At 39.0% G+C, this 121,108-nt stretch overlaps 2 protein-coding genes across 2 annotated transcripts; both read left to right on the top strand.

Moving 5' to 3' along the window:
* Positions 1 to 11,036: 11,036 nt before the first annotated feature.
* On the top strand, positions 11,037 to 66,551 carry LOC308684617 (FYVE, RhoGEF and PH domain-containing protein 6-like; the record flags this gene model as incomplete). The annotated part of the gene is made up of 20 exons (XM_081355883.1): positions 11,037 to 11,992; positions 12,846 to 12,945; positions 13,771 to 13,835; positions 14,079 to 14,109; positions 14,576 to 14,727; positions 15,828 to 15,984; positions 17,698 to 17,785; positions 55,514 to 55,564; positions 55,700 to 55,758; positions 55,847 to 55,918; positions 56,008 to 56,076; positions 56,433 to 56,516; positions 56,672 to 56,751; positions 59,069 to 59,171; positions 59,248 to 59,394; positions 60,446 to 60,600; positions 60,683 to 60,755; positions 63,984 to 64,118; positions 66,117 to 66,259; positions 66,423 to 66,551. 20 exons carry the CDS (start codon positions 11,037 to 11,039, stop codon positions 66,457 to 66,459), a joined length of 2,757 nt encoding a protein of 918 aa, XP_081212009.1. The 3' UTR covers positions 66,460 to 66,551.
* A 445-nt stretch (positions 66,552 to 66,996) lies between these two features.
* On the top strand, positions 66,997 to 85,724 carry hic1l (hypermethylated in cancer 1 like). Its single transcript, XM_081355962.1, has 2 exons — positions 66,997 to 67,110; positions 83,932 to 85,724. Exon 2 carries the CDS (start codon positions 83,963 to 83,965, stop codon positions 85,325 to 85,327), a length of 1,365 nt encoding a protein of 454 aa, XP_081212088.1. The 5' UTR covers positions 66,997 to 67,110; positions 83,932 to 83,962; the 3' UTR covers positions 85,328 to 85,724.
* Positions 85,725 to 121,108: the final 35,384 nt, after the last annotated feature.

Raw genomic sequence — 121,108 nt, 5'->3', positions numbered from 1 at the left:
TTCATTATTACCGAGGTCACAAAATAGAGTATGCTCGGGTGTTTCGGGTCCCTGAGAAAGCTTTGATTCATTGGTCTACAAATGTGCATTTAATATGTTTATTATTCTTTGTTAACACTAGTTGGGTCAAAATCACCATAAAGTGCCTTTGAGACTTCAAAATTTCCCTAAAAAAAATCTGAGATTTTCCATTTAACTTTATATGTGTTGTATTAAGGAGACATTAGGCTGTTAGAAATGCATATTGGTCAAGCTCCAGCACTTTTTATAAATTAACTGCAAGCTGACAATATAAGAGCAAACGATAAAATATGTCCACCCTGTCATGGACAAATTCATAGTAGAATAAATACATTTTCACTGCATAGTGATTATAAAATGTAGATCTGAGGAAAGATAATGTGTCCCTTTCCCAACAAAACATTTTAGTTAATGGTAAAAGTATTTTTATAATAATGAAGTTACTGCTTAAATATGTATTGCCCAATAAAATATGCGATAGTTGCACATTCTATTCTAAATAAAATCTAACAATAAAGATATTTAGTCAAAATTTAAAACAATACTAACTGGCCCTCATTTGTTTATTAAGAAATCACACACAAGGTTTTGTTAACTTGTTAAAATAATTTGTTTATTTTCATCCTAAAAGTTGAACATGACAGGGTGGACAACAAAATGACAGGGTGGAACTTGGCATGACAGGGTGGACAAGTGAAATAGAACATGTGACAGGGTGGACATTTTTTGGCTAAAGTTAGTATTTAATGAGCACATGGTGTACAGCAGTTAGCAAAGTGATTCACTGTTGAAGCTGACTGTGCACTGTTTCAAATATATATTTAGAATTTCTGAAAAGTTTTTATATTAATTAATATTTCACAATGACAGGGTGGACATGTTAAGCTTGACAACAGGCAACTACAAACACAATATGATGAAAATTAGGAAATATAAGTGTAGATACTTATTGTGTGTGTTGCAGATGTTTTAACCTCCACTGAAGAAAGACCAAATGGGGGAGGGGATGTCACTGAGTACATCAGTTGGTTTCTTAAAGGGATACTTCACCTCTGGGAAGATGAATGTGTATTTAAAATAGGTCATTTAAGTAGAAGAAATGTGAAGAAATTTTTGAATTTGGCTTTCTAGACTGAGAAAAGCCAGAAAATTTATTTTTGGCTTATGTGGATGAAAGACAACAATTCCCAGAATGCACTTGCTTCGCTGCCTTAGGAGGCCACGCCTACCGGTAAGAGTGCGCAGTTGTAAACAACAAAGCTAGCCTACGTGATGAGTTTGCGAGGGATTTAGAGATCGTCCAAAATGTCCGGGATTCGGCTTTTGCGTTCTACAGTCGTCATTCATCATGTTTACTGTGGCGAGCAGGACGAGGCTGACGGCCGCGGGAGAACAGCGCGAGGCCGGTGGCGTCATTACTGAGACGCGCCGGGTCTCGCATCTCTCACGGAGGAGCGGGAATTTTTCTTAGCAATGGTAAAACGCACATCAACCGATCACTTGTTTAGCGTTCATGTAAACACTACATTCAAATTCACCAATCGGAATGAATTCAGTTAGATTGAAAGGTGTGCATGTAAACAATGAATGGCGACCGCAGAAAGCAAAAGCTGAATCCCGGACATTTTGAACGATCTCGCCCGCCGGACAAGTCCGGGAAAAGGAGGATGGTTACTTACTCAGCTTTCTCCTACTATTCAGCTTTCTCCACAGAACAAGAGCCTGCTAGCTTAGCTTCCAAAGAAAGACGGCTGACACTGTGTACATTCTGAGTGAGATCCCACCCTGTATGGGCGGGCTGAAAACATGCGGAACAACGCCTTCTACTGCCTGTAGTCTTTAGCCTCTGGCCAGAAAATCCTCAGATGACGCAAAATGACGATTTTTGCGTCATCGGAGGATTTTTTCCAGACAAAAAATACATAAATCTCTTGTCTCAGGGGGATATGAGGGTGGAAAGCATGGTAATTCGAAAATACTACAGGTTTTCTACTAATACAAAGCTTAATGCTAAATCCTGAAGTAACCCTTTAAATGGGCGTTTACCCCATAATGACTGGACAGCAATTTCAGGGACACATGCAAACTGCTTAATATTATTATGAAAATAAAATATAAATAATCAAAATGACTTATTTTATTAAGTAACTTGCTGAGGACAATAAGTAGCCTACATTAAAAAAGTATTTTAATTTTATGTCATTTAACCACTTTTTACACTCACTGAAGTTAGCTGAGCAGCGTGGGGGACATGCCAAAATCACATACTGTACATCCAATCAAAGAAAATGGTATAAAATCAGAAAAACACATTTCAAGAGACGTATAATTGTACTTTTATGTGTGTAAGTGTTTGGCCATTTATAATAAAACCTCAAAATTTCATTATTTTGCATTATGTTCATGATGACTGAGCGATTCTGATGAGGACACCAAAGGCACTTTATAGTGATATTGACCCAGTTAATAAAAATGCAGCTTTTCATTGTTAGTTCATGTCGGCGCATGCAGGTCCATTAAATGGCCTTTTATTAACAGTTTTTATTAACTTTTGATTTTAATAATGCATTAGTAAATGTTGAAATTAACATCAACAAAGATTAACAAATGCTTAAGAAGTATTGTTGTACTTAAAAAGTGTAAACAAATGTTTAAAAATAAATAACCTATTACGACCGATTTAAACAAATGAGACAGAGGACAACTAGCCTATGTACAAGAAATATCATTAACACTTTACAATAAGGTTTCATTAGTTAACATTAGTATACACTTTAGTTAACATGACCTAAGAATGAACAATACTTCTACAGCATTTATTAATGTTAGTTAATGTTAATTTAAACATTAATGCACTGTGAAGTAACACGAACAATGAACAAAATATTTTTATTACCTAACATTAAGAAAGATTAATAAATACTGTAACAAATGTATTGCTCACTGTTAGTTCATGTTAGGTAATACATTATCAAATGTTAACTAATGAGGCCTTATTCTGTAAAGTGTAAAAAAAAAAATCAATGTGGTGAAAAAAACCTGCATGTTGGTCTGAGCCCAGCTCTTTTACCTTTAGTTTTTCTGCCAAAGTTCTCTTCTCAAACGGACATTGGAGTATAGATTTTACAGCTAGGTTTGATGACTGCGTTCACCTTTGTCATGTAGCCTAATTAAAATTGCGCCTACAGACCAGTCCTGATTTTATCAGTGGCTCGTTATGGGCGATGGAATAAGCGCCCTTGTCTGTTTAGATTTGAGGACGCTGATTGGCTCTATTTTATGTCATATCTTTGAATACGGCTCTCTCCCAAATGGCACACTTCATATGCACTTTCGGTCTTGTGGACTTACAATGGCCGTTAAAGGAGAACTCCGGTCAATTTTAACATTGAGCTCATTTTTTTGTACATTTGGAGTGCTGTCAATACAGAGAACAACGACAAAAATCGGTGTTGCCTACACCGAGTTATTCTATTTTTAAAATTTGCACCCTGTTGACTTCAATGGGGTAAGTACTAAACCTGCTTTTAGCCTCTTAACATCCTTGATGTGTCATTACAAGTGCACAGAAAATGTGAGTGATTCCTTCTGAGTGAATCTGACTGCAGTAGATGTGAAAGATATGTATAAAAATGATGTTATTTAAGCCAGCGCAAATACCTGTGTTTACATCCTGTTTTTCGGTTGAAGTCCAAAGTAGTCGATTGCCGAGTTCACGTGCATAGGTTTAGTTACCTATGATCACGCGCGTGAACTCGGCAATCGATTACTTTGGACTTCAACCGAAAAACAGGATGTAAACACAGGTATTTGCGCTGGCTTAAATAACATAATTTTTATACATATCTTTCACATCTACTGCAGTCAGATTCACTCAGAAGGAATCACTCACATTTTCTGTGCACTTGTAATGACACATCAAGGATGTTAAGAGGCTAAAAGCAGGTTTAGTACTTGCCCCATTGAAGTCAACAGGGTGCAAATTTTAAAAATAGAATAACTCGGTGTAGGCAACACCGATTTTTGTCGTTGTTCTCTGTATTGACAGCACTCAAAATGTACAAAAAAATGAGCTCAATGTAAAAATTGACCGGAGTTCTCCTTTAAGTCCATGAGACCACAGGGTGTCCCATTTGTCATTTTAGGTTTCAGAAGGGTGCTCGCGAGCGCCCCCTTGCGGTCGATATGCGCACTTTTGCCGAGCCCGCACTGATGCGGATCAACACAGCCAGGCACGCACTCAATGGAATTGCGAATTAGGCTACTCTACTAGTTACAAAAAGGCACGTGTGTATGTTACCCGCCCTCTCTGAGCCTCTGAAGGAATTTGATCACAGCATTTCCTCATTAATCTGGACTGGAAACGTCGCCTTGAATGGTATCGTTGAGCTTCTAGAAAACTAGACAGTGGTCACGCATAGCCTATCTCATGAATAAGTGAATATTGGGGGACGATGAAGCGTACAGGTGAGAGTTTTTTTCTTCTTTTTTATATGGATAATTCATACTAAGTCACAACTACAACCATTTTAATTGTAACCAGATGTTTACTTTTAAGAGATTTTTAATAGGCCTACAAATTGTATAATTTGAAAGTCAAACTGTGCAAAACATATCTGTCACCACTGGAAAGTTTATTTTATATACTTGGTTGAACTGACTTTTTAAAGGCAAAAGCAAAGAGACACTGACTAGTTGTCACACGGATAAGATGTACACTGTAACAAATGAGTTTTCTCATTTGGTCAAGTGGTTTGTTTTTTATATGTTTTAAGAAGCGAGTTCAAGCACCTACCTTTAGAAATATTCACTGGATCAAAGATTCTGACAGCCATTTACGGTCTAGCATTTATTTTTAATGGGTCTTTTGTTTGTACATTTAATAGAATATGCTAGGCTATATAAATCTTGCTGAATTCCATTACAGCTAGGGACTTTCCATGCCCCTTCCCAAAACTAAATATAGGCTACTTAAAAAGTAAAGATCAAGTATATTTTTAAGTATACTTACTAATATCAATGTACTATAAGTATACTTGCAAGTGTGCTGTTTCACTTGGGACTAAATTGGCCCACTTTTTAGTGTATAAAAGTATACTTTTAAGTAGGCTATAAAATTTCACACGTCTAGTATAATTATTTCATTAATACAGTGTATACTGTATAGGTGGGCCATGTTGTAACATGACAGATTAAAATGTTATCTGATCTAATCAAAATATACAAGTCAACCAAAAATATTTTCTCAATAAAATACAATTATTAACTTTTTCATATAAAATAATGGCATTTTTAATATTTAAAAATAGTCATTTTTGAGTTTGACATCAAACACACCACAAAACACAGATATCCAGCATAGAATTCATAAAAGTATAGAATAGAATAGCAGTTCTAATAGGGGCTCATTGTAACACAGTATGATAACGTGCCTCACCTGCACAACTAAACCCGGCTAGTTTCTTCTTGCTGGTTAGATCAGCATTAAAGAACAATCTCAACTGTTAAATAACAGATATAAAATTAATATAATTTCAGATTTGTCTAGTTTTAAATAAATGCAAAAAAAAAAAAAAACAGTGATGAAAAATTGACTTAAGAAATGTACTTTTGCTAGGGTTAAATAAATGTTCAATGATATTTTCCATAGATTCTTTTTAAATTTTGGAGGAATTCTTTTCTCTATATAGTGTTGATACGACAACTAGTAAATACACAAAGTTTCATCATGCGTGTGGAACTAGCCCTGTGCTAGGTTGTGTCCCGCTCACCCCTACACAATTGTGTAGTTTTTCATTGTACTGTGAATACTACAAGTGAACTTATAGTTTACTATTCTAATTTACTATTCTAATACTTGTAGCACATTTTTTAGTTTATGAAAGTACACTTTGACGTATACTCTCAGTATATTACTACTTTAGTTTTATACTTCAAGTATACTTGTAAGTTTTCTTTAAATAAACATAACCATACTTAAAGTGCAAAAATAATAAATAAATAGTTGACAATAAGTATACTATGTTCTTTGGTATTAATTCATTTTTTATAGGCTACTTGAAATTTACCTTTAACTGTACTTTAACTTTCCATTTTAAAAACATTTTATTCTAGCTTCATGCATAATTTTTTTTATCAACACTTGAATGTGGGTAAGTTTCATAAGAAAAGCAACATTTTAAACCAAAAGCTGAGAAAATTGCATTTTTTTCAAAGACTATGTCTGAAGGGTATTCCAGAAAGCAGGTTATGTGACATCGGGTGTGTTTAAGGGTAAGTAAGCGGATAACCTGAACTTTCGGTTCCAAAAACAAAGGTAACTTTCAGGGTATGTAAGTAGCCATAGAACATGGCTACTCTCTGAACATGAGCTTCTCTGGAGGGTTAGTTTATTCCAGAGGTTCAGCGCATGCGTGCCGCACCTATTGATGAGGCTCCAGTGGGCGTGACTTGATTGTGCACAATATTACATACTGTATATACTTATATCGATATAAAAAGCACGATTAAAACAAGGTAATGTTAATTTTATTATCATATATATAGCTATTGCCTATAATTCTCATCTCACACATCGTTGATCTGCATTCAGATGTTTTTTTATTTTTGCAACAGGACGTATACATGCTATAATAAAAGACACATATTATATGATATGATATATTGGTAACACTTTATTTTACAGTATCGTTGTTACATATGTTACATGTACTTACCATAGTAATAACAGTAAATTATGCATAATTACATGCAATTAACCCTCAACCAAAACCTAATCCTACCCTAACCCTATAGTAAGTACATGCTGTAAATTAGTATTACTCAGTACTTAAATATATAATTACATTGGAACAATGACACCTTAAAATAAAGTGTAACCGATATATCTTACCTTTCATGCCATGTGGAAGATAAATGACTGAACAAAAAAATAAACTTATACAGCCATGTTATCTTTACAACCACAGGCTGTATTTAGTTTAATCAGTCTTTCTTTTTATTATATAATTAGCATCAAACAAACAATATAGTTCTTATTCACAGTGATTAAAGATTATTAAACGAAAAGATTTAAAAATTATTGCACAGCCACCAAATACATGGCAATATGCACTCTCAGCATTTAACAAAAGAAGAAGAAAGAAGCAGTACGGCGTGCTTTTTCTTGGTGTCCGTTTCCATGGTGACTCGTTGATTCGTCGCTCTGTTAAGAATGTCTGGTGTGTTAACCGTTAACATACTCTGAGTTGGATGAACTTACTCCAGGATGTGTTTTTGAAACCAGCATATCTCAAGTAAGCAAGGTTTGGTTTAATCAACCGAGAGTTGTTTGACGGTAAGATAATCTTGCTTTCTGGAATGCACCCCTGGATCGGATTGAAAACAATGATCAAAACACAGATGGAGAAGATCGAGTCCATCAACACCCCTAAAGCGTCACTGCCATTTCCTCTACATGGGTTCGACTTTTTATTCTGTAACATTAGGCAGCTTTGATTTATATGCTGTTTAATGTTTGATGATTGCGTTAATTTACGTTTGTGTAAGCAATCTTCTATCACTTTTTCTGCTTCTTCTTCACCTGTGTTTTGATCCGGAGATTCTGTACTAGAAGATGTGTAATAGCGCCCCCTACCGTATACTGAAAACATGGATGGTGGGGAAAGAGTAAAGTGGATTTGAAGCAAATTCCTATGTACACTACCAGTGGACTAGCCTACGCAAAAATTCACATAGCCTACTCAGAATTAGGAACATCTGTTTTCTTCATAAATGAATATTTTCAAACAATGTAGGTTTGAAAACTAAGTGAAAAAGAAAAAGTAATTAATAGGCTACTCAATCGAAAGTGTAAACACTTTTAAGGTGGTGTCATTTTCAGTTTCTACATTGATCTGTACGTTGGAGGAATGTACAGTGAATACTTAAGTATACGTTTAAGTATATCCAGATCAAAAGACTGAGTACAATTACATACCAAATATGTATACTAAAGTGCAATTTTAAGTTTGTTTCTGAGAAGGACATACAAAGTAGACAAAGTATACTTTCTTGTTTTTAGTTTAAAAGAAATGTACTAATAGCATACTTGAATAAACTTCTTTTTCGTAAGGGATAGCCTACAGTACATTCCTCCAATGTAGTGATCAATGTAGAAACTGAAAATTACACCACCTTAAAAGTTGTTAAAAAAGAGTTTTTTACCTTTCAAGTCCTTATCCTTTCTGTTTTGGGTTCTGACAGACCCTATGGATGGTTAAAAAAATACATCGACAATGATTGACACAACTTTAACTTTAAGTTGAATTTAACAACTTAAAGAATTTTTATATAATATTACTAATAAAAGTTCTAAAAATGTTACATTACGTTTCAGGCATTAGAAAAAATGGATTTTCTATTGTTGCCTGCTGTACCAGATTTGTAGTTTGTTTTTGCTGTTCTTGTCATGATTAACAAAAACAAAAATGAAGGGGAAAAGGGGTGGTAGTCAGCTTGATCTGTAATTGAAGAGCGTTGGGGATGAAGAGAGTTGGGGATGAATAGGGAAAAGATGAAGTGGAAGGGGGAAAGTGATGATAGTGAGGTTGATCTGGGTGTCTGGTGTTGGCGGCCAGGAGACTCAGAGTGGGGGCATCATCTCAGTTAAAGCAACACTAAGTAGGATTTTTTACCTTCAAATAATGTTTCCAAAATCGTTTCAGTGGTTCATCAAGTCGTGACAGGGTGAAAGGCACTATGCCACCGCTTTGCGCTCATTTATCTGGTTTATCCACGATATGTAAGATTGCCAGATCAGGTCGCATTTCTGTAGTTCTAATGAGACATAAGAAAACTACAAATTTGACTTGCTTTACAGCAAGTGTTACGCGTGCGCTTGCGACAGTAGGATGCGGTAGGCTAAATTATTTACGACAGCGGTAATGGACAATTCCGCTTCCAACCTGTAGGGCAACCGCAGAGGAATAGTTCCTTGGTGTTGCTTTAAATGTAGGCCGAGTGATTACGACCCCCGATACAACCTGGAAGGGAAGAGTAGAGGGCATGATATGGATGGTTGAATGGTTGAGAGAGGGATGGGAAGGGAGGGTTCGAGAGAACGAGACAAACAGCACTGTAAGGGGCGGCCCAATATAAAAAGGTTTTGAGAAGTCAGGTGACTGGTAGAGGCGTGGTCCCACTCCCGAACCTCAGTTAATTCAGTTAAAATGATAAGCAAAAAATCATTTCATGTCATTTTTATATCATCTTGTAAAACAAGTAATTAAAACATATACAAAATAATTTTTGAAATATTTGATATATTTTAGATTTTATGAGTTGTGACTCCCAGTTCACGTTGCCTGATTAGGGTATAAAAGAAGGACCAAGTCATTAATCTGTTAACTGTTACTGGCCCACTTGCCACTGTTTAAAACAATTATGTCCTATACTTTATCTGATCTAATCTTGACAAATTATATATCATTCGAAAGCTTACGAGCTGAAGATTCAGCCAGTGAAAACTGTTTTGAAATCGGACCGGAAATGTGTTACCATAAAAATTGTACTTTAACCCCTTAAAGGGTAACTCACCAAAATGCAACCTAGGGTATTTTTGTTAATCTACTCGAGGCAAAACTTTCGTTTAAAAGCATAATTAGAATCGAATCGACACTTTTAAGTTTGACCGTATTTTCGTTTTAGTTTTAATGCCTTGTGAATGGGAGTGAATGGGGCACTTTTATGATAGCATAAAATTGCGATTTATAAAACACTAAGAAGGTTCGACACAACATGAAACTTTGCTCAAAGTATCACCAGGGGCTCTACACATGAACTCGAGCATTGAGAACATTGTTTGTGTACAAAGAGTTTACTAAAAAGAAAGATTTTGAACAACTCATTGTGTTTCCGTCCGCCGGCATTTTGTCAGTCAAAAATAGTCGATAGCCCCAAAGAAGACAAGAAAAAACTATGTAACTCGTGGTTCATGTTGCCTGTTTTAGGGCTAGTCAACTCCATGAAAAAGTGTCTCAGGGACAAAATGTGGTTTAATGGTCAACTGTATTTCAACCAGAGTGTTCTTTCCTTGTTTTTCTGTCTCCATGTGCTTTTTTTTCTCAGTGGGTGATCAGAAACCACCGTTGGCTCCAAAACCAAAGGTTCTCCCAGCACCAGTGCAAACAGAACATCCACCTGCTTCCAAGTTGTGTGTTTACCAACATAACTCACCAGCTGTTAAAAGTAAAGTTAAGCCTGAAGTAGCACCAAAACCACGCCTTTTCAAACCTCCCTCTCCTTTCAATTCAAAACATCTCACATCCAATGAGGTCCATCAACCTATTTTACAAGAAAAGTCTGACATCACAAAGAATGTTGGCATTCTAAATTTCAGAAATGGAATGCACACTGGGAACAACAAGCCAAAGTGGGATTACATAATTCCAATCTGTGTATGCAATGACAGAAATTGTGCTGATTGCTCACCGAAGGAAAACAACCAAAATGATAATCAACATGGGAACAGTCCTGATCCGTGTAAAGCAGGAAATACAGAAAGTCCTAGAAAGAGTTCATCCAAACCTCTGCTGAGAACACCGGAGGAAGAAAAGCATTTGTTGACACCTATTCTGTCAAACTGCATCTCTGGACTCCACTCATTCAATAACAATAATCTCCATCCAATTGAAAAATCTCAGAAAACATCCCAGATCCAGAACAAGGAGCCTTTGAAGGCGAATCAGAGTGGTTCTGAGATGCAAACGACCAATAAACACCAAAAAAACATTGTCTCTAGTGTTAATTCATCTGTTGATAGTGGCCAAACACCAGAGCCTCTAAAATGTAGTGTGCATTATAGTCCGCCCCCTACTAAGCCTCTTAAGAAAGCACCACCAGTAGCCATACAGGTGAAAAATAAAATGGAACAACCCAATGTTATCCATCAGGAGTCAGCAGGCCTTACCAAATTTACTGTCTTACCTGTTGATGTAAACAATCCAGATCCATTATGGAGAGAAAGTCCTAACAAGATGAACATCAATGCTGTAAGACATTCTAGAGAGAACAAAGGTCCTCAGGCCATAAGGAGCTTTAAATGTACCCAGTGTAACAGCCAGGGCACCCCAGTACCTGTCCCACGCCAGAAAATCCCTCAGCTGCAACAAAATAAAACCCAGCAATTTGGTGTACATGGGACTGAAAATAAGGAACAAAATCTGTATGTATCTCCTGAGGTATCAAGCAATACCCATCTGAAGAAGTCATCCCAGAAACCTCAACCTGATGTCCGAAGGCACAATAACATTAGGTCTACAGAACTTTCAGTAGATAGACTTCCTAAAAAGACTCTGGCATTCAAAGGTCCACTGAGAAATGATGGTCACATTAATGCAATAAATACTGAAGGAAATCCCCCTCTTGCATTTGAAGGACAAATTGCCAATCAGAACCAAGCAAGTGATGAGCCAAAAAAGAAGACCGGCTTTACTCTCAAGCCTAAATCAAAGTCCTTATCCTCAGCAGATATACGTAAACCTGATGGCCTCAATAAGACCTCCTTTCTAAGGATCATGGACCTTGACCGTGTCAAAAAGGTTCCCAAGTTATCTGTCAAGAGTGGGGAGGCCCTTGATCTCACTCCAGTTATGAATGAGCAGTCAGTGGATACACAGGAAAGCCAATGTGAAATCTGCTCTCATACACTGGTGTCACTGCACAATGGTCACCTTGATGTGAATATACCTCAAGTTGAGCAGAGTGTAGATGAAGATCTTCCAAAACATCTCGAGAATTCTGGTGAATCTGAACATGCATATGAAGATATCCCAGAATATGAAAACCTGCCTCCTTTTAGCACTACAATGGCACAGGATGCTGATAAATACCACAATCAGTCAGCAATGAATGAGGATGATGGTATTTATGAAATTCCAGATGTGTTCCCTCAACACTGTGCAGACACCAAAAAGCAGCAGTTTCTTAAAAGGTAAAGTTTTAGCTGAAACAGATGAATAATTTATGAGAAAGTTGAATAGTTGAGATGAGGAAATTTCATTCCTGATTTTGAATTGAAATAGCAAAATGAAGTACTGAATTTGATTTTCAAAATATAGAATTGCAATTAAAATTTCTATTTATTTGCTGAAAATAACTCATATTTAACTAGGAAAGCAACATTTTTGGCGAAGGCTTTGATGTTTTAGAAAAAAGTAAAAATCCTTGACGTTTATGGGCCTTATGGAGGGACAGACATTTATACTTTGATTATACCGTCACATTTACAAATGTATAAATTTAATTAAAAATCTATAATAATAAATCCCCTAGTCTTGGTTAAAAATATACATTTGTCCTAAAAGGTATTTGGACACTTAAGCAAATCTTAAAAATGTATGGATGTAATTTCTTTATATAATTAATTTAGATTTAATCAACAATATCAAAAACAAACAGATTTCGCTGGAAATGAGCCTGGACTATTTTTACTTGCAGTCTAATATGATTTAGGGCTGTTTTCTTGATTACACTTCAATAATTAGACACTTCCTGGCTAACAGCAAAAACAAAACTTTATGTAAATACAAAGTGAAGAAGTTTAGTTTGATTCATGTGACACCTGTTTGACATGGAATTTAAAGAATGGGTGCAGCATTCTAAACAGGTGTTGCTGAATCATTTTACCTTTGACTGACACCTAGTTCATACTACAGATTATGAGACGTTACTATTGACTCTTCTGCTTCTGTATTGTAGCTATTATGGCGGGAATAACTGAAATTTTGTGTTTTTGGGATGTGACACCTCTTTAAAATCTGGGAGGCTTTTTGATTTCTTTTCAGAAATGTGTTGGAAGAAGTGCAAGAATTGGAGGATATGCATTCTGAAGAAGATGAATGCAGCTCAGAAGAGGAGGATAACACCATCAATAGAGAAAAACAGGTACTGTATTCACATTTATGGGATATTAAGAAATATTTAAGGGTGTTTTCACAATTGGTCCTTTTCAGGGTTCTGAGCACGGTTTGGGCCCATATGTGAACACTGTAAATGATCTCAGGCCCTTTTAAAGCAAACCGAACCAAGACCATCTCAGGAGGTGGCCAGAGTATGGTTCGCTCTCAGCTAATGATATTCACTAAAAACATACATAGCCTACATTGTGAAATCCATTTGTGAATTCCAATTTATTTTGGTCATCAGATACCTCTGTACATTCATCATGTCGGCTTCTGCTGGCAGATCTCTCCAAATTATTTATTCATGACATGCACTTGTCTGTGATTTTAACCGCTTCCAAACTCTGTGAGAGAGACACAACTGTGTGAACGCCTTGTTTGTATTTTTGTGTTAAGCCCGCAAGATATTTAATTATATTATTAAACCTCTGCATGGAATGCTTAACATAGTGTATGTTCAATAGTAAATAATTGCTAGTTCTCATAATGCCTGATTTCACCAGTAGATTTAAAAAAAAGCAACAGTATGAACACAGAGAGGTCCCCATTATTACTATTACTTGGATCTGACCTTTTAAAGGGGACTCAAGTGTGAAAGCACCCTAAATGTTATGAAATCATCTAACACTTTATAAGATATAACACTTCATTGTTCCTAAAAGATAAATGTTATATATTTATAGAAATATTACAGAACAGCATATGCAAAGATAGAAAAGAAGGTCAACTGCAATTTATAAATACGTTCTATACATAGTTTGCATAATTATTAAATATTCAATTTAGTAATATTTACATTTTTTTCTAGACTGAGGAGAAGAAGACCAATAAAACTAAACACATTGTAAATGAGATCTTGTCTTCTGAGAAAATGTAAGTCTGTTTTATCCAGTCAAACCTTTTGTGAAATTTCTGGTTACCACATGTGTCAAGTTTTGTGATATGTGGATGTTACTTTCTGGAAAAGAGTTTTATCAAATTCTCCTTTTGTGTTCCAGAGAATAAAGAAAGTCACAATTTGGATCTTAATGTTTGCATAAATTAGTCCTCTTTTAATAAATGTATTTTTTATGTTTCTCTTTATTATACTTTTTCTCTTATTATACTTTTTCACAGATTTGTGCAAGTACTAAAGCTCCTCCATGTAGTAAGTGTCTCCTATAACTTGTTGAGCTGATTTAGGTGCAGTCACGTTAGGTTTACATTACACATTACATAAAAGCCCTGATTTTTCACTCATTTCATGAAATGTGAGTTAATCAGTCACATGGGTTCTTTTCTAAATCTGCTTTTTTTTGCTTCATCTGCTTCTTATACTTTATTATTACTTGCAGTCAGTGTTAGGAATCTGTTACTTTTACTGCATTTATCAGTGTTTTGTTGGAATCTTTTTAATCAAATGGCAATTCAGTAGCTTCAATGTGGGGAATATGGCAGTGAAGTTCAGTGGTAGTAAATAGCCTATATCATGGTGTTTTTACTGTGTTAAGAAACAAAGACTTTGGCCATTATCAGTGCTTTTGTTGTTACCAATGGTAAAATGTCATTATAGTGACTCCTAAAATAATGATTTACTTTTCTATTGTTTAATCTCACTTCCCTAAACCTTGCAGGATTTTCGTGAAGCGGTACTGAAGGCCTCCTGTCAGGCGGGAAAAGCCGTAATCGATGAGCGAGTCGTGAACCAGATCTTGTGTTCTTTGCCTCAGCTGTACGAGCTAAATTGCAATCTGTTGAACGAGCTGGAAGAACGGGTTGCTTACTGGTAATATATCTGCACCAACATCAACAGATACCAGAAAGCAGCAATCTTGCATACCTTCTTATTTATATTTAAACAATGGGAAGTCAGCCTTACAGTAGCTGTACAGTGCATTTGTAGGTTTGCCGTGATTTCATGGAAATTGTCACTGTAGAAACCATTGAAAACCACATCATGTTTGTTACAGCTAGGCTAGTGAAAGAAATCAGATAAATGGGTCAATGGCATATAACAGTGGCATATAAAAGAAAATGTTCTTAAAAATGGGTAGGATGTCCCGTTGAGCCACCTCTCTGACCAGGGCCCTTGGAATCATCCTAACCTTCTCACGTTACAGTGCCCCTGCTCGTCATAGAAAATGTGTTTTCATGTCTTTGTATTTATGAATTGCAGTTTTAATGTAGTGACAAATATGACACATCATTTACCTATATACTCATTGGGTCTAATTCCTTAAAGCATTCCACCCACAAAAGGTCTGGAAACTATATACGACTCGTAATTTTCAGTCATTGAAAAAAATGACATTCTACATTTTTGGTAACATTTTAGTTTAGGGTCCAATTCTCACTATTAACTAGTTGCTTATTAGCATGCATATTACTAGGATATTGGCTGTTTATTAGTACTTATAAAGCACATATTAATGCCCTACTCTGCATTACCATTTACTCATATACTACATCCCTCAATCATACCTCATACCTAAACTTAACAACTACCTAACTAACTACTATTACTATTAATATACAGTAATTAGGAGTTTATTGAGGCAAAAGTCGTAGTTAGTGAGAATTAAACTAAACTAAATTGTGACCAAATTATTGATAAAAACTAAAGGGTTTATTTAAAAATGAATATTTAAAAATGAATTGGCCTGCTCTGTCCTTTTGGGTCAACATTCTTTTGAGTCTTTTGAATTAAATACGTTGATCTTGTTCACAAAACTGGTCTGAATGATTCAAAAAGGGCAATCTTCAAAATATCTTTTGAGTTCCATGGATGATCGAAAGTTACATGGGTTTAGACAACATGTGTAAACGATGCCAGATTGTATTTTTATGTGAACTAGTCTATTTATAGAAGTTTCCTTGTTCAAACAGGAACAAGCATTGTGGTGTAGCAGATATATTTGTGAAGAAAGGACCTTATCTCAAAATGTACTCCAATTATATTTGTGAGTTTGACAAGAATGTGGCACTTCTAGAAGAGCATTGCCGGAAAAACCCAGCATTTGCCAAAGTCGTCCAAGAGTTTGAGGTAATAGAACCACTCCAACCTGTTTTTGATTCATACCTAAATGCCTTTGTAGTGATGTGAATAGTCTCTTGGGTGTTTTTTTCTTTCTTTTTTTTTTTTTATTTATTTATTTTTTTTACATTCTTAAAAACTACCCTAGTGAAAAATAAATATACTAAAATGTATTTAAAAAACATTTATTTTATGCTAAGTATACATCAAATGCAGTTACATATTTATTTACTTATGTAATATAAATACCCTGCAATTGGAATACTAAATTGGTATACTTAAAGTCTGCTAAATTAGAACAACTCATTTTGTACATAATGCACTTCAATTATCCGTAAATAATGCTGAGGTCCAACAACTAAAGATATACTTAAGTATATTTGATTGTGCTAAATTGGAACTACTGCAAGTATACTAACTATACTTTAGGTACACTTTAAATATTTTGCATTTAAATTATATAGTGATCATACTATCCTTAATAATAGTGATATTAAACACATTTTAGGCTAATATTGAAGAACTCCAAATAAAGTTTAATTATAATATTTATATCAGTAAAGTCTCAAGCAATATGTCAGTAAATATATAAATGGGTTTGTAGAATACTTAGTATGAAATAAATGTAGGCCTATTTTAAATACATTTTGGCATAGGTTTTTTTCACTGGGGCAGTCTCTGACATGTTTTCTCACTGTCACGCACCTAACTCGGAAGCTCTTAAGAAAACCCAAAGTTACCAAAACTCATAATTACGAGTTGTGCTGATGTTCAATGTGCATTTTAATGCGTAAATACATTCTTTCTGACATGACTTGTAAACACCATAAATGCTGTAGACTTATCCATCTGGCATGGCCGCTCTATAACTTTAACCTAGACAAATGTTCGTTATTAGGTGCAACTAAAATGCATTTAGTGCAAAATTACTTGCTCCAATTTAACAGACTTTAAGTATACCTATTTATAGTGGGCCACAAATACATTTAGTTATTCTACAAAAGTATTCTACAAAAGTATTCTACAAACTTGCCAGCAGCCATATCACCCTGTAGCCCAAGACTGGTTGCCCACTGAAGCTAAGCAGGGCTGAGCCTGGTTAATACCTGGATGGGAGACCTCCTGAGAAAACCAGGTTGCTGCTGGAAGAGGTGTTAGTGAGGCCAGCAGGGGGTGCTCACCCTGTGGTCTGTGTGGGTCCTAATGCCCCAGTATAGTGACGGGGAAACTATACTGCCAAAAGAGCACCGTCCTTCGGATGAGACGTTAAACCGAGGTCCTGACTCTCTGTGGTCATTAAAAATCCCAGGATGTCTTTCGAAAGAGTAGGGGTGTAACCCCGGCATCCTGGCCAAATTTGCCCAGTGGCCTCTGTCCATCATGGCCTCCTAATCCTCCCCATATACTGATTGGCTTCATCACTGTCTCCTCTCCACCAGTAAGCTGGTGTGTGGTGGGCGTTCTGGCGCAATATGGCTGCCGTCGCATCATCCAGGTGGATGCTGCACATTGGTGGTGGTTGAGGAGATTCCCCCCTTCTATGTAAAGCGCTTTGAGTGTCGAGAAAAGCGCTATATAAATGTAATGAATTATTATTATTATTATTATTATTATAAAGTACATATGAATAAATTGTGCTTAAGTATACTATTTTTTCACTAGGGTACTAACAAAAATTTATCTTCTGTCTTTGTTTCTCTGTCTTACTTCTCAATGATTCAGAGCAATCCGTGCTGCGCTAACCTTGCAGTGAAACATTACATGCTTAAACCTATCCAGAGGATTCCCCAATATCAACTCCTCCTAACTGGTGAGAATTTTTACACTTTGGTTATTGTGGGTGGTTTCCAGGGTGTTGCTGTGTGGTTGCTAAGGTTTTCTGAGTAGTTTTTTCAGCACATTGTGGTGCAGTTGCCAGTGTGTTGGCTGTTACCATGCTGTCACTAAAGTGTTTTTAGTGTGTTTTTTAGCACTTTGCAATGTGTGTTTGACTGAACTGACACTTTTGGACGAGATCTGAACTGAGCTGGACGATGACATCACTGTTTTTCGCAAAGCTGCTTTATAAGTGAATTTCACAATTGATGAACTTAAATGCAGAACATGGGCCCGTCACCTGTCACGCACCCCTGCACCCAAACGCTGTTTTAACAGCGACCCACAAAAAGCACAAATCGAGCAAAATTTCTCCCTTAAATTCATGTCAGTTCGAGCCCCCGACTCTGGGCGTTCCAGATATGATAATGCCTCTGGCTCTTCGGGCTCTAGCTTGGCAGGCTATCCCCGGAGTTTCAGAATGGGTGATGAACATCATAAAGCGCGGTTACTCGCTTCAGTTCGCCTGCAGACCGCCGCGTTTTTCGCACGATTATCCAAACCTCGGTAAGGAGCACACTGAGTCATGTCCTCCGCACCGAAGTGTTGAGTCTGCTGGCCAAAGGGGCCATCGAGAAGATCCCCTCTTCTCAAAGCGAGTCAGGGTTTTACAGCCGTTACTTTCTCGTTCCGAAGAAAGACGGCGGCTTGAGACCCATTTTAGATCTCAGACGTCTGAACAAGGCTCTCATGTCACGGCCGTTCAGAATGCTCACTACCAGACATATCCTGGCGCAAATTCGCCCAGGCGACTGGTTCTTCTCAGTAGATCTAAAAGACGCTTACTTTCACATTCAAGTGAACCCCCACCACAGGCCATTCTTGAGATTCGCCTTCGAGGGGCAGACATACCAGTACACAGTTCTACCATTTGGACTGGCACTGGCACCTCGTACATTCACGAAGTGCATGGATGCAGCTCTCTCCCCCCTGAGACAGCGGGGCATGCGCATCCTGAACTACCTCGACGACTGGCTCATACTGACTCAGTCAGAGGCGGAGTCACATACTCACAAAGCCTGGCTCCTCAGCCATCTGGAATGCCTAGGGCTCAGGGTGAATTTTTCCAAGAGTATTCTGTTGCCCAGCCAACGTATCATGTTCCTGGGAACAGTTCTCGACTCCGTACTTATGAGAGCATGGCCCACATCGGCCCGTGCTCTATCGATTCAGCAGCTCGCTGCATCGTTCATAGAGGGCTCTCATGTACCCCTCAGAACGTTTCAGAGGATCCTTGGCCTGATGGCCTCTGCATCATCAGTACTCCAACTAGGCCTACTGCACATGCGTCCTCTTCAGCTGTGGCTAGCACCTCAGGTGCCACCCCACGCCTGGCACTCAGGCCGCTTGAATATCAAGGTGGACCAGCGCTGTATTCGAGCCCTGGCCCCTTGGAAAAACGCCAGCTGGTACCAGCAGGGCGTAAGCATGGGGGTGGTCTTAGAGAGTAGGGTTGTTTCGACAGATGCTTCCAACTCGGGTTGGGGAGCCCTGTACGAAGGCAGGCCTGCCTCCGGCCTCTGGTCGAGCTCGGAGAAACGCCTACACATCAACTGCCTCGAAATGAGAGCAGTTTTTCTAGCCCTGAAAGCCTTCCTCCCATACCTGGCTGGACACCACGTTTTGGTCCGGACGGACAATATGTCGGTGGTCTCTTACATAAATCGCCAGGGCGGCCTCAGGTCCCACAACCTGTTTGCCATAGCCACACAGCTTCTGTTATGGGCTCACACCAACCTGCGCTCGCTCAGGGCAGCTCACGTGCCGGGCACGTTGAACACAGGAGCAGACATGCTCTCTCGGGGCCGGGTTCCCCCAGAGGAATGGTCTCTCCACCCTCAGACGGTTCTCCTGCTTTGGGAGGTCTTCGGGAAAGCAGAAGTAGATCTTTTCGCCTCAGAAGACAACTGTCACTGCCCAATCTTCTTTTCAAAGAACAGAGATGCGTTGGCCCACGACTGGCCCAACCGTCCTCTCTATGCGTTTCCTCCAGTCTCGATGCTCCCTCAGGTCATCGAACGGATAAGGAACACAAAAACGCAGTTCTCTTAGTAGCTCCTCTCTGGGGAACCCAGATTTGGTTCCCAGAGTTGATGCAACTGTCTGTAACAGACCCGTGGCCGATTCCAGTGAGGTGCGACCTCCTGGCTCAGGCCAACAGGACCATCTGGCATCCCCATCCCGACTTGTGGGCCCTACATGTATGGCCACTCAACGGGTACCCCAGGATCTCCCAGAGGGTGTCCTGAATACTATTAAGGAGGCTAGAGCTCTGTCTACCAGACGCCTCTACCACCTTAAATGGTCAGTGTTCTCCAGCTGGTGTTTAGCTCGGAACCTCGACCCACACACTTGTGAAGTACCAAGAGTGCTTTCTTTTCTCCAGGAGATGTTGGATGCGGGTCGCTCCCCCTCCACTCTCAAGGTGTACGTGGCAGCCATTGCTGCTTATCACGTATTGGAAGCCGGAGCCTCCTTAGGTAAAAGCGACCTTATAGTTCGTTTCCTTAAGGGCGCCAGAAGGCTTAACCCGCCTCGGCCACCGTCTGTACCGGCCTTGGACCTTTCTCTGGTTCTAGGGGCTCTTAGAGGACCCCCCTTTGAACCACTTCAGTCAGCTGATCTTAAGTCCCTCTCCCTGAAAACCGCCCTGCTTCTGGCACTGGCGTCAGTGAAGAGAGTAGGGGACTTGCAGGCGCTTTCTACCAGCGCCTCCTGTCTGGAGTTTGGTCCCAATGACTCCAAGGTCATTCTTAGGCCAAGACATGGATATGTTCCTAAGGTGCTCTCAACTCCGTTCAGAGCCCAGGTTATTTCTCTGTCAGCTCTTCCCACCTCTGAAGAGGACAGTGAGGCTCTCACGCTTTGCCCCGTCAGAGCTCTGAGAGTTTATCTGGAGCGTTCGGCCTTTTTCAGACAGTCTGAACAGCTCTTTGTTTGTTTCGGGGGCCGAACCAAGGGCCTTCCGGTCACGAAGCTCACGCTGTCTAGATGGATAGTGGACGCCATTGCTCTGGCTTACACCTCACTGGGCCTCTCTTGTCCCATAGGTGTTAGAGCTCACTCCACGAGAGGTGTCGCCTCCTCGTGGGCTTGGTCGAGCGGTGTTCCTATCGAGGACATTTGTGCGGCGGCCGGCTGGTCCGTTCCGTCCACATTTGTGAGATTTTACAACTTAGATGTCCCTGCTCTGCAGGCACGAGTTCTTTCTATCTAGACCCTGGCTCTGTGGACCCAGACTAGTTTTTTGACTTAGACACATGGTTGTCACCTTGAGTTGTGGGTTTACGTAAGACTGGCCCTTGGTCCAGATCTTATTATTTGGATAATCTCTGGGCCCGATGTTCCGGTCTCGTTATCCTGGCTATTCTGTAACTTCCCGGGACTTCTGGTGAGTCAGAGCGGCCACTAGGGATGTTGCGGTGACGGATTTTTTCCACCGGTTAATCGACGTGTAAAAAAAACGGTAATCCCGGTGTCACCGGGGTTGCGTGTCGGGGATTTCGGGTGGCCGAAAATGCGGACGTGCACACGTCTCAATTTACTTTCACTTTAATTAGCGGCAATTCAGTAGCATTTGTTTGAATTAATCATGGGTTAATTTATTTTATTCTTAATAAAAATACACAAAACAATAAGACACTCGCTTGTATTACACACATCTTTATTGCAAAATGAATAATAACACACCATGTAAAAACTAAACAAAAGCACTTATGAAACACCTTTAAAGTGCATTTATTAACAAAACGAACCACTGCACACATCATGCAAGTATCAAACAAGAAATTATATAAAAAAATCACTATTCGTTAAATAAAGTGCCTGCCTTTTTCAGCAAAAAAACAAACAAAACAAAACACCGCACAAGCATCGAATATGAAACGAACGAACATCAAAAACTTTGTTAAATAAGGTAGCCTACCCGAATAATCACTGGACACTTAAGTGCAAAAAAAAAAAAACTAATATAAAAATTAAACGTTTGCATTTCTCTTTGAAACCAGATCTTCCGCCATCCTTTGCCAGTTAGCTCGCCTCACTCTCCTCAAATGATAAATGAAATCGGACACCTGCTGCTTTACTGCGGCGCTCGTTCCGCTTACGCTAAATTACGAAGGCACGTAGTCACTAACTGAATTAAGTGCTTTATTACTATAGGCTAAAACTTCAACACGATGGGGACGGTGCCGGTGGTCAAGTGCTATGACCGGTAGGTGGGTTAAACACCGTGTATCACCGGTAACACCGACTATCGCAACAAGCCTAGCGGCCACAAGATTAATAGCACGGCGTTTTTAATAGTGTTCCCACAGCGTTTGCAACGCAGTACGAGAGAACGTTCTCGTAAGGGAACGTACTTGGTTACTTACGTAACCTCGGTTCCCTTAGAGATAAGGGAACGAGTACTGCGTTGCCTTGCCGTGCTATTTCTCTTATGTCAGGTGTTTTTCGCTTCAGTCGATTAGACCTGTCAAATGGCGGATTTTCCCTGTATTTATACTCTGCTGTCACGTGCAGTTTCGCGCGCTTGACACTGACAGCGCGGCAAGCGCCCTGATTGGTTCGCGCGCCTCTGCTGATCCGCCATTGGTTCATGCAGTTGCCTCAGGACAGCCTATCAGCATGCTCGCGCGAGCCTGATGCTCTTGCCTGTGCTGCAGCAATGCGTTTTAAAATAAAGGCTTCAATATTCTCGAGAAAAGGAGTTTTCCTACAGCGTTTGCAACGCAGTACTCGTTCCCTTATCTCTAAGGGAACCGAGGTTACGTAAGTAACCAAGTACGTTTTGGTACACGTAAGAGGTTAAGAGGTAAGAGGTTTTAGCTCATTGCAGTTGCTAACACTGATTTGTATAACAACTGAATTGCTCATTGCGTTCTAAACTGCCATTAGGCGGTGAAGCCACCGGAAGTGTTCGAGCGGCCATCTTACAATTCCCTACCGACAGAGGGCATCATTGATTTACAGCCAAAACATTGATCTAAAATCACCCAATTTGCAGCGTCTCAGTCTCACAGGATTAGTTTTACTATATATGTATGTAAATTAATTGTTACTTCAGATGTCTGTAATGTTTATGGTCTTTTCGGAAAGTATAAGTCATATATTGAAATTGTTAATGTGGGTGTGTCTACTGCACACTTCCGACAAAGGTAACCGACCTAACAAAAAATATATTACTTTATATATGTAATTATGGAGGAAATATTAAACATGAACATACATATCTGTGTTTAGTTGCAGGAATTGATTAGAAAAGCCTATACAATACACATTAATACAAGCCACTGTTACTATATTGCACTATATTGTATTCATTCAAAGTTTACCATGCATCATCTTGGAAATAAAGCAGCCTGCGTTATTTGTCTGAATAAGTTATGATGATGTGTTTTTTATTTCCTGATTGAGCAACATATTTCAGACTTGTAAGGCCCGCCCAATCAGTCCAACGACAGCTTCCGATCAGCGGGTGAAAGTTTACTGCGTGTCACTGTCTTTTCAGTATGAAAAAGTTATTTAATTCCATTTAAGTCAAGTCAAGTCAAGTATGTTTGTATAGCGCTTTTCACAATACAGATTGTATCAAAGCAGCTTCACAGTATTAAATTAAAATAATACAACAAGGTTTGTTTCTAGTGGAATTTATTGATTGATAAAATAAAATAAAATATCCCCAAAATATCCCCAACTGAGCAAGCCAAAGGCAACAGTGGCAAGGAACCGAAAAACTTCATCAAGTTTAAACTTTTATCTGGGAACGTTTATTGAAGGAGTAGTTCACTTTAAAATGAAAATTGCCCCATGATTTACTCACCCTGAAGCCATATTAGGTGTATATGACTTTCTTCTTTCAGACAAATACAATAGGAGTTATATTAATAAACATCCTGATGCTTCCGAGCTTTATAATGGCAGTGGATTGCAATCCAATCAGTTTGAAGCTAAAAAATGTGAATCCATCCATCATAAAGAACTCCACACGGCTCCGGGGGGTTAATAAAAGCCTTCTAAAGCAAAGCGATGGGTTTGTGTAAGAAAAATATTCATATTTGACATGTTACAAAGTAAAATTCTAGCTTCCGGCCAAAGCTAGAACAAGTACATGTTAGTAAACATAGTACAAGTTACTAGGGTTTTCGGTGGTAGCCAGGGTGTTCCATGGGGTTTTAGTCAAGTCACGTCAAGTCACCTTTATTTATATAGTGCTTTTTACAACAAAGATTGCATCAAAGCAGCTTCACAGTGATAACATGAAAATAATACAACAAAGTTTGTTTCTAGAAGAAAATTATGTCATCGTCCACCCTAAGTAAGGCAGATCAATAATATTGTTGAATATCAAATGTCCCCAACTAAGCAAGCCAAAAGCCAAGGCAACATTGGCAAGGAACCAAAACTCCATCAGTGACAGAATGGAGAAAAAAACCTTGGGGGAAAACAGGCTTAGTCGGGGGCCAGTTCTCCTCTGGCCAACGAGCGAACAGTGGATGATTATGATCCAGGCAGCATTACAGGTCAGAAGTCAGATTGGTTGTGTCGATGAGGCCTTCACAGGGCTGATGAGGCTGGCACTTCAGGGATGCGTCATTGGATGGGTCCAGGTTCAGGTCCACCATCTGATCTGGATACAGCAGGGATCCAGCTGACTTCAGTAAACAGGGTTGACTGGTTGACACTTCAGGACTGCGTTGTCATCGTGTCCAGGCGCAGGTCCTTCATCAGATCTGGATACGGCCTGGATCCGGTGGACTGCAGATAAACAGGGAGACTAATATTAGTGTAGACGCCATCATTCTTATGATATAACAAGTACATCAAGAGTACTTTATGGGGAGTGTTCCCGGTTCCGGCTGACCTAAACTATGCAGCCTAACATTGAATTATAGAAGTCTATAATGTGTTATGTGTATGCTAGGTCAAAGAGATGTGTTTTTAGTCTAAATTTGAACTGACAGAGTGTGTCTGCTTCCCGGACAATGTTAGGAAGATTGTTTCAAAGTTTTGGTGCTAAATAGGAAAAGGATCTACCGCCTGCAGTCGATTTTGATATTCTAGGGATTATCAACTGGCCGGAATTTTGAGATTGCAATAGACGTGAAGGACTATAATGCGTTATGAGCTTGCTCAAGTACTGCGGAGCTAAACCATTTAGTGCTTTGTAAGTGATCGGCAATTTTTTAAATGTGTACGATGTTTAATAGGGAGCCAATGCAGTGTTGACAGAACTGGGCTAATATGGTCATACTTCCTGGTTCTGGTAAGAACTCTTGCTACTGCATTTTGGACCAGCTGTAGTTTGTTTATTAAGTGTTTATTAATCTAGCCTTGTTGTCATGAACGCATGGACTAATTGTTCTGCATTTGTCAATGAGAGCATATGACGTAATAAAGATATATTTTTAAGATGAAAGAATGCGGTTTTACAGATACTAGACACGTGACTTTCAAATGAAAGATTGGTATCAAAGAGCACACCCAAGTTCCTAACCGACGACGAAGACTTGACATAGCAGCCATCAAGTGTTAGACATTATTAGATTATTACGTGAGGAATTTTTTTTCCGATAATTAGAATCTCTGTTTTTTCAGAATTAAGTAGTAGGAAATTACTAGTCATCAGCTATGCATTCCGTTAATTTTGTGAATTGGTAAGTTTCGTCAGGGTCTGAAGAAATATAGAGCTGCGTATCATCAGCATAACAGTGAAAACTAATGCCATGCTTCCTAAGGGTAGCATGTACAGAGTGAACAGCAACGGTCCTAGTACTGAGCCTTGTGGTACACCATACTGAACTTGTGATCGATAAGACATCTCTTAATTTACTGCTACAAATTGATAACGGTCAGATAAGTATGATTTAAACCATGCTAATGCAATTCCACTAATGCCAACATAATTTTCAAGTCTATTTAAAAGAATGTTTTGGTCGATAGTGTCAAATGCAGAACTAAGATCGAGTAACACTAATAGAGAGATACAACCACGATCGGATGATAAGAGCAAATAATTTGTGACTCTAATGAGAGCAGTCTCAGTACTATGGTACGGTCTAAATCCTGACTGAAAATCCTTGCAGATATAATTTCTTTCTAAAATGGAACATAGTTGTGAAGATACTGCCTTTTCTAGTATCTTTGACAGAAAAGGTAGATTCGAGATCGGCCTATAATTTACTAATTCGATAGAATCAAGTTGTGTTCTTTTAACAAGCGGTTTAATCATAGACAGCTTAAAAGTTTTTGGTACGTATCCTAAAGACAAAGATGAATTAATGATATTAAGAAGAGGATCTATGACCTCTGGAATCATCTCTTTCAGTAGCTTAGTCGGTATAGGGTCTAACATACATGTTGTCGATTTAGATGATTTAACGAGTTTAGCAAATTCTTCCTCTTCTATAGCAATGAATTAATTGATTTTTTCCTTAGGGAGACTACAATGCACTCCCTGATGCAATACTGTAGTAGATGGTTGCATAGTTATAATTTTCTCCCTGATATTATCAATCTTATAAGTAAAGAAGTTCATAAAGTCATTACTGCTGTGCTGCTTGGAAACTTCTGGGCTTGAAGCTTTATTTTTCGTTAGTTTAGCCACTGTTTCAAATAAATACCTAGGGTTTTGTTTATTTTCTTCTAAAAGGGTTGAAAAATAAGCAGATCTAGCAACTTTTAAGGCCTCTCTGTATGCAGTCAAGCTCTCTTTCTGTGAAATGCAAAATACCTCTAGTTTAGTTTTCTTCCAGTTGCGCTCCATTTTTCTGGCTGCTCTCTTAAGGGCCCGAGTGTGCTCGTGGTACCATGGCGTTGGACTATTTTTTTTTAATCTTCTTTAAGCGCAACGGAGCAACTGTGTCTAAAGTGCTGGAAAAGAGAGAGCTGAAAGTTTCTGTCACAATATCGAGTTCTTCTAAGCTATCTGGGATGCTGAGATGATGAAACTGATCAGGAAGATTATTAATAAAGCAATCTTTAGTGGCAGAAGTGATAGGTCTGACATATTTATAACACGGGCTTTGCAGCCTTGGCTAAATGTTTACACAAGACTAGATAATGATCTGAGATGTCATCGCTCTGCTGCAGAATTTCAACGGCATCAACATTTATTCCGTGTGATAATATTAGATCTAGAGTATGATTACGACAATGAGTAGGTCCTGACACGTGTTGTCTAACTCCAGTAGAGTTAAGAATGTCATTAAATGCCAATCCCAATGCATCTTTTTCGTTATCTACATATATATTAAAATCACCAACAATAAGGACTTTATCTGCAGTACTTACTCTGATAGTCAGCAAATTCTTTGATAAAGTCTGTATGGTGCCCTGGTGGCCTGTATACAGTAGCCAGCACAAATCTCAAACGTGATTTATCATTTACACTTACAGGTGCTGGTCATAAAATTAGAATATCATCAAAAAGGTGATTTATTTCAAGAATTCAACTTAACAGGTGAAACTAATATATTATATAGACTCATTACATGCAAAGTGAGATATTTCAAGCCTTTATTTGTTATAATTTTGATGATTATGGCTTACAACTTATGAAACCCACGAAATCAAAATTATTACATGAAATCACACAGTAATTACACAGTAATACCATGGTCATTGAACCAGGTTTTGGTTCTTTTGGCAGTGTGGGCAGGTGCAAATCCTGCTGGAAAATGAAGTCATCATCTCCATAAAGTTTGTCTGCTGAAAGAAGCATGAAGTGCTTCCTGTAAAGTTGAATTCTTGAATTCACCTCTTAAGTTGAATAGTTGAATTCACCTGTTAAATTGAATTCTTGAAATAAATAAACTTTTTGACGATATTCTAATTTTATGACCAGCACCTGTATATTGCTACATTAAGCACCAACACTTCAAAAGAATTATATTGGAAACTAGACTTCTTAGTAATTCTGAAAATATTACTATAAATTACAGCAACACCTCCCCCTTTGCCTTTCAGATGAGATTCATGTTTATAACAGTAATCTTGGAGGGTGGACTCATTTAAAGTAATGTAATTTTTTGGTTTTATTCAGGTTTCTGTCAAACACAGCACATCTAGGTTATAGTCTGTAATCATATCATTAACAATAAGTGCTTTTGAAGTAAGGGATCGAATATTCATCAACCCAAGCTTTATCATTTGCTCATTTGTATTATCTGTTTTTTATTTGTTGAACATCAATTGAATTTTTACCCTTAGATGGGTTTGGAAATGATTTGTTTGTCCTAATTCGGGGAACAGACACAGTCTCTATATGATGATATCTAGGTGAAAGAGGCTCTATGTGATGTGATTTATCTGACTTAAGTGACATGAGACAGCTAGCAGACGGTCGGTTTAGCCAGTCTATCTGCTTCCTGACCTGAGCCCCAATTCATGTTTGAGCTCTAAGACTATTTAGCACATTGCTATGCAGTTTTTGAAGTCCTCTGAGTGTTTTTTAGCACAACGCAGTTGCCTGGATGTTGCTTATTAAAAATATACAGCATAACCAGTGTAGCGGGTAGATTCCTAAAAAACCTTTTATTAATTGATTCTTAACACATGAGGTACCAGTTTAAATGATTCTGAAACACTGTCCTGAGTAATTTACATTATTAGCGGAGAGAGAATATCTTTCATATGCAAGCAAAATGGACACTGACCAAAATGAATAAGAGTTTTATCAAATCGGATTCAAATTAAAATGTAAATCAGAATTGAACCTTTGTGAGTTGTATGGCTGGGTATCAGGGCCATGCGCAGACATTTTGAGGGACAGTGGCCCAAACCAAAAAAAGAGGGCACTATAAAGAGGTTGACTCTGAGGCAGTATCATCTTAATATAGAGAATAAATAACAAACCTTTTACAATCATATTGTAAATACAATTACGCTTTAGTGCTTAATCAATATATATGTTGTTATAATTACCAATTCAATAATGTAAAGTCTATCTTTCTTATCACACTCTAGCATATTCCTTTACTGTCAGCCAGTTTAAAGGGTTAGTTCACCCAAAAATTAAAATTCTGTCAGTAATTACTCACCCTCATGTTGTTCCAACCATGTAAGTCTTTCGTTCATCTTCGGAACACAAATTAAGATATTTTTGATGAAATCTGACAGAATTCTGACTCTTCCATAGGCTTCCAGTGTGACCGAAACTCACCGACCCAGAAAAGTTATTAAAAACATCGTTAAAATAGTCCAAGTGACTCCAGTGGCTCAATCTTAAGTATATCAAGCGACGAGAATACTTTTTGTGCGCAAAAACAAACAAAAATACCGACTTTATTCCACTATTCAATTCCTTCTCTCTGGGCCTCGTAGTGTTTTTGCGTAGCGCGTCTGTGTTGCACGTCATCACGTAGGCTCACAATTGGCCGAAGCAGGTCATGTGTGTGATGCGTGATGACGTGCAACACAGACGCGCAGCGCAAAAACACTACGAGGCCCAGAGAGAAGGAATTGATTAGTGGAATAAAGTCGGTATTTTTGTTTGTTTTTGCGCACAAAAAGTATTCTCGTCGCTTGATATACTTAATATTGAGCCACTGGAGTCACTTGGACTATTTTAACGATGTTTTTAATAACTATTCTGGGTCGGTGAGTTTCGGTCACACTGGAAGCCTATGGAAGAGTCAGAATTCTGTCAGATTTCATCAAAAATATCTTAATTTGTGTTCCGAAGATGAACGAAAGACTTACATGGTTGGAACAACATGAGGGTGAGTAATTACTGACAGAATTTTCATTTTTGGGTGAACTAACCCTTTAACAGTTTTACCTGTAACTGTCTGATTTGGCAGATGCGCAGTGGGCTCTCCCTCACTCTCTGAGCTGCCACATCTTAAATGGAAGTATTAGACATTTAATTTAATATTATACAGAATAAATCTAGATTATCTAGGGTACAACGGGTCTAAAGTCACACTGGGGTAAAAGGTGCATTTGACTTTATGCTCTTTTAAACCATTAGATGGCACAAAATTCAGTTAAGCACTTTTCTTAGCACCACTTTTGATGATGAACGTGAAAATTTGGCTGATCCTTGACTTGATCTCGGCAAATTTGATTCTGCACTAATTTGATCTAAGATTTGATGTTTTTTTTTCAACGATTTATGTAGCAAATGAGAATTTAAGTATATTTTGAGACAAAGGTCTCAAGAATATTTTCTTTTTAAAATAGTTTTGTTTCTGTATTTTTAAAATGAACATTTTGATGACAGTATATTTATTGAACAAAAATGAATTATTTAATTTATCAAAATAAACCAAAAAATAGTACAAACTTTGCTAAAGTGATTGTTTTGAACAAGTGTCAACTTAGACATTTAGGGCCCTATCTTGCACCCAGCGCAATTGACTTTGTACACCGACGCATGTATCATTCCTATTTTGCACCCGTGCAAAGCGGGCTTTTCCCTCAAAAGAAGCACGTCGCTAAACTAGGGAATGAACTTGCGCTCCCTGGGCGGTTCAGCGCAAAAAAGGAGGCGTGTTCCGGCGCAAACGTTCCTTCATGCTATTTTGCAGGTTTAGAAAACAATTGCGCAACTAACCAGGAAAAAATAGTTTAAACCTGTTAAGCTGCAACCCCACTTTTGAAAAATCCCCAGAAATGACATACCCAAACTGAAACAGATACAGTTCATGAACCCTTTGTACTAAAAGCACAAGTATGATCTCATTTGAAAGCTGACACCTGGCAGTTTATTGTAAATGTACAATTAATTATTGTCATAATGAAAAAAATTGTTATAAATAGCTTTAAAGTTTTGTAAAGTTATTAGAAATTTATTTTTATGAAACATCTTAATGAAAATAAAATTGAAGTTGACACTGTAGCAATCTAGAAATGCACTGCAGCTAAAGCCACATGTCTGACCATATTATATTTAAAATATGAAGATGATAAGTCTAAAACTCTGTATTTAGTTAAATTTTTTTCAAGATAGAAGCACCTAGAGCTAGCTAGCATGTTAGCTTAGCACAAAATCAATACATGACAATTTATGAGATTAAAACCATGTTTGTGCTCCAAACTTACTTTAAAACGCAAGTGAAGTGTTTTAAATAATCTTCTGTGATCTAATTTGACATCAGATAAAAAAATCAGACAGAAAATGTACTATTTGATCATATATTCTGCACAATGATGGTCTATATAGATTAGCATTACATTATAAATATAATCTATTATTATGAAAATACCTGGCATGGCTTGAAAAACACAGGTAACTCAAATATCATTGCAATCATGTTTATTGTCTTCAAAACATCTTTATCTGCATGTTATACAGCGCGATCTCTGTAGCTTTGTGTGTGTCAGTGACATCCTGGAATGTCACATGATTATGGCTCTTCTTCATGTTCCATATATGGGTTATTCTTGTGCATATAGCGCCCTCAGGCTATTGGTATGAATAGGCCTTTATCACAACACAATAGAACGCCGGAAGTAGCCGCGAAGCAGTGTACAGCGTCTTCCGGTTATTGCATTCACCATGGCTTCATGTTAATTATCACTGGACTACTTCACTCTCGCATCTCCCAAAAGTTTCTTTTTTTTTTTTGTTTTCTTGATTCCATTTGAATGGTTTAATTAAATTGTTATAACCATTTGTTTAAAATGTAATGATTTAAGCAAAAATTTCTTCAAAGGTTAACCAAACTTTTATTTTGACGGGTTGCCGTGTAGACCTTCTCTCTGTGTTTTATGATGATAGTTTCTCTCAAATGAAGCTAAAAAATCCTGCTGAAGTGACTCTCAGAGCGGCTGTGTTGATGAAGTGCATTAATGTTAATAAGAAAGGCTGAAAAAAATCGCGAGCGTCATGCGTGCCTCAGTGTGTGTGTGTGTGTGTGTGTGTGTGTGTGTGGTAAATGAAACGCGTCGGTGCCATTCATTCACAGAGACACGCAGAACAGAGCACGATTCCTATTTAAACAGACACTGGTCTATATCGCGATTTTATTTAAGTTTACTGACCTACTTTTCATCTTAATGTGTAACTAAGTAACCACCGGAAGTGCGAGTACACTGCTTGGCGATTTCGAACGTTCCGAAACCAGGAAATGAGATAAAGGCCTATTGAAAACACAGTAAATGAGAGTGCCAAACGCTCATAAAGATTACATCGACGCATTTGGGTATAAATTCAATAAATATTATTCCTGTCAATAGAAATCTGATGTAAACCTATGAGAATCTATCAATATTTCTCCAAATCTGCACATTTTTTTTATGAATGAAAGCGGCTGACGCGCATAATTCATATTAAAGGTATCGACTCATTTTTTCATTTCATAACTCCTGACAGAAATTAAGAAATAACTGTCGCTATAAGTTTCTCAGAATACAATAGTGGTCAAATACTGAAACTTGAGTCTTATATCTTTTTAATGATGTATAGTTTGTCAAGGTATAACATTAAATCTGATAGTAAATTTGAACTAAAAAAAAAAAACGCTTCAGTGCGCGGGCGCACTGGCAACGGTTAACAGGTTTAAAGGAGTATGTATGGCTTTTCTGACATAGTAAACTTTCAGGTTCGAAAACGCGAGGTGCACTGCACTTACCATCACACAGAACGAGCAGTGTGCTGCGTTTTTTTATGTTGCTAGGCAACCACTGAAACAGCTGTCCTGTCAGTCAAGTAAACGTCAAATCTGCCTTTTATTACTTTTATTTACTTTCTGTTAACATTGTGATAGTTACGGTTCGTGGAGTCGTTAAGCTCTTGGTAACCCGCGAGAGCACCACAAGTTTATCCTCCATCATCGCACTCTCCGGGCGTTCAATCAACTGTAGCGTTCATCACTACAACGGAAGGCCCGCCTCTCCATTCACTCGATTGGACAGTGGAAAAAAACACGATGACGTCGGGCGCTTTTTCCGCTCGGAGTTGCTTTTTTTTCAACTTCAAAAACGCGAGGCGCAGCAGGCGGTAAAACGCGAGGCGCAGAAGGCGCATAAACAGCGCGCAGAACGCTCGCTGCCATAGGAAACCAATTGAAAACAGGCGCCTCTCACTGCAAAAAACGCGTCAGGTGTGATCGGGGCCTAAAGTCAGTGGCGCGTTGCGCATGTTATTCATATGCTATTTTAAGGGCGCATGCTTGGCCATAATCAATGTAGCGTGCGTGTGCACAACGCGCATCCACTTTGATCCTCTCATCTACACAAGCAGCAGTTTTCATTTTTGCAAATCATACATTATTATGATAGATAGATAGATAGATAGATAGACAGACAGACAGACAGACAGACAGACAGACAGATAGATAGATAGATAGATAGATAGATAGATAGATAGATAGATAGACAGACAGACAGACAGACAGACAGACAGACAGATAGACAATTTATCATAAAAGCATACATCTAGCTTACACATTTACACAAATTATCATACGCCTTTTTAACCGAAGTTAATTTGGGTGGGTTTCTCCATCCCCAATGTCACTTCTCTGTGTTTTACGGCCCTGATGAGAACGTCAGTCTCCTCGGCTGTGAACCGCTCCTGGCGCGCGCCTGGCAAATCTGCCGTTATGATAGGAATCCGCTTTAGAAAAAGCGCGCCTGCTCTTAAAGGGAATGTGAGATGACGCTCTGATTGGTTTATTTCACGTTACGCCCAAACCACACCTATGAATAATGAAGCTACTTCAGACCAACCCATTTTAGATTTGCGCCTGGCGCAAGAGTCATTTATCCCGCCGGGAAAATAGCAACAGCGCCAAGACCCGCCCACAAAGTTACTTGCGCTTTGCGCTTTGACACTTGCGTTTCAGATCGTTAAAATAGGGCCCTTAGTCGGGGAGCCAAAGTCTCAAAAGCTCAATAAAATGGGTTGAACCTGACATGGTCTGCCATACTTTTTATTTGTGTTTTTTCTGTTAACTTTGGCCCTAAGAACCAATAATTGGAGGGTCTGCTCTGCCGGAAATATCGCGAAAATTTTGTTTGGCCATTTTAGTGTATGCACCCTTTATTTTTTATCAGAAAAATGTGAAAAATTATTTTTTTCCTCAAGTCCTCAGTGGGTTTGATAGGCTGTCAATAAATGCATTCCAGATACAATAACTCCTAAAACACATTTCTACATGATTTTGCATCAATTAAATGCAAAAAAAAAAAATAGCCGTTTTCTCACTTTTTTTCAATATATTCATCTTTACTTCATTGGCAATCAACTATTCCCCCAAGTTATGACATCAGTCAATATGTCATTCTTTTCACCAAACAGTATACTTATTCCACAGAAAAAATCATAAAAATCCAACCAAAATCAATGGATCTGTGATGATTTCACTAATAGTTGATCAGCAGGCTCAGAACCGCAATAGAATTGTAGGCTACTCTCAAAATTCCAAAAGACATGTAGTCCATGAGCCAGGGGGGTTGATCGGTATCATCGGGGGGAAAAATGCTATCATTGTTTTTTGGTAAGGTATACACCCCTAGTATTAGAAAAATCATGATAGCAGTGCAGGGGTGGTAGCGAAATCACTTTTTTCAGCTCATGAAGTTACTAACCCCCTAAGATAAATTCCGTTTTTGAAATCAGGGCCCGTATTCATAAAGATTCTAAGAATCCTCTCAGAAAACTCTTAATTTAGCTTAAAAACTTTTACGTAGGAGTCTTAGCTTAAGAGCAATTCGGGACTGATCTGAGAGCAACTCTGAGTAAGGAAAAGACAAAAACTTTTATCTTAGTAAAAAAGGCGGGGTTGACCCCGTTGCTATGTATGACACAATCTTTTGAAGACTGTGATTGGTTGGTTGTCCAAGAAGGGGAAAAAAGTGATTTTAAGTATAGGGTCTATTCTAAGCCTTCACTTTGAAATTACATGCGTAATTTTTCCTATTTGACCGTTCTCACACACACACATTATATATATAAATCCTTATTTTATTAACCATGCTGTTGATTTCCTATAAGGTATTTGCTTGGCTTAGAATGATAAAAATTGTTCCACTCTTTCTAATTACAATGATTGTTGGCATGTCTATTTATATGGTGGTTTGAATGTTGGTTTTAATGCATCAAACATGGAATTTTCCCAGTTGCCAAATATCGTAATGTAGTGATTACTTTCATTTCGGGCGCTATGGCATTTCTGCGCTGTGTCGGAGATATTAGCGTGTCTCTAAAAAGATCTGTCACAAACATGATCCCTGCATGATCTAATTTAAAGCGTCTTATTAACTCACTGTCATCCATTGTCTGCAACACATTTCTTCTCCTTCTTCGTCTTTCTGCCATTTTCTCCTCTGCTAAAGAAACTCTTAAGCCTCTTAAAAGTCCTCGTCCGTGCTCCTAACAATTTTGACCTTAAGACCTCTTTTAAGGGTTAAGATGCTTTCTGAATTACTTTTTTCTTTACTAGGATTTTTTCTTTAAATTTAAGAGTAAACGCCCACATTTCTAAGAATTTTCTTAGAATTTTGTCACTAGGAGCTACTCTTTGCATTAAGATTCTTTATGAATACGGGCCCTGGTGTATATCTGGTTTAGGCTCATGCTAGGGATATTGTCAATATTCTATAATATGGTGCTTGGTATCGTTGGAAAGGGGACCTTTTAGGCTTTCATTTAAGCCCAGTACTGAGTCTGTCTGACAAACACAGAGGTCACATGACTTCTTTAAACCAGAAATAACACACATTTTTTCACAATTTCCACCTAAACTGTATGATTTATTTTATCCCTGTGGCATGAAAGAACACCACGGACACAAAACTCAACAACTTCAATACTCAAGGCACTCTGATGACTCAGAAAATGTATAATATACCCATACTATTTATTTGTGAGAGCCTTAAATTAGACTTGTTCAGCCAGCACAAGTCTTCAAAATAGAGCCAATAGAATGGACACATAGAATACCCTATTAGTCCGGGGCCAAATGGCCTTTTTATTCATGTACAGTTGTAATAAAAAGTAATTGTTTCAATAGTGTTGTCAACATAACACTTGTAATAGGTTTAACAAAATGTTTCTATCATGTATTTTGATTTTCACCCACTTTCAGTTAGAATGTCAGAAAGTAGCTCATGCACAGAATGTTGATGGATTTTGACAGGTTGACAAGGTTTTGTCAGTTTTGTGAAAAGATTGTTGGTTCAGTTGACTGGTTATAACAACACTACCAACTATGCCATCTTCAATCAACTTCCATTGAGTTCCAGGGGTATTAAATGTAAGTACAAAATACTTTTTCTCTTGTGCTTGTGAATTGGTGGGGAATAGTAGCAGAAGAGTAGCAGTAGCTAATGTAAGCTTGGTGTTTTTCACACTTAGTATACTTCTTTTAAACTTAAAATAAAAAAGTATACTTTCAGTCTACATTTTATGTACTTCTCAGAAATATACTTAAAATTACACTTCAGTGTACTTGATTTATACTGACAGAAAAGTCCAGGGCCCATATTCATAAAGATTCTAAGAATCCTCTCAGAAAACTCTTAATTTAGCTTAAAAACTTTTACATAGGAGTCTTAGCTTAAGAGCGATTCGAGGCCGATCTGAGAGCAACTCTGAGCAAGGAAAAGACAAAAACTTTCATCTTAGTGAGGAGGCGGGGCTGACCCCGTTGCTATGTATGACACAATCTTTTGAAGACTGTGATTGGCTGGTTGTCCAAGAAGGAAAAAAAGAGTGATTTTAAGTATAGGGTCTATTCTAAGCCTTCACTTTGAAATTAAATGCCACTGTGTACATTACACACTGCTGCATTGTTGCATTTTCCCAGTTGCCAAATATCGTAATGTATGGTAGTGATTACTTTAATTTCTGGCGCTATGGCATTTCTGCGCTGTGTCGGAGATGTTAGCGCGTCTCTCAGATCCGTCACAAACATGATCCCTGCACTATCTAATCTATAGCGTCTTATTAACTCACTGTCATCCATTGTCTGCAACACATTTCTTCTCCTTCGTCTTTCTGCCATGTTCTCCTCTGCTAAAGAAACTCTTCAGCCTCGTCCTCGTCCGTACTCCTAACAATTTTGACCTTAAGACCTCTTTTAAGGGTTAAGATGCTTTCTGAATTACTTTTTTCTTTACTGGGATTAAGAGTAAACGCCCACATTTCTAAGAATTTTCTTAGAATTTTGTCACTATATAATTGTAGCATTAAGATTCTTTATGAATACGGGCCCAGGTATATTTGGCCTGTACTTGAACTCAATCTTTTGATCCAGATATACTTAAAAGAATAATTAAGAATTCAAAGTATACTTGTCTTGTAGTTGTGTTAACTCTTTTGATTGAGTAGTCAATTAAATATACTTTTTTTACATAGTTTTTTTCATATACAGTCTTATGAAACTTACATTGTTTGAAAATATTGATTAGAATATTGATATAAAACAGATATGTTTCTAATTCTGCATATCTGAATTTTTGTGTAGGCTAGTCCACTGGTAGTGTATAGCAATTTACTCAAATTCTACTTTTTTGTTTAAAATGTTGCCTTTCTTTATGAAACTTACTGACATTCAAGTGTTGATTAAAAAAGGATGCATGAAGCTAATCAAATGTTTTTAAAATTAAAGTACAGTTAAAGGTATTTTTCAAGTGCAAAAATAATAATGTTATATGTTAAGTGCAAAGAATAATGTTATGTTCACTTAAAGAAAACTTACAAGTATACTTGCAGTATAAACTACAAAACTAGTAGTTTACTGAGAGTACATATCAGTACTTTCATAAACTAAAAAATGTACTACTTGTATTAAAATTGTAAACTACTAGTATACTTAGAAGTTCACTTGTAGTACAGATGCATTACAAATAAGAAACCTAGTTGTGTACTCTTACAAATACTAAAAATACTAAAAGTGGGCCAATTTAGTCCCAAGCAGTATTGAAATAGTACACAATTTTACTACAAGTACACATTGATATTAGTATACTACATAAAGTATACTTAAAAAAATACTTGAAAATTACTTAAGTATACTTCATAAAATGAACATGAAGACATGCACTTTTATGACGAAGAGATGCACTTTTATGATGAAGAGATGCACTTTTATGATGGATAGATGTACTTTTATAATGGATAGATGCTCTTTTATGATGAATAGATGGACTTTTATGATGGACAGATGCACTTTTATGATGGATAGATGCATTTTTATAATGGATAGATGCACTTTTATGATGGATAGATGGATTTTTATGATGGATAGATGCACTTTTATAATGGATAGATGCACTTTTATGATGGAGAGATGAACTTTTATGATGGATAGATGGACTTTTATGATGGACAGATGCACTTTTATGATGGACAGATGGACTTTTATGATGGATAGATGCCCTTTTATAATGGATAGATGCACTTTTATAATGGATAGACAATAATAGATTTTTACAGCGATTGATTCCTGCCGGTTCCATAATGAGACTGGCACGGCCAGAGACATTTTGGGCGCTGCGGCATATTAAATATATTATAAATAGTTTTTCCGCGTGAGAAATACAATGTGTGGCGAGAGGGCGTAACAAAAGTTGAAATGAGTGACTGTCACGTGACACTTGAAAGCCCTGACTGCACTGTAGCAGTTACTGTTACACCGTTTAACCTGCAAGCTAGCTAGCCTGCTAGATAGCTAGCCTGCTAAAAACACCAAGCTTACATTAGCTACTGCTACTATTCCCCACCAATTCACAAGCACAAGAGAAAAAGTTTTTTGTACTTACATTTAATACCCCTGGAACTCAATGGAAGTTGATTGAAGATGGCATAGTTGGTAGTGTTGTTATAACCAGTCAACTGAACCAACAATCTTTTCACAAAACTGACAAAACCTTGTCAACCTGTCAAAATCCATCAACATTCTGTGCATGAGCTACTTTCTGACATTCTAACTGAAAGTGGGTGAATATCAAAATACATGATAGAAACATTTTGTTAAACCAATTACAAGTGTTATGTTGACAACACTATTGAAACAATTACTTTTTATTACAACTGTACATGAATAAATAGGCCATTTGGCCCCGGACTAATAGGGTATTATGTGTCCATTCTTATGGCCCCTATTTGAAGACTTGTGCTGGCTGAACAAGTCTAATTTAAGGCTCTCACAAATAAATAGTATGGGTATATTATACATTTTCTGAGTCATCAGAGTGCCTTGAGTATTGAAGTTGTTGAGTTTTGTGTCCGTGGTGTTCTTTCATAGCCTGGCTAACGTCAGACCAAGTCTCATTTGAGACTTGGTCTGGGAACCACGTGTTCATTTTCTCGTATTTGAGGCGTGGTTTACGAATGCCCTGAGCCGTTTATTGGGCGCTATGAATGTCTATCAAATGCGCCTGTATGTAGCTCATAGCCAATCGCTTCAATTATACCAGATGGCGTATGTAGAGTGACAGAAATTCAACGAGGAAAAAGACGATGGGTCAAAGATTTATTTGTACACGATGGCGTTTAGCGAATATTACCGTTTGTGCAAGATAAACATGAGGGTAGAAGGTAACGTCGAGTGTGATGCCATGTTGGATCCATAGATATAAACAAACTGCTTCGGTGTCGTCATCGTCTTGCTGCTCCCTCCCCGTTCTGTGATTGGTTCCCTTTTTCAGGGGAAAATTTGGTCCATGGTGTCCAGACTGCCTAGCAGCGTGAATAAAATCGCGCTGCGAGCAAGGCAGTATGGGGAAACCCAGGCTAGTTCTTTCAAGCCACAGGGATAAAATAAATCATACAGTTTAGGAGGAAATTGTGAAAAAATGTGTGTTATTTCTGGTTTAAAGAAGTCATGTGACCTCTGTGTTTGTCAGACAGACTCAGTACAGGGCTTAAATGAAAGCCTAAAAGGTCCCCTTTCCAACGATACCAAGCACCATATTATAGAATATTGACAATATCCCTAGCATGAGCCTAAACCAGATATACACCAGATTTCAAAAACGGAATTTATCTTAGGGGGTTAGTAACTTCATGAGCTGAAAAAAGTGATTTCGCTACCACCCTGCACTGCTATCGTGATTTTTCTAATACTAGGGGTGTATACCTTACCAAAAAACAATGATAGCATTTTTCCCCCGATGATACCGATCAACCCCCCTGGCTCATGGACTACATGTCTTTTGGAATTTTGAGAGTAGCCTACAATTCTATTGCAGTTCTGAGCCTGCTGATCAACTATTAGTGAAATCATCACAGATCCATTGATTTTGGTTGGATTTTTATGATTTTTTCTGTGGAATAAGTATACTGTTTGGTGAAAAGAATGACATATTGACTGATGTCATAACTTGGGGGAATAGTTGATTGCCAATGAAGTAAAGATGAATATATTGAAAAAAAGTGAGAAAACGCCTAATTTTTTTGCATTAAATTGATGCAAAATCATGTAGAAATGTGTTTTAGGAGTTATTTTTTCAGTGGATGTTGTCAGCACATGTATTCTGTGTATCTGGAATGCATTAATTGACAGCCTACCAAACCCACTGAGGATTTGAGGAAAAAAATAATTTTTCACATTTTTCTGATAAAAAATAAAGGGTGCATACACTAAAATGGCCACATTTTTTTTTCGCGATATTTCCGGCAGAGCAGACCCTCCAATTATTGGTTCTTAGGGCCAAAGTTAACAGAAAAAACACAAATAAAAAGTATGGCAGACCATGTCAGGTTCAACCCATTTTTGAGACTTTGGCTCCCTGACTAATTGTTAAAAGCATATTAATTTAGTATTTGTATTAATACTGTGTGTCTTTTGTCCCGTACTGGTTTTACCCAGTGTGTACCACCTTGCCACCTCATACATTTATTGACTTAGGGTGTGCCTTTAACCCCCTTGTACCCTACTATGCTAAGATACAACTCATTTATATCATTTATAGTATATTATCTTTTTAATTATGACCATATTATTAATATGGTCTTAATAAAATATTAGAAATATGATGTATGTTATAGATACATGTATCAACTAAGACAATCGATTATAATGGGAAGTATACTTTACAGGAGTTAAAGTGTGAAAAACTGTCTGCTAAATATTCTGTATGATGATTTACCCGCTGGCTTTCTGGAACTTTGAATCCATGTTTACAATGTAGAATGGGCTTTAGCCTCCCTTTGCTTTTTCTCACTCTGTCTTCTTTTTGTGAAGGCATTGCTTATTGTCTATAAAGTGTGTTGATAACAGAAATATTATTTATTTATTTGTGTTTTATTTATTTATTAGTGTCATTTATATTAGATCAGATCAGGTACAATAATTTTAGTAGACAAGAATTCTAATTATCTTCCAAGAACGTGGATATTTTTTTCACAAGTTGTTAGCACTATTAGAAGACCAGGGGCCGTATTCACAAAGAATTTTAAGGCTAAAAGTAGCTCCTAACTGGCGAATTTAGGAGCAACTCCTAAAAATAATGGGCGTGTCACTCCTAACTTTAGGACTCCTTATTTTTTTGACTAAGAGTAATTCACGAAGCATTTTAGCCCTAAAAGTAGCACCTAAGCCTGGGACAGCTTAAAAGAAGTCGAGAGGACTCCTAACTCACTAAGAGCTATTCACAAACCGCTTTTTGTGGCATTTCACGTTGCGATGTTTTGAAATGCGTATGCGGCGGCTACAGGAGCTTCCAATCGCGAGGGAAAAATTCTGCATTGTAGGCATAACTAGGGATGCAATAACGCCACCAACAACAACCAAAACTAGGCTACTCATTGCATGTAAACTAATTGTAACATTTCATTGTGAATCAAATTAAAATGTTCTTCTCTTTGCAAACGTAGGCAGAGGCATAGTGACAGATTAATTCAATAATGTTGCAAAGATATTGCATCAATCCATATGTTTCATTAGGCTACTAGGCTATTTGTTTTGCCTTACTCTTTATTCATTTAGGCTATTTATTCAGTTATTCATCATCTTCCGTCCTTCGCACTAGGCTACTTGTGTAGCGCACGCATTCTCAGACCTGTCACCTGTCACTCATCATCGTAGGGGAGGTGTTTGGAATCATTCCCGCGTTACAATCATCAGCCAATCAAGGTGGTCACTTCAGTCAAGCTCGTGCATGACTAATGACGTCATCCATAGCAACGAAGACTCACTCTTAGTTTAGGAGTTGTCATTTTTCTTTACTAAGAGTAGGTCTGAAAGGCGTTATGAATAACTTTTAAGAGAAAACTCCTAGCTAAAATATTTTAGTGCGATTTAGGAGTACTCCTAGTGGTAAGATAAAATGCTTTGTGAATACGGCCCCAGGACATTACCGACAGAAATACAAAAACAAAATAACAAATGACTAATTTTGTGGATCAACCGCTGTCTGTAATGTGGATTGTATAGGGCATAGGGGCAGTGGTAGGCCGGGAGCCAGGTCCACTCCTCAGGATGTTTTTTACCTTTTTTTCATTATTATTTCCTATTATCTTATACCTTGGGCCATCACAAGTTGATAATGAGCACCCCCAACTCGGCCCCGTTTGGTCTCAGGGGCCAAAAAAACACCCTTTTTGGGAAAAGCTTTTGGCGGAATGATGTAATTGTGAATATAAAGGTACTGCAGCTACATAAATGGCCATATAACCCTAAAATGTTTCATGGTGTATCCTGACACATAGGGGAAACTAGCAGAAAAAGATTCTGGGCATTGCTGCCTTTTTTCTGTCAAATATCACCCTCAACATACCCCGAAAGACTAAAAAATGGCTGTCCGCCTGACAAATTGTCATCAAAAGTGATAATTTTCAAGCATTTTATTATATATATATCACTGCCTCAAATGTACATGAAAAACTTCCCAAGTTTATAAGCTTCAATTTAAGTCCAAGATGACCTTTCTATCTAGAGGATTATAGCTGGTATAACCAAAGTTCTCCACTGTACCTAAAATCAGAGAAAACCTAACTCTCAAGCATTACCATTCCATATTGGATTAAGCATATTTTTTAAATATGAACAATGTCTTAAACAAGAGTTGAGACTTGACTTATGAGCTATACTATATGAAATGAATTGCATGAAAAGTGAGCAATGTTATGCCCCTAGGTCAGGGCTATTCAATTAGCTTCATTCGAGGGCCGGATTATTAAATCGAAATGTTGAGGAGGGCCGGTGGGTTTAGCTTATTTATTGAAACATTATTTATTACTTATTGAAACATAACAGTATCAATAAATAAGCTAAAGTAAACCTAAAAAAGTATTGTATTTACTTGGAAATGTGGTACCCAACAGTATGCAGATTTATGAGTATTTAATAAATAACTTATTTACAGCTATGTACAAAAATATGAATTATACAAGATCATAGCTATTGGTAAGAATTATTTTATTTATAATTATTATAGGCTTAAATGAAAATATTCTAACAGTGAGACTTGATAACCACAGGTAAAACCATACATGGTTACTCACTCACTACCACTGTATAACAAAATGCCTAAACACAGGTAAAAACTATACACAAAATGAATTGTATATTCCTCTACCAACCTAATTAATCTACTGCAATATATGCCTAAACGACTATAAGTTAGTATTCAGTAAAAATATTCCACATTTCTGCCCAAACCATAGTAAATTACTACAGTAAATGTAAAGGTGGTGATTAGGGGATTTAAAGTCTTCTAACTTCGTTCATGGCACAATGTTTTTGCTGTTTACCTCATCAGGTGTGTTGGGAATGTTGAGGCTGTTTCATCTGATTTAAAACTAGTTAAATCATCGAGTGATTTGTGGTTTGTAACAGAGGTGTGTCGAATTGAACCACTTCTCACTGGATGTCGCAATGCTGTTTAATAATAGTGTCCAGGGGCCTCATTTATAAAACTTTGCGTAGGATTTGCGTCAGAAGTGGCGTACGGATGAAACATAGGACGTGCGTACGCACAGAAATATTCGGATTTATAAAACCGTGCGCACGCACATCCTACGCAGTTTTCCCTTAATAAATCACAACCAATTCTAAATGTAGCGCAGCTTTTGCGGCTTCATGTCACGCCCATAGTTGCCCATAAATAGTCCGTGAAATGCCCACAAGTTAATATTCATTGTAACGGGGTATGTTGTTACGGGAAGAAGGAGGCGGGAACCGGCGAACATTTAAAGATTTTAATAAATAAATAATCAAATACAAAAATGAAAATAAAAGCCAGCAGCCCCTCACGGACGACTGCTGGCAACACAAACAGACACAAAAACATCAACTAAAACACAGGCCTGTCCTCTCTCGCTCTTCACTGTCGTCGCTCCTCCTTTATGCTTCCGCTCCTCCGTGAGAGATGCGAGACCGGTGCGTCGCGCACGTGTCGCTCATTATCAATCGCGCCACCGGCCTCGCGCCGTCCTCCCACGGCCCTCGACCTCGTCGTGCTCGCCACATACCCCCATCGCCCCTCGCAGGCCGGGGGGCACCCACGAGACTGCGCTTACTCCCCCTCCCCCCTCCCCGGGGGGACCGATCACGGCGGCTGCGGTACCTGGGCTGGAGGTATGGATAGACGAGGTGAGGGAAAAGGAGACGGAAGCACGAGGAGCGACAGAGACGAGAGAGGGGAGAGAGGAAAAAAAAAAAAAAAATTCTTGATCCGGTTCCCGGACACACTGCCGCTCGGTCCTCAACCAGCTGAGAGTCACTCGCGGTGCCATGCGATGGTACTGGACATCCGTTGGGGGACGGCTCGACGCTCCTCCGCCTCCTGGCGGACGGCGATGGCTCCTCCGGTCGAGGGCAGCCGGCAGCGAGCCTCCCGTTCCCTGCTCCGCCCCCATCATGGCCGACGGCAACAGGCTCCGGCCCACGGCGAACGGGAGCGACTCCTCCGCTCCCTCTCGGACGGCAGCCACCCCTCCTCGACCCAGGAGCACGGCAGCGAGCTCTCCGTCCCACCTGATCTTCTTTCGATCCAGCACCAACGCCTCGGGCAGCAATCGGCGGCCGACGCTCCCTCGTGCTGCCCGACCTCCTCAGCACCGCGATTCCTCCCAGCAGCGAGGGCTCTCCGACAGCGTGTCCCTCCCTCTTCCCGGGTTTCGGCACCAATGTAACGGGGTTTGTTGGTACGGGAAGAAGGAGGCGGGAACCGGCGAACATTCAACATATTTTAATAAATAAATACACAAATACAAAAATGAAAGTAAAAGCCAGCAGCCCCTCACGGACGACTGCTGGCAACACAAACCAAAAACAAAACATGAACTAAAACACAGGCCTGTCCTCTCTCGCTCTTCACTGTCGTCGCTCCTCCTTTATGCTTCCGCTCCTCCGTGAGAGATGCGAGACCGGTGCGTCGCGCACGTGTCGCTCATTATCAATCGCGCCACCGGCCTCGCGCCGTCCTCCCACGGCCCTCGACCTCGTCGTGCTCGCCACATTCATCAATTGCGAAATTATGGCAAACACAGAGGAAAACCAAGAAACGTAACTTCACTCACGCGCAAGCGTGAAGCGTATGATCAGCCATTGTGCATCATTACGCATTGTGATGGCATCATGGCATTTTATTACCATCCATTTGATTGCATCTGACAAGCTACAGATGTGTTATGAGGATGAATTGCATAACATGCTAATATTATTGCAGAACATATTTACATCTTTTTGCAAATATGTGTTAATTTGCATTTCTGTTGTAATCTTGGTTTGATTTTGTTTGTTTTACACTGCAGATCGATCAAACGTGTTTGTGTAGGCTGTTAATTGTAAAACTTGCTTTGTGAAGTCTTCATGTTATTTATGAGAGGCAGTATTACCATTTCTTTTACACAACGGTCTACAGTTTCACACACTTTCATATGTTTCTACCATCTGCCGATGGTGTCGCCATTTCTCATTTCACCCGTTTTTGTGCTTACGCCTGGGTCAGAGTTTGCGTGAAGGACCGCACATTTTCCCGCCAAGTTTGCTTTTTATAAATACCAATTATTGCGTAGAGAGCGGTGTACGCCTTCTTTTGTGCGTACGCAACGTTTATAAATGAGGCCCCAGAACCGGGAGTAAACGCAACTCCTTTAAGCTTGCGTTCCATTATCCACTGGGCGGTGCTGCGTAGTTCAAAGTAAACTAAACTGCGAGTTGAACTGAAACTAAACTGAAAACAGTGCTATTTGTTCTATATTTGTTGTTACTGACCGAGAAACAGCTTCAGATGATTCAGTGACAGAGCGGTCCGAACGAATCTGAATCGTTTCAGACCATAATGCAAGCGCATTTAGCCAATTCATGGAAAGGAAATAATTGAACCAAAGATCGAACAAAAGATTTGCACCATTCACAAATGATTGGTATCGAAGGTACCGACAGAAATACGGGACACACATAATAACTGCTGAAATATTCGGACTGAAAACGTTTCTCAGGTTAGTCGGAGCGTTAATGGTATGCACAGTGCGTATAGACGTACAGCTGCACGCGCCACTACGGCCACTCGCATATCTAACCAAATATAGCCACACCGCCAGGAAAAGAGGCGGAGGGAGGTTGGGAGTGCCTTTGGGACAGATAGAGATGATTGGTGGGCCGTATGTGGCCCACAGGCTGCCAATTGAATAGCCCTGCCCTAGGTGGACTGGGGTCAGGGTGCAACATAGGGTTCACACAAAATGAATTAGCCAAATGTGAGATTTATTAAAGTCCACAAAGTCCTCACAACACAAGGAATAAAGATGACCCTAGTGTGCTGTTTATCAAAAAGCCAACCTTCAATAGAGTAAACGTTAGTAACCTTCTGTACAGGTAAACATTGTTTACAGCCAAATGGCGAAACGTCTCAGTTACATATGGTAACCCTCATTCCCTGAGGGAGGGAACGGAGACGTACGTCGTGACCGACTGATAGGAATCTCGCTAGAGAGGCCAATCTACTTCGAGTAAAACTAAAATGAGCCAATACACATTGGCATGCAGTCATTTGCATCAACTGTTAAGCCTCGCAGCGCAGGTATATAATGAGCAGCAGGTGCGAGGTGAGCTCCTTTTTTGCTGAGGAGCCAAGCCTGGTAAGCTGGGCAGCAGCAGATGTGATGATGGGATGTACGTCTCCGTTCCCTCCCTCAGGGAACGAGGGTTACCATATGTAACCAAGACGTTCCCTTATCGGTCGGTCACTCTCAAAGTATGTCTTGACCGACTGATAGGAATCCCTACCAAAGCGCCACAGCTGCTGCACCCCATCCAGCGCCCGGTGTAAGCCTGTACCCCTTCTTGCCTGGACGGACGATAGGAAAGGGCTTACACAGAGCGTATCCACCACTGTTGTTCCATGATAACCCATACAGTGAGATTATTGGATAACACTGGGAAAGCGTGCCCATTCTATGGAAGGGGAACGCTGTGGAAGCCACTTTCTTCAAGGGAGTTATGTGGAAAAATACATATGGACTAGCCCGAAGGTTGTACTGCATATGAATATTGGGTAACTTAGCCGAAGGGAAAGACACGGGGCTTCGATTAGGAGCAGCCGTGGAAGTATACACATATGGAACCCAGCCTAACACCTGATATCTGAAGGGAGTGGTAGGAACCTTGGGCACATAGCCAGGCCGGGGTCTCAGTACAACATGGTTGTCACCTGGCCCGAACTCTAGGCACGATTCGTCGACCGAAAATGCTTGCAGGCCCCCTACCCTCTTGATAGAGGCCATTGCAATCAGCAGCAAAATCTTCAAAGAGAGAAGCTTTAAGTCTGCTGACTTCAAAGGCTCAAAGGGAGCATCCTGAAGAGCTTGAAGCACCAGGGAAAGGTCCCAAGAGGGTATGGAGGGGGGACGAGGAAGGTTTAACCTTCTCGGCCCCCTAAGGAACCTGACGACCAGTTCGTGCTTTCCATAGATGGCACATAGATGGCACCTGATTTGCCATCTATGTGGTCGTGATAAGCTGAAATAGCAGCAGCATGTACTTTGAGGGTGGATAGAGACAGCCTTCGCTCCAACCCTTGCTGCAAGAAGGAAAGCACGGACCCTATTGAACATCTTCGGGGGTCCTCTCGGCGAGAAGAAAACCACTTGACGAACAGGTTCCACTTCAAGGCACACGTCTCGTGGACGGCGCCCGTGCAGAAGTGATGGTGTTAAGTACCTCTGGGGGTAAGTCACCTAGAACCAGAGATGGAGTTTCCAGAGGTCCGGACGCGGGTGCCATAGTGTGCCCTGTCTCTTAGTCAGAAGATCCTTCCTCAGAGGAATGGGAGGGACTGTCATGAAGAGCATGATTTCTGGGAACCAGGTCCGGGTGGGCCAATAGGGGGCCACCAGAAGGACCTGCTCCTCGTCCTCCCTGACTTTGCACAGGGTCCTATCTTTGAAGGTGTTCAAGCAGTTCAGCACCGACTGAGCGCGTTTGCTCTGTGAGGCGTGCTGTCTGTGCGACCGAATCCAACTCCATACCGAGAAAAAAGATCCTCTGCATGGGGGCGAGTTTGCTCTTCTCCCAGTTGGCCGGAAGACGCAACTGGCTGAGGTGCCTGAGCACGAGGTCCCTGTGTTCGCATAACTGATCTCGAGAGTATGCTAATATGAGTCCGTCGTCGAAATAGTTCAGGATGTGCACGCCCTGTTCTCTCATGGGAACAAGGGTCCCCTCCGTGACTTTTGTGAAGACATGGGGAGACAGTGACAGCCCGAAGGGCAGGACCTTGTACAGATATGCTCGACCCTCGAACGCAAAGCGCAGAAATGGCCTGTGTCGAGGAAGAATCAAGACATGAAAGTACGCGTCCTTCAGGTCGATCGCTGCAAACCAATCTTGGGGACGGGTGCATTCGAAAATGCGTTTCTGCATGAGCATTTTGAACCCACCACATTTCTTTTTTTTTTATACTTTATTTGTATTCTTTTTCCTTTTGAAAATACATAAAACAACAACAACGAAACAAAAACAAAACAGCCATAACAACATACAATCACATCAAAACAAAACAGAACAATCGTTTGGTCACTCATACATTCTTACATAAAACAAAATAGATGAAAGTATATATGTCAGATGATACATAGGTCAATAAGCATGTCATGAAGTCGTAAACACAATCCATTTTTCCCAATACTGCAAATACTTATCCATCTGTAGGTTTAAAGCGAAAGTCATCCTCTCCATATTCTGGACACTGGTCATAATGTCCAGCCATTCAGCCTTTGTTGGGGGTTCAATTTGTAGCCACTTTCGTGTTACAGCTTTCTTGCTGGCTGCTAATAATATCTTTATAAGGTACTTGTCTTTCCTCATCAAATGAGCTGCTAAGTTGCCCAGGTAAATTGTAGAAAATGAGCAGTCAATTCCATCACCGAAAATAAAATGTATTACTTGTATTACCTACTGCCAATATGACTGAATGGCTGGGCAGCTCCAGAATACATGCAAATGGTCTGCCAGCTGTTCCTCACATTTCCTCCAACATAGACCACTTCCCTTCTCGCAAGTAGGGTTGGGAACCGAGAGCCGGTTCTTATCCAGAACCGGTAGTGTTTTTGAAAAAATACCGGAACCGTGCGAAATTCCTAAGTTTCGGTTCCGAAAACGGTTCTGGTGCGCTGTGTGGGCGAAGTACTCAGTGCTGTGAACTTATCCTTTAATAGCGACGTCTCACCTCATATTAAAATAGTAATGAATGCACTGAAAAGCCCTCGCGCTACTCAAATACGTTTTGCGTCAGATATCAACGCAGAGAGAGAGAGAGAGAGAGAGTAGAGCTGCATGATTAATCTTTAAAAGATCTTTAAAACACCCACGCGATCTTATTCCTAAATTACAAAAACCTCACCCTTGAACATTCAAATCTGTTTGAAACAGCTTTACAATCACACAGTAACTTAGGCTATTGATATTTCTGTTACAAATATTCAAATGATTACAGAAGTACTGAGATAAAAGTTTATAATTCGAGTATAAACTGATGTCTACGGTAGCAACCAAAATAGAGTAAATCACCTTTTGAAAGTCGCTGCCTTCAAATAACGAGTGTATCGATTACATCTTCAAAACATTCATAAAGACGCAGTCCGTAACTTTTTTGTGTTCAGAATTTACAAAATGTATATAATGAGCGAGTGGATCATGAATGCCTTTTTTTCAAACCGTGTTTTTGTCTTATCCAGAATTACTACGTTAAGCCTGTAATAAGCGTTTATACTCGGACTATACTTTAGACTGGCGGATCGCAGCCGCTGCGGAGTAGTACCTGTGTGACTCGTCATAGACATAAATAGAGAGAAGAAGCTCCGGCAACAGTGTTCTTCCGCAAGACGCATGCAGTTCTGTTTATTAACTGCTAGATGAGCGCTGATTTATCCAGTAATGAAACAAGTCTTTATGAATCAATCATTCAAAACGATTTTAAAAATAATCTGTTCTACTGTACACACATCTTACATTCAAGTATATTCTACCCCTTCTGAGAGGGTATTCTCCACTGCTGGAGATACAATAAGCCAGGGGTGCCCAATCCTGCCGATCGACTGTCCTGCACAGTTCATCTCCAACCCTAATCAAACACACCTGCCTTTAATTTTCAAGTGATCCTGAAGACCTTAATTGGTTGCTTCAGGTGTGTTTGATTAGGGTTGGAGATGAACTGTGCAGGACAGTCGATCGGCTGGAGCAGGATTGGGCACCCCTGCAATAAGCTATAGGAGAGGTCCCAAATTATTAGACAATGCAGACATTTTTATTTTCCTTCAGAAAAACTAATATTTTTTTTGCAAAAATTGCTTAACAATATGTTGAATTTGTTCAGTCTGTTAAACTCATTTGACAAGTATAAGAAATAAACACAAAAAGGATTGTGGATTTTTCCCTTACTACTATTTTTTATTAGTTGTTTTAATATTTTTTTATTGAATGGGAACCGGAACCGGAACCGAAATCATTGGCGGAACCGGAATCGGAACCGGAACCGGAAAATTTCTTTCGATTCCCAACCCTACTCGCAAGACTGAATAGATTTTAACTTGGGTGTAACAAAGTATCTAATAAGATTCCGCCAACAGAATTCTCTCCACATACCCGAGCTGGTAGAAGTCGCCTGTACAGAACAAATATTCAGCCAATCTTCCTCTGAAATAACTAGACCAGATTCTTTTTCCCATTTTAATCTAACCTTATTTGTTGATTGTTTCTTTATGGATTGAATGGCTAGATATAGTTTTGAGATAAGTTTCCTATTATCTTTATTTTTATACATGTCGATAAATAGATCAATTAAATTAGTGTCATGCTTCTCCATGTATCGTGTCTCTTTATTAAAATAAGTCCTAGTTTGTAAGTACCTAAAGAAATCAAGTTTTCCCAAACCAAATTTATCAGAAATCTCCTGAAAGCTATCTAATTCTCCCTTTGATGAAATTGAACTAAAAGAGGTGATGCCAAGTCTATACCAGAGCTGAAACCTCCCATCAGCCCTTGCTGGTTTAAAGTCGGGGTCGAAAGCAATCCATCTTAATAGTCTAGATTGTCTTTCAAGTAACGGAGATTTGCATTCTTTAAACCAGATTCTAAAAGGAACCTTAGTCCATTGATTTAAACTTTTAGAATACTGTTCATACAGAGGTTTGCTACCCAGCACCGATTGCAATGGTACAATCAACTGCGAAATCTCCAAATCCTTCCACTTTGCTGTATACTCTGGGTTACAGCAGCATGCTAAAGGTCTATCTTGAAATAATCTGATAAACATGGCAGTGATCTACTCCCTTTCTCTTTCGGTAGCTGCAGTGTTTTAAATTGAATTCTTGGCCTCCTACCCGCCCATACGAATCTTGAAGTCCACTTATCCCACTCATTCAATTGTTTTAAAGGGACTTCAACTAATAAGGATTGGAAGAGGTATAAGAGTCGGGGGAGCATGTTCATTTTTACTGCATCTATTCTGTTATGCATCTCTAGGGGCAGTTGGGACCACCTATCTATATCTGATTTAATGTTCTTACTTTTAGGACCATAATTTCTATCAAACAATTTAGAAATATCCTTTGTTATTATAATCCCCAGGTACTTAATACTTGGTGAATTCCACTTAAATTTAAATCTACTCAGTATGTCATTCTGAAGGGTGTAATTATAACTTAAGATTTGTGTTTTTTGAACATTTAATTTATATCCCGAGTAAGTACCGAATTTTTTTAAGATGGACATCAACCTAGGGATACTAACCTCTGGTGCAGTAACAAACAACAAAACATCGTCTGCGTACAGACAAATCTTGTGTTCGAAACCTCGAACAGTAATACCTTTTATCTCCTGTTCGTCTCTAACTGATTGTGCTATGGGCTCAATAAATAAAGCGAAAAGGACGGGGCTGAGAGGGCATCCCTGGCGGCAGCCTCTTTCCAGGTTAATACTTTGAGTGAGATGCCCGTTGATCCTTATTCTAGCCTTTGGTGATGAATACAACATTTTTTATGCATCTAATAAACTCATCTTTAAAACCCAATCTTCTCATTGCCAAATACAGGTACTCCCAGCGAACCGAATCAAATGCCTTCTCGGCGTCTAAGCTAACTACTACTGCTCTGATGTTTTCTTTAGTGACATGATCAATTACATGCAGCACCCGCCTAATATTATCTTGTGTCTGTCTGTCACGTACAAATCCTGTCTGGTCTGAATCCACTAATTCTGGTATTATATCTTCCAGTCTTTTAGCTAATATCGATGCATATAATTTATAATCCACATTTAATACAGAAATTGGCCTAAATGCACTACACTCCTTTTTGTCTTTACTCTCTTTAGGAATAACTGAAATTATTGCCTCACTCCATGTTCTTGGTGGTTCACCTCCTTTAAGTGTATAGTTAAAGCAATCAAAAAGTATAGGGACTAACTGATCTTTTAAAGCCTTATACCACTCGGTTGGAAAGCCATCCGTTCCCGGCGCTTTATTAACTTTTAATCTTGAAATTGCTTTCCCTATTTCTTCCTTTGTGATCTCTGCCATTAGGGCTTTATTTTGTACTTCACCTATGGAAGGTAAGTCAAGTGATTCTAAAAATAAATGTATTTCCTGTGAGCTGGTTGTATTTGGTTCCTTGTATAGATTTTTATAGTAATTTTCAAAAATATTGTGAATATCTTCTTGCTTATGACAAACTTTTTCGGGTTTGGGATCCCTAATTTCATATATTGTATTATCAGCCTGTTGCTTCCTTAACCTCCATGCCAACAGCTTCAAAGCCTTAGGGCCATTTTCATAATATCTCTGTCTAATGAATTTAGCTTTTTTCTCTAATTCTTCCTCATATAATTTGTTTATTTCCTTTTTAACATTGTTTATTTGATTTAATATATATGGTTTCTTCTTCTCAACATGTTCTCTCTCTAAGAGGTTCAGATTTTCTTGTAGTTCAAGCAGCCTTCTACTTCTTTCCTTTTTTCTATACGATGTGAGAGCTATGAGTTTTCCCCTGATCACTGATTTTAAGGCGTCCCACAGGACACTTGGTGAAACTTCCCCGTTATCGTTATCCATATAATCCCCCAGTTCTTTTTGGACGTATTCCTTACATGTACTATCATTCAAAATGCTTGTATTAAGTCACCACAACATATCCTTCTTTTTATTATCTAAATGCAGGGTCAAGTAGACAGCTGAATGGTCAGAGATATCTCTGACTCCTATCTTGCAATCTATAATTCTGTGCCTGTCTGATTTACAAATAAAAAAATAATCAATTCTTGAGTAAACATCTTGACTTGCAGAGTAGAATGTGAATTGTTTGTCTGTTGGTTGGAGATCCCTCCACACATCAATCAGTCCCATCTCCATCAAAAGTTTTTTCGTTATACTAGCTCTAGAAGATAACCTCTTTAGTGCATTAGAGGAATCGAGTTTAGGCTGTATTTGGGTGTTCCAGTCTCCTCCACATATTAAAACCCCAGAGGATTCAGAAGCAATTAACTGAAAATTTTATTTAATACAGGAATTGTCCTGCTCAGGGGCTATATATACGTTAACTAGTGTAACTTCTTTCTGATCTAGAAATCCCTTAACTAAAACATACTCTTATATCTTAAGATATATGGGGCCCTCTTTATCAGTAAATTCAGAAACCACTTGAAAATTTACACTATTAGAAATTAGTATTGCTACCCCTCTTCTTTTCCCTTTCTTATAGGATGAGTAAAATACATTCTTAAACCCTAGTTTTTTTAATTTTTCGTGTTCTGCACTGTTGAAATGAGTCTCCTGCCAAAATATGATATGTAACTTTTCCTTTTTCATCTTTGCAATAGCCTTGCTTCTCTTAATTGGATTGTGTAAACCATTTACGTTAAGGGTAATCACCCTATATTCCTGACATTGCATTTAAACCACAGCAAGACACTGTTTGTAAACCACATTAATGGTGACCAAACCTGAACTATATTAGAACTATATAACAAAATCAGAACATCACAAAAACAAAAAATAGACCAACAAATCAAAAAACATAGGTAGACCCCCATTGTGAAGTAATAAACACTTCGTGATGTGGGGGGAATAGTCCAGCAGCTAACCACCAGGGTCCCCCTTCAGTGCAACCTATAGTATACTCAGGGATGTTCTGTGCACTTAGAAAAGTCAAAAACAAATGTATTACCCGTACTTGTCGGCCAGCTATATTCTCATTAAAGGCTAAGGGTGATTCTGATCAGTTAAATTGGCTATTTGAACTCCAACAGAGCTGAAGAATCAGCAATAGATTCAATAGGGAAAATATAATGAATAAAGAATAACAGATAGAAAAAAGGCAGCAATGCCCAGAATCTTTTTCTGCTAGTTTCCCCTATGTGTCAGGATACACCATGCAAAATTTTAGGGTTATATGGCCATTTATGTAGCTGCAGTACCTTTATATTCACAATTACATCATTCCGCCAAAAGCTTTTCCCAAAAAGGGTGTTTTTTGGCCCCTGAGACCAAACGGGGCCGAGTTGGGGGTGCTCATTATCAACTTGTGATGGCCCAAGGTATAAGATAATAGGAAATAATAGTGAAAAAAAGGTAGCAAAAACATCCTGAGGAGTGGACCTGGCTCCCGGCCTATGGCTCTAGCCCCCCTGCGCACGGCCCTGCTGGGTATAAATGCATAAATGATTGGTATAAATGATTTCCTGAGGAAGATCAAGAGTAACAGTAATGCTTGACTTAGCAAATGCCATAAACAAGGACATTTCCAGATGGCCAGTTGTAACATCCAAATATCTAAACACAAGGAGCTTTCAGAACATTTTTGTGTGGTATGTCGGGTATGTTGGCGTTAATGCTTTTATTTTACTACAGCAAACACATAATCAGATTTACAAAGCAGAAATCTGATTTGTGCGCCACAGGCCACATGTTTTGTGTTGTGTAAGCAGTAGAGGCTTAATGATACAATAATTTAAAAAATGTAATTATTAATCCAATTCACTGATTACATAAGTAACTAAGGATTATTGTAGATTATTAGAATTACATTACAGTCAACTTCTATTGGTTTGAAACTAAAGGCAGCATCATGGAGGCAGCATTTGCAACACGTGATTATGTTTGCTGAGTAAAAGTTTGGATTAAGTTTCTTGAAAAATGAGCTAGTGAAATGGCAACTTCTTATTGTTTATTATATATATATATATATATATATATATATACATATATATATGTATGCATTTCAAATATTTTTAATTACTCTCATATTTTTAAATATTAAATTTTTCCTCAGATTATTTGAACAATCTAGATGAAGAATCTCCAGACTACAGAGATGCAGAAGGTGAAAATAAAAGCTCTCGAAATCTTCCATTATTAGGCACACCTTTAAATCATCTAAATACATACAGTACAACTAAAACCTGATCTGAATCTTCTATTATATGGAAAAAAATGATATCTTTATAAATCTTTACAGCTGCCCTAGTGATAGTAAAGGAGGTGGCTAATCATGCCAATGAATTCGTAAGACAAGAGGTAATTCAGAATACATATTTTACTTTCTAAAAGAACTATAACTTTTCTTGGTAAATCTTGAGAGAAGCAAATTTTTGTTTTCAAACAGGATAACTCCCAGAGGCTCTATGAGGTTCAGTGCCGCTTAATTGGAAATCATGTGATTGTCCAACCAGGAAGGGTAGGTTAACAGCAACAGTTCACTCTTGTTGAACTATTTGCAACAGTAAATGCTTTTGAAATATACTGTATCAATCTATGTTTCTTTAGGTTTTGTTAAAGGAAGGGATCTTGATGAAGCTCTCCAGGAAAGTGATGCAGCCTCGAATGTTCTTCTTAGTAAGTGACAGTTGTCACAATTCTCATTCAATTTTATTAAAAATGACATGAAACAATATTCACAATGCAACTGTATATAAGACATGTTTCCAAGTGAAACACTCTATTCAGTGTGCAGGGCTTTATTTTACCATAGGACTTAATTTGTTCATAGATGTTAGGGTATGATAGTATTAGTGAACAATACAATATATAGAATACAGAAAAGAAAATTGAATCAAAGGCAGACCTTGTAGTGTTTTTTAATGTTGATTTTATGTGAACTTTTGCACAGGTACTTTTATCTATAACATAAAAAAACCCCTTTGTTACTTTTTCTTGCTCTATAAAAATGTATTTCTATTGTATTTGAACAGACAAATGATAGTCTTCTTTATACCACGCCAGTAGCATCAGGCAATTTCAAACTGAACAACGTACTGTCATTGGCTGGGATGAAGGTGAGATCTTTATTCTAAATTTATCATATTAAAATGAAATATAGTTTTATTTCAAATTAAATAATTCAAAAATTGTCATCAATAATTTTAGTAAAAAGTGCAATATTTATATAAATTTCAGTCTTTTTTTCTGTTATTATCTGTATTTTCCTCAGGTTAGTAAACCTAGTCAAGAGGGGTATCAAAATGAGCTGAACATTGAGAGTGTTGAACGATCTTTCATTTTATCTGCCAGGTGAGAATCTTTAAAGGGGTCATATAATGCCATTTTTGTACAAGCTAATATGATTCTTTAGGGTCTAAATTAAAAGTTTGTAATATACTTTAATTAAAAATTCTCATTAGTATTGTAAGAAAACACTAATTTTACCTGGTCAAAAACAGCTCTGTTTTCAGCACGCCGTTTCAGTGCATGTGTCTTTAAATGATAATGAGCTTTGCTCACCCCGCCCCTCTGTTCTGTGCGTACACCGTTTCTAACACAATAACCACGTGTTGTTCATTATAAACGTGGGATTATGAATTATATTGAGAAGGTCGTACATAGAAAACATGCCGTAATGTACCCTGAGTGTAAACCTTAGATGCATTCATTGTGAAGCCTGCAGCAAGGTTTGCAAATTTCGCATAGATTATTATAAATACTAATATAAAGGTTAATAAAACATTACACTCACATTTTCTGGAGGTTCAGCAGGAACACGTTGGTACCGATCCGTTTTTTTCTCGTTTGTAAAGCTGTCTGGTGTGAAATGATTCGCGCAAACATGAAAGCATGGACGATCGTGGGGAATCCCCGTGAGGGAATCCCCGCGTCAATCCTTTGGGCATATCGCTTCAAAAACAAAACTCTTCAACGGCTCGGATTTAGCCGGAACATCCAAATTACTGCTGTGTTCCTTATTTCATCTAAGAACAGAACACCACAATCGCTTAGACGCCATTCTGCTCCAGCATATCCACAATGGCGGACTACTATGACGGCTGTCACAGCTCACTCAGGGCGGGTCTTGTGTTGCAACACGGCTGTCAATCACAATAGCGGGAGGGGCGTACGATCTTATGACGTCACAATATCGAACGGCTTGATTTCAGAGAGGGTCAAACATATAAGGAGATTAAAACAAAACCACTGGATGGATTTTTATCAGGATAGGATGGTTGTGTACAGGCACTGCCAACAGACATTTCAGTGCAATCAACTTGTAAAAGTGCATGTACCATTATATGACCCCTTTAAAAAGTTTTAAATCATGTGGGTCGATGATGTGACGCTCATTTTTTGTGCTATCCATTCATTTACTCTTAAAGTTCACAAAAAAAAAAAAAAAATCTAATTCTGTCATTATTTATTCACCCTTATGTTGTACCACATCTACATGTACACTAAAGAAATTTTAAAGAATGTTCTTTTGTCAGTGACAACATTGTATGGACAAGGGAATGTCATTTTTCAAAATATCCTCTGTTCCACATAAGCAAGAAAGTTATACAGGTTTATACTACGCTATGCCTGAATTTGACTTGCTGACGAACGTTCTAAGGTGTGCAGTTATTTTTAGGGAAGCGCACGGCTTAAGTTGTTCCAAGCCTTGACCGTATTACAGTTCCATATCACTTTGCGTAGTTAACTGTAATAACGGAAAAAAGGATACAATACCGACATAGCACACAGACATAACAGTGACTAAATGACAAACAATTTAGAATTTTTGAAAGTGAATTTTAATATTTATGGGGAACATGATAAGTTTTACTACTGAGCAACAGCAGTACTGGAAAGTCCAGATGAAAAAATAAATAAAAGGAAGTGGACATCGAAGGCAGCCGGCAACAACAAAAGACATAAAATAATCAGTGAAGAACAGCTGGACAGACTCAAAGGCGAAAAACAACAGCTTGGGCTGTCAATGGTTTTAACGACTGGCTTAAGGCCAAAAAAGTAGATTGATAGGGGACAGACGCTTTAAATGCCCAGCGAGCTTTCTATGCCACCGTCCGAAACCAGTCCGACACAGAGTATTCAGTGTCAAGCTGTCTTTCCCTAAGAGTTGGACTGAACCGCCATATATCCAAATACAATCATTGGGCAATCGGAATTCAAGTCATCCAACAACGTTTTCAGGGGTCGTCCACAAAAGGTTGGAAGGTCGTAAAGAGAAATTAGTCCTACACACAAGGACAAAAACCTGACAGATGTCTTGAAATAAATCATCTGAACAATGTTTTGAGGTGTGGTAACTGTAGTATAAGCAGAATAATTGACTCCGGGCCGTTAAATTATTAGAAAAATAATGCACACCCAAGGTATAATCTGCTTCACGTCGTGGCCGCATTACCACATCGGGTGTGCCTTATTTTTCTTATGATTCTTATGACCCGTCGTCAATTATTCCTTACTTGGTATGACAAAAGCATAAATAAATTATGATCAAATTTGAATATTTTTTGCTCAATTTTTGAGCCTTATTTATTTCATGCCCCATAACAAATTCATACAATTGAATGTGTATGTTTGTGATTTACAAACTCTCATGGTTTTATCCGCAAAGCTCTGCTGCATGTCGAGATGAGTGGCTACAGGCTATTTCTACTGGAATCAACGATTATACCAAGAAAGAGACCACCTTCACCTCAGTTAGAAACCCTGAGATGGTAAACTGACTCATAAACTTTATATAATCTTCATGTGTGCAATTTTTTTGTAAACTAAATCAATGAAATTTTCCAGGCAACCCAAGACGTTGTAGACATTAAGGCCCAGCTGGGAACCAGACGCCCAATATGGATCCCAGATCACAGAGTCACTATGTGTATGATCTGCACTTCTGAGTTCACCCTCGCCTGGAGACGCCACCATTGCAGAGCCTGTGGGAAGGTGAGAAGATTTTTCTCCATTTAGACCCCATTTACATCTGATATTAAATTCCATTCTTGGTAATCTGATCACAAGCAGCAAAACCAGTGTGGCATTGCATGTCCACTGTGTGATCCAATCACTCTGTTAGGGGGTAACAGTTTAGGACCCAAGGACCAGATGTTTGAAAGAAGACCTGGAGTCAGAATTATAATAAATTGAAGAAAAGTTTTACTGAAGATAGTTTGCAGTTTCATCAGCAGAAGTCAGCTTCAAGACTCACACAGGAGTTCGTAGGCCGCCCCGCTTACAGTTACAAAGATCACAGCAGTTATACCCTATACACCACACACACACACACACACACACACACACACACACACACACACACACACACACACACACACACACACACACACACACACACACACACACACACACACACACACACACACACACACACACACACACACACACACACACAACTCTTAAACAAAAAACTATAAACAGGAGAGTCGTCTCAAAGCAGTAGGTTTAGTGTTGATTAATTTCCATTGAAAAAAATATTAGTTATTAATTTAGTAAATTTTTCTTAGCAGCATGGAGAAAACAGTTCTCATACAGTACAGAGCTCTTACGGCATTATCCTGAACATTGTATTCATTTCATATGTCATTGAAAGGAAGAGAGAGGTTCTAAACGTCACATCTTTTGATTTTCCTGGCAAAAACATCCCAAATTCTTTACATAAAAATGGAATTTTTGAAAACCTAGGATGGCAGGGAAGGTCTTGTTTTTTTTAAAGTTTTGTTAAAGCTTTGTCGATTAATACATGAAAATGATATACATATAGCCCCTTTTATAATTCATATTAAAAAATTATATTATTTAAAAAATACTTTTTACTTTTTTATTTGAAGAAATATTTAAGGAAAGTGTTCTTATATGTGATTGTAAGGAAAATGTTATTATTGTTTTTTACTTGTGTAATGTTTTCTTTCAGTCTTTCTGTTGCGTAGTAATTGTTCAGTGATGCTTATGTGTGCATGCATTCTTTTCTCTTGGCATGTAGGTTGTGTGTCAGGCCTGTTCGACTAATGAACAGCCACTGAAATATATGAAGAATCGCCTTGCGCGAGTTTGCGATCTCTGCTTTTCTGCATTGCAGCAGAGCCATTCAGGTTCATCATGCAAACACACTCATACAGAAACACTGTCTGCTTTGATGTATTTTTATTTATTTGTATTGATTTCTATAAAATAAGAGCCTGTGTGACATTTTACTCATATTAGGTGACGAAGAACCCAGTAATTCGCCTACTAAGTCCCCTGGTTCCTTTCCATTCAGAAAGCAGAAGAAAATACCAGCAGCCCTAAAAGAGGTGATGATCCAAAGAACTGCAACTGTCTTTTAAATGCCAATCAAAACTGACTTAATATAATAAAGACAGTTTCACAGTGTATTGAGCCATAGACAATTGTCTTGTACCGCCTTTAGCATAGTTTAGCAAATTATCTTAAAGACATGTAATATGTGATGTGTGATATTTAAATCTATAATTTTGTGAAAATAATGCTAGTATTTGATTTATCAACCATGCTTGAGGGATTTAATTCAAACATGATATGTTTACAAGCATTTTTGGCAGGTGAAAATATGCTCTCTGGATAAAAAAAAAAAAAAAAGTGAAATCTGAAAACCCTGTTGAAACGAAGGGTGTTTGCAGCAAGGTAGGCAGAAAAAAAAAATTGGATGAGAAAATAATACAAAGTAATAAATGAACAAACTTTGGCAAATCCAGAGATTAGTTTTTTTTTTTTCTGGCCTGACTAATTAAAAACACCTGTGCAAACTGTAAAACTGACTACTATAAATCTGACTAGTATGAGTTACATTTATGAGTTAATTTCATACACTACCGGTCAAACGTTTGGATTTTTTTTTTTTTTTTTTTTTGATGAGAAATGGATACTTTTATTCAGCAGCAGTAGCGTAGCCAGGAATCACACTAGCCGCGTTTCCACTGTCGGGCCAGGGCCGGGCCGTGCTAGTGCGTGCCAGGGCCAGTCGCGTTTCCACTGTCACTTCCGGGGCTTGATCGGGGCTTACTCGGGGCCAACGGCCAGGATTTCTGGCCCGTCGAATACCTTGGGCCAAAGCGGGCCAGCTCGGACTAGAGGAGTGGTTACCAACAGAGGAGGAGTTTACCGTTGGGAGACGGCAGCGCCGGATGATTCTGTCAGCATTAAAGACTTAAAAATAAAATAATTTAAATCGCATTCATGTTTGAATGCCTTCTGTTTGTGATGCAAAAGACTATGCGCGCTAGCCGTTACCATAGTAAACATAGTAAACGCTTGAAGATACGCACAGTAAAAAAAACAACAGCGAACGCTTGAAGAAATCAGACCAATATTAAAGGCTATCACAGTCATGTTTTTATTTTATCTGTCATAGCCTACGTCTCGTCTCTTTAAACCGGACTATCAAAAAATAAAGTAACTTTTTTTTTTCGGGAGCTTCCTCTGTTTCTCTGACTGAAAATATCTGTATGGGATTGCTAAAGCTCCTCAGGTCATATGGCGTAGGCCTATATTTGTAGAAATTATCATTTTTTCTAAATGTGATGTAAATATGTCCTGTAACTAAGTTACCAGATAGGCTAAAGAAACAGACGCGACTGAAAAAGTAAGTGTGTCCTCTTTCTTTTGTGAAATAGACCTAACGGTAATTTATTTCTGAGTGACTAATGTGCAATTTTTACATAAATTAATTCATTATGATCAATGTATCACTTTTTATTGTAAACCTGTGATAAAACATCGATGCTTGGGTTTTAAATATTCAAGTAGCTGCTAAACAAACAAACAAAAAAAAGCTAGCAAATGGCCGCTTTTATCGTGTTTGTTTTCAACGCTGTTTCCAGTGATTTCTGATTAGTTTTCCGATAAAACTTCCATTTGTTGGTGAAATGATGGGTTAGTGTGACGTTGTCCCAGAGAGGCGTGTTACGGGCGTGTTTTACTGAAGCGCTGTGGAGCTTCTGGCCCGACAGTGGAAACGCATGCCCGGTGCTATTGGCCCGAGGCCATTAGCCCGGCACGGCCCGTTTAAAGCCCTGGCCCGGCCCTGGCCCGACAGTGGAAACGCGGCTAATGTGGGTGGGCCCAGAGAAAATCAGGTGGGCACAGCCTAAAATGCATCTGTTATCAAAATAGGCCAACACAACTACACCTGCTTGAATACACCACAGTTTAATCAGAGCACAAGCATGTATGTCATCATAAGCAGTGTTAATAAAGAACATAACGATAAGAACAGCATTTCCACTGCGCGCGGCCAGGCCACACCACACACACACGCGCATCTGACAGATGCGAAACAACATCATCAAATCAGCAGGACAGTAGTGGACAGTGTGTAAAAACCAAAAACAATGCTTGGTGATAGTCTGGCTCAGCGGCCACATAAACCACGTTATATAAACAACATTGACTAGGCAACTACATAAACGTAGATTTGCTTACTTTTGATGACTAGCTTATAACAGGAGACGACGGGGCTGGGGGTCGCACACAGTTTTAAATTCGAACACATTATTCTCTGAGTGTAGTGTACACTACACACACCGGCGGTGTCTGTCCGCTGCGCCCAGCAACGGCTCAGGACCTTGTTCAAAATCCTGCCGCGCCACAGAGCGCTATTTACATAGTTTTATATTAAATTTACATTTATTTGTCTCAAATCGTAGTTAATGAATCTGACTTCACCCTGGGCTGCAATATACGTTTAGTTTTATATTCATGCACAGAAATCAGCTGCTTGAATGAAAATTGCTGACATTATCGGATTTTCAGGTGAGAGTTGTCCTAGACGCGGCGCTGCGCGTCCAGTGTGCGACCCCCTTAAGAGTTGAACACTGCAATGATTTCGTTATTGTCCAACAATGCAGTCAATTCTCCTGAACATCTGCATTATCTTCCTCCTGTGGTGGCCGTGGTCTTTTTGACACAAACTTGTTGCTCTGTTTTCATTTTAGTTTAACATAACGTTACTTAGCTAAACTTCAGTGTCCCTCTGTGAAATGTGCTCGTCGTTGTGAAGGGGGGATGGGCTGTTCGCAATCATCTGAGTCTGACTCCGAAATGCGCTACGCGGGCATTTCGTCATCACCATGACAACCAAACAAGAATCAAGAAACATTAAGATTTATTTTTATAGGTCAAAATTGTTATAATCGCAACATAATTTCCTAGGCTACCTTGTGAGGCCACTGAGTGACTAGATGGGCCTGACTGACAGGTCCGTAGCTACGCGAGTGTTCAGCAGGATGCATTAAATTAATCAAAAGTGACAGTAAATGCATTTATAATGCTACAAACGATTTTCAAATAAATGCTTTTGAATCATAAAAAAATGAAGGTTTCCACAAACATATTAACCAGCACAACTGTTTGATAATAATAATGATTTTATTATTAAAAAAATACTTTTTTCAAAAAAATTCTTCTATTTAAAAAATACTCCTTTCAAAAACGTTTAAAAATCTTAGAAATCTCAAACTTCTGAACAGTAGTGTCAGTAAATTGAATCCATTTATTAATTTTAGGTTTCAGCTAACACAGATGGGTCCTCGATGAGCGGCTACTTGGACCTCTCCAACAGGAAAGCTAACAGGAAACCGTGGAAACGGTTCTGGTTTGTCATCATGAACAAAGTTCTGTACACATATGCTGCCAGTGAGGTAAGATTATATAAATTCAGAAATTTTAATATAATGAAAAACTCAGCATAAATGAGTACATGACCTCTGAGCATAAAAATATATTTTGATAACACTTTACACTGCTAACATGGACTAAGAATTAAAAATATACTTCTACAGCATTTATTAATCAATGTTAATTTCAACATTTACTTATACATTAATAAAATCAAAATTTTTATTTGTTAACTTTAGTTAATGCACTGTGAACAAACATGAAAAAACAATGAACAGTTGTATTTTTATAAACTATTGTTATATGTTAAGAAAGATGTAGAAATACTGTAGCAAATGTATTACCCATTGTTATTAATGTTAGTTAATGCATTAACTGATTTTAACAAATAGAACCATATTGTAGTGTTACCGATATTTTTATTAATATATTTACTATTACAGTTCCTTTAAAGGTAAAATATATATTAAACGTACTAGGCTATACTTAATAAAACAGAGAAAAATGTCATCAATATCTGTAAAATAAGTAAAATGGCCAAATGCTCTGGGCCTTCTTGGCATTGAGTGTGCAAGTTCATGACAAATTTTCACATCTAATGTTTAACTCCTGGAGTATGTACTCCTCCCCCTTGCTATGCCATTTATTTTGGGTGCTGTTAGATCCAAAATGATGTATTTGGACTTATGAGACCAAAATGTGGATTACCAGAAGTCTATATTTTGTTTATATGGGTTTTGGAATAGACTAAATGAGCTTCTTGTGCTTTGGATACAGTAGGTTATGGAAGCCACGTTATATATTGTGAATCCCAACAATCTTTTGTTCATCAGAAATATATATATATTTTTTTCCCATTGTGATGGATGATTTAGGGAGTTTAGGGAGACTTTTGTGTTCCTCATGTTTATGCTTCTGTGAAACAGGGAGTCGTCGTTGGATAATTTCATGCTCCTAGTCAGTGTGCTAAAAATTGTAAATCTTATATTTGGCAATATACTTCTATTTAGATATTTAACGTGTATTAGAGAAAAACGTTTATTTGATAATGTGGTTTCCCTCCACTTTCATTTGTTTTACTTCAATGAAATGTTATATTCGTGTGCTTAAAAAAAAAAAAAAAGATCAAAGGATAAACAATGCAGATTTATTTTCACATCATTCTTTGATCATATTTACCATGGGTGCCAATAATTCTGACCATGACTCTATATGTTTAATTTGGAGATCTCCATTTATGAAATAAATTAGACAGTTTGCTGCAAGTTAAAAAATTGTAAACATGACAAGTCAACCAGAAACCTTGAGATAAAGGATTAGATGGTGTGAGATAAAACTATTTTGATGAAAGACTAGGCTACTAAGACAAATGCTTGGAATTTGGCATGGCATGCACGGGTGAATTGAGCATAATAATACCAAGAAGGTGTAATAAGAAAATAAATCTGAAAAATCAGAGTCTGAAACGGACTGAAATGATAAATGCTACTCCTATGTTTTGGAATGATAGTATCTATCTACTGTCAAGTGACTTGGTGGGTCAAGTTTCTAAGCACACAAATAGTAATTGATGTGTAAATCTGGCCAAGCATGTGTTAATGTGGGGTTTCTGTCATCAAACTTCCAGCAAACGAGTGAGCAGTTTTTTCAGCTTAGATTCAATTAACTTTTTTCTCATCAAAAGATTAAGGAAAATTAAGTTGTTCCTTATTTTTTACAGTACACAGCATGTCCACCAATATAAACTGCTTTTTTAGTTTTCTCTTTTACATAATATTGTGAAGTGAATGTTTTGTAGTTATTCAGTGCTTTTGCATGATGTAGTAAAAATTGTGTTATGCTGCTATATTTTCGCTTTATGACCACACTTTATTGTATTTTTAATCAGCTAATGAATCCACTGTTACCAGTTCATTGTGCTTGATAAATGTATTTTATACACTGTGTTAAATATTTTCAGTTTGATTTTTTTGTTATTTATTTAGCCTTTATATATTATTTTAATTGTTGTATCCATACAGGATGTTGCAGCTTTGGAAAGTCTACCCCTTCTCGGATTCTCTCTCCGAACAGAGAAACCAGAATCTTCATTGCATTTTAAACTTTATCACAAAGACATGCTCTACTACATTTTCAGAGCAAGTGACAGACAGATCTTCGAAAGGTAATATATATATATATATATATATATATATATATATATATATATATATATATATATATATATATATATAATTGTAAAATATGAAGCTACACATGTAGTAATAATTGCATAATAATATTACATTTAAATATAATCATATTATATAATTTTTTCTCTCTCTCAGATGGATTGAAGCATTCCAGGAAGCCACAGTTCTATAAGCTTCTCTTCCTTAACAACCTTGACAACTATCAGACCAGATCTTCATACAAAAGACAATATTAAAGTTACCTCATGACTAACTTGTTTAAATTTGTGGCTCACCACTTTTGTATGTCCAATTGTTACAATGAAATTTGTGAAGTGAGTGTTTTTAGTTATTAAATTCATAATATATCTGATCATGCTTTTGCATAATATAGTAAAATCCTTTTATTAAGCAGTCATTATGTATCATTTATGGCAAAGCCATTGTACAACCAGTTAGGTGCACTCAATAAATGTATTTTTATAGTTTTTTCTTTCATTTCAGTATTTTGTCATTTTAGAATATGTTGTTTTAGAACTTCTTTATACTTACAAATATTTTATATTGTATTCCAATTAGTCTAATATAATTATACATGTATTCCATTCAACTATTTATTGCCACTCATCAGGGTCAGGTGAACGTATTTATAGTATTACAAGCCTTATGTGTCACTCGAAGAGAATAACCTGAGGTAATACTATAGTAATGCCTCCAGAAGGACAGGTAGGGGGGTGAGACTGATCGTAACTGGGTCAGGGGTCAAACTGCCTACGTCACAAGCTCCTAAGATGGCGTTTTGATGACGACGGGAGAAGTAAGGACCCCTGCCCTTGTTTAAAAGGTATTTGAAAATAAATATATATTTGTTTTCGCATATATATGATGTAAACAAACGCGTTGTGTTGAACTTACGAACTATTATTGATTATTAAAACACAAACGGCATTAAATGCATAGCGCGATCCGCTTACCTAGCCCACAGCTGCCTTGCAAGGTATCATTTCCTGTTTTTTTTTTTTTTTACTTTAAACGAGCTTAAAAATTGTTCAGTGTTTGTCCCATTGTTAACATCTATTACTATGATCCATACTATTCAAGCGTGGCAGAGATTATAAAATAATTAATTTGTCATATACGCACATAAGCACGTCTGTAAAGGATTGGTATCCGCAGTTCCGCATTTATTAAGAGAAACAGATACGTGTATTTTTTACCTAGGACCCACCGTGTGCTTTAACGAGCTCGGGCGTGTTATTCACGGACGTGCTGTTTTCGACGAGTAGGCTATATGTTGATGGGTTTTTTTTAAATAATATTTTGAAATGAAACCAAAACTCGATTTAAAACGCGTAGTTTCGCAATTTTAATCAGACCAGCCCCACTTAATTAGCACATGCGCGTTTGGGCTCGTTATCTGTAACCCGTAGTGTTTAAATGTTAGATTCTTGTTTGTGGATCAATACAACACCATACCTGGCTCAAAAACGGGCAATGACTCTTAATATACTTTAATTATGACCATGATGACTATTATGCCAATGTCCCTTTGAAAATGAACAAAGCCTCTGCTAAAATGCTGTAGTTTGTGCAGTGTTTTTGTACTGTAAAAGTCATAATAATTGTATATCTTCAAATAGTGTAAGATTTATACATTTCTTTTTTGTTTTTCATTGTTAACCTTTTTGTGGACTGTAAAGTTACACTGTTTAATTTTATAGCTTGAGTGACTGTTATGGCAAAAACTGCGTATCATGGGTGTTTTTGGTAAGAGACATTAATGTATTTCTTTTCTCTATCTTAATGCCTTCAAAACACTTCATGACCACAACTGAGTGACAACAGTACAAATCACATTTGTTTTTTGTTTTTCAGTAGATAAATTGTTGGAAAACTCCCATGAAGCATTGTAATAGATCATAGTTGGTCACACTATTTTGCAGTCAACCTTTGTTTAAAATTAGTTACTTACATCAATAATTTTCTATTGAACCATTATTTTTGTTTCATTTATGCCATCCCCAATGATTCATGGGAGTAGTTTGTATCATGAAAGACTTTAAAATTAGCGTGAAATGGAAATGATGATTTTTTCTAAATGCATCTTACAATTTTTGATCTGTCACTACTTCCGTTTAGGGTTGGCTCGATACCACAATTTTGGCTTCAGTACGATAGCTTTTACATTTAACCATTTAGCAGACGATTTTATCCAAAGCGACTTATTAGCAGGATTTAATACCTCTGTATCGATACTACGTTTATACCATAGGTGACTAGCAGCCTCAAAAGATTGCATTTGAACAGTAGAGAAACCGTAGAGTTGCTTGTTCAAATATATAAACAGCACTTCTCAGTGCTCCATACTTGTAAAACTGAAGTGATACACTTAAAATTGTATTTTTTTCAATTGAATTATAAAAAAAAGTGCAATTTCCTATAAAAAGAAATGACACAGAACAAGTGGCACATCTATTAGTTTGCATTTACGATCCAAGACGTAATGCACAGATGTATTTTGACAAACAGCATCATTCAGGATGTTGTTGTTTTTTGGTCTCGTCCATCGCTATGATTATCACTATCAATCATCGCAGTTATGAAACTCAATCCACCATCTAAATAAGGTTGTCAATCCAGAAACTTTGAAATGAGCAGTTAGAAGCATGACACAAAAAGTGAGCAAAGAACACTCCCGTGATAATCACTGAAGCTCAGCGCTCCACCTTACTGACTTGGAAAAAAACGTACTCGGTTACTAACGTAACCTCGGTTCTCTCTAGAAGAGGGAACGAGTACTGCGTTCGTAGAACGCTGCGGGAAAAGTCTCTTTTCACGAAATACTGAAGCAAAATTATCCTTAATTTTCATATTTGTAAAACGCATTGCAGCAGTGCACAGCCATGGCGAGACGGCTCGCTCACTCATTGGCTGTTCTGCGGCAACTGCATGAGCCTATCGAGCGAGGGCTGATGCAATATCAGACCAATGAGAGCGCTTCGCGCGCTCCTCGTCACATCCCGCCGAAACGGGTGTGGCCATCCCCTATAAAAGGAGCTCGAGTAGGCTGATTCAACTGGTTTTCATCGCCGAAGCGAACCAGAGCGAACCGCGCGCACGGCAGGGAACGCAGTACTCGTTCCCTCTTCTAGAGAGAACCGAGGTTACGTTAGTAACCGAGTACGTTCTCTTACGAGAGTTCTCTCGTACTGCGTTCGTAGAACGCTGCGGGAACCACTTGTAAGACGCCGTGCGTGCTGGGATGAGAAAACACCGACCACTGGAAGCTAGTCCAGGTATACAGTGCATAATCACCCGGTAGACTTCGGAGAGTCTGGAGGGGGGGGGGGGACAACCACCCTCAGATAGCTGCGTCCTAAGACGCGATATAACATCACATAGGCAGGGGGAGGCCTGGCTAATGTGGGAAATGTGGGTCTTACGCAAATTTTTGCCCAGATATATGCGCCCTTAGGCGCGAAACAGCGCCACATAGGCAGGGGAAAAACCTGGCTGATGTGGGAGATGTGGGTCTTACGTAATTTCGCCCAATGGATGCGCCCTTAAGCGCGATACAACGTCACATAGGCAGGGAGAGCCTGGCTAATGTGGGAAATGTGGGACTTACACACTTTCGCCCAAATAGGTGCGTTCTAGACGCGATATAACATCACATAGGCAGGAGGGAGCCTGGCTAATGTGGGAAAACATGGGTCTTACACAATTCTGCCCAGAGAACTTCGGCGGCGCTGTGCGTCTGCGATATCAGTGCCGTGTTTAGACAGCTGACTCGAATACGCCGAAAACACTTGGCTTGCAAGTGCGGTGAAGTATTCGGTGGCGTTGTGCGCCTGCGAAATCAGTGTCGTGGTAGACAGCTGATACGGCTAAACCGAAAACAACCTGGCCTGCAAGGCGGGAACTTCTAGGTTGTAGAACCTTATGAATGTAGACGGCGAGGCCCAGCCCGCCGCCGTACATATTTCCTGTAAGGAAATCCCGCTAGACCAGGCCCACGATGAGGCAACGCCTCTCGTGGAATGCGCTCTAATGCCCAACGGGCACTGAAGGCCCTTGGTAGTATAAGCCATTGTTATGGCGTCAACCACCCATCTGGACAGGCTCTGTTTCGAAACAGCCGTTCCCTTGGAACGTCCACTGAACGAGACAAAGAGCTGCTCCGTCTGTCTGAAGGCAGCGGAGCGGGACACATAAGCTCTTAACGCCCTAACGGGGCAAAGACAGCTCGAGTCCCCTTCCTCGTTTGACCCCGGCAGGGCAGACAGGGAAATAACCTGAGCCCTAAACGGAGTGTTGAGGGATTTCGGCACGTAGCCGTGCTTAGGTTTGAGTATGACTTTGGAGTCATTGGGCCCAAACTCCAAGCACGTTGGACTCACAGAGAGCGCGTGCAGATCGCCTATGCGCTTCACCGAAGCGAGGGCCATCAAAAACACCGTTTTGAAAGACAGATGTTTGAGGCTAACAGATTGGATAGGCTCAAAGGGGGGGCCTTTCATGGCTGCCAAGACCGTAGAAAGGTCCCACACCGGGACTGAGGGAGGTCTGGGGGGATTCAGCCTCCTAGCTCCCCTGAGGAAGCGGATGACTAAATCGTTCCTACCCAGTGACTGGCCTGGCGTTGCTGTCGAGCACGCTGCGATAGCCGCCACATAGACTTTGAGCGTGGAAGGGGATCTGCCCTTATCCAACAGCTCTTGTAGGAAGGAGAGAACCTCCGTCACCTCACAATCGAGGGGTGACAGGCCCCGAGCTGTACACCAGCTGGAGAAAACCGACCACTTCGAGGCATAAAGCCGCCTGGTGGAAGGCGCTCTAGCCTGAGTGATGGTGTTCAGCACTCCATCCGTGAGGCTAACGGGTAACCGTTGAACGTCCACGCATGAAGGGACCACAGCTCTGGGTGTGGGTGCCAAATCGAGCCCCTGGCCTGCGAGAGGAGATCTCTCCTCAATGGCACTGGCCATGGAGCGGAGTCTGCTAACTGCATCAGGACTGGAAACCAGGCTTGGTTGTCCCAGAACGGTGCTATAAGCAGTACTGGGCATTTCACTTCCCTGACTCGCTCCAGCACCTGAGGTAGGAGGGAGACTGGGGGAAACGCGTATAGCGGGCAGTGCGGCCACTTGTGGGACAGCGCGCTGTCGTTCTTTGAAAAGAACACGGGGCAATGAGCGTTTTCTGGGGACGCGAATAGGTCCACCTCCGCTCTGCCGAATCTCTGCCACAACAGCCGGACTGTTTGTGGGTGTAGAGACCATTCGCCCGTGGGAACATTGTTCCTGGACAGCCTGTCTGGACCCAGGTTGAGTGTCCCGGGCACATGCACCGCTCTCAGCGAGCTCAGGTTGCGCTGAGCCCATATTAGGAGGCGCTCGGCCAGCCTGTAAAGGGAACTGGAACCGAGGCCGCCTTGGCGATTTATGTAGGACACCACGGCCGTGTTGTCCGAGCGGACTACGACGTGTTGGTCCTTGATGTGGGGACAAAAGCGCGTCAGCGCGTTGTGAACTGCTAGCATTTCCAGGCAGTTGATATGATGGAGCTTTTCTCGTTCTGACCAGAGGCCAAAGAACGGCCTGCCCTCGAGCAGCGCTCCCCATCCCGAGGTGGATGCGTCCGTAGACACCACTTTCACTCTCGAGGAAGTCCCCAGGCTTACACCTGAACGGTACCAATCGCCCGCCGCCCATGGTCTCAGGGCTGCTGCGCAGTCTTGATCGACTTTGAGGCGCAATCGGCTGAGTGCCCACGCTCCGCGTGGCACTCGCGCTTTCAACCAGAACTGCAGAGGGCGCATGCGAAGCAGGCCCAGCTGGAGAACTGATGATGCTGAGGCCATGAGGCCCAGCATCCTCTGAAAACGTTTGAGCGGGATAATCGCACCGCAGCGGAAGGACCTCGCTGCGTGCTGTATGCGCAGCGCGCGCTGTTGCGACAGCCGCGCCGTCATAGAACGAGAGTCCAGAACGATGCCCAGAAACGAAATAGTTTGGCTGGGGTTCAAGGAGCTCTTCGTCCAATTGATCGTGATACCAAGATTCTCGAGGTGATCGAGTAACATGGTTCTGTGCTCCACGAGCTGAGATCGTGATTGAGCTATGATCAGCCAGTCGTCCAAATAGTTCAGCACTCGCATGCCCCTGAGTCTGAGGGGGGCGAGCGCTGCGTCCATGCACTTCGTAAATGTACGGGGTGCCAGGGACAAGCCGAATGGCAGGACTGTATACTGGTATGCCCGACCCTCGAAGGCGAATCTCAAGAATCGCCTGTGGCGTGACGCTATCTGTATTTGGAAATACGCGTCCTTTAGATCTATCGACATAAACCAGTCTTCTCGGCGAATGTGCGCGAGGATTTTGCTGGTTGTGAGCATTTTGAAACTGCGTTTCACTAAAGCTCTGTTTAGTCGTCTTAGATCTAGTATGGGTCTGATACCACCGTCCTTTTTGGGGACTAGGAAGTATCTGCTGTATAGCCCCCCTTCGCTTTGAGCTTGGGATACATGTTGTATCGCCCCTTTGCTCAACAGTTTTGATATTTCGGCGCGAAGCAGGTGTGCTACTTCTGAATTCACCGTAGTTTCGACGCGCGCTGTGAAGCGTGGAGGGCGCCGACAAAACTGTAGCGAGAAGCCTCTCTTTATAATGTCTAGCACCCAGTCCGAAACCCCTGGAAGCGCGGCCCATGCGTCTGCATGGCCGGCTAGGGGTTGGATGCGAAGCGCGCTCTGTTCGCTGTGCGACGGCGGCGCTTCGGGGCGCGCTAGCATAGGCGTTACGCCTGTGACATTTGAGGCGGGGAGCGCGCATAATACAGCGGGCAACACGCTCATCCTCGACCCCGCTACAGTGTTTATCTGAACGAGGGAGGTCTGAGAAGGTCTCATGGGACTCATGCAGCCTACAAGTGAACGTGGGCGGGGACCGGGCACGTTTACTGCTTTGGCCGCGCTGTCTGCTTGAACAGAGCGGGTGCTCACAGGTCCCGTTTTTACAGGGAGCCTGTGGCTTGCCAGACATAGCGTTTGTGGGCACTGGGAAGTGGGCACTTTGACTATGTTTGTGGCGCGACCGAACTGCGTCGATCTTATGAGTACGGGCCCTGTGTGCAGGGCTGTGCTTGTGTGTAGGGATGGGCACAGGGAAGTGGGCATCAACACTACATTTATAGCACCATCGGCCTTGGCCGGGACACCAGAAAATACACTCTTTTCGGGATTTATCTGGGTAGCCGTAAAAACGGCTTTTGTGTGCAGGCAAGCGGGCAGCTGTGCGGGCTTGTGCTCTGCTGAGAACGCTGAAGCAGTCGCAATTCCTGGGACTGAGACAGCGGTGCGCTTTGGTGAGGGCCCGGTCGCAACGGGGCTTACACACCTGCGCTTTCCTAGGCGTGCTAGGACTTCTTTGGGGCTTCCGGCTTCAACACAACCCTTGGTCGCGGCCCGCGGTGAGTGGGGCGGCGGCTGGTAGAGCGAGAGCGAGGGCGTGAGCTGCGCTGCTGTCGCTGAGAGGGGGCGGCCGGAGGCTGAGGCTGTGAGCTCCGAGGGGCCTGTTTCTCACGGCCCTCTGCGGAACTGGAGCGCTTCGGCAGGAAGTGCTTGAATGCCTGTGACGCTTTCTGGGCTTCGGAAAATCTCTCCACGAACTCGGAGAGAGAAGATCCAAAGAGGCCAGCGGAGGATAGCGGGGCGTCGAGGAACGCGTTGCGCTCTGCATCAGCCATCTCCGTGAGCGTCAGCCACAAATGCCTCTCGGCTACGGTAGCGGAAGCCATACAGCGTCCCATGGCTTGTGCTGCAGCCTTGGTAGCGCGGAGGGAAAGATCCGACGCGCTTCTCAGGTCCGTGATGCAGATAGCTTCAGGTCCTATCTCGTCCAGTTTGCGGAGGAGATCGCCTTGGAACACCTGAAGCGTGGCCATGGTGTGCAGGGCCGATGCCGCCTGCCCAGCGGCGGAGAAGATCCGCGCGAGCAGCGACGACGTCATGCGGCAGGCTTTCGACGGCAGCACTGGCTTAGTCCGCCGTCCAGCAGAGGGCGGGCAAAGGTGGGCTGCTATCGCCTGTTCCACCGGCGGCAGAGTGAGGTAGCCTCGATCCTGAGCATTATCCAGGGAGGAAAATGCTGGGGATACAGACGAACGTGTTCGTGCAGAAAAGGGAGCGTTCCAGGCCTTCGCCACTTCTTCATGAAGCTCAGGAAGAAACGGAGCGGGCTTAGACACAGGAGAAGAACGCTCACCAGGGAGGAAGCTACCATCAAGCCGGGTGCGCGAGGGGAGTTCCGGTGCAGACCACTCGAGGCCGAGGCTCGCCGCGGCCAACGCGAGTACTCGCATGAGCTCCCTCTCGATGCTAGCTCTAGCCGACGGCTTTCGGGCAGGAGGCGTGAGATCCGCAGAGCTCGCCCAGTCCTCACTGCCTGAAGCTAGCAGAGAGCAGGAATCCTTATCGACCGACTCGGCTTCAGAAACAACTTCCTCAGATGAAGCGGCGGCAGACTGCGGGCGCTGAGCATCGGGAAGTGCTCCGGGGGAAGCCGGCGAAGCTGGCGGGCGAGCCGGCGAGCTTTGTCGGGAAGAGGTGGGTTCCGGGGCCCGCTGCGAGCGGCGCTTCTTGCGGCGCGGCACCGCGGCGGGGGGCGCAGGCTCGGAGAAATGTGCCAGGCGAGTCCGCAGAGTCACCATCGGCAAAAGCTCGCAGTGAGGGCAGCCGCCGTCAGCGAGCGCGAGCGCTGCGTGATCTTCGCCCAGGCAGGAGACGCAAATAACGTGGCGGTCTCCCTCGGTGAGCGGGGCTCGGCACGAGCCACAGGATGGCATCTTGATAAAGACGCGGCTCTTTTAGGGGTGAGTGTTCGGGGAACACTGCACACACACACACAGAACAGAGCAGGTAAAGGATATGAAGCGCCGGAAAGCGCAGCAGGTACGGCAGTAGAGGCGGCGAAGGCCAGCGGCTTCAAGGGCTCGTCCCGCTGAAAAGCTTGCCTCGACGACGCTTGCTTCTCCGTGATCCAGCGATGCGTGAGCTTCGCTGAAGAGATGAAAATCAGTTGAATCAGCCTACTCGAGCTCCTTTTATAGGGGATGGCCACACCCGTTTCGGCGGGATGTGACGAGGAGCGCGCGAAGCGCTCTCATTGGTCTGATATTGCATCAGCCCTCGCTCGATAGGCTCATGCAGTTGCCGCAGAACAGCCAATGAGTGAGCGAGCCGTCTCGCCATGGCTGTGCACTGCTGCAATGCGTTTTACAAATATGAAAATTAAGGATAATTTTGCTTCAGTATTTCGTGAAAAGAGACTTTTCCCGCAGCGTTCTACGAACGCAGTACGAGAGAACTCTCGTAAGAGAACTCCCGTTATGATCAATGAATATCTTATTTACATAGTGTTGTTCTTTTTATAATGAAAGGATTCACGAACGTGCTTTGGCTTAACTGTATGAGCTTGCTCTAAACAAACTCCACTGTTTTCAGTGGTGTTGAGTGGATTCAGAGCAAATTAAACCCATCTTATAGGCCATTATGTTCACTTGCTCAACAGATATGTCTGTGATGGGCTACAATGTGCAACGCTGCGAAAACACACTGTAAATCGTAACATTTAACCGTGCTTACACAAATTCACATATCTGGTACAGAAATGAGCGAAATCATTATTGTACCATTTGAAATATAATATATACCGGTATTTTTCCATTTTCCAACCCAACTTCCATTACATTGCGAAAGACACATTCTTGATCCTGTCCAGTTGCTAATCCTTTTTTTTTTTTTTTTGTTTGTTTTTTGCTTTAAATCAAAGATTGTTTTTAAGCCCCGATGTATCTCAAAGCTCAAAAAGGCGTTTTTTTTTTTTTTATGTGAAAAACACTAGGACCAAGGGCACTGAAAAAGTGGGTGGACACCTTGAGCTCAGCTGACTTGCAGAGTCACAATATTTGTACACTGTGATTATTTATAACATAGACAATTACTTGACGACAAAAAATTCTGCATTATGCTGGCCGGACAAGTAACTTGGCGATGTCAATTTGTAAAGAAATGCCTGCGCACATATATATATATATATATATATATATATATATATATATATATATATATATATATATATATATATATATAAAATGGTGACGGTGTGCACATGCATGTCATGTGTTTAGTCTATAGGTATGCGCATTTAAATATATATATATATATATATATATATATATATATATATATATATATATATATATATATATATATATATATATATATATATATATATATATTCAAATGCGCATACCTATAGACTAAACACATGACATGCATGTGCACACCGTCACCATTTTCACAGATTCACGTGTTTGAAGTTTACACAGATAACTTTTTCAAAATGTTTCAAAACTTGGAACCAGTTTCAAGGTTTGCGTTCTCGAGCCACCAAACACTGTTGTAGTGCAAATGAACGGCCAGACTGCATTAAAAGTTTTCTGTTTTCTGCTAGAACGGTGTCGTGTTAAGTACGTATCGTGTTAACCCCTAAGTTAATAACTAATGATCTTTGCAACGGAAGTGAATCAATCAAAGACTTACTTAAAAACTTAAAAACTTTAGCTGGACAATAACTTTATTTTAGAGCTGCTGTAAAGCCTAAACAATCTCTGTTACTTTAATTTCCTGTTATCTCTGTAAAGCTGCTTTGAAACAATCTATATTGTTAAAAGCGCTATATAAATTAATATGACTTATTGACTGACTTTATTTATAACTGCATAGTATGGTGGAGTGAAGTTGCATTCTAAAAATAAGTAATCGATGCAATTTATCTTCCGCCTGTCGTCCCCTAGTTTTTTTTTTTTTTTTTTTAAGTTAATGGTGCACTATGCAGGATTTTCAGTTAGTGTTTGTAAACATAACTGTGAAACTTGGGGTCCATTCTTCGTACGTGGATTACTCAATTAGCTGGGTTTCATTGTTGCCGATTTGACATGATCCAGAATTGTCGGTCCCAGCTACTGCTACTTTCTTCCAAGAGTACCCTAACGAGCCATATTGTAATATATATTTATATTGTAAATATAAATTTACAAATAATATTATAATGTTGTGTAGTCTATCATAATAAAGACACAACAGGTTGCTGATCATGGTTTCGAGAATCGATATATCTGCCCTTTCCTATGAACACTAGAACGTGCAGTAATCTCAGACAACTTAATCTAGATATTTTATCTGCAAGTCTGCAAATTCGTTTGAAGAACCAAATTAGCCAGAGATCAGTCATCTTGATTAATCAAGTCAAGTCACCTTCATTTATATAGTGCTTTTAACGATATGGATTGTTTAAAAGCCGCTTTACAGTGATAATAGGAAATTTCCGTAACAGATTGTTTAGGCTTTACAACAGCTTTAGGATAAAGTTAATGTCCAGCTAAAGTTAGTTTTGACTGATTGATTCACTTCTGTTGCGAAGATTATTAGTTATTAGCTTAGGGGCCGCTAACACAACACCGTTCTAACAGGAAAACCCTTAATACTCTGCGGCCGCCCATCCGCACAAAACAGTGCCTGGTGTCTCGAGAACGCACTCCCTGAAATAGGTTCGAAGGTGCAAACGATTATCCGTTATCTCTGCGCAAACTTCAAAAACGCAAACCCGCGAAAACGCAGACGTCTCGCACATGCGCATTACGTGTTAAATACAAAGGTATGCGCGTTTGAATATATATGTGCGCAGGCGTGTAGTCTTTCTTTACATATCAACCCTCAATAAACTACTTGTCTGGCCTTAAAAATTTATAGTACACATTTTTTTTTTGAATATCTGGCATCTGTCAAATCATCTCAAATATATTAATCAAGGTACAAAGAATGGACCCCTGACTGCTCCACATGGGCGGAAGCCCTATGGGATGAATTTGGTCCCAAAATGATTAACACATGCATGCACAATTATCCATGAACTTGATAAATGTTGCAGATATGTTTTACTATCCACAACCAAATGTCTTTCAACTTAAACTTAGCTTGTGTGTGCAAAATTCAGAATGAAATAAATGTGTAGCAATTTGTACAAATAGAGACATTTTTGTGAATACAAATGTTTTCTTTTTTATTAGTGTATTATAATTTGCACATACAACAAAGATGTGCATTTGTGGATCAGGTGATTCATGATCCACACACAGCTGTCTGAGAAAAGCTGCTACCACTAGATGGCAGTAGCCTGCTAAAACGGACAACGGCACCGCAATCAAGCGTTCTTCCCCATGTAAAGCCCAATTTATACTTCTGCGTCGAACTTGCACCGTAGCTACGTCGTAGGCTGTGTGTAGCGCGCATACCCTTCGGCGTACCCTGACGTGCACCTCTCCAAAAATGTAACAACGCGTAAACTCTACGCGGACGCAAGCGCTGTGATTGGTCTGCTAGGACCGCTCCCTCGGGTTTCACATGCTCCCTCTGCGCGCGTCAACCAAGCGTGCCGCACAAGCCCTGAAAAGTGAAGCCAAAATGTCTCGATCGCCCCCCAGTGACTGGTCCTAGTATAGGTCATAAGCCCCGCCTCCCCGTGTTATTCAACGGGACGTAAGATCAACTAAACAATTAAATTACACTTCAAATATCTTTTTTCCAAAGGTGGTTTCTTTCATTTGCTGTTGTTTTTATCTCGCTGATGTAAGTTCAAGTGTCTGTTTCAAGAATAAGTTGTTTTTTAGTTAATTACGTGATTCGGTGGTGTAACCTCATGATTGACAGCTGTGATTGACAGGTTCTCTGAGCGAAGTAGTCACTGAAGCACCAACGGACATTTTTTTCGGGATCTTCGGAGGACTGAGGAGATTGTAATTACTTTGTTTTAACAAGCCTCTTGTCGTACTGCAATCAATTTTTTAAAAAGTGTGCAGAATCCACTCTCCCTGCGTGCGTTCTGCGAGAGTGAGGACGGAGCGCTGATTTTGCGGCTTTACTTCCTGCTCACGACTGCGCAGGTCTGGTCCCGAGATCGCTACTGCGCAGACTCAAGTTCCAATATGTCAGCGCCATATCGGGACTCTGGCGGCTTCAGTTCTTATCAATGGAAGAGAGCGAAGGGGCGTCGTCCATCTTTTTTTACAGTCTATGGCGTCAACGCAGACAACGACGCAGAAGTATAAATGAAAACCAACGCGTTGCCTACAGCGTAGAGGCTCTGGCGTAGGTCCGATGCAGAAGTATAAATAAGGCTTAAGACGCTTAATGTGGTTTAAGAAAGTGATATTGAAGCACCAAATGTAGTACACATTTATTAATAAAACTTAGCTTGTACAGACTTGCAGAAAAATATGAACTCAAAACACACAAAGTTTTACATCGAATGTTTCCTTGCTATAATGAAAACGCTTTACGTAATGAATTAAGACAAAAGACTAACATTAAAAGACCAAACTCGGCAAGACTACCTTATTAATAAAGCATACTTTGTACAGGCAAGCAGATTAAATCAGATTAATATTTCTCTCCCATAGAAAACCATTATAAAATCGTTCATATTCTAGGCTTATTTTTATCTGACTGCACATAGTATGCTCTATTAAGCTATACATAGTATACAAACTTTGGAATTTGAAAATGTCTGTTTATGTTAAAAGTCGATATTTGCTGGACATTCGTTTTCCCTTGCCACTGTTCTATAGAGTCGGCAGTCTTACAAAATTATCAATAGCAGGATTAGTTATATTCATATAACAATATGCAACCATTGTATATCAAAATTAAATATTCATTCAAAATGACCTACGTACGTTATAGCTGCATATTTATACATGACAATGCTTTGACGCAATAACGCACGTCTGCCAATTAAACTGCTTTAAAACATAAGTCATTAAAATGACTTTTAACTTTTAAAAACAAACATTTTCAAATTCCTAAGCTTATAGTAGGTTCCTATTGGAAAGACTGACTTACTACAGGTGAAATGTTTACAGTACTTGCCTTCATGTATGTACAGAATGATTATTTGCAGCAAAATTACTGTAATTACTGCAAAATAATGTTCAAATGGTTGTAGTACAATCCTAGTGCCCAGACTGACTTACTACAGGTGAAATTGTGCCAATACAATGGTCATTAGGAACGTACTACAACCTTTGAACGTGAAAAAAAAAAAAATACTTTTGGTGGGTTATAGTAATTAAAAATATATATTTTGTACTGTAAAAGCGAAGTATTGGCTGAAGTTCACATACAGTGTCAATACACATGTCAGTCTGCCCAGCAGGCATATACTAAAACCTTGTAAATATTGATCATTTGAATGAATGATTGGACGTTTTATATTTTTGGACTGTGAGTGGAATTTAGAATATGCGGTGAATAATAAACCTAAAACTTGCTTTACTGCGCTCCCGGTTGCTTTTCCCTACAAATGCAAAGTTAAACGCAACTGGAAAATATCACGTTAAGTGTTTTCTTTAACAGGCTCTACGGGATAAAAATATGTAGTTTTACTCCCTATATAGCCTATATAGTCTTACTCCCATAGACCCTATTATAAAGAAAACGCTTAAAGGTTGTATCAGCGATTTCAGGCCCAAACATAAATGATCACATTCATCTAATCTTTCCTAACGATCCGCTAGCTGCCCGCCCCATAAGCATGCCGTCAAAAAACGCGTCTCTGTAGGCAGCCTAGGCTCTGAGATCTGCACACAAAAACAGTTGGTTTCACCAACACTTAAAACCAAAATAAATAGTGTTCCAACCAATCACCCACAGGGGGTGGGTGTTGTGAGGCCTATGACGGCTGCACGCGAAAACCTCACAACACCCACCCCTGTCGGTGATTGGTTGAAACACTATTTATTTTGGTTTTAAGTGTTGGTGAAACCAACTGTTTTTGTGTGCAGATCTCAGAGCCTAGGCTGCCTACAGAGACGCGTTTTTTTGATGGCATGCTTATGGGCGGGCAGCTAGCAGATCGTTAGGAAAGATTAGATGAATGTGATCATTTATGTTTGGGCCTGAAATCGCTGATACAACCTTTAACGTGCCTTATTGCAGTAAGATGGGGATATACTAAAACTCACTAGCCTGTACACCTTATTGAGCATGCAACTATAAAGCATGTTGAGTGTTTTTATAATGGTTTTCTACGGGAGAGAAATGACTAACCTCACGTGTTATGTTCATAATCTGATTTAATCTGCTTGCCTGTACAATGAATGCTTTATTAATAAGGTAGGCCTGTAGTCTTGCCGAGTTTGGTCTTTTAAAGGTCCCATGACATGCTACTTTTTGTAGGCTTTAATATAGGCCTTAGTGGTCCCTAGTACTGTATCTGAAATCTCTTTTCAAAAATTCAGCCTCGGTGCAGAATTATAGCCACTACAAGCCAGTCCCAGAATGAGCTTCCTTCCAACATGCCGTTTCTGTGTCTGTAGCTTTAAATACTAATGAGGAGGAGAAAGGCGGCGCAAGGTGGAGGGTGGGTGTGGCCTTGACCATCTTGCGCAACGGTACCGGTCCGTGCATGTTTACGTTGGATATAGCAATGGCACGAAGACACGTAGTCGTTCAAGCATTTCAGTTTGACCCAGAATCTGATCCGGATGGAGAAGCAACAACTCAGCGGTTCCAGCAGGACGTTTCCGAATGGTTAGTTTAAAATATTATGTCTGGATACGGTACTTTATTCGGATGGTTTACAGTTATTATGTAGCTAACGCTAATCTACTGTTGCCTTTTCATGAGAGATCTGTAACATCTGTAATTTATCTTATTACAATTACATCAGGAAACATCACCAACAGGAAAACAGTTATCCAAATAACAAAGAAGTGTACAACACTCGCGTTACAGTGTGTGTATTCACACACATAAACTGCATAGCTGCATAGCTAATGTGACAGCCACATTCTACGTGTAACAGTCTAGGCAACCATAAACAGTAAAGCAACACACTTATATATCATTAGTTGACTTACTTGTTTGAGGTGTGTAGCTGAGCCAAAGAGAGTGATCCAGACTTTAGTTTCAGACGTTCAGCAAGCCCAGCTCTGTATTAACCCTTGGGTGTTCATTTGTAACGTTACATCCAATTATTGAGCAATTGTTATGCTTCGCTCGCTCAAAAGCCATGATATCTCTCGTGGACAAACTAAAATCGCGCGCGCGCGTTCCTACTTCCTATCGCATTTTCTCATGGGCGGAAAATATTCTCTGGGCGGGCAAAGCAGAGACAGGGGAGGTAACATTCCTCCTTATAACGTCACAAGGAGGAGATTCAAGATCAGCGCGATTGAGCCTCTATTTTCTCAAAGGCAGAGAGAGATGGCAAAAGCTCGATTTACACCGATTGAAATTTCTAGAAACTTGGGGACCATATACAGGCTAGGGGAAGTCATATTAATGTTAAAAAACCTCAGAAAGTGAAAATTTCATGTCATGGGACCTTTAATGTTAGCCTTTTGTCTTAATCCATTACGTTAAGCAATTTCTTTATAACGAGGAAACATTCGATGTGAAACTTTGCGTGTTTTGAGTTCATATTTTTCTGCTAGTCTGTACAAGGTAAGCTAAGTTTTATTAATAAGTTGTGTACTAAATTTGGTGCTTCAATATCACTTTCTTAAGCCACATTAAGCATTTGATTGCAGTGCAGTTGTCTGTTTTAGCAGGCTACTGCCATCTAGTGGTAGTAGGTTTTCTCAGACAGTGTGTGTGGATCGTGAAAGGCTTAACCGGCGGAATAAAAGTCTCAAAATCCAAATCAATCAAATAGGATCAACTCAGAAAGAGTCAATGAATGCATGCATGTCACCTGATCCACAAATGCACATCTTTCTAGTTACACGCACAAATTTTGATACATTTAATTCTGAATTTTGCACACGCAAGTTGAAAGGCATTTGGTTGCGGATGGTAGAACTGCAACATTTATCAAGTTCATGGATAATTGTGCATGCATGTGTTAGTCATTTTGAGACTAAATTTATGCCATACAAGCCCTCTCCCCTGATATATCAGTTGCACACCCAGCTCAACCGACTCAAGAGATTACCTGCAGGAAAGATGAGCGATGAGCTTTTCTACACATTTTATTTTTGTCATGCATAAATAATTTGTAAATGAAAGAATAGTTATGCTAATATTTAGATGACTGGCTGTAATTTGTGAGCGAGTTTTAGCCATCTTCTCTTTAGCCATCTTGCTTTTTTTTTTATTTGATTTTATTGTCATAATGCCTAATAATCTGACTCAAGTTACAGAACAGGTAATAACAACATTAGCTGATTGTTTTTGAGCTTCCCGAGCTTCAGACACCAGCGTTAAAGTCCCGCCCACACCTGCACAGTGTTTTGTGATTGGCTGGGGCTACACACCCACTGGCCAAAGATTGTCCTCCAGAAACGTCATGAGCACAGGAATTCAAGAAGAGATTAAGAAATTTCAGGCACAGGACAATTTTTCTGCTGAAACAAACACCACCACACACTTCTAGTGGACCATAAGTAATGATTGAGAGCCTGAGGCATTATTTTTGTGCGAGTCTATACTTTATTTTTCCTGAAAATCCTTCATAGAGCACCTTTTAAGGCAAAGCAGATGTTATTGATTATCCGTGAGGGTCTGTGTCACACCAAAATAACATTTCGTCATCCTTTCTTACAGTGACACCAATGCAAAACATCAAGGGTAGGCGATGGAGCTCCCCAACTACGCCAGTCAACTGCTTCTCCAGCTCAATCAACAACGCTCAAAGGGCTTCCTGTGCGATGTCATCATCATGGTTGAGAATACACTCTTCCGAGCTCACAAAAGTGTCCTCGCCGCCACCAGCCACTACTTCAAGTCCCTTGTCCTTCATGATAACCTCATCCACCTTGACCCTGATATGGTGGATCCAGCTGTTTTCCAGCAAATTCTGGATTTCATTTACACCGGAAAATTGTCAGATGAGACGTTTGAGGCTCTGGATTTGAGCTCTCTGCTCACCACAGCTAACTTTCTCCAGCTCAATGACCTCGCAAGCCTGTGCTCCACTAAGATTAACCAAAATGGATCCCTCAATAGCGTAGCATGTGGGAGCTCCAAATCTTTATTTCGCCTGTATGAAGACCAGTCATCAGACACTGAAACGTACACGTGTATGACTCCTCCCAAAAAAAGGCATAATGCTGAAAGTAAATGTAGGAAAAAGCAGGACTTGGGGTTGGATTTGACTAAGAAGAATGTGAAGTCTGAGACGAATGATACGTTTTTTCTTACTAGAACCATCTCCAGCAATATGCAGCTAGGAATAAATGGGAAGTGTGTTCCAAAGAAAGAAAAGTGGATAATTCCTTTGGATGGAGCTCAGGAAAGAAAAAGGGAGGGATCCCGAAGAAAATCCAAGGTCAGTGGTTACATTCCTCTTAGCAGGGTTGGAAGTCAACTAAGCCAGAATCAGACTTTCACTTTACAGTTGTCTGTAAAGAAAGAGAAAGGAATTGGAGGGAAAACAGATGAAACTGATGGCCAAAAACCAAACAATGGCAGCACCAATTTTGTATATCAAAAGGAGACCTTTCTCAAAGAAGCTGAAGGGGACAACCCTTACGTTTGTATACCATGTGAAAAGGGTTTCCCCTCCTCCGAGAGTCTCAAGTCCCATGTGGAAAGTCATTTGGATGGAGACCTGGATGTGAAGGTTGAGGACGAGGAGGAAGAGGAACGTGATGGAGACGCTGGAATCACCAGAGTCTCGCAAGAAGCTGCTGAAAGCCTGGAGCAAAGTCCGCGAAAGTCCCTTAAAGATGTTGACACCTTGCGTCCATTCCCTTGCAACATTTGCGGCAAGATGTTCACACAGCGCGGCACTATGACCCGCCACATGCGCAGCCACCTCGGTCTAAAGCCGTTTGCGTGTGAGGAGTGTGGTATGCGCTTCACCAGGCAGTACCGTCTCACTGAGCACATGCGTGTCCATTCAGGGGAGAAACCGTATGAGTGCCAGGTCTGTGGTGGGAAGTTTACGCAACAAAGAAACCTCATTAGTCACATGCGGATGCATACCTCAGCATCTTAGAACAGGTCAAAGAGCCCTAAACTTGGATAATGCAGATACCAACAGTTCTCATTAGTGCTTTGGTTTAGGTTCTTTTAACTAGGGCTCAGTTCTCCCACAAGTTCTCCAGAACACTACAAAGATTCATCTAGATATTCTTTACAGTTTTAGCTTTATCCACAAATCTTCTGGAATTCTAAAAAGAGTCCTCTATCTCAAAAAGGAAACCTCCGTAGTCCAATCTAGGGTACGATTTTGGCGACGTTTACTTTTTGATCTAATTTAGGGTTCAGTTTCAGCCACAAATTCTTAAATTCTACAAATATTCTTCTAGCTCAAAAATGATACCTCTGAAGATCTAGAGTAGGGCTATGTTCACACGGTCAGTCCAAATCCGATTATTTGTGCATTCGATTGGAATCTGATCTATATTATTGACTGACCACACTGTGTATCGTAACTGTTCGTACCTGATTTGTGTGTCCCGTGGTGCTCTTTCTTTTTCTGGAATATCTGCATGTTTCTATTGCAATGACGTTGTGTTAGTAGGCATACGCCAAAAACAGCAGCATCGTGGAGGGTTTTGCAATACAGACGTCTTATTTACAACTTGATAATGTGTAACCACCGCGCTGGACTACTACAACTGAGGCAGCAGCAGAAACGTCTGACATGTTTACGTTTTACGTGGCCTTAGAAAGTGACATAAACGAAGAAATGCAATTTAAATAGGATTTCAAACCACATATGAATGTAGCTTTTTTTCCCGTTCACATCTGCTTTATGATCAGAAAAATATGATCAGATTCAATCCGATATGCACAAAAATCTGATTTGGACTGACAGTCTGATGAGGCTTAGGAGTAGCCAACCTGGAGGGCCTTTCAACCCAATCTATTGATAATCTGGTTCAGGTGTGTTCGATTAGGGATGGAGCTAAACTCCTCCAGAGCCGGATTTGAGAGAGCCCGATCTAGAGCAGGGTTGCAAAACTGTGGCCCTCCAGGAGTTTGAGTTCGGCACCCCTGATCAAGAGCGTTCTTTGTAGATTTGGCCAAAACGGAACCCTATAGACCTTATGCACCAGAGAAACAAGGGCGCCGCCATCTTTGGAAAATTGTCTTTTAACTTCCGTTTTGCGGTCGCTCTGTATATTTATATGGCATTTCTGTCCAGGAGTAATTAGCTTTTTAAGTGGATTTACTTAATGTAAAGTTAACGAAAGTTATCATGAGGACTGTAATGTTTAAAGCAGATGACTTAACAAATGTAAATCGACCGGGAAGATTTTAAAACGAGCCGTTCATTAATAAACACGCAAAACGCTGTGAAAATACAGACCGGAAGTCAAAAGACAATGAGCGCAGCGCTGAAAAGGGGCGGAGCTACATAAGGTCTATATTCTCTCAAAAGGAAACCTCTGTTGCCTATTCTGGGGATCAGGTTTGGCCACAAATCCTCTACAACCCTATATGAAGATTCATTTAGTTTACCTTTTGAGCTAATCTAGTATTCAGTACGGATCTCGAGTCCTTTAGGATTCTATAAAAGAATCCTTTAACTCTTCTCTACACTGATTTCCTTTTTGAGCTAATCTAGGGTTCGTTTTCATCCACAAATTCTAGAATACTCTTGCTGCAAATGAACATCTAGAGGATTATTTGGAGCATTTTATTTTTCTACTCTCAAAAAGAAAACCATTGTTGTCTAATCTTGGGTTCTGTAAGGGTTCTCTACAGTTCACTTTTTTTTTTTTAGATAATCTACAGTCCAATTTTGCTCACAAATCCTCTAGAATGCTACATAGAATTATCTTGATTTTCGTTGAAGAATGGCGATGCCATTTCCTGATCAGTATAAAAATGCCAACTTCAGCCAATACCTGCTGTTATACCTCTTTCTATGAATTTCTATAAATTTTCTTCTTGTGCATGAATTGTTTATTGTTATTGTTAGTGTGTAGCTAAACAAATATCAAGTTTATCCACTTAGTGATGTAGTTTGATCTATTAAAACGAAAATTACCTCAAATTGCTAGTGATTCTCTCCGAACTGAAACAACCGAATGTTCCTGGTGATACCAGTTATTTTACAACAGTGACTCGCTATACCTCTTGAATGTAATTAGGAATCGTGATATAGTTTAGGCTTCAGAAACTGACCGCTATAATAAAGCTATCTGGTTGTTTACTTGAATACACAAACTTGCTACCTCAGATTTAACCAAACCCTCTGATTAGCCTGTATGAGATTAAGACTACATGTTGGATAAGAAAACCTACATGCTGTCTTCCATAACACAGTCACTGTCTAGTTTATTTAATGAGCTTAAACTGACATCTGATCCAGAACAGGGGAAAACACACTGTTTTAATGTACACTTTTCAGGGGGTCAGGTAATACTTCACTGTAGGGTTGCTATCTGAGCTTGTGAAGTCACATTGCTTGAGCAATTAGGGTGTTTTGATGTACAGTTCCAAAGAAATATTGAATGTTGAAATGCTGAAGAAATACTGTAAAACTATATAACCAAATCTATATTCTTGCTAAATATTTAAGTCTAATTTATGCTTTTCAATTCAGGTTTATATTATAAATCTTTTTCTTCTTTTTTTTTTTTCAGGGGTTTTCCTTTGGGATTTATTATTATTGTTTTTATTATTATCATTATTATTATTATCATTATTATTATTATTATTTTCCAATGCTTCAACCAATGGCTTAATGTATACAGCATGTTGTCCATATTTTCTTGTGGCATGTGCATTGTTCTTATGATTTTAAAAATGTTAGGTTTAGCAGATTGCATTCTTGCATTTAGTGTTGAAATGAGACCAAAAGCTTAAAATCAAAACCTACTGTAAATATCTTTGGGTATCTTAATGTAAATGACATGTTATTGTTATCAGTTGATGCATTACTGAAACTTTTACTTGTTCAGATATGAAATGATTTTTTTCCAGATTAATATCTTGTTTGTTATAAACCTTGTTTCTTTTAAACTACCTCTGGTTGGGTTGTATCATACTGGAGGGCTTTTTAAACAATACCTAAATCCGAGGTTGTTTTGTAGTTAGTTGCCTGTTCTGGTAATATCAACAAGGGTACTTTAAATAATAGATCAACTAGTCAAATTATTTAATTTGCTGAATTGCCATTACAGGCACTCTTTGTTCAGTTGTGCTTGTTTTTTTTTTTTTTTCTCTCTCTCTCTCTTTGCTTTATATGATTATTTGACATTGTCTGTAAATCAATATAATTCTAGAATATTCAGGAACTTTTTATTACATAATGGGGCTTGAAACTGAACTTAAACTGTGACAAGACTTTCATTTGCATCCTCTGCAAACCTCAGGGAACATTTTAGGACACATCCCAATGAACTTTTTGAACCATAAAGCACCATTAACCAATGTTTTTTTGCAGCCCTTTTGATTTAGACATGTTTCTATATTCACTATAACTGACACAATATGCCTTCATAAGGTTTGGCAGCTCTTTACATTAGCAGTACAGGTTTGTGTGTATTGTTTTGATGTGGTTTTCAAATGATTTTGAAATGTCAAGTACTTTGTTCAAAAATAATGATACTAAAGTATTTGCAACTTGTTTATGAAAACCAAAGCACATTTTCACTCTTTGAAGAATTTAAAGTCCTGGTGTAAGTAACATTGTTCTCAGTTATGACATGAAATAAAATTAAATGCTGATTAAATAACTTCACTTTTGCTTTTTATTGATGTGGGTTTGTAAAAAAAAAAAAAAAAAAAAAAAGCTTCTAATAAAATCATATGTATAATCTGCCATTGTTTGCAAATATTATAGCATCTTTGAAAACTATTTGCCACCAATAAATAAGGTTTAGCTATGCTGGGGAATAATTGGGAATAACATCAATAAACATTTAATCAGTAAAAACCAATAAATATTTTCAATGCCAAGAAAGTAAATATCTCTAAATAAAATATGTAAAAGTAATTTCTAAAAAATATATTTTAATCTGATATCCATGACTAAATAGATTTTACTGATAACTTGCATTTCTCAATTTCACACTTAAATATAATAAAATAGAGTAAAGGTTATGTGTATTTTGTGTGCTGTTTTTTTTTTTTGCCCCGTACTCCCACATCCCAGGTTGGCATAGGAATATAAGTGAGATGGGGTGGTGGTGGGATGCTGGAAAAGTCTGCTGTATATGTATATACAGTATACCTCCTGATCCTGAATTGAGTTGACTAACAGAATGAGCTCCTCCCATGTTAATTATCTGATCATGCTCCTCCTGAATGTTGTTAATAAAACATCATGTTGAATCAAAAAATAGTCCAGCACACTGAAAATTTAGAATATTAATCATTGCATACTGCAAAATGTATAGCATTTATATAGCATAAAAAATTGTAGACACTACTGCACAAAATGCCTTTCGAACAGAGCCAAAAGCTCTCAGTAACAGTGTTTTCATATCTTGTCCAGTGGGTGGCAGCAAGACTCCACATATGGAAGTGATCACCATTATTCATCAAGCTTTTGGAGTGGGAAGTTTGGGAAAACTATTGTTTCAGTGCTGCTTTGTTGAGCTGACAGCCTCATTGCAGCCTTCATCCACCAGTAGAGACCTACCTGTTACAGATCTGCATGCTCACACAAGCAAGTTGAGTCCTCTTGTCCTAAACCTTCACTGAACTTAAGATAAGGCCCAGTGTTTTCACATGTAAATGTCTGCAGTGTATTGTTAGCACAGAGTGCCTCAGAAGATTTCGTACGCCGTGCAGGGTGTTATCTGATGGCGTGCAGGCCTGCAGTGTAGGACAAGCAGACAGGGTTCAGAGAAGAGAATAGAACAGCTGGCAGCATCCCACGTGCGGCTCCCAAAAGAGAGAGCAGACACTGAGCAGGGTGGGAACTTGCATACTAAGAAATCTACAAACAGAGAAATCCCCTTTGTGGCATTATCAGAGAGCGGACAGCTTGTGCTGTGCACACACAGACAAGTACACAGTGAAAGAAACATTCAGACCAGTTGAATAAGAAGTCTTTGCTCACTTTGGTCTTATCTCACTTTTGCATATTGTTTGCATAATTAAAGTTTCAGTGACCCACATCGTTTTGGTTTCTTGTTTTAACCATTCAGACTTAAATTTAAAGGGTTAAATGCGTGTTTTTGTTGTTGTTGTTGTGGACATTGTGTGTGTATGTAACCTAACAGTAATCAGGTGAGTTGATGTGAAAATGTAAACTGGGACAAAGGAATCCACCATGAAGATATCCATGATAAGAAAAACTAACTTTATTATTGAACATGGATGCAAAGAATCATTAAAGAAGCTTTATTTTTAAGAGAAACATTCAAGACTTCCTATTAAAATATACAAGGACTTTTTTGTTTCAACAAACAGGAACTAACTGAAATTGAAATACAATTTATTTTTGTCTTCAGGTTGAATCAAACTTAAATGTTTGAGTAGACTAAAAATGGGCCAGAAATAAGCAAAATAAATGTCACTTCTAACGCTGTAAAAAAGTGAATGTGTTGTAGCCTACTATCATTAAAGGGATAGTTCACTTTGAAAATAAATTTTGGTATGTTTTAGCTTACTTCAAGGGCATCCAAGATGTGTCTTTTTTTCCGCAGTAGTTTCAATTTTGATATTTTTAGGTCAAACCGTTCTTGTCTGTCAGTCATATAATGCAGGTCTACGGTCACTGTCTCAAAGAGCATGCACAAAGTCCAAATTAAAACAATTCCCCATCGTCCAAATTAAACAATTCCCCATCGTAAGTACACATTGATGGCCTAAGACACGAAACGAGCGGTTTGTGTGAGAAAACGAACAGTATTTATATCGTTGTTAGCTCTTGAACACAGCCGCGTCCAAATGATCTGAGGGCGCGGGCGGGTATAGATATATACACTAGACGTCGCCTTAGCTACTGCAGTTCATTGGAACGAAACCGTAGCCAAGCGACATCTAGTGTATCTATACCCTCCCGCTGGCGGGTATAGATATATACATAGATGTCGCCTTCGCTACATTGGAACGAATCCGTAGCCAAGGCGACATCTATGTATATATCTATCCGCGCCCTCAGATCATTTGGACGCAGCTGTGTTCAAGAGCTAACAACGATATAATACTGTTTGTTTTCTCACACAAACCGCTCGTTTCGTGTCTTAGGCCATCAATGTGTAGGCTACTTACGATGGGGAATTGTTTAATTTGGACGATGGGGAATTGTTTTAATTTGGACTTTGTGCATGCTCTTTGAGACAGTGACCGTAGACCTGCATTATATGACTGACAGACAAGAACGGTTTGACCTAAAAATATCAAAATTGAAACTACTGCGGAAAAAAAAACACCTACATCTTGGATGCCCTTGAGGTAAGCTAAAACATACCAAAATTTTATTTCAAAGTGAACTATCCCTTTAAGCACAAAGCAGGTTGTGTCTCCTGAATATCCAGGACTCGGTATGTTTTAACAACGAATGTCAATGTACAACAAAAGAGCTAGGCTATATCGAATGTCACTTTTGTCCTGTGCATTCCAGGTTGCAAGGTGGAAACTGGCTGAAAAAGACAAAAATTTGCTGTAATTGGCACTCACACAATAGAGGGTAGTGTAAGGGTCAATGGGGCTTATTGTAAAGTAGCTACACAACGAAAGCGGCAAAGCGCATTAAACCAGAAGACAGAATGCAGAGTGGTTGTTGGCAGTAAAATCAGAACGTGTGTGAATTCAAATGACCAGTGTTACACTTTATCAAGGCCCTGTTCTTGTCTCCTCGACGTCCTCGTGATATATGACTTTCTGTATCAGTAATAAATGCAATGTGCTGTGTGTGCACTCGCCGAATGCTCTTGTGTAGCCCATGTTCTCGCAGACGCATTTATCAAAAACAGCGCTTTATCAGCACACTGCTTATGTTCTCTTATAAATATTCCTGCGGCCGAAGTGTAGCTAGGTCATAAAACACAGGCACAAAAGAATATTGAGAATAAAAGGCAGAAAGTGTAGCGCTGAGAGGCTGATGTGATTTGAGTTGGGCTTTTGTTCCCGGCTCTAGCCCCGGACACCCTCCCCTCAGTGGGACAACGGCGTGGAATGAAGGCCTATTCAGCGGAGGGAGTGGTGTTAGGCGAACACCCCCCACATCTTCATACCCTCGTCCCATCCTGGTCACCAGCAACTCTCTATGTTTGTGCCTGTCAAAGGGGCCGGAGGGTTCCACCCCTGAACTCAGCCATCACTCCACACGCTTGTGTCTACACTGCAAGTGATTGACGGGACGGGCACAACTAGAACACTCCCATTATAATCAACAAAGCTGTGTACAAAAAAAGAAAGTTTGGAAAGGACTGCTTTAGTATCTGCAACAAATATTTCACAAATAAACAAGTTTTATTAATAATAGTACACATTTAGCCTATTTTAGAATCGTTTATATATAAATGTATATATTTATATTTTACATCTTTTATTACTGATAAAAGAAAATATAAATAATATATTTATATAATTTTCTTTTTTATTCAACATACTGCAATTTAAATATCCAATAAATAACAAATTATTAATTTAAACAAAGATTTGTTTCTGTTAACTTTTTAAATTGTGTAAAGTAGCCTAATTTTACTTACAATACAATGGTGGAATGGTAAGGTGTAAGTGCAGCAGTTTAAAAGCAAAAATGGGCAGCTTGTATGGTAAAGAGCATTCACTGACTGTACAGCCTACTCTATAATATTTGATAGGCCTCTCTAAATTGTGATTAGATCAAACCTTTTTGCTGTGAACCTTTTGCCTTTTTTATTTTATTTTTATAAAGTAAAGTTAAGAATAACTTTTATACTAGTAATATTTCATGAACTTGTCTGAAGCTACTTATGTTTACTTGTGTCACATGCATGTTCTGTTTTGATTCAGTTTTCATTGAGTTCTGTTTCTGTTTGCAGTTAGTTTGGTAATTAGTTCATATCTCCTCTGTTCCCTGCCTGTGTGTTTCCTGTGTTTCTGATTGATTAGAGCCCACCTTGTTAATTATTTTGTTAGCTTGCCCGTATTTAAGCTCTCCGTTTCTGTCTGTTCCTGTTCTTGCATTGCTGTTGTTTTACGTTGATGTGTATGTGGTTGTCATTTCTCCCAGTTATTCTCCTGTTTGTTAGATTAAAGTCAGTTTGAGTATGTCCTGCATGCACTTCTTCGCAGCCACCTACTCTGTGACAACTTGATTATCCATACATTTTTTTTTTTTTTAGAAACACTGTGTTAAAATGTATCAAATGGGATAGATCAGGCTTTTGAGGAACATTTATTTGTACTCAAAAAATATAATGTAAATGCAAAACATTGATGATTATGTAAGTATAAATATGCAATTTTTGTCTGTTATACTGTTATAAAGATCTCATTGATTTACATTACAAGAATTCCATAGTGCTTTTTGGCCATAGCAACTGCACCAAATTGCATATTTGTGCTCAGTTTGGGCCTCCAAATAAAATCGATGAGCTCCATATTATCCTATATAATACTAAAAGAGCATACAAGCCTGATGCGTCAGATAAAAAAAAACACATATGCAATCTTTAAAAAAAAAGAAAGTTGTCTATGTAAAAAAACAAACAAAAAAACACTTTAAATAAATGTGTTTTTTGATTGTAAAGTTGTCTAAATATGGGTGGGACTACTTTTCTTTCTGGATGCACTTCTGGTTATGCATTTTTCATATAATACCTATGGTTGTATTTTTTTGTGTGTAAACAGATTCTCTCTCGTATGTATATTCGACATATATCATGTCAAAGTTATGTGTGCTCATATAAAGTGTTGTGCAGAATGCGGCTCTGGCTAACAGAAGAGGCTGTGTTATGGCTTCCTCTTATTCTACGGTTATTAATGACCTTCTCTATCACCACTAGACCCTAAGCCATCTTGGGGTCTCTTCACTCCTGTGTGTGTTTTTCTGTTTGTCTGTTCAAGTGTGTATGCATAGTTATCTTTGTGAGGACCAGTTTAAGTTTTATAATTTAAATGCTGACTGCTTAATTTAAAATCTACTGCTGAATCATGGCTCTTGACTTTGTTCTTTTCTCAAACTTTGTTCGCTTTTCCCCAAAAACTAGATATATACTCGTCCTTGTTCAATAAATCAACTATTCTGCCATCTTTTTCCCACAGGTATGGGGATGAATACCCACTCAGATGAAAAAAGAGGAGAGAAAGGGGAACCAGGGTGGATATTTTTAGCCTAGACCTTGTTTCTGATTTGTGACCACCAAAAGCAGACTCGTTTAGCAAAGCAGACATGAATAACCATTGTAAAAAAAAAAAAAAAACTATAATGTGCATCTGTGGTATATTGGGTTACTACTGTGTGATTGTGGCATTATGATCAAGAGGATGTAGGTTCAAATCCTGCATGTGACATACCCTTATCCTATCCCCCACTTTTTTGTCTTTTGACTTAACTATATTGTAGAAGGTTCATTAAGTTTGGTAGATTTTGGACTGTGCAGGTTTGTTGAAAAGAAATGTGTCAACCGTTACATTAAATTTTATCAATGCAATGTGTAACAGAGTGGACGATTTAAGCGAATGAAGCCCATTACAAGGGGGAAAAACATGCATAGTGGACAGTATCTCCGCCTGTCGTGGAAGACCTGGGTTCGATTCCCCGACGGGGAACCAAGTGTGACCACCCTGTATATTTGGGTCACAAAAATATTGTTCACATAAAGTGTTTATATACATATATTATTTTGTATTTATATATGTCTATTTCAGTTTATATATAGTTTATGTATGTTTTATTTAAACTACTTTAATTATAATGAGTTTGCACTGGACAATTGCATTTTCTGAATTCGGAGTGGCAGTTGGGAGTTGAGAGTTGCCATGACGATTGTGGCATCTTCAAACAACACAGAGAGGACCACTGAAATAACACAGTTTTCGTCTCTCTCACTCTCATTTATTACTAAAGGTTAGTAAAAATGATAAGATTTCAGAAAAAGAACTTATTCATTTTAGTTCAATTGGATGTTCGTTTTATTAATGATTTTGGTTTAGTTCTATTATAGAAAATCAATCATCTACTTTGTGATTGCTGCGAGAGAGTCTGGAATATTGTATTTGTTATTATTATTATATTTTTTGTTTTCTTTGTGTGTATATTTGTTTACTTATTTATTGAGGGTTAAGAAAATTACATTTGTCTCATGGCATGGAAAACTATGATTAAATAAATAAAAAACAACACAGAGAGGACCACTGAAATAACACAGTTTTAAAGGGAGTAGCTACTACACAAGCAGAAGATTAACATTTAGGAAGAATTTTAATAGATGAAACATTGTGTTAAAATGTATCAAATGGGATAGATCAGGCTTTTGAGGAACATTTATTTGTACTCAATCATAATTGTTTTGCATTTACATTATATTTTTTATGTAAGTAGCCTATAAATATGCATTTTTTGTCTGTTATACTGTTATAAAGATCTCATTGATTTACATTACAAGAATTCCATAGTACTTTTTAGCAACTGCACCAAATTGCATATTTTTGCTCAGTTTGGGCCTCCAAATAAATTCGACGAGCTCCATATGATCCTATATAATACTATATAATAAGAGCATAAAACCTGATGCATCAGATACAAAAAACACATATGCATTCTTTAAAAAAAAAATTAAGTCTATTAAAAATAATAATAATAATAATCAAACATTTTCATGTCCAATATAAATTGACAGAGCAGGATCGACACGTTATATTTTAACACCGTTATATAAGTCGTTTGAAAATGAGGAAAAGATAGAAATGTTTATAACCGATTCTTTAAAACTGATGTAACTTATGCGATTTAAAGGAACACTCCACCCATTTGCATTAAGCTTTGCAATGTTAGAAACCCAGTCATACTATTGAATGGTCGTGCAACATTTTCTCATTTTCCCCTGAGACGAGAGAAATCTGTATTTACCTCTTTACACTTCCTCTTACAATGACGCAAAAATCGTCATTTTGCGTCATTGTAGGAGGAAGTGTAAGAGGGGGGGATTTCTGTTAAGACTACAAGCACTAGTTCCCACCCTTTCAAACCCGCCCATAGGGGTTTGGACCTAATGCGCTAACAGACCTATCACAGATCAGTGCCCGTGCATTTGATTTCACCATTCATTGTTTACATGCACACCTTTTGTTTCAATCTAACTGAATTCATTCCGATTGGTGAATTTGAATGTAGTGTTTACATGAACGCTAAACAAGTGATCGGTTGATGTGTGTTTTACCCTTGCTAAGAAAATACCCACTCCTCCGTGAGAGATAGCCCACGAGACCGGTGCATCTCACAGGCGCTCATCAGTAATCACGCCATTGGCTTTTGCGTTCTACAGTCGCCATTCATCACGTTTACTGTGGCGAGCAGGACGAGGCTAGGGCCACGGGAGAACGTCGCAAGGCGGGTGGCGTGATCGGTTGATGTGCGTTTTACCCTTGCTAAGAAAATACCCGCTCCTCCGTGAGAGATACAAGACCAGTGCGTCTCACAGGTGTCGGTCATCAGTAATCACGCCACCGGCCTCGCCTCGTTCTTCCGCGGTCCTAGTCTCGTCCTGTGCGCGACTGTAGAACGCAAAAGCCGAATCCCGGACATTTTGTGCGATCTCAAAAACCCAGGCAGACTCACGGAGACTAATGTTAGTACTAGCTTAGCTTTGTTGTTTACAACTGCTCTCAAATAGAAATTTCACATTTCTCCTACATAAATGACCCAATTTAAATACACATTCATCTTTCCAGAGGTGGAGTTTCCCTTTAAGGAAGTAGCACCAATCTGAAAAGCATTAGGCCTAGCTGATATAAAAAATCGGATGACTAGTAATTTCCTAATTCTGGAAAACACATTAGACCAAAAAACTACTGAATACTGTATAATACCTGATAGTTGGGGGCCTTAAGCACATTTTCGCGCAAATTCATCTAAAAGCGCCAAATTTGGCACAGATGTAGCTCAGGTCATACCGAAATGATTTAGCTAGGGCGCCGGAGGCAGCGACCCTCGGGGCCAAGATGGCGGCCAAATCCAATATGGCCGCCGCCCGAAAAGGGTTCCGGCTTTAACTTTTGAACCACATGAGTTACAAATACAAACTTGATATGTTTTTCAGCTTAATTGATCATGAGAAACACATAGGAATGTTTATATTTATGACCCAGTATATCTGGACCCCTCGATCCTCCAATTCCAATATGGCCGCTGTCCAAAAAAGCAGTTTGGGCTGTAGTATGGGGCCTTACACACCATTATTCTCACAAATTCATCTACAAGCACCAAATTTGGCACAGATGTAGCTGAGGGGATACTGAATTGATTTAGCCAGGGCGCCCGAGCCAATGGTCCCTGAGACCAAGATGGCGGCCAAATCCAATATGGCCGCCGCCTGAAAGGGTTTCGGCTATAGCTTTTGAGCCAGATGAGATACAAATACAAACTTGATGTCTATTTTACCTTCTTTGACCAAGGGAAACCCATAGGAATACTTACATTTATGATTGGGTATATCAGGACCCCCCAAATTCCCTAAATTCAATATGGCCGCTGTCAGAAAAACGATTTTGGCTACAAATTTTTAACCAAATGCGCTACAAATGAGGATGTGGTGTCTATTTTATGGTTATTGACCACAGGAAGTCCATTGGCATATTTATATTTATGCTTGTGTAAGTCTGGAACCTGTATTCTTTTCAAAACTGTGGTTGAAAATCCTTTTTTTTACCACAACTTTGAAGGTTATTCTCAATGTTGATTCATTTCCTTATAAAAGTGAAATGGTTTTCAGTGTACCACAGGTGAATACATTTCAAAGTGTAATCATATAAGAAAGAATAAGACACAATTATAAATTGCAAGGCAATATTTATATTATGTTAAATTGTTAAAATAATAATATAGTCAATTTTTCCAAAACTCTTAAAGGTTTGCTTAGCATAACAAAAAAACAGCAATAACATAAAAAACAACAGTGAATTCTCATGGTCTCTCACATGAATTATCATTATCACTCACAATCACCGGATCTCTCATTGTCTTCACCATCATTGTTTGTACAAGCACCCTCACTTGCACATATAGAAGTGCAACGAACTCTGGCTTTACAGCACTTACAGTGCCCTCTACATGCTGTCTTGCAGCCACAGTGGAGGAGAATGGTGCAGGCTTTACTGGCGTCTCCGAGATTAGTCCAGTAAGGTTCCCAAGTCTTGCTCGTAGAGTCCCGAAACCATCCCCATGCATTAAACTCTGGGATATCTTGCTGGATAGCGGTTGCCTGATTCCAGTAGAAGCTGGCCTGCAGCAGTGCTCTTTTGATGTGCTAAATCAATGCAGCTTGGGTGGGTGGCAGGTTCTCGAGAGACTTGGTACCATTCGAGAAAAGGTGATGTCTAGCTTCATCTACATGGCTGGAACCACAGCTCTTGCTGTACATGATGGGCTCATGTGACAGATTCATAGCTCATGGTCCAAATGGTCCGGCCAACTACTGAAAAAACATTCCATGACTACGTTAACACCAATATTGCTGGGTTTGTGAGGTCACACATGAGCTATGAATCTGTCACGTGATTGGATATTGTGTTTGATACATATCCAGAGGAGAACCTCAAAACACAAACTCACCAACGCAGAGGAACCGGATCAAGAACTAAAGTAGATGGGAGAACTCCAATTCCAAAACGTAACTGGATATATCTATTATATATATACTGGATATATTGTTATATATCTAACTATTTGGATATATCAGTGAAGAGATAACCAAGCATGGCATGTCAGGTAAACTCCTCCTTTCCACCAAGAAAGATGCTGTACTCTCCAACAGACCAGGGTATGACATGTCTGCCCTTCAGCCTTGTAATCATCCAGAAGCAGATGCAAGAATAATCCTGCATCTTGCACATGCTGGGGCCAATGGCCATAAAAAGGCATTTGTCTGGACTGTCGACAGCGATGTTGTCATCCTTGCCATCCGCTTCTTCAACACACTCGGCCTCACAGAGCTCTGGATCGGCTTTGCAGGTGGAAAAAACTATATGGACATTCCTGCTCATGAAATCAGCAAGGATCTTGGTCCCCAGAAGTCACTAGCCTTACCACTCTTCCACGCTTTAACAGGCTGTGACACAACCTCAGCCTTCCTGTGCCATGGGAAAAAGAGTGCATGGGCAGCTTGGGAGGCAACACCAGATCTCACAGAATCTATGGTTACCCTCACCTTAGAGCCTGAACAGATCAACAATGACGTCCATGTCCAAAGACTGGAGCGTATGGTCGTCATCATGTACAGCAAGAGCTGTGGTTCCAGCCGTGTAGATGAAGCTAGACATCACCTTTTCTTGAATGGTACCAAGTCTCTCGAGAACCTGCCACCCACCCAAGCTGCATTGATTCAGCACATCAAAAGAGCACTGCTGCAGGCCAGCTTCTACTGGAATCAGGCAACCGCTGTCCAGCAAGATATCCCAGAGTTCAATGCATGGGGATGCATTCTCCCTATGGAGGATCCCACTACCACTATACAGATAAGGCGTTGTCGGGAAAATTCGTTTCGCGTTCCTACCCCAAAGCAACAAAATAAAATGAAATTCTTTATCAAAATTTATAAGGAAAGACAAGTACTTTGTTTAGGCTTGGCTTGTAGGGAATTCCAAACCTGCGTATATTCTAATGCACATAACTATAGAACCCATTCTAAATGCGCATATGAACGCCATCAGCGTTTCTCACAGGTTCGCGTTTAAAGTCTGTGTAGAGGGAATGGTGTCGTCTTAGCGGCCCCTAATTTAATAACAAATGATCGTTGCGACGGAAGCAAATCAATAAAAAATAACTTTAGATGGAAAATAACTTAACTCTGCTATAAATCCAAAACAATCTCTGTTACCTTAAATTATACGCTTATCTCTGTGAAGCTGCTTTGAACAAATCTACATTGTTAAAAGCGCTATATAAATGAAGATGACTTGACTTGACTTGACTTGACTGGGGATGGTATCGGGACTCTACGAGCAAGACTTGGGAACCTTACTGGACTAATCTCGGAGACGCCAGTAAAGCCTGCACCATTCTCCTCCACTGTGGCTGCAAGACAGCATGTAGAGGGCACTGTAAGTGCTGTAAAGCTGGAGTTCGTTGCACTTCTATATGTGCATGTGAGGGTGCTTGTACAAACAATGATGGTGAAGACAATAAGAGATCCGGTGATTGTGAGTGATAATGATAATTCATGTGAGAGACCATGAGAATTCACTGTTGTTTTTTATGTTATTGCTGTTTTTTTGTTATGCTAAGCAAACCTTTAAGAGTTTTGGAAAAATTGACTATATTATTATTTTAACAATTTGATATAATATAAATATTGCCTTGCAATAATAATTGTGTCTTATTCTTTCTTATATGATTACACTTTGAAATGTATTCACCTGTGGTAAACTGAAAACCATTTCACTTTTATAAGGAAATGAATCAACATTGAGAATAACCTTCAAAGTTGTGGTAAAAAAAAAGGATTTTCAACCACAGTCTTGAAAAAATACAGGTTCCAGACTTACACAAGCATAAATATAAATATGCCAATGGACTTCCTGTGGTCAATAAACATAAAATAGACACCACATCCTCATTTGTAGCGCATTTGGTTCAAAATTTGTAGCCAAAACCATTTTTCGGACAGCGGCCATATTGAATTTAGGGAATTTGGGGGGTCCTGATATACCCAACCATAAATGTAAGTATTCCTATGGGTTTCCCATGGTCAAAGAAGGTAAAGTAGACATCAAGTTTGTATTTGTATCTCATCTGGCTCAAAAGCTATAGCCGAAACCCTTTCAGGCGGCGGCCATATTGGATTTGGCCGCCATCTTGGTCTCAGGGACCATTGGCTCGGGCGCCCTGGCTAAATCATTTCAGTATCCCCTCAGCTACATCTGTGCCAAATTTGGTGCTTGTAGATGAATTTGCGCGAACAATGGTGTGTAAGGCCCCATACTACAGCCCAAACTGCTTTTTTGGACAGCGGCCATATTGGAATTGGAGGATTAAGGGGTCCAGATATACTGGGTCATAAAAATAAACATTCCTATGTGTTTCTCATGATCAATTAAGCTGAAAAATATATCAAGTTTGTATTTGTAACTCATGTGGTTCAAAAGTTAAAGCCGGAACCCTTTTCGGGCGGCGGCCATATTGGATTTGGCCGCCATCTTGGCCCCGAGGGTCACTGGCTCCGGCGCCCTAGCTAAATCATTTCGGTATGACCTGAGCTACATCTGTGCCAAATTTGGCGCTTTTAGATGAATTTGCGCGAAATTACCTATTTATGTGCTTAAGGCCCCTAACTATGATGGATGTTCTGTCAAGTCTGGGTGTGCTCTGTGATACCAATCTTTCATTTGAAAGCCACGTTTCTAGCATCTGTAAAACAGCATTCTTCCACAATAAAACATCTAAATTACGACATATGCTTTCAATAACAAATGCGAAACAGTTAATGACCTCAAGGTTAGATTATTGTAGTGCTATTATGGGTGGTTGCCCTGCATGCATAATAAACAAACTACTGCTGGGCCAAAACGCAGCAGCTTGAGTTCTTACCAGAACCAGGAAGTATGACCATATTAGCCCGGTTCTGTCAACAGTGCATTGGCTCCCTATTAAACATCGTTTACATTTTTAAATATTGCGGATTACTTACAAAGAACTAAATGGTTAAGCTCCCCAGTAAGAGTGAGCTCTTAACGCATTATAGTCCTTCTCGTCTATTGCGATCTCAAAATTCTGGCCAGTTGATAAAACCTAGAATATCAAAATCGACCGCTGGCGGTAGATCCTTTTCCTATTTAGCACCAAAACTCTGGAACAGACTTCCTAACATTGTCCGGGAAGCAGACACACTCTGTCAGTTTAAATCTAGACTAAAAACACATCTCTTTAACCTAGCATACACATAGCACATTATCAATTTCTATAATTCAAATTATGTAAAATGATTATTAGATTGCATAAACTAGGTCAGCCGGAACCGGGAACACTTCACATAACATCTGATGTGTTTGTTACAGCATAAGAAGAATGGCTTCTACGCTATAATAGTCTCACTGTTTATCCCGAGGTTTATGGTACTCAGCCGTATCCGGGCCGTATCTTGACCTGCGCCTGGACACGACCACAACTCAGCCCTGAAGTGTCAGCACAGCAGCGACCATGTCAACTAGACATTGTGAAGGCCTCATCAACCTGACAAAAGTTTTTTTTTTCATGACAAACTTTTTTCCTCTGTACAGATAAAAACGTTATCAAAATGATTCCTGTTTACACGCATCATTAATTAATCATATAGGTACTAATCACTCATTATGATTTTGTGTTAACTGTGGTACATCTAAATGAAGCATGACAGTTGATTAACATTTTATATATACTTGTATATATATTAAGTGTTGTTTCATGGGGACAAATTGTAGGAATCCACCAAACTGTAGGAATGACCCAGAAGGCAAAAGGGCAATTAAAAATATGAAGTATCTCCATTTTCAGTGTCCCAGTTTCCATGTTTTAAAAGGTATACAAATGTTTAGAGAATTAACGAGTCATAACCAGACATGCTTTCTCTTTAGGAATTACTTGATCAGTCAACATCTTTTGTGAGATCTAAAGTTCCAAAAAACCTTTGTTTCTTTGCCCATATACTTTGTCACTCTGCATTTGGTTGTCTTCCTCTAACTGTACTTCAAGTAAAGGTTACTATAGTGATCTACGCAGCTATTTCCTACAGACAAAAGCAGAACAATGCACCACTTAAGAGAGATGTTTTGCTTAAGCTTTGACCTGCTTTCTACCCCAAAGAGGAAGAGACGGTGCTTGCAGACACAAGGCCAAACACAATGGAGTCGTAAAATATCACAGGGTAATGCACATGCACCCACACACACCAAAACAAAGTGGCAACCCCCAGGCAAATAAGCATCTGTAAATATTGTTGCTCAGGGTGGCAGCATGCTGAACTTCTGACCCCTTGGATAACTCCAGATGTCAGTCATTCAAGGCAATTTGGTCATTATTTGCATGTTACTGATGCATTACAACCCCATTTGTGTACTGTCCCTGCTAGATTAGAATTAGTGCATCTGAAATCACAGTACATGGGTCAAACTGCCTGGATGATGGTGGATTTTCAACCTTTGTGAGCCAATATTGCTAACATTTCCTCATGGAAAAGGAGTAGCTTGCAATTGTTCTCTTTCAACTTTTTCAGTTAAAGGAACTTGGCAAGGAATGCAAGGCCACAAGCTGCAATAACAGTTATTCTATGAATAAACCTAGCATCATTTAACTAGATGCTAACAGTAGACAGAACGCAAACCAAAGTAATACGTGATAACGGGGCCTTTTATATCCAGACACTATAATATAAAATACTGAGCATTTGCTCTCTAAACATTGAAAATTACATTTCCATCACTAATAAAGTACGTACAGTAGTGGCCAAAAGACAACAATAGGAAATTGGCAACCAATTCAAAATTTCAAAAGTAGGCAAATGCAGGGAGTTCTCTCTATACTTAAAACACCAATCTGACGTCTTGGAATCCATAATCATGAGTTGAATCAAGTGTATTTGATTAGGCAGACATCTAAACTGTGCAGTGCTTGAGGGACTCCAGGACCAGGGTTGGGAACTACTGGTCTAGAGGGAACGCAAGCATCTACAGTGGCTTATAATAGACCAAAATATCTGCACCAAGCCTATTTTGATGCGACCTTGATGCGATTTCCACAACCTTTTGAGGCTTAGAAAACATTATGAAATGGTACATTTGTCTTTCTGAATGATGATGTGCTTGATGATGCTGTATTGAAGTGCCCATCGTTGCATCACAATGCTCCTATCGCTTTGATATGTTCATGACCGGTTTTTGTTTTGAAAGTTTAAATGGAACAAATTTTGTCTGGCACTTCTGTAACCGAAGCTGAATTTCTTTTCCCATGTAACTTGTCAGCCATGGTTACATTGTCCAACTAGTCTTGTGTAGTTCCAACTAGACTGAAGGTCTGGACTCTATCGCAGCTTTCATTGGCCGAGGACTAAGAGGACATTTGACTGCCATGTAACGCAACCAATCACAGTTCGTTTTGTTCTGCGTCATGTTTAGGGGCTTGAAAATATAACGTCAATGTCCCTTCAATAACAGACCAGTGTGTACAACTCTTGGACGTATTTTAATTAGTGTATGCCGTATACTTTACATACTTCACATAATTTTGAAAATCCAGCATTTAGTTGATCCTGATAAGCACTCATTGTAACCGTTGTAAACACAGCAGCTTTCTTGTCACACACGTCTCCCGGACATCCTGTAGAATTCAACCAATCAGATGATGACATCAGACAGCGGTCCATGGGCGTGACTTCTGAGGCTGAGACTACACACGGTGTTGATGGTGCTTGCCTGGGAAGCTTAATGTTTGCACTTTTGGGGGAGATAAACCAATGAAATGCATACTAGTCATATATGCATAGTAGTCAATGAACAATAAACTGGTTAATATATTTTAACGATAATGTATTTACCCTCTGAATTCTGCATGTCAAATCAGGTTTCTAAAAATTCACGAGAAAAATACAGAATTGTGAGATGTAAACTCACAATTCAGAAAAAAAATTCTAAGTGCCCTATTTTAAGGATCCTAGCTCATGGTCTAAAGCGCAAGGCGCAAGTTCACTTAGGGTATGTCCAAGGTTCAAGTGTGCAAGCAGACCACCTACGGGACAAAGTGTAGGCACGTTGTGGACCCGCCTATATGCACACATTACTAACACACTCTTTAAATAACAAAAAAATATTGCGCCATTGACTTTAGACCAGTTTTTTTTTTGGTCAATTGGCAGTCTATTTCAGTTGCCTCAAAATAGCAATGCACCAACAATGCACCTGAACAGACCTCGTTTTCAGACCAGCACGCCTATGGGCGTACAGTTGGGGGCAAATGCATTTGCTATTTAAACAACGTGGTGCAGGACGTGAAAATGATAACTGCGTCAGGCTGAAACTATCAAAAAACACTTGCGCATTGCGCCGGGTGTATGATAGGGCGCTAAATGTGAAATATAAACTCGTGAGGAAAAAGTAAGAATTGTGACATAATATTTTTTTATTATTTTAATATTTTATTCCATGGCGGAAATATGCTTCCATGGTTCAGGTACCTGAATAAAGAATCTCAATTATATTGCTACAGCCTTTGGACTCTATCGCCCCCTTTAGAACTGGTGTTTGTTACCGTCATAGTAACATACAAAACATACATTAAAGGAAATATTTCTGCCAAAAAAAAATATTTTTGTTGACCAATTATTCGTGTAAACTTATTTCACCCAAAAGCTACTTTACTGGCCTGTATGCAAATGAGGATGTAGCCACAGAGATACTGAGACAATAGAGCTGATGATAAAAAACTTTATTTTCAGCATCTGCTATGACATCTGATAGGGTGCTTCAACACATCAAATGCTCTCAGACAAGACTGAGAGATTTACTGAGAGGATATTTATTCCCAGACAAAACAAATGCTACTTGTGACTCTCTAAACCAGGGACCCAGGAGGTGGAGGGGGTTTACATAGCAGAGCTCGGCTCATCCCCTTAATTTGCAGGACCAAGAAAGTTTGTGAAAGGGGGGAAATCTACATGCTGGGGGCTTAGGACAGCGGCCACTCAGTGGATCAGTTTAGTCATCACAGCAGGACTGGGGATTTGCGATAGATCCAAGTCTTTCACTCATCGATACCAAACAGCATCCATTTACTTTATGGAATTCAAGAAGGGAGATTTCTCCCAACAACCATCTGAAACCATCTTAAATCAACAGAACCACCTTCGAGGCCTTTTTGTTTGCGCATCGGTGCATTAATCTGTGCCTCCAAAGTCTCTCCCCTCAAATGCTAGTAGACCACCACTCCTCTCCCTCTCCGCCCAAGGCAGGAGTGCCAAGCCGAGCCGCTTTCTCATGTTAATTACACACTTTGTCCCAGGGTGGATTATCCTGCCGTGGCTTTTGTTCCAGCCCCTAGCAGAGCCCCGCGAGGTCGACCTCGGCCTCTGCCACAGATACAAAGATCCCTTGCGTATGCAGCACAGTGCTGAGCACGTCCCTCCACACACAAATTAGTCAGGTACAATTCAGCACTCACTGCGAAGAGGCCCCTCGCTCATTAAAAATGACTGCACATACTCCCCGACCGCCAGCGTGAGACGCAATCAAATGGGGGCCCATTTTCAAGAGCTTGTTATGGCAACGCACGTAACAGATCTGTTCGTTGATGTGTTACTGCATCACATGTGTTGCATTATGAAAGCTGCTTGATTACTCCACTTTAAAAAAATCTCTTTAATGTCTAAAATTTCTTGTGTTGATTTCTCATGATTCTCCAATTTGTCTCCTGAGAAAAAAGACTTTCACTGAATTTCAGATAACATCTCAACAGCCAATCAGAATCCATAACTGAGACGACATAACTGCAGTGTGTATACAGTCAACAGATAATAAACAGTAAGTTATTGTCCTTTGGTGTGGGTGCTAATAACGTCATCATTATAGTTATCTTATAATTAATGTTCTTTGTGTCAATGGACCTTTAGTGTCTATTTTATATGCAGGAGTTTTAGGAGAAACATCCAAAAGTTAGTACATGAACATATCTGAGACATCCATTAATTCTTTTGAGCAACATTAATTCTCCTGAGAAAAATCCCAAAGAAGATTTTTTTTTCTCATAGGGTTCTCATAGACTGCATTGAGAGAAAATCGATACTTTGCTACTGCTGTTTTTCAGATTTTTCTATGGAAAAAAGTGTCCAATACTGTAATCTCAAACATTTCCTTTTGCCAGATCTCTCAACAATGTCTCAAACTGTGCTCAGATTTGTACTCAAGATACAAAAGCCACAAAAAATAGATCTCAATAAGAATGCCAACATTTCACATCAAATCAATCACATTTGTTTTTGTTTTTATTTTATCGAGAAACATCTTAGACCAAGTTGATACTTAAATGAAAATCTAAGACCTTCATTAAGGAACTGTTAATTACAGGAATTATTGTTCATTAGTTTCATTTACAAGTAAACAACTGTATAAAATGTATAATGAGCATATCTTCGTGATTTATTAACACTTGCTTTAGGAAAAATGCATCCTATGTTTTTACTTTACTTAAAGCCATCAATGATGCATTTATAGCAGTTAGTAGCTGTATTATCACTCATAAAAAGTATTTATAAGAACACAACACAGCTATTAATAACAATATATTTACTTATTTGACAGAAGTCTAAATGACAAAAAAGTAATTGTAACATAATATAATAACATTATAGGTTGAATCTTTATAAATATATTCATACGACTGACTAACTAATGCTTAGGTTTATCAGTGTATTATGGATTATGGAGCATGCACATTGAAAAAGCAAATGCATGACTTAATTGCATGAAGTAATTCTAAAAATAATATAAATGTAGCTATAACTTATCTTGTAATGCAGTATAGGTCTTAAATGGATCTTTATAAATATATTTATAAAATAGTAATACTTATAGTATAAATGGAGCTATAATTCATTATAAGCATGGTCTTCATAGAAAGTATAACCAAATTTCTCTCTGTAATATCACATACCAACAAATAAGAACAATGCAAATATTTTTATCCCAGCAGTTTCTCATAAATAGTCATGCAAGTGAGCAAATGGACAGTTTTGCTGAAGTCTTTTACATCTCAGATTTTTCTACTGAGATAAAAAACGAATCATCTCAATAATAATAATAATAATCTTACATATTTCATCTAGAGATTTCGAAGAGATCTCAACAATGTTTCAAACTGTGCTCAGATTCAAGATATCATTTTGCTGGAACAATTGTCCCATTGGTCTCTATTGTTGGTTCTCCCATAGCATTTTAGGAGAAATGACTGATACAAAGTAGATACTTCAATGAAACAAGAATAAGACATCCAGAAAGTAATATGAGCTATCAAAGATCTACCTCTGAGCAAGATTCCTTATGGATGTCTCATCTGAGCTCTCACAGAATGAGATACACTTCTTATACTCGTCATAGCACTTTTGTATTTGCGGACTCTTTTTTCCTGTGTTTGGCGTCAGGGCAGATCCAGTCTTCTCCTCTCAACCCTATGGTGCTAGAGAACTGGACAAGCTCTCACAGGTTTGTTAATTAGAGACACGTTGAGTCCTCAGGTGGTAGACAAAGAACCAAGTTCTGCACAGTCGCCTTAACCTTATTTGAACTGATGCAGGCTGAGAATGAAGGGACTACAAAGGTCATCTGCACTGTAATAGTGTTCAATCACAACAATTTTAAGCACTGATTGGAAGTTTTGTTTTATGTGAACCCATTTTTTTTTATTTTTGCCAATTACAGTATATTACATTGTTTGTAAAATAATTAAGGCATGAATTTATGTAAAATTATGACAAAAGGATAGACCATTTTTGTTTTATCTGGGGTTTTTTTTTACAATAAAATTCTTATCATCAGTGATTGTAGATCTTCTCCTGGACTGAAGCACAGGCTCTACTCTTCAGCACAAAAAAAAAAAAATTATTTTACAGTAAACTACTGGCAACAGTGTTGCCAGTATATACCCGTTTTATAACTTACAGTTTATTACTGTTAAAATACATTTTGTGGGTGTGTCTTTTTATCTTACACTGTTAACCCTTTCAGCCCCACAGGAAAATCCACACTACAAAGAGTAAAAGTAACATTGACACAGTGTTGCAGTGAGATAATTAAGGGAATATGTAAGTGATTGTTGAGCATTAGTGACGAACACCTGCTGTTAACAAGCAGATTCACTGAAGGAAAGAGGAACACACAAACACAAAATAGACAAACACAAGAAATACAACTGACTTCAGGCCATTACACATTATTACACTTATTATTAACCAGTATGACTTTATTTCTGTCATACATCAACAAAAGTTGTTATTGAGATGTTTAATTGAGAAAATGTTTGGTTTAAAGTTACCATTACAGAGATCAGTGTTTGCTTTAGTTGGGTTCTGGACTCTTGACTATTTTATTTTAGTGTTTCTCTTGCAGCTTAAACTGTATTTTTGCAGGTCACACTTGTGCATACACACATGGTTTGATAATGATTGCAGTTCAATCACTAACCTCATTCAGAGTTTAACCTTGTATCAAAAATATTACATTACCACCACTGTGAAACTACAGCAATGAATTACAATGATGATTTTTTTTAATACATAATGCACAACCAAAGTAACAGAGCTACACTGTATTGTAGAAACACAGAGATATAATAGCATGTGAATACGTGAATCTCAACAATGGTGGCAATTTTTTTAATTTTTTTTTATTCATGCAGCAGTGCATGCTGGGAGTTTTATACTATCCTGGAACCCAGCATGCATTGTGACATGAAACTTTTGACTGTCACCATTGTTGAGATTCATGTGCTGATTGTTGATTTCTGTGTGTGTCTGAGTTTAGATGGAGTTCAAAATGTTTTAATGCACTTTATGATTTCAATATCTTTCAGAATAATTGGTTACAGAAATATAGCTGTTATTCATGTTGTAGATTAACAGATGTACGATAAATATTAAATATCCATAAACTCAAAGCTCATATACAAGCTATGATCAGAGAATCAGACATGTCCAGGATGATTGTGGCATCATCTCAACAGCCCAAAACACCTGATCATCTTTCTCTTGGCTTTTTCTTGCCATAATAAATGTGTTTAATAAACACACAGTTAAAGCAGCCAGATAAAATCTAATGTTATATTTATATTATATTATATTATATTTCATTAAAATATCAACAACTAAATATCTGTTAATTCTCAACAAGAACTTTTGTACATGTATGAAATAATGAAATAATGTTAAACTGGTTTGTAAACTGGTTTCACACTCGGTGGCTGGAAGTCAGTTCTCGTTACATCATAAGAAGAATGGCATCTATGTTAATGTTAGTCTTTCTGTTTATCCCGAAGTTTACTGTAGTCAGCCGTATCCGGGCCGTGTCCAGATCAGATGGTGGACCTGCACCTAGACACGACCACAACGCATCCCTGAAGTGTCAGCAGAGATTGATGCTATTTTCTTCTAGAAACAAACTTTGCATTATTGTATTATTTTACTGTGATCACTGTAAACCTGCTTTTCTGTATTGTAAAAAGCACTATATGTGACTTGACTTGATTGTGATGTTATTCACTACTGTTGGCAATACTGGATTTTGGCAACTGTAAGGGATTGTCTTAGGAAATTGGCATGTTAACTTAAAGGTATGCATTTGTAATAAAATTATATAAAAAAATTCAGACTATAGATTTTCATTCAATTTGTTGGGACAAACTAAGACACCAATAAAATGTTTTTCTTTTTATTTCATAATTTTTTATACTGGTTGAAACTCTCCTGATAGCAATCAATGATATAAGTGGTGTAAATATTACAAAATTGTGTGTGTGTGTGTATATATATATATATATATATAGTACCAGTCAAAAGTTTGGAAACATTACTATTTTTTATGTTTTTGAAAGAAGTCTCTTATGCTCATCAAGCCTGTAGTTAAAAAAAAAAAAAAAAAAAAAAAAACAGTGATATTATGAAATATTATTACAATTTAAAATGATGGTTCTCTTTTTTAATATACTTTAAAATGGAATTTATTTTTGTGATGCAAAGCTGAATTTTCATCAGCAAGTACTCCAGTCTTTGGTGTCTTATGATCCTTCAGAAATCATTCTAATATGCTGATTTATGATCAATGTTGGAAACAGTTGTGCTGCTTAATATTTTTTTTATAACCTGAGATACTTTTTTCAGGATTATTTGATGAATAAAAAGTTTAAAAGAACTGTATTTATTTAGAATATAAATCTTTTGTAACAATATACACTACCGTTCAAAAGTTTGGGAACAATAACTATTTTTTTTTAAGAAATTAGTACTTTAATTTAACAAGGATGCGTTAAATTGATAAAAGGTGATGGTAACGATTTATATTGTTAGAAATGTTTTTATTTTGAATAAATGCTGTTTTTATGAATAAATGCTGTTAACGGTTTACTCATCAATGAATCCTGAAAAAAGTTTTACAAAAAAATATCCACAAAGGCCAAAGGAACGAAATCAAGGATGCCAGAGTTCTTTTGACTGGCTTTTAAATACCATCTTAAATATTTTTAAATAAATAAATAAACCCATCCAAACAACATTTAAACAAACAAATAAATATATACATTCATAAAACTCTGTCATCTGCCATGAGTTGTGTTCCATTGTGACCATTGACTTGTGTTCAGCAGAAGAAAGAAATTCATACATGTTTGGAACAACTTGAGGATGAGTAAATTATTACAGAATACATTTGAGCTACCCTTTTAAGTACACCTTTATATGTAATTTAAAAATTGCTTCTACTGTATTTAAAATGTGGTAAAAGTTACTGCTGAATGTACTGACATGCATTTATGGTTAAAGGTACCGTATGTAGGATTGTGGACAAAACTGGTACTGCAATCACTTTAAAAATACTGTAGAGCCGTGTATCCCCTCCCCCTCCCCACTGACTCGAGGTTGCCAGATAAGCTGCAGGATGAAACGTAGGCTGCTTCAATGAGCTTCCAATGGCAAGTGATGACGAGACGTACACAGTAAGTTTTTTTTTCTGTCAATTGTGTTTATGCTTTATGAGAGATATTTTGATGAGTAATTACTTATTTTAAAAAATTACTAATTGTTGAGGTGCTGGGGCCATAATAGCTGAAGAGATAAGCGTTTTTGATTTGATATTTAATTTGATTTGATTTCTTTATTTTGAACATATAAATACAATTACAATTCAAAAAAAATCTGAGAAAAAAAAAGGATAATAGTAAAAGAAAACAAAAAAACATATAGACTTAAACAACAAAATAATACTTCCTTAATTTTCAATACGAAAAAAAAAACCTTGATTTACAAGTGCTAAAGTTTTTGTCATATTATAGGCTAAAAACAGAATAAACATTTGCCACAGAAATTATAACACGGGACAAATTCAATATCACCAATGGCTATCACAGGGTTGTTTTCAGTCCCATCAGAAAATATTGTTAGAGTAACTAAATTACATTAGCAATGGTCATACAGGTCAACTTGCAGCATGTGTAACTTAGTCCACGATATACATGAAGAACGAATGACGAATATTTTTTTCTGAGGTAAAGTTAGGCTTGTCTCAATTACGTTTCAAATTGCCATAATGGTCGTGCTAATGTTTTCATCAGCGTCTCAGCATAATGACAGAGAAACGGGCTCCTATAATGCATTGCAAATGCATACGTCCATATGAGCTAACGTTACGTTGCTTGAACACGCATAACTTTGTTCGACTGTCATGAATATATGAAATGTCCATTGACATCCAGTACAAGTTAGCCAAGCATAGATGAATCTTACCTGTCTAGGAGAAAATTAGCAACGTTGGCGTCTGTGTTCAAATTCTTCTCCGTTTTCAGCCGTCTCCATCTTTCAAAAGCATCTCCTATACAAATTCTGGTTTTATTTCGGACTTTGTCACAACGAATTTCTGAATTATAACGAGGTCTTTTTGATTTAGTAACGTTAGACATTTTTATCCGACTAGAGTTAGGGTAGGTTAGGTTAGAGCAAAGCTGGCAACCCGGATCCCGAAACACTACTGACTTCGTGATTGGTAGATAGGTGGAGGGAGGCGCTCAGGCCAAAACACAAAATGACAACATCAACATCAGTTGAGGGCTGCAAGTCCACTTTTTAAATGACAATATCCTAGCCATACTACTGTTGTCAGTGATATAAGTATTTGAAATGAACATGATTTCTTAATGTCTAGTGACACATCAGGGCAATTTTATGATTAATTGAAATAGATTTCTTACATACAGCTCCTTTAACTAAAATACACTTTAATGTCATTCCTTTTAAAACCTGTCATGTATTATCTAATGATGAAGTTTTAGTACATTTAAAATATATTAATTAATATCAAATAACATTCGTTAAAATTAATATTAAGTACTTTAAATGTGAATTGGCATGTTAAAACACGTGTATTAAAATAAGTGTACTTCTTCAAAGCATGACAAAAGTGCACTTTTACAAGGGTCTGAGAAACCACATACTGTAGCAATATAACCCCACTCAAAACACTAGCTAAGTGTTAGCTAAGTGCTAGCATTTTGGTGTTTAGTTTTTCAGAAAATATACAAATTTAGATTTACCATCTCAATGCCTATAACACAAAATACTGTGATTCACTGTGATTCAATGACAACCTTTTAAGAACAAGCTTAAGTGATTTTGCGTGGTTGGAGGTCTAAGAACTTCTCAGACATAATGTTTTGTATGTTAGATTAAATTAAACCAGGAACAAAAGCTTAAGGTTTGCAGGAATGGTCCTTCTCGGTCTTACACCCCCAGAGCAGCGGGGTGATAGATGAGCCAAGAGCCCACCTCATAATTTCATTAGTAAATTAGAGCAATGACATAATCCGGTCACCCCGAGACCCCTTTAAGGCAGACTTTACAGGTCACTATTTTTCCTTCAAGCTAACTGAAAACATGTTTGGAGTAAATGAAGCAAGAACAAGAAGAGTAATTTGATTGCGTGGTGGCTCCATATGGCACCCTGGGTGTTTGTTCTTTTAATGGCCAGCTTCATATGGATGGTGTGGCACCGCTGGCCCATCGGAACACAACAAACGTTGTTCAAATGCCAAACATCCTCCCCCACTCCTATAAAAACATACATGACGAATCTGGTTTGGGAATAAAAGATGGAGAGGACAATGGAGGGTGGAAAACTGGAGGATTGGCGTGGGGTGAAAGAGGGGGTGTCAAGCAATCCACAAAAAAAACTCAATGGAATAACATTGGGGCACTATGGGACACACAAAAACACAGCCACCTCTTTTCTGCTCTGCACGACTTAAAGGGCAAGATAAGGGAATTCTGCATTACAGAGACAGGCGGCAATTCAGCGCTGTTGGGTTTTCAGCTTGCTGGCATTATGCATATGTCTTTGAAAGTTTAGGCTGATAATGCAGCACTTTGTTTGACAAGTCTTACTCTTTCTGGGGTACACTCTCTTTTTTGTGCCATGTATTGTGATGCAAGGCATTAGCTGAGCTTGCCTGTGTAAAGACATAGAGGTCAAGGTCTAACTTTCACAGCCTCTGAGATCTTACACATAAACAAGCATTATTTATAACAAGCAAGAAACATTTATAAAAGACACAATACAGATGGACTTGCATAAGAAAATGTTGGCTTAAAGATATACAATAAGATTTGTCAGTAATTTTCTATATGACAGAGGTTGCAGTTGTCAAAATATACATATACATTTTGTCTTTTACAATATACAAAAACAGCTGAAAACAGTAAAAAACAAAAAAACAAAAACATATTGCCAATATAGATATAAAGTAAAATACAAGTACAAATACAAGTTTAGGCTTGAGATCCTTTCCCGATCCTGTTCCCCTCTCTCCTCCTCCAATTGCTTCCTGTCTCCTCCATGCTGTTCAATCCAATAAAGCCCCCAATAGTAATAATAATATTAATTTTAAGCTTTAAACAAAATGTATATTTTTATAATTAATATTTTTTTATTTTTATTTTTTATTTTTTTGCCATATGGGTTTTTTTAAGAGGTGTGCCCAGCAATGCCCTAGCAACCATCCGGACCACTGTAACAACTTCATATCAATACCCTGGTAACTCCCCAAAACACTTGGCATCATGGCAGTGAGTTTGTACTAGTACCGCTGATTTTTTTTTCTATAGAAAATGTAAAATTATATTTTGCAATATGTTTTTCCTTTGACTACACAGTTCTTATAGATTCAGCATGCAGGATCATTTTAGATGTCAAACCAAAAATGTTTTTGTTTTTTTCATATTATTGTGACATGTTGCTAACATGCGGCCTTAGGGAGCTTGCTGCCTCATTTTAGAGCAAATGAGCTTTCAGTTGCCATTTATGTGCCATAAACATAGTTCCTTCCATCATATTGTACTTGAAATTACTTCAACCCTAGGCTAGATTAGTCAAAGACTCTGAAACGTAAACTGATCTGATCTAAAGATATATCATTAGCTCCATATATCCCACCTGAACCCCTTCAGCTAAGTTTCTTTTTCATACCCTGGATATTCGCCAACTACAGTTTCATCGGTTTCTTTTCAAAGAGTATAACATAAATCATAAAAGACTCATTGCTTGGATGTTTAAGGGCAAAAAGATTAATCAGACTGTGTTTTGCAAGGCTGAGTGCATGTGTGTGTGTGTGTGTGTGTGTGTGTGTGTGTGTGTGTGTGTGTGTGTGTGTGTGTGTGTTGGAAAATTCCAGAGTGAGGTGAGCTCAAGGTAGCTTTGAGGGGTGATAGTTGAGAAAATAAGACATTTAACTCTTTGTTTGTAGGCTATGCTTCTGTTTATGAGACAAGTTTATTGTTTTATCCTACTTCATGTCTAATTCCAGTTAGCATCCTTTACTGTGGGAATGTTTGTAAAGTAGGAGACAAGACTGTTAGACTGGAGCACAGTTTGAATTAACCATTAATGTTTTTTTTTCCCCAGAAAACATAAAATTATGGAAAATGTATCACTCGAACTCTATGTGTGGGAATCTCCATGGTGTATCGACCAACACACTTCAATGAATCTGTTCTTGATGGATGGCTTGTACATCCTTGCTTAGCTTTTAGCTAAATATTAAAGGGCTAATTTAACTTTAGATTTTTAGCATTTACTTCAGGAAAGAGCAGATATTTTCACATAATCAGTTCCACAAAACTCCCAAGTGGCTTTTTAAATGTTGATTATCCAGAATGACTTATGAGCAGCAACCTTTTTATTTTGGGTATGTCATTTATGCCCCATTTGCCAAAATGGGGGGGGTGACAAGTACTGTAAGGGGTTAACTATTCTAAAAAGGGTGTTTTTGCATATTAACTCACACAAACTATCAAATGATTAGCCAAATACACATCAAACTACACATGGATGTTGTGAACAATGTAAAACTACTCTTCTGTGTCTTTTGCTTGTTCAGTGTGCAGTGGAGTGTAGGCCTACAGGAGTTTGTCATAGCACTGAAAACATGTATTTGCACAAATACACTATGTATGTAGTATGTATGCTACATTTACAGTATGTGAATGAATTTGACAGTTATTGAACTGAACTGAATCAACACTGAACTCAGGTCAGGAAGCAGACAGACTGGCTTAACCGACCATTTGCTAGCTGTCTCACGTCACCAAGGTCAGATAAATCCCATCACATAGAGACTCTTTCACCTAGCTATTATCATATAGAGACTGTGTCTGTTCCCCGAATTTGGAAAACCAAAAAAATGTTTCAACCCATAGGCCACCATAAAGATTTTATCAAAGAATTTGCTGACTTTCTATCAGAGTTAGTATTGGCTGCAGATAAAGTTCTAATTGTTGGTTATTTTAATATACATGAAGATCAATGAAAAAAAATGCATTGGGTTTGGCATTTAAAGACATTCTGAACTCTATTGGAGTTAGACAACACGTGTCAGGACCTACTCATTGTCGTAATCATACTCTAGATCTAATATTATCACATGGAATAGATGTTGATGCCGTTGAAATTCTGCAGCAGAGCGATGACATCTCAGATCATTATCTAGTCTCGTGTAAATTACATTTAGCCAAGGCTGCAAAGCCGACTCCGTGTTACAAATATGTTAGACCTATCACTTCTGCCACTAAAGATTGCTTTATTAATAATCTTCCTAATCAGTTTCATCATCTCAGCGTCCCAGATAGCTTATAAGAACTCGATATTGCAACAGAAACTTTTAACTCTCTATTTTTCAGCACTTTAGTCACAGTTGATCCATTGCGTTTAAAGAAGATTAAAGAAAATAGTCCAACACCGTGGTACAACGAGCACACTCGGGCCCTTAAGAGAGCAGACAGAAAATGGAGCGCAACTGGAACAAAACAAAACTAGAGGTATTTCGCATTTCATGGAAAGAGAGTTTGATTGCATACAGAGAGGCCTTAAAAGCTGCTAGATCTGCTTATTTTTCAACCCTATTAGAAGAAAATAAACAAAACCCTAGGTATTTATTTGAAACAGTGGCTAAACTAATGATAAAGAAAGCTTCAAGCCCTCAATGCTGTCATTGACAAATGCGGAACAATTAGTTCATGCGTTCATGACCTCAAGGCTAGATTATTGTAATGCTCTACTGGGTGGTTGCCCTGCACGCTTAATAAACAAACTACAGCTGGTCCAAAACGCAGCAGCTCGAGTTCTTACCAGAACCAGGAAGTATGACCATATTAGCCCAGTTCTGTCAACACTGCATTGGCTCTCTATTAAACATCGTATAAATTTTAAAATATTGCTGACTACTTACAAAGCACTAAATGGTTTAGCTCTGCAGTACTTGAGCAAGCACTTAATGCATTATAGTCCTTCACGTCTATTGTGATCTCAAAATTCCAGCCAGTTGATAACACCTAGAATATCAAAATCAACTGCTGGCGGTAGATCCTTCTCATATTTAGCACCAAAACTTTGGATCAGTCTTCCTATCATTGTCCAGGATGCAGACGCAGAAAAACAAGTTAAAAAACAGTTAATGCTCAAAACACTTTTGACTTCTATATTAGCCAGACACAGACATCAGGAATCAGTGTATGAATCTAAACAATGGTGACAATCAAAAGATTAATGCTGCAATGCATGATGGGTACCAGCATAGTAAAAAAAATTGTCCATGACTCCCAGCATGCATTTTGGCATGAATAAATTATGCAGCTGAATTGTCTGGTTATTTTCTTTAATTTTTACTTTTTGTTTTTATTTTTTGCTGTTGGTTTTGTGTTGACTTTTAGTGCGTGTTTTGTGATGTTCAGAGTTGATATAAACTTTTTTGTTGATTGTCACCATTGTTGAGATACATTGGCTGAATCTTGATATCTGTGTGTGTCTAATTAAACCAAAATTCAAAATATTTTGGTGAATGAAGAATTTAAAGATTTTTCATAACTGATTGTACAGCACTGCTTGATATTTTGATGTAGTTTCACAGTGTAATATAAAATTAAGTGTTAAATCAACACTTTTTTGATAAGATTGAACATGGGATGAAATCAGTGATGCAAACATTATGTGATGACATTATAATCAAAACATAGCTAACAACACCTGATCTTACTTTTGTTGGCTTTGCTTCTGCCACAACAAATATGTCTTAAAAACAAAGTTACTGCAGCCAAAGAAAACTAGATTGGGAAGTCAAGGGTCAAGAGCCTAACTAAAGCAAACACTGTTTCTCCATAATGCAATCTCCATAATGGTAACATCAAATTAAACAAAACAACATCTAAACCTCTGTTAATTCTCAATAGGAATTTCTGTAGACGTATGAAACTGTAAAAAAACAGCAATTTACTGGCAACCACAGCTGCCAGTAGATTACTGTGAAATCTAGGAAAACCAGTAATATACTGTAAACATAACAGTCAAATTTACTAAACAAAATAAGTTAATTTCACTGAAATATTAGTGAAAGTCGATAGAATAAAGTTATGCAAACTCATTAACTGATAAGGAGAGTAAATATTAAACTGAAGTGTTTTACGTGTTTTTGCACAAGATGGGAGAGATCTCTTAGTTTAATTCATTAGTTTTGTGGGTCACCATTGTGCGGGAGAGTAGAGCCTGTGCTTCAGCAGAGAAACACTAATGTTCTGCGCCTAGACACGACCACAACACTTCCCTGAATGCCAGCAGAGATTGGGTCAACTAGACTCTCCCCTGTGAAGGCTTCATCGACACAACAGCCATCGGTACTGATCCTCAACAAACCCGTCTCCATACCGGCGTGATTTCGATCTTCAACCAGATGGAACTGGATAATCTTCTGAATGTTCTGATGCAATCTGACTTCTGACCTGTAATGCTGCCTGAATCATAATTACACTGTTCGTTTGTTGGCCAGAGGAGAACTGGCCCCCGACGGCGCCTGGGTTCTCCCAAGGTTTTTTTCTCAAATCTGTCACTGATGGAGTTTTGGTTTCTCGCCACTGTCGCCTTTGGCTTTTGGCTTGCTTAGTTGGGGTCATTTAATATTCAACAATATTATTGATCTGCCTGCATTGACACCATTATATGAGAACTGAACTGAGCTGGACAAAGACATCACTGTTTTCTCCAGAGCGGCTATATATATAAATAAACTAAATTAATAACTTTTTTACAACAAAAATTAACCATCACTGAACTTACTTAAGATGGACTATGACGCTATTTTCTTCTAGATTTGTTGTACAGCTGAAAAACAAACTTTGTTGAATAATTTTTCTGTTATCAAGCTGCTTTGAAACAATCTATATTGTAAAAAGCGCTATTTAAATAAAGGTGACTTGATTTGTCATGAGTAAATATTTTCACTGAGTAGGCATCAAGTACCACTTTTAGTGTGTAAACAATTTTTTTTTTAAAACTGTAAAATATTAATACTAATAGCACACTTGAATAAAGTTCTTTTTTGTAAGGGTTGGTAAGATACAAAATTAGCCAAAAGTTCTAATTCTAATTCTAAATTCTAAAAGTCTTAATTAAAGTGTCATTGATTCCCAGTTTTATCAATTCCATGAAACAAATCTAAGGTTTCTAAGCACAATTTGACTTCCTAATACAAAGTTGGCAGGGGCATAACCTTAGATTTGTTTCATGGAATTGATAAAACTGGGAATCAATGAAGTGTTGAATTACACTTTGCAGTGACATTAATGAGACTTTTAGAACGGTTCAACTTTAGGCAAATTTTGTGCAAGCTGTTTGTAAAGCAAAGTTTACTGAATATAGCAATGTGATTTTAAGCTAATTGCACTATATTCTTCAGTAAAGGGGGCTGTCAACCAAACTGCATCTAATACTTAAAGAAGTGATTTAATTACTCGATTAAATATTGAGACAGTTTTGTTGATGATCTAAAACAATGCCAAATATTGTTTTTCTTAGATTTATAGGTAACTATACATTGTAGATTGTCTTCAAGCTAGCAAACAGAAGGTTTCTATAGGTTCACTTTACATTTTTCCGCAATTGTGTCCTCAAAAGTATAGCTAGCCCAGAAACACACACACATCCTCAGGCCGACCTCTGACATTTTTTTTTGCTTTCAAGTGAACTTCTTCATTTGGAGTGTGAGACAATGCGGCCTGCTTCTTTTGTGTGTGTGATATCCCACAGAGCCACAATATGGCCAGTCAGGGATCAATGGGGCCAAACAATTGATTTAACCAAAAGGGCTTTGCAGGGAGGGCCCTCAGGGGCCGTGGCTTGCTGGGTACCATCTAGACTGCACGCTCTCTCAATCTCTTGGCAGAGGAGCATGAGACGGGCAGGGGATAGGGGCCATCAGACATGGGCGGATGGGATGAATGCCTGTCTACATACTGAACTTGATTTCTGGAGTTCAGATAATGCACCTATACACACACATCTCTAGGCCATATGTAGTGAACAGATGGGTGAGTGGGAAATACTTTAAAACTTGTGGCTGCTTATAGCATATGACAATAGCCCAGAATAAGCTCTTTAATCTTTGGAGACTTTGCACCATTTTCAGTTT

The sequence above is a fragment of the Scardinius erythrophthalmus genome (genome assembly GCF_964197995.2).
Source record: "Scardinius erythrophthalmus genome assembly, chromosome: 24".
NCBI classification, from domain to species: domain Eukaryota; kingdom Metazoa; phylum Chordata; class Actinopteri; order Cypriniformes; family Leuciscidae; genus Scardinius; species Scardinius erythrophthalmus.
Note: the sequence above shows the minus strand (reverse complement) of the source record. Positions and strands in the feature narration are given on the sequence as shown.

What these genes read in the sequence shown, in the direction of transcription:
- hic1l (XM_081355962.1), top strand. Translation starts at nt 83,963, where the DNA reads ATGGAGCTCCCCAACTACGCCAGTCAACTGCTTCTCCAGCTCAATCAA.